The 141,459-nt window shown below is 44.4% G+C and overlaps 11 protein-coding genes and 2 pseudogenes across 12 annotated transcripts; 1 reads left to right on the plus strand and 12 right to left on the minus strand.

The window, feature by feature from the left end:
* Window positions 1-24,001: 24,001 nt before the first annotated feature.
* On the minus strand, window positions 24,002-46,361 carry LOC146375385 (TBC1 domain family member 12-like). The gene is made up of 13 exons (XM_084948500.1): window positions 44,912-46,361; window positions 36,976-37,111; window positions 33,040-33,173; window positions 31,942-32,024; window positions 31,719-31,836; window positions 31,538-31,644; window positions 31,030-31,113; window positions 30,832-30,926; window positions 30,516-30,587; window positions 30,289-30,417; window positions 30,014-30,123; window positions 29,402-29,660; window positions 24,002-29,319 (listed from the first exon to the last, which is right to left on the minus strand). Exons 1-13 carry the CDS (start codon window positions 46,039-46,041, stop codon window positions 29,248-29,250), a joined length of 2,529 nt encoding a protein of 842 aa, XP_084804626.1. The 5' UTR covers window positions 46,042-46,361; the 3' UTR covers window positions 24,002-29,247.
* A 1,824-nt stretch (window positions 46,362-48,185) lies between these two features.
* LOC146375386 (uncharacterized) lies at window positions 48,186-50,232 on the minus strand (annotated as a pseudogene).
* A 4,434-nt stretch (window positions 50,233-54,666) lies between these two features.
* Window positions 54,667-57,017, minus strand: LOC146375387 (SLAM family member 9-like). Its single transcript, XM_084948914.1, has 2 exons — window positions 56,481-57,017; window positions 54,667-54,918 (listed from the first exon to the last, which is right to left on the minus strand). The coding sequence occupies exons 1-2, from the start codon at window positions 57,015-57,017 to the stop codon at window positions 54,667-54,669; spliced, it is 789 nt and encodes a 262-aa protein (XP_084805040.1).
* Window positions 57,018-60,420: 3,403 nt separating this feature from the next.
* Window positions 60,421-62,968, minus strand: LOC146375388 (T-lymphocyte surface antigen Ly-9-like). The gene has a single exon (XM_084949003.1). The coding sequence runs from the start codon at window positions 62,958-62,960 to the stop codon at window positions 62,238-62,240; it is 723 nt and encodes a 240-aa protein (XP_084805129.1). The 5' UTR covers window positions 62,961-62,968; the 3' UTR covers window positions 60,421-62,237.
* A 3,334-nt stretch (window positions 62,969-66,302) lies between these two features.
* On the minus strand, window positions 66,303-66,999 carry LOC146375389 (lymphocyte function-associated antigen 3-like; annotated as a pseudogene).
* A 2,044-nt stretch (window positions 67,000-69,043) lies between these two features.
* LOC146375390 (uncharacterized) lies at window positions 69,044-70,694 on the minus strand. Its single transcript, XM_084949198.1, has one exon. It carries the CDS (start codon window positions 70,641-70,643, stop codon window positions 69,915-69,917), a length of 729 nt encoding a protein of 242 aa, XP_084805324.1. The 5' UTR covers window positions 70,644-70,694; the 3' UTR covers window positions 69,044-69,914.
* Window positions 70,695-72,338: 1,644 nt separating this feature from the next.
* On the minus strand, window positions 72,339-74,252 carry LOC146375391 (uncharacterized). Its single transcript, XM_084948475.1, has one exon. It carries the CDS (start codon window positions 73,929-73,931, stop codon window positions 73,137-73,139), a length of 795 nt encoding a protein of 264 aa, XP_084804601.1. The 5' UTR covers window positions 73,932-74,252; the 3' UTR covers window positions 72,339-73,136.
* A 68-nt stretch (window positions 74,253-74,320) lies between these two features.
* slc22a15 (solute carrier family 22 member 15) lies at window positions 74,321-91,217 on the minus strand. 2 transcript variants are annotated; one of them, XM_084948473.1, is made up of 13 exons: window positions 91,001-91,217; window positions 89,769-89,915; window positions 89,547-89,679; window positions 87,969-88,133; window positions 87,740-87,869; window positions 86,942-87,002; window positions 86,140-86,306; window positions 81,975-82,115; window positions 81,055-81,140; window positions 80,225-80,333; window positions 79,754-79,826; window positions 76,715-76,873; window positions 74,321-76,555 (listed from the first exon to the last, which is right to left on the minus strand). In XM_084948473.1, the coding sequence occupies exons 1-13, from the start codon at window positions 91,100-91,102 to the stop codon at window positions 76,511-76,513; spliced, it is 1,518 nt and encodes a 505-aa protein (XP_084804599.1). In that variant the 5' UTR covers window positions 91,103-91,217; the 3' UTR covers window positions 74,321-76,510. The 2 variants fall into 2 exon arrangements, 1 of the variants encoding a protein (XP_084804599.1); XR_014801961.1 differs by lacking the exon at window positions 74,321-76,555 and having other exon boundaries at window positions 76,785-76,873; window positions 79,626-79,826.
* A 22-nt stretch (window positions 91,218-91,239) lies between these two features.
* Window positions 91,240-93,402, minus strand: LOC146375393 (lymphocyte function-associated antigen 3-like). Its single transcript, XM_084948474.1, has one exon. It carries the CDS (start codon window positions 93,198-93,200, stop codon window positions 92,316-92,318), a length of 885 nt encoding a protein of 294 aa, XP_084804600.1. The 5' UTR covers window positions 93,201-93,402; the 3' UTR covers window positions 91,240-92,315.
* Window positions 93,403-95,447: 2,045 nt separating this feature from the next.
* LOC146375394 (CD48 antigen-like) lies at window positions 95,448-96,597 on the minus strand. The gene has a single exon (XM_084949310.1). The coding sequence runs from the start codon at window positions 96,488-96,490 to the stop codon at window positions 95,669-95,671; it is 822 nt and encodes a 273-aa protein (XP_084805436.1). The 5' UTR covers window positions 96,491-96,597; the 3' UTR covers window positions 95,448-95,668.
* Window positions 96,598-97,646: 1,049 nt separating this feature from the next.
* Window positions 97,647-113,484, minus strand: kif11 (kinesin family member 11). The gene is made up of 27 exons (XM_084948942.1): window positions 113,275-113,484; window positions 113,019-113,129; window positions 110,989-111,118; window positions 110,050-110,147; window positions 109,875-109,953; window positions 106,526-106,711; window positions 106,318-106,442; window positions 106,141-106,231; window positions 105,911-106,056; window positions 105,662-105,758; window positions 105,321-105,416; window positions 104,928-105,016; window positions 104,724-104,811; window positions 104,257-104,330; window positions 104,050-104,164; window positions 103,773-103,844; window positions 101,802-101,937; window positions 101,391-101,563; window positions 101,188-101,313; window positions 100,931-101,089; window positions 99,353-99,492; window positions 99,102-99,262; window positions 98,902-99,020; window positions 98,537-98,759; window positions 98,295-98,461; window positions 98,086-98,196; window positions 97,647-97,960 (listed from the first exon to the last, which is right to left on the minus strand). Exons 2-27 carry the CDS (start codon window positions 113,090-113,092, stop codon window positions 97,850-97,852), a joined length of 3,186 nt encoding a protein of 1,061 aa, XP_084805068.1. The 5' UTR covers window positions 113,093-113,129; window positions 113,275-113,484; the 3' UTR covers window positions 97,647-97,849.
* Window positions 113,485-128,227: 14,743 nt separating this feature from the next.
* Window positions 128,228-131,725, plus strand: LOC146375396 (E3 SUMO-protein ligase EGR2-like). The gene is made up of 2 exons (XM_084948686.1): window positions 128,228-128,625; window positions 128,736-131,725. The coding sequence occupies exons 1-2, from the start codon at window positions 128,469-128,471 to the stop codon at window positions 129,761-129,763; spliced, it is 1,185 nt and encodes a 394-aa protein (XP_084804812.1). The 5' UTR covers window positions 128,228-128,468; the 3' UTR covers window positions 129,764-131,725.
* Window positions 131,726-132,979: 1,254 nt separating this feature from the next.
* On the minus strand, window positions 132,980-139,692 carry LOC146375397 (2-aminoethanethiol dioxygenase-like). Its single transcript, XM_084948687.1, has 2 exons — window positions 139,457-139,692; window positions 132,980-137,723 (listed from the first exon to the last, which is right to left on the minus strand). The coding sequence occupies exon 2, from the start codon at window positions 137,565-137,567 to the stop codon at window positions 136,809-136,811; it is 759 nt and encodes a 252-aa protein (XP_084804813.1). The 5' UTR covers window positions 137,568-137,723; window positions 139,457-139,692; the 3' UTR covers window positions 132,980-136,808.
* Window positions 139,693-141,459: the final 1,767 nt, after the last annotated feature.

The raw sequence follows: 141,459 nt of genomic DNA on the forward strand, positions 1-141,459 counted from the left end.
ACACAGCAATAAACCAAAACCCACGAAATGCTGATGAGAGGACACAAGGAGCAATGCTGGCTATCAGCAGCTACAAAGGCAGGCTAGCAGCACACGGCACAGAGTGGTGCATTCAAGGAGCATCAGCATAGATATGGTGAGTTCAATGACGTAGGACATATCAATTTCCACAGTGCAAACACTATATAAACAAACCACAACACTTCAACCAAGCAAATAACGTGTAAACAGTGGGCTTTCTAACACAGCCGCCCCCGACTGTCTGCACAGACAGTCGAATCCAAGGTAGAAAGGCCACTCAGGTACGTGGATCCTTATCATCTTCAAGCATAGGGAGTGAGACCAAACGGGCTACTGGTCGAATATACGTTCGATCTTTGACCTTAACGGCAGCAGTCCGGATGCATCCATCGGCTCCAGTCGAGTAAAAGGGTGGTTTATACAGACGCAGACGAGCTGGTGGCAGATCTGCCATCTTTGGGATGGAAGGATTGGCACGCCAAGCCTGACACTGCCTGCAGTCTCTCTGATACCGTCTGACTGCTTCCCTCCCCCGGAGGATCCAGAACCGGCGACGTAGTTCAGCCAACACTCTTTCTGGTCCAGGATGAAGGAGGGTCTCATCAAAATCCTGGATGATGAGCTTAGTCAGAGGATGTTTTGGGTCTAGTATGATCGGGTGGATGGTGTCTAGCTCCAGCTGCTCAACTCTTCGTAACCTTCCTCCAACTCTGATGAGTTCCGTATCCTTATCATACTCGGGTGATAAGGAGTTCAAACGGCTGTTGGTTGGCAATGGTCTGCCAGACCTGAGTGCCTTAGCCTCATCTGGGAATGACTCTGACTGGGCCTTCATCAGGAGGAGTTTCTCGGCTTTGATGTAATCATCTGCTTCACTGTGCGAGCTTGAGTTTGGGTCAGCCGCCCCATGTAGGGACCGCGCTGTTGTCTTCATGAGATCCTTCCAGGTAGAGAACATGCTGATTTCAGGAAGTTGAGGGCAGGAGTTAACCCTAACCTGTCCACAGAAATATGATTTCTTCAGCTCACCATCCTCTGGCTCTGGATATGCTGGTGGGCTGGTCGGCCAATGCTCCTCGGATCGACGTAAAAACTCAGGGCCTTGGTGCCACCGGTGTGGTCGTGACAGCTCCTTCAAGGTCTTGCCCCGGGTAATGTCATCAGCAGGGTTATTCGCGCTATCCACATATCTCCAGGTACTCCCATCTGTAAGACTCTGGATCTCTGCCACCCGTGTGCCCACAAAAACTTTATAGCTGCAAGATTCTGACTTGATCCAGTGGAGAACGGTAGTAGAGTCCGACCAGAGAATAACCCTTCGAATGAGCAGCGTGAGCTCAGCTTGAAGGAGACCAGCTAGTTGTGCACCAGTGAGAGCGGCACTTAGCTCCAACCGTGGCATGGACAACTGTTTCTTTGGAGCCACTCGGGATCTAGCCATTACAAAGGCAACATAGACTTCCTTCTGAGCAGTTTCTGTCCGCAGGTAAGCGACAGACCCATATGCTCTCTCGGAAGCGTCGCAAAAGATGTGAAGATCTCTGTTCGAAGCAGACAAATCAGCAGATGCTGGTGCATAACATCTGGGGATTTCCATTTGGATAAGATCAGGAATCTCCCTTTCCCAGGCAAGCCATCTGTCACGAAGGCTAGGTGGCTGGATCGGGTCGTCCCAGCCGAGCTGCTCCTTCCAAAGATCCTGTACCAGAATCTTGGCCCGTGTGGTGAACGGTACTATATAACCTAGCGGATCATACTGACACGCAAGTGTTTTGTAGACGTTCCTCAGTGTGGGTTCGGTTCTCTCCCCCAGTCGATGTCTGTATTTGAAGGAGTCACGAAGGCAATCCCATGTCAATCCCAGAGTTGGCTCCCAAAGGTCCGTGCTAGACTGAGAGAGCCATAGGTCACTACTCTCAGATCTGACATTGGATGGAAGATGTTCAATGACAGCAGGGATGTTGCTGGCCCATTGACGTATCTCAAACCCCCCGGTCTGGAGCAGCTGGCGCAGACTGTCGACTAGGGCCTTAGCTTCCTCTTGGGAGTGAGTGCTGCGGAGGCAGTTATCCACGTAGAACGACTGCTCTACACAATCGACGAGGTCATGATTGGACCTACAAGTGTCCCGGACGTGCTGCTGCAGTGCATAGATGGCACAGCATGGACTGCATGTAGTGCCAAATGGTAGCACTTGCCATTCATAGATCTTCGGCTCTTCATTCCTCTTCATGTCCCGCCAGAGGAAGTGCAGCACTGGTTTGTCTGCTGGCAAAAGGCGTATCTGGTGGAACATACCTTTGATGTCGCCACTCACAGCAACTGGATACTGTCGAAACCGAAGAAGAACTCCTAGCAAAGATGGACCTAGGGCAGGTCCAGGGAGGAGAATAGAGTTGAGGGACTTCCCTTCGTACTGGAAAGAGCAGTTAAAGACGATCCTGTCCTTGTCATTGTGTCGCACCATGTGGTGAGGTATAAACCAGGATTCTGCAGTGGTTCTAGCTATCTCATGTGGCACCACAGCTACATAGCCCAACTTCTCTAGCTTCTGAATCTCCTGACAATATACTTCAGCGCGTTGTGGGTTTTTGACAAGTCTCCTCTCTGTACTGCGCAGACTTGGCAAAACTGCTTCCATAGGAGCTTGAAGCGTGGCGGAGTTGACGCGACGAAGCAGTGGTGTGGCATACCTCTGTGTCCCATCGACCGTGACCCTGGTGGTGGATGTCTGGAGTAGGTTCAGAGCTTGCTGATCTTGCTTCGATCGGGTTACCTGCTTCTCGCTCACATAAGGCAGCGTATCAATCTGCCAGAGACGCTCAACATTCCTGAAAAGCTCACTGGTTGGCACAACGGTTGTTGTGAACAGGCACTTCTGCTCAGTTGCAGGAGTTTGGTCGATACTGATGGGACCTTGGAGCGACCAACCAAGCTTGGTGTGGACAGCGATGGGTCCCCCTGTCGCGCCCAGATGAACTGGTTCTGTAGGTGCCAGGAGATGAGGCATGTCAGAGCCGATAAGCAGCAGAGGTTGAACATGGTCTACCAAAGGTAGAGGTAAGTCACGCAGGTGTTTATAGCGGTGTTGGAGAATCCTCACCGGATAGGAATGTTCTGAGAGACCAAGAGCATCGGCGGTGAATGCCTTTAGTATATGATACTTCTCCCCAGGTTTGTAGGGGGAAGACACTTGGAAGGAGACTGAGGCGCCACGAAGCTGCACTACCTCTTGGTGGACAGTGCGCAGGGTGAGTGTCTCAGGCTCTGGGGTGAGGTTTAAGCGTCGAACAGCTTGTGGTAAAATGATGCTTCGTTCTGAGCCATCATCAAGTATTGCATGAGTCTCCAATGTTTGGTCCCTGTTGCACAGCAAGACCTTTACAACCTTCAGCATCACCTTGGGGGAACGGTTTGGCCTATCCAAGTACACTGTTGTAGTCGGAGCAGTCATCATGAGCACACTCTTCTGGATCTGCTGGGCCGCATCATGCAGTACAGTCAGGTGTTGCTCTCTGCAGGTATTACAAGGTCGTTTGAGGGTGCAAACCTCCGGCTGGTGAGTTCTTCCACATTTCCAGCACCGCTGTTCATCAGTTAACCACCTCACCATCTGATCGGTGGTCAGTTTCTTAAACTCTACACAAGCGTTCAGGAAATGCTCCTTATTCTCGCAGCGGGGACAGTATGGTTTTGGTCTGGATGAGGACTTTGGTCGGAAAGAACTCCCTTCTGCGCCGGGGTTTTCCCGGGAAGTCAGGAAGAAGGCTGTAGATTTCTCTTTTGGTTTATTGGGAAGACGCTGGTCTTTCTTTGTTGGCTTATAAGCTTCAGGACTATAGAGTGAAGCAGCTCTACCTGCGATGCGCTTCGCTTGGGATTTCATCTGCAGCCAGGAACTCAGATCAGGCAGGGTATAGGTTTGGTCAGTACCTGTCCGAAGAATGCCTTGGTTCAAGCAATGCTCTACAAACCCGTCGCGATAACTGGGTGGCATCTTACTCAGTAGCCGGTCGACATGAGACCCACATCTTAGCTCAAAGCCGTTCTGGCCCTCCAGTGTCCTAAGCATCCCTACTAGGGATTGGATAGACAAGGCAAATGCGTCAAAGGCTTCTGCATCGCCGAATTTGATAGCTGGAGCATTCAGAATTGTGCTCAATTCACTTTGGACGAGCTGACGGGGTTGCCCATACTTGTCCTGCAGGGCGTGCATGGCCATGGTGTATGGCGTTGGGTCGTGCATGTATGCCTTAGCTAGCTGGATTGCACTAGGTAGCCGTAGGTGCCCAAGCAGCACTTGATATTTATACTGCTCATTCAGGTGTGGATGACTGTTCAAAAGGTTGTCAAGTGCCATTTTCAATAAGGCAAAGTCACTTTCAAGGCCACTCTCAAAGGAGGGAATCATAGGTTTGGGAATGCCATAACCTGTGGCGAGGAAAGGGTACGCATTAGCTGTCGGTAGTTGATGTAGCTCGGACTTAGTCCGGGTGGGAGTGCAAAGTAACTCTGCTTCGGCCGGGTTGGTGCAGGCTGCACGAGCGTACTGCGATGGCTGAACTGAGAATGGAGTAGATGCCTGGTAAGAGATATCAGGTGCAAAGGTAGTAGACCGAGGTCCAGCTGGAACAGTTGGGTGCAGCACTTGAGGCATGCATTGAGAATGCAATCGATGCGAGGCCATGGTTACTGGCGGTGGAGCTACCACGGGCGCTGGAGGCTGGATCACGGTAAGTGCTGAGGGTGGAGCGACTAGCGGTACAGGAGGCTGACCCACGGGACCGACTGACGGTAGAGCTGCATGGGTGCTCGAATTACTATTCTCCGATGGGCATGGTGAGACTCTGGAACCACTGGGTTCTTGCGCTTTCTCTTTAAGGAGAGAAGTAACCATCTTGGCTATCTCCAACTCGTTTACCCTCTTCTTTAGCTGTCGTCGCCTCTCCAGCTGTCTGTTCAACGACTCTTGGGTTCTAATGGCTTCTTCCTGTAGCTGCTGGGCCTCTCTGGCTTGAGCTTGAAGTCGTTGACATTCATATTCGACTTGTTGATCCTCTTCTAGGTGCTGTTGGAATTCCTCAAGTTCCATCTGCTTTACTCGCTCTTCGAGCTGGGCTGTTTCCAGGTCTGATAATGCGTGGGAAGGGAATCTGCCTATCGACGAGCGTGATGCCCTTGTGGACCTGGAGCTGGAGCTCCTCTGGGATGAGCGTGTTTTACCACTATGTGAACACTGGGAAGCAGTAGCCGGTTGCTTGGTTTGAGTTTGTCCCTCAAGAGGGAGTGTTGAAACCTCATAATCGGTTAGGTAAGCAGGTGGCCGTCTCTCTCTCTGCGAAACACGTGGGGGTGCTGAGTCAGCCTGGACATCTGTCTGTTCCATACCTTAATCAGTACTCTAATCCGGCTCGAAGGACCATAAAATGGAGAGAATGTTGTCTCCGGGAGTTTAGCTGATTTGATTTAGAGCGGCAGGGTATGGTGGGTGTGTTCCAGTTAAAGAACACGGAGGCAGCTTCCAGGTTTGGGAGATTTATTCAGCTGTGTTCTGTAGTAACGATACATAAAGCAACTATCAGTACAGCACACATAAAACATTCAACATGCCCAGACATTATTTTAGCACAGAGGTAGCACAAGGAACTGTATTCAACACTCACATCTATAACAACTTCAATAATTACACCAGATTTATAATTAGCATTAACTAGCTTAGTAGCTTACATAGCATATTAGCGTATTAGCATAGTCACGAGGGAACAAATACATACAATAGCATCTGACATACACAACATCATGTAAACAGAACCCACCTTCTGGCATTCACACACAGCAATAAACCAAAACCCACGAAATGCTGATGAGAGGACACAAGGAGCAATGCTGGCTATCAGCAGCTACAAAGGCAGGCTAGCAGCACACGGCACAGAGTGGTGCATTCAAGGAGCATCAGCATAGATATGGTGAGTTCAATGACGTAGGACATATCAATTTCCACAGTGCAAACACTATATAAACAAACCACAACACTTCAACCAAGCAAATAACGTGTAAACAGTGGGCTTTCTAACAGTAAGTCATGTTTTGCTTCTTTTGCTTTTTTCCAGGTGTTTCCTGTAGACAGGCAGGTAATTAGCATGAGGCTAGCTGTGAGGAGGCCCTGCCAGGAGGTCTCCATTTCCAGCTTTTAGGGGATTTTAGGGGATTGCTTTGATGGCATTGTCTAAGAGGCGGATCTCTGTGACCTGGAAGGGAAAGTTGGAGTTGGCTGAGGATCCTCCAGCGTGCACGCAGGCCTGGCAGGTAGATTGATTTGCTGAACAAGTAGCTGCTTACATTACTCATTTAGCATTAACTTAGCTTCGGTAGCCAGTGTTAGCTTATCCCTCTGATTAACTTGTGGTTCACTTCAACCACCCTGTGATTTTTAGTTGCCTGATCACCTGTCCAGGTGTATTTTGGTGCCAGAATTTGCTTGTATTTGATCTCAGCTGTGGTCAGAGCAGCTGATCTTACTGATCCTACCTTTTAAACTTCATCTGTAGTTGTGAATTACTGTTTCTTATGAAACAGCTGCTGCTTCTTCTTCTTCCCCACACAAAACCACACACACACACACACCTTTTTGTTTGTTTGAGGTCTGACTGGATCTTTTTATTGTGTTTATTTTTATGCTAAAGTTTAATGGAGGTTTCTCATCTTCACCTGGTTTGTAGAATAGAAGAAGAGTCCTGGGATAGGATTTCCACTCTGCAACAAATCAAGACTTCATCACTGTAAGTACCTGCATTAAATATTTGTCTGCAGTACCTTCACATGTATGCTGCTCTTCTGCTCTCTTTGCACACTCAAAGAGCTTCATACAACCAAAGGAAGGAGATCGAGCACACAAGCTGTGAACTGAGCTCCTCTGAGGGGAGTCTGGACTCTCTCTCGTCCCTCCTTAGAACCACCTAAGTTTATGAGGTGGGTTAGGTACCATCTCCTAAATTGCCCACAGGTGTGAATGTGAATGGTTGATTGTAACTATGTTAAACAGTAACCAATGAAGTGTAAGTTTACTCTGCTAATGCAGACGAGGAGCTCTGACTGGTGAGTGAGGGAGGCGCCTGTTTGGCAGATTCAGTTGTTCATGTGCACAACTAGATGTTTAAACGTTGCTGCTGTTTCCAGCCCACATCAGAAATACTAGCAGGTTAAACAGATTCTAATTTTACTGGATCGATGATTTTACATCACGCCACCACTACTGTGACTGCAGACCCACAGATCGCAGTTCTGCAGAACTTTGATGGGGACAATAACATTAAACACCATCCAAATGCCTGTGATGAGTTTTTAGGGACATCTGTGAACTGAAGCTGCAGAAATAAACCCCAAACTAGCAATGCACAAGTTTAACCAGTGGGAGAAAACAAAGATTGCTCTCTCAACAACAATCTGTGTAACTACAGTCCAAAGAGAGAGCTTACATAACCCGACCACCTCAGACAGTTTGAGAACAAAACGAGGTGTATTATGGGACGGTGAAGACATGAGGAGGTCAACTGGACAAGAATCTCATCAGTGCAGATCCAATTTAGGCGCTCAGATGGTGGATGGTGAGCTTACAGCAGCGGGGTTATGGCTGGAGAGCTTCCAGTTCAGACTTCCACCCCTCCTGTTAGTCTTTGAGGGGAAACCAGAACGCTGGGCCGCTTTACTGCTTTATTATTGGTAGACTTGCTCTGCAGGGCCACCGCATTTTATATAATTTGGTGAATTATTCTTATTATTCCTATTATTATCGTCATTCTCTTCTTCTCACGTTTTTTTATCAGCACCATTCATGTGCGTCATGTATTCAGCATGTCTTAAAGCTGTAAGAACCGAGGGATGCTGTATAGTTTTGCGAATAAACCGCAATAATTTAAAAAAAACTGGCACGCTTTAGCGTCATCAATTAAAAATTAATAGAAAGTTTTGTGTCACTGTTCTCTGATTGCATAGTTAAATTTGTGATTGAGATGACATTGACCAATCAGATGAAAGGAAGAAAAATAGGGTCAAAATTCGTACTTGTAACTTGAAACTTGAGTGCAGAGTTTCACACGTAATTTTTGGCTAAGTCCACACACAAATCATTTTTACGCACACACAAATTCTTTTTACACATACAAAACTGATTTACAAGTACAAAATATTTATGACCACAATTTGAGCCCATACGGATCCTCCCACTGACATGACCGCTGTGGGCAAACCTCCACCCACCCCACTCTTGCTAAACAGGTGACAATAGATTTAAGAGTGACACTCAGAGCTGCTCAATCTTTGATTTTATTTATTTCTGCTGTGTTTTACTTGCATCTATTTGAAAGAGTGTAAACACAAAACATGGTTTTATTTTATTTTATATGGTTGAATATGCAGAAAATAGGCTTAAATGTTAAACACATTTCTTCTTGCATATAGTTAAATTTTTGCTTGATGCAATGTGCATGAAGTTAAAAGATTAAAACTAATTAGGGCTGCCACAACTGATTATTTTGATAGTTGACTAGTCACTGATTATTTTTGCGATTAGCCGACTAATCAGATCATCATCCATTGGACGTCAAACGTACAGCTTATTGCACCAGCAGCATCTGCTCTTATATAACTATCATTAGCTTACAGCTTTAAGTGTTTAAGGTATGTGCTAACTAAAAATAAAGACAAGATGATAGTTTATTAAATTTTAATGAAGTTTGCAGATTGTTTCGGTGAAGTTTAATAAACTCCTTGCTATCTAAAATATAACAGGACACCGGAGTATATTCTCGAGCATCTCACACTTCTGATAATCAGCTGTCTGCTTGACGTTTATTCAGCTGTGTAAAAACTATAATTTTAATCTCAGCCAAACCGATTTACTCAGGAACAAATAAAATACAAAAAAAAGCCAAACAATAACATTTGTAAGTTATCTAAGTGACTTATATATCATGTTTAACCTGAGTAGCGAAAGACGGCGGTGGGTTTGAAAACGATTTGCCGGGAGTCCGGTGTTCTCACGGCTCTAGTGAGCCTTGCCCCCGGCTAACTATCGAGCTAGTGGGTAACAGACGTCTCCGAAAACGTCGGAGCGCTTTTGAAAATATGTGGTGTCTTGATAAACTGAGCAGATATTTGAGGTTTACACAGCTACATTCTCTCCTGAAAATATGTTAAACGTTTATTTTGTGACCCAGAAAGAATAATAAGAGTAATATTAAAACTAACTAGCTGCCGCCATTGTTGGAAACTGAGCTGGGCTGCGCTATGAATTCTGGGACAGAGCTACTTCTTCTTCTTCGGGGTTTAACGGCAGCTGGCATCCTTGTACATGCAGTGCTGCCGTCTTCTGTTTCAGTCCGTTATTACACTCTTAAATCCTACTACTTATTCCTGCGTCTTTTGGGATCTTACAAAGCTTCAAACGATGCATCCACTATTAAATTAGTCGTCGACGATTGTCGACTAATCGTGGCAGCCCTAAAACTAATACAAGTTTTAAAAAGAGACTTTTCCATGTGATTCAGTTTTATATGGTGCAGAAAAAGTAGAATTGGGCTAAAAGCTCTTTGGCTTTATTACGTATTCAGGTTGTGTATCATGTTTTTAAAAAGTAACTACGGAGCCCCAGAGGGGACATGGGAGAAAAAAAAATTAAGACGGACTTTTGCGAGATCTCGCAAAACTAACTCGGGATCTCGCAAAAGTTTTGCGAGATCTCGCAAAACTAACTCGGGATCTCGCAAAAGTTTTGCGAGATCTCGCAAAACTAACTCGGGATCTCGCAGAACTAACTCGGGATCTCGCAGAACTAACTCGGGATCTCGCAGAACTAACTCGGGATCTCGCAAAACTAACTCGGGATCTCGCAAAACTAACTCGGGATCTCGCAAAACTAACTCGGGATCTCGCAAAACTAACTCGGGATCTCGCAAAACTAACTCGGGATCTCGCAAAAGCTTTGCGAGATCTCGCAAAACTAACTCGGGATCTCGCAAAAGCTTTGCGAGATTTCGCAAAACAAACTCGGGATCTCGCAAAAGTCCGTCTTAATTTTTTTTTCTCCCATGTCCCCTGCGGGGCTCCGTAAGTAACTAAGTAACAAAGTAACTAATTATTTTGAAAGTATGTAATCAGTAAAGTAACTGGATTACTTTCTTGGTGAAGTAATCAGTAACTAATTACTTTTTTCAAGTAACCAACACTGGTTGTGCTGTCTTCATCATATTAGCTTCACTGTAGCGCTGTAGATGGTGCCCACTGTAAGCTAGCCCAGCATCACTAACCCTCATAAATCTTCTTCTTCATGGACGTCAGGATATCAAATGTTACTGTAACAGCTGGAAGAACAGCCTGATGTACTGCTCAGTTTATTGGAGCTGAAATAATTTAGGCAGTTTTTTAACTCTCAGTGAGCCTCAGTGTTTGATCTTTGGGACTTGCAGCTCCAGATTCTCGTACTAACATTACTCGAGGGAAAACTTTCCTCCCGAACATCGTGCGTCGATTTCGCTCCCACGAACTGGCCTGCTTCTGCTTCTGCTTCTGCAGAGCTGTTTTGTGGTCCTCTCACGAGCGTCGCCCTCCTGCTGCTGCTGTTCCTGAACATTTTCCTCGTTGCAGATGGTTTCGGGCTCGTAACCCCGGCTCTCAGCTCACCATGGGTGTTCGGGCTAGCAGTGGATGTGAACTCTGGGGGAAACGCCGGGCATGATTAGGCCATGTTTTTCTGCTGTCATTAGAACACAGTGGAGATACTCAGCTTAATGGGGAGACACATCGGAGCTAATTGCCTCAATTTGGATGAAGCCCTGTGACAGCTCGCTGGTGAGGAAGGGCACACACAAGGTCAATTGTCCTGCGCCTGAATGCTAAACTCATTTCTGATGTGTTATGATTGACCAAGTAGACATTAATGAACAAGGAAGGGTCATTATTTCAGGGTTCAGGGAGTACAGAAACCGCGGCCAAGCACAAGAAGCCCGTTTTCCGCCTCGGTGCTTCCAGCTCGCCGACCAAAATCATATCATTTCAACTTTCGTCATTCCAACGTCAGTCCTTGTCATTTGGAAAATGACCTGCGATAAAGTGATTCCCAGGACTCTCCATCTGTCCCTCTAGTGAATCATCAATAAATCACACGGTGGAATCAAAAGCCGAACAGTGATCCGCGACCTTTTGAGCACAGCGGCAGGTTGTACTGCCAGCTCCAACAGATGGCGGGCAGTGACGAAGAAAGGCCCTCTCAAAGACGTAAGCGCGTGCGGTGTTTACGTAAATACATAAGCACGTTACAGTTAACAAAAATCACATGAAATCCCATGATCCCCCCACGATTCCCCCACAGAGGAACGGTGACCTGAAGCAGAACAACACGAGCGCAGAGCTCGACGTGACGCCGGTGTGGCTGTACGTTCAGTACGCAGTCATTGAATTACTGACGGACTTTGGTCCATGTAGAGGGAGGAGGAAAGTTGAAGGACAGAAACATTCCGTTCATTTTATTATGGAGCAGGCCATGATGGCGCTTCACTACTTTGTGAAGAGCCATCATGAACTTTGAACGTCATACATTTAATGTAGTTCAAAGCATCTTTGTAAAAGTTAATTTTCCTTCTCTTTATTTATAATTCAAATGAAAAATAAATGGAAGAAAGACGTGTACATGAACAGACTGCGGCGCTGTCCTGACGCCGGATGATTTTAGCCGTAAACCTCGTCTTGCACTGAAAACCAGCCTGGCTCTCTTTATGGCAGCGACGGTCAGAGCTGACGGCTGAATGTGAGCCGAGCCATCCACAGACGACTCCGGGACCCTGCAGCAACCTGCTGCTGAAACAAATGCAGTCAAACTTTGTCTCTTTGTGAAGTTGTTCGCTTTGCCTAAATGATCCTTCCACTGCAGCTGTTACATTTAAAAGGAAAAAACTTAATTTTATGTTATCTCTGTTTGATCTTTTGACGTCTACTCTGATCTCGGACCATCCGAGTATCAAAAAGTAATCGTGCACATTCAGTAAGCTGTTGACAGTACTTTGCTGTCCTGCTGCTCTGTTACATCAAACATTTTGTTTGGTTGAGACATAATGTGATGAAAGAAACACATTCATGTCTCTGAGTATCCACATTTCATCATCATCATCATCATCCCACCCTGACCTGCCAGGCTGAGCTCTAAATGTGAACTGAGGGGGAAAAAATACTGTGGTGTTTTTTAATATCATTTTTCTTTTTCTTATGTTTAACTAAAGGTGAAATATTATCATATATGAAGTGAACATAAACACATTAGAATATAGAAACTTACAAGTTATGATTTAAAAAATCATGAAATGTACTGGAAACCATACAGATTCAGCAATCAGCTATTCTAATAGTCATATTTGGATTCAGCACATTTTGTCTGTGAAGCAGGCGACGTCGGTCTGATGCTTCCACAGATTCATTTCCTCTTGATTTTGTTGACAGAAGGCAAGTTTAGAAAAGTTTGTAAAGTTATAAAAGTAATTATTTCACCGTTTTTAGCTCACGTGGATGTCAGCTTTATATTTTTTCTCAGGCTATGTTAAAGACTAACAAAGGAATAAAGTAATGAGCAGTGTACTGGGTTACTTCTGACAGGCCACTGTAATGCATTACTTTTGTTGAGTAGCAGCTTCAACACTGTAATTCAGCAGTAACATCTGGACCTCTGGGTGTCACAGTTTAACACACTGAGTAACATTAAGCACCTTTTTTTTTTAAGTTTTGAATAATAATAACAATAATAGTAATAATTTTATTTATAGGCACCTTTAAAGACCCTCAAGGTCAGAGTACAGTAGTGCAACCAAATAAAAACATAAGGTAAACAAGTATGAAAGTATAAAAGCTAAAGAAGGTCAAACTAGACTAAGACGGAGTCATGATGAAGGGGATGGAGGAGCGAGGTTATGAAGCACTTCGAAAATAAGAAGCAGGATCTTGAAATTGACACGGAGGTGAAGAACAGCTGTTATATGTTCAGTGGATTTAATTCTGAATACAATACAAACACCTGTGTTTTGAACTAACTGCAGTTTCTGGAGAGATTTATGAGGCAGGAGAGAATGACAGTAATCTAAACGACATTTAACACAAAACACAATGTTTCCTAAATCTTGTGTTACACTCACACTGGGACGAACAGCAGCTGGAGACTGCAGCTCTTCCAAAATTACACCAATCATGTTCAGTGAAGTCGTTGCCTTTGAATTACAGTCATTTTAAATACTCTGAGTCCAGCCAGGACCTCAAAGATCTGAAAGAGAAAGAGCTCCTGGTGATGTCCAGCGCACAGCATCATTGCTTTTATATAGGACCAGAATGAAACCAGGTTTGAGTGCGAGGCGCGGTGCAGACGTTGTGATCTGCGGGTTGACAGTCCTGTTTCACGTTGCAGCAGCGTCGTTTCTGGGCTGCTGCAGGCACCATGTTCCAGCAGTGCCATCATCACAGCCCTGTAACTGTCTATACTGACGCAGAGCCACGCCCGATTTACTGCCGTGAACTGCATCAGTGCCCAAGTTCAAAGATGTGTTTGACACACTGCTCCATCCTGCAGAAGTTCACAGTATCAGTACTGGCCCAGTGTTTGCTTGGTTTTGGATTGATACCAAGCTTTGCAGTATCGCATATCGCTGCTGTGAATCTCTGAGCTCCGGCTCTAAGAGACAGACTCACCTGTGCTCACCTGTCTCCAACCCAGTAACAGATGGGTCACAAGTTTGAGTCCTTGCTCCATCAGATGTCCAGACAAAAATGCACATAATGAACCGAAACAAATATTTAAAGCTTTTTGCTGGTCCGTGTGGCACAGTAGCGTGACCTGCAGCAGGAACCAACATCTGCACATCACACAGGCCAAAACCTGTCGGCCTTTTTGTGCACCAAAGTATCTTTACTACTGTAAAAAGCAGCCCTACTGTACTGAAGATGAAAATAATCAGACTTAAGTTAAAATCCACTGAAATGTTTCAACCAAAACATCTGTTAAGGAGAAAAATGGATAAGAAGCTTTTATTGTCACATTGTCAGTCTTCTCATTCAGCGCAGCTCTTCCATAAAGAAACACAAGAATACTATAAATAACAAGAAAGAGCTGGGTGGAGGTGCAGAGACGTGGGAGGAGGATGGGGTGCGTGCCGTCATCCCAGACACACTGGAGACACTTTAACAAAGAAACATAACACGCTAATGACCTCCGTCACACAAAAACACACCAGTCCTTCAGATCACATCACATCATGTTTCCCTGATACAGAAGAGCTCGCCGGAGCTGTTTTTACTCACATCCTTCAGTCCCGGCAGGGATACAAAAAAATCACAAACATCAGTGTGAAAAAATTATCATGAAGACAAAAATCATGGAAACAGCTGAAAAAGCTCTGATTTTACAAACATGGTGTTTTTCAGCTAAAAACAAAAAGTTTATTAAATTTTTCAAATTCCCGTTTCCAGGCGTTGGACTTCATGGAAACGAGTTATTGTGTGATGCATTAGGATGATTGACAGGCTGGAAAGATAAAACGATGTTGATTGTGTAGGAGTCGTAAACTCAACTGACGGATGTTGTCAGCATATCTACTTTATCTCTCCTCTTAGGCCACACCTGACAGGTTTGAAAAGCCGAGCCGTCTTTGTCTCCATTATACTCACATTTTGATCACAAGGTTCAAATATCTCAATTTATTGATTCATGACGTTCACAGTAGGAAAAAACCCTCATGAAGTCTGACCGGTTGCCCATGAGGAGCACGCTGGAGGTCGTTTTCTGGCAGGGCTCCTCCTCATGTAAAGGAGCAGATATTGGACCTGCTGCAGTTCCTGCTGTTTAATGGCTGTCTCCTGGCTTCTCCTCCACGCTCGTGACACTGTGCTGGCAGACACGGCAAACCTTCTGGTGACGGCACGAGTGGATGTGCCGTCCTGGAGAAGCTCGTCTAATGCTAACTAAAGCAAAACCAGCGAGAGGTCAGGAGATGATGGTCTGACCACTGCCTGCCAAACCATTTCTTTTTAGGCTCATCTTGTTGCCTCTCCAGGTGCCCTGCTGTTTTCCCTGCTGTCACTTTTTACCTGCACAGGTGCAAATAAATGGTTCCTGCTTCCTGGAAGTTTAACTGAAGCTCTGCTGTTCTGTGACGAGTTTCATCAGGTTTGGGGAGTCTGTTTGAATTTACTGGTGATGTCAGTCAGTCGGAGTCGTGTCATGTTTCTGCTGGCTATGAGGAAGACCTAGTTCAGTTCTTTTTGGTTCAGTCTTCTGTTTTTGTCTTTGTTTAAATGCAGAGTAAATGTTGACTTATTGACCTGAATGATGACGTGGACACAGAACAGTTTCCTCTCTGGGGATTTTTGTTACGTTAAAAACGGCCTCGTTTTTATTGTGAGCGTGGAGCAGAAAGCTGGAAGTGTAGATGTAAAAAATTATCATGAAGACAAAAATCATGGAAACAGCTGAAAAAGCTTCAACTAAAATCAAAGCAATAACATATTTATTCCAGAGTAATGCACCAAAACATTTAAGCCAAAATAACAAAACTGCAAATAACTGAGAGGAATGTGTTCGTCGTTAACCTACCGTGTCCTAAAATGTGGTGTTATTGATAACTGTGTTGATGCTTTGATTCAACACAGTTATCAATAACTGTTAAATGATTAAATCATCTTTTCACTGCCGCCATCCCCGCTGCTCATTGACCGATGAGTCATCAGTGTAGACACGAGCTTATAAAAGGGGCGGAGCTTGTAACCGTAACCCTCTTACTGTCCTCACTTGAGGGTCTGGAGGATCTTCCTGGATGGTGGTGTTTCCAGAGGTCTGATTGGTCAGTAGGTGGTGGGTTTGTGAAGTGAATCAAAGCAATAATAATTTCAAGTCAGTTTTCATTTTATTGAAACACATTTATGGCTTTATTATTGAAATAAAAGCATTTTCCAGTAAAAAGCACTGAATATTAAACTAAACATCAGATCTGATAAATGGTTAAATGAGCACATGAGGTGTTTTAAGTTTTACTATTTTATCAAATTTACATAAAAAAAAAACTCTAATTTATTGAATTAAAGTTGCTTAAAAATAAACTCTCACACACACAAAGTTTTCCTTGTACTCTGAGCAGAGCATCACTCTGCACTTTGCTGTCTGTGCTGACAGCCGTCACTCCACCTGGACTCCACTGGCTTTCCTCATTTCTCTAATTTGTGCTTCCTGAGTGTGACCCGGAAATCCGAGTACGGCATGTCAGAGGACGTCTCAATTCCCAAAATGTGTGTGGGGGACAGAGACGAGAGGAGGAGGAGGGTGTTTGCGGAACAACAAATGCAAAAGTTTACCCTCATAGTAAGAATATTTTCCCAGCGTCTACATGAATGAATCTGACGCTTTAAAAAAAATTTTTGCAACACTTTTTAACCTGCATAACTTCATAAGTACAGCTGATTAAAAACCGCAACCAATCAATTTTATACACTTAGAAAATCTGTAAATGTACGAACTGGGAAAACATTCACATCATGAAGGTCATGTCATTAAATATGTGATGCTTATATAAAGTCCAGATTAACTGGAAACAGTTTAATAAATTCAAAATGTGTCGGGAACTCAAAATATTCGAGTAAAAAGCTGTTTCTGTAATATTTAACACAACTTAATCTATATAAATACTCTGAGTATTCAAGTTCCTTTGTTACTGTTAATATTACGACTAATAATAATAATCATTGACTCTTAAAGGCAGTTATTAAGGTTTTTTAGGAATAATTTAGTAACTTAACAATATAAATGTATAAATTATGAATGTGTACTTTTATTATTACTGGTATAACAAATATCAGCACTTCACATCACAGTTCCCGATTATTTAGACAATCACAACAGCAAAAAGCATGGAACACAAATGAATTTCAGGTATTATTAATTATCATCAGAATGAGACATGAATATGAATTGTGATTGTCATTAAAGGCTATGAGGAGTTACAGTAAAGTAGGGAATAAATATGCAAATTTGACTTAAAGGATGATTATTTTGTGGCATGCTGTTGGTGTAAAATATCTATATTTAATCGATTAATAGAAAAGTTTTGCAAAAATGACAGACAAAAAAAATCTGCCACAAAAAAGAATAAAACTGGACAGAGGAACAAAGAATTGGGGGGGGGGGCAGAGTTTGGGTCCACGCTGCCCTTTTCCACCCTCGAACACCACTGGTGGCACATTCAACTGCTGTAGCTGCTAGCCAATCACCTCTCGCCGTTTGCCCTGTCACCCTGCATCATCATAGGGGTCAAAGGGCGCTGCGCCTCCCAATTAATGGGCCACGGAGCGCTTCAGTCAGCCCCTCCCCTCCCCAAACTCCCACAATTCAGCAGGAGGCAGAAATGAAGCAGAAGCATTTGGGGGTCGGATATTTTCCGGCGGCCCCCCCGCACACCTCCGTCCCTCCAGCTGCTCTGAGTTTGCGTCCGGCCGTGGGTCGCCATCACCCACAACACATTTGCACCTGCGCAGAATACCTGCCGCGTTTTGCCGGGCAAAAAAGCGCGGGCGCACGTTGCAAGCTCCCCGTTCCCCCGGCGGTAACTGTTCACCCTTGTAATCAGATCATGCCCGCTGAAGGGTCAGGAACAAAGGCATGCAAATTCTAATTAAATGTGCAGCGTTGGAACAGGCCCCGTTTGATCGCTGAGCCCTTTCATGCCCCCTAATCGCTCCTGACAGCCCCTTCCAACAGATTCTGTGCCAAACTTCTCGATTCAACTGAGGGGGATTTTTGAACTTTGCTTTCTCCTGCAGCCTTGGCTCCGGGTCTGTCAAACAATCCAAATCAATGACCCAATTGACCACTGGTCCCCATGTTGATAACCTCAATGAGCTCTATGTTGCCATTCATTGAGTCAGAGGGCGAAATGCCGATAGCATTTTATGGTAATTAAACATTTGTTTGGCTCCTAGCTTTGAATACAAACACTGGAGGAGGGGTCCGGAAAGCACGGGCCGGCGCTGGGAGAAGGGGGTGGATGCAGGTGCACGGAAAGGACAGAGAGACGGGTACAACCGCGGCACTTTCCCACCAACATGGCCTGGCGCCACCAGCACACTCATTAGGTCATGACAATAAAGAAGTGGGCATTTTTTTGTTTTATTAAAAAACTCATTAATCCCACAACAAAGGGCACATACTGACCTCATTGGTGCCCCTGTTATCTGAATATGCCTTTATATAATGGAGTGTCTAATTGCAGCTCTGCGCCTAGCAGCTTTCCCTCCGTCCGACCCGGCGGTATTTGGTGTGAAAGGAGGGAAAGGGGAACTAAAGACAATTGCCCTCTGGGGGCAAGCACTGACCTAATGGGAAACCGGCTCGAGCTTTAGTCTGTGACGCTGTTGGCGGCTCGAGGCTTTCCACAGGTGGGGCGCTCAGGGTCACGACCCCCGAAGCTTTTAAACATGTAAACCTTCGGGTGCGAGACCTGAACACGTCGACCCCTGCAGCACGGTGGCTGCAGGTGGCTCGGTTTGGTCCAACAATTCTCCTCGTCTTCGTCCTGAAGCGTCTCGGTGCCGACGGCTGGAGGTCGGCACCCCCGAGACTCCAACGATTAACGTGACGACTCTCCAGGCCGGATTTTTATTCTATAAAAGAATTCATTTAAATTACATTTAAATTTGAGATTTATTGAAGATAATCTATCCAACATGGTTAACCGATCTCTACTGGAAACCTTTCTAAAACTCTCCTGTGCAATCACCTGTTTCTTCCTTTCACAATAAAAGTCCTTCACACAAGAGTGTGTGACTGCTGTACGTCGAATGCGGCAAATTTACAAGAAAAAATTGGTAAATGTGCAACGTAGTGCACATCACTCCTTGGTGGCCGCCCCTCCCTGGACCTGGTTCTGCTGGAGGTTTCTTCCTGTTAAAAGGGAGTTTTTCCTTCCCACTGTTGCCAAAGCGTTTGCTCATACGGGGTCTCATGATTGTTGGGTTTTCTCTGTATTATTGTAACGTCTTTATCTTACAATATAAAGCACCTGAGGCAACCGTTGTTGTGATTTGGGATTTAATTTAATTTTCCTTTTTTGTACACGTGTGTAAAAATTCGGTTTCTGGTCCATTACCTGATCAAACAGGTGTTTGTTTCTCACGCAGTGTTGATTCAGTCAGATTACATTTTAAATACCACATTTGACTGACAGCTTCAAGTGCGTGTAACTCTGAAAATATTTGTGGTATGAAGGTAAAATTTTGCATGGCTTCATTAAACATACTGAAGTTAGTGTACAGTGAAAATCAGCTGATTCTGATGTGTTTCTTTAAAAATATGTGGATGTTTTCAAACTGTTTTTATTTGGCCAAAATGAACAGGAAGGAAACTAATGACTTCATTTGTTTTGTGTGGTGATCACCTGACAGAAATAATTCTGCTGTTAACATAAGCCCGTCAGCTGAAAGTGCCTCGGGTATAAATGGAAAATGTAACCTTTACATGACTTCCTCCCAGCTTTGTGTCACGCTCAGCGAATACATGTCAGTCACACTTTGACAGAGAGGATTTTAATTAATGCTGCGAATGTTTGTGTAGGAGGACGCCGAGGTGTACGGCTCAGGGGGGTAAACGGGGAAGCCAGTGCAGACGTGACTGAGCCTAATGCAAAACTTGTTTTCACAATAAAAGCCGGCGTGAAGAGAAGCGTGTACGGAGGATTAACGGCAACCTGCTCTGTAAAGGCAGCGAGCGGTCACATGGAAAGATATTAAGTGGAATAGGTGAACAGGAAGTTCGAGATCAGATTGTGTGTTTGTGTAATTAGATAATAGATCAGATGAAACTCTGTCAAAACAGGAAATTCATCATCAGGCAGCTGAGAATTTAAATCTGATGTTTGGCTTTCTTTCATCTCCCACGATAACAAGTTTGTATCTCCACCGTCAATTTTCCAGCAGGCTGACATCAATATGGAGAGCCACACCCATATCTCTGTTCCTGATGGTGCCACAGCTACAGATAGTTCCTCACATGTCCAACAAAAACTGTAGTTACTGGATGTGAAGGGTGATAAATGAGTCAAGTCATCTTCTTGTTCCAGGTGCTGGAAACTGGATCCAGGAGGGGCTTCCCACTGTCACAAAGTGCTTCCTCATTCAACGGTTGTTGGATTGTTGGGGTTTCGCTCTAATATTAAACTATAAAGAACCTTGAAGCGACTGTATATTGTGATTTGGTGCTAAAGCTGAAGCAAATCCATGGAAATGACCCAAATGTAGGCGGTCGCATAACAAATAGCAGGTGTGGTATTGTATCACTTCCTGTAGTTCAGTGCATTCTGGTGTTCTGCTGCTAGTTGATCATCCCAGCTCTATTACTGCCCATCTTTTATGTTGCGACCTATTTCACACTGTAAGTTACACAACTTTTATCCAAGCACATAATCTTTGGCTCAGTGTTCAGTTATTGAACTCTTTTGGGTCTGTTTGCTGAACCTTTAGCTTAACTACTATCTATAGCGACCTGCAGCTACGTCACATGTTATTTACTCCTTGCTAATGCTAATGCTGCTAGCAACAAACAGACTTTTAGTTGGTGTAGAGGCACAGCTCTGCACCGCTGAAGAAAACCCTGCAGAGAGCCAGACCCCTGTAGCCGGTGTGGGTTAGAGTAGCTCAGCCCTGCTTAGCTGTCCCTCAGCTCACCCTATCAGACCGTTTACAAATGAATTTTCTCAACTCTGCATCACACCCACTGTGGGAAATACTTCGCTTATTGGAGATTCTGTACTTAGAAAAATGACACAGGTGCACTTCAGCATTTAAAACTGCTGCCTCAAGAGAAATTTAGTAAAACTGTAATTCACGTCAACACCTGGTAACATTAACTGGAAGTCGAGAAAATGATGCTGAAACAATGTTGGACTCTGAGGTCTTCTCTTAAACCAAACTGCCATATTTTTCTGACCTCGGTAATTCTTAATATTTAATGTTAACCGAGATATTTCCAGTGACAGTAACATTAAAAATAAGATTTAAAAACCTGAACCTAAAGATGATCTGCTCCGCCACAAACACCACCAACCTGCAAATCATCCTGCAAACTCTTATTGTCGGATTACTATGTCACAATATTAAACTCCTTGAACTATATAAATGAACTTGAACTGAATTTTAAAAAATTATCTCATTTCCAGAAACCAAATCAGTAGATTAGTTGTTGTGACTTTTCCATGACCTGATTTAAACTTTGGCATCAACTGTTTGGGAATTAAAGCCATTTTATACACAATTAGAAGCAAAAATAATTGGACGATTAACCACGAGCAGTTTTTGAAGCATGTTTTATGAATTTCAGAGGAAAACAGTTGTAGGAGATGAAAATGAAGAAGCAGGAGGTGGAGGTGCAGACTGTCGGTCAACACGGCGTTTCCTCTCCTCTGGGATGTCTGGATGACTGAATCACTCATCTGTCCTCCTGCACCCTTTCATCTGTCCTGCACTCATCACTCCGTCACCACAGCCTGTTTGGTTTCCCTCCACATTAACCTCTGCAGAGCCGCTGTTCTTACAACCGTTACAACCAGCCGGCTGTCACACTCAGTGCAGACAGCAGGGTTGTTGTTTTTGTGGTTATGTTAAAAGGAGAGACTCAGAACTTCCACAAGCCTCCAAACATTATTTAAAATGAAGAAGATGTCGCAGCTCATTTATGTAACATTTGAATCTGTGTTTTTGCCTCTTGCTCTTTAAACTCGCCTCCATTCTCCTCCTCGGCTGTGACCTCGGCCTCCCCGCCTCCTGCTGTGGCATCCCAGAGGCCCTCCTTCCCCTCTGGCCCCACCTCCACAGGAAAACCCGCAGACTGCCGCCAAATGTCTCCGCACATTGATTCTAACCCCTCGCTCCGATGCGGCAAGAGGCCCCTCGTAGCATCGCTCGCCGCAGGCTTCGGAAATACCTGAGATCCCTGAGAGCGGGCGCCGCTCCTCTTCCCCACTTTGACCCGAGTTCACCTCCCGAGACCTCCACGCTCAAAATTACATTTGTAACTCTGATTTTACAAACAGGGTTTTTTTCAGCTAAAAACAAAAAGTTTATTAAATTTTTCAAATTCCCGTTTCCAGGCGTTGGACTTCATGGAAACGAGTTATTGTGTGATGCATTAGGATGATTGACAGGCTGGAAAGATAAAATGATGTTGATTGTGTAGGAGTCGTAAACTCAACTGACGGATGTTGTCAGCATATCTACTTTATCTCTCCTCTTAGGCCACACCTGACAGGTTTGAAAAGCCGAGCCGTCTTTGTCTCCATTATACTCACATTTTGATCACAAGGTTCAAATATCTCAATTTATTGATTCATGACGTTCACAGTAGGAAAAAACCCTCATGAAGTCTGACCGGTTGCCCATGAGGAGCACGCTGGAGGTCGTTTTCTGGCAGGGCTCCTCCTCATGTAAAGGAGCAGATATTGGACCTGCTGCAGTTCCTGCTGTTTAATGGCTGTCTCCTGGCTTCTCCTCCACGCTCGTGACACTGTGCTGGCAGACACGGCAAACCTTCTGGTGACGGCACGAATAGATGTGCCGTCCTGGAGAAGCTCGTCTAATGCTAACTAAAGCAAAACCAGCGAGAGGTCAGGAGATGATGGTCTGACCACTGCCTGCCAAACCATTTCTTTTTAGGCTCATCTTGTTGCCTCTCCAGGTGCCCTGCTGTTTTCCCTGCTGTCACTTTTTACCTGCACAGGTGCAAATAAATGGTTCCTGCTTCCTGGAAGTTTAACTGAAGCTCTGCTGTTCTGTGACGAGTTTCATCAGGTTTGGGGAGTCGGTTTGAATTTACTGGTGATGTCAGTCAGTCGGAGTCGTGTCATGTTTCTGCTGGCTATGAGGAAGACCTAGTTCAGTTTTTTTTGGTTTAGTCTTCTGTTTTTGTCTTTGTTTAAATGCAGAGTAAATGTTGACTTATTGACCTGAATGATGACGTGGACACAGAACAGTTTCCTCTCTGGGGATTTTTGTTACGTTAAAAACGGCCTCGTTTTTATTGTGAGCGTGGAGCAGAAAGCTGGAAGTGTAGATGTAAATCCAGAGTGGGTTTAGATGCGTGGAGGCTGCAGAGAACTACAGACGTGTCAGAGTAAACTGGTCCTCAGGCGCCATCTGGTGGTCTGAGCTGCACACAAAGAAATCATGCAGAAGAAGTAAAAAGTAAGTACAATTGTATTTATATAGCACCTTTCTAGATAAAAAGATCACAAAGTGCAGTAGTAAAAATCATCTGCGTACATGCATATGTTATGATTCAGTGTTGTGGTTGTTTGTGACTCCTCCCACCAGAGGATTGCTGTGGGTTTTCCCTCTTTTCTCTCTCAGGTGCGGACACCTGGGTGTGGCTTACTGGAGTCCAGTGCCTGCTGAGTCCTTCACTCCTGCTCCATGATTGGATAATTAGTTGATCACCTTTCACGGTTGGTGCGTGAGTGGGGCCAATTTCTTGTTGCACCCCTTTATCACATATTTATCATATGTATCACCTTGTTAAGCTCAACTGTAAAATTTGAAGTTAGAACTTACAGACTCTATAATAATAACTTGCATCATCTTAAACACTAGAAGATGACGAGGCGTCATATCAATTACCTAATAAATAAACAGGGCTTGTTAGGGATGATAGCTCCCCCATCCTGGCTCTGCCTTGCTGTAGCATGTGCGTTGCACCTCGTGAACTTATGACTTCTGCTCCAAAGGTGTGCAGTCGTACCACCACGCTATCCAGGTTCTCGCTTGAACAGTGAGTGCGTGCTCTTATATTTTATGATTAACTCTGCATCAACTTTTGTTCTTCAGTTGCAACTACTCAATGAGAAAAGACTGTAAAGTCCTCAAAGTCAGCGAACATTTGAATTTATTTCAAATAAACTGTAAAGAGGAAACAGACGCGGGAGTTTGCTGAGATATTTATTTACACATTTAACTAGTGGCCATTATATGAAAAGATTTATTTTTTACAGTGTATTTACAGCACCTGTAAGGCATTATGGAACAAAAGAAAACTGTACATTAAAATATTAAAATCTGACAGTAAAACAGAAACAAGCTGAATGGATTTACATGAAAGTATAAAACAAGTTAAAAAGAAGGAATAAGCTGAAGAGTCAGAGGGGACACTATCGAGTCTCATCTGAATGTTTGTTAGTAATCTGGAGTGATGTGATGTAATCAACCTGCTGAGGATTATGGGTAATGAAACTGCACAAACAACATCTCTATTGCACTTTTGTTTCATTCAGTTCAAAGCTCTGAATATTTAACTGCTTTTCACTTGCATATTTAATTGATAACTTCCTTTATTTAAATCAAAACTAAATCCATTAATACAACTTTTCTCTGATTTGTTTTCACACATTTGTTTTGTGTTGAGTTAAAAATGACCAGAAGTTTCTATCGAGGTTGGATTCAGATACGTGTTCGGGACAACCTCGGCTGTCAGAATAATCATACAGAGATGTTACATGATGAATAAACACTTACATGGCAAAGCAAGAAGGGGGTGATTATCGGACATTTTGGAGAAAATTGCAAAAGCAGACAAAAGACATTAATAAAAATGTTTAAAATGTGGTTTAATTTTTAAAAGAACCAAAAGAATCGAGGGGCTGGGCGAATCCTGATGTAGTTTGAACATTAAAGTTGTAAATTTACAAGATAAAAACAAACAAAAACAAAACAAATACTTGTTATTGAATCTCAAATGAGAGGAATTAATGTAAAAGTAGAAGAAAAGTTAATTAACAGGCCTTGAGTGCAGCTTTGTTACTGAGTGTGTTTAAAGTGTAGAAAAAACAAGTTTGTCTTCAAAAAGTGCCTTTATTTAAAAAAAAAAAAAAAAAATCAGAAAACTGGAGTTTTTAATGTGCTCTTTGTTTGTTAAAAAGAAAATAAATAAAACAAAAACAAAAGTATTTTGGAGCGTTTGTCAAGAACTAATCTGAGAACAATGAGAAAAATAATCGTTAGAATTTCACAGATTTTCAACTCATCAAATTCTAATGATGATGAATTCTGGACAGACCTGCTATAAATAAAGTTCCAGATTCAAATTTCAACACGCATTAACCTGGTGTTGCGTCTTCTGCAAAGTCTGACGATTTAAAATGGTCCAAAATATTTGTCAGCACAAGCAGACGAATAATAACAATAATAGTAACAACTAGAAATGAATGTTTTTACCTTTTGGGTGCTTCGCTTTGCTTCACTGTGAAAAAAAACTAAATGCTGGATGATCGTGTGTTTAAAAATAATAAATCATGACTGTTTCCAGCCTTGTTTAATGAAGCGCTTCGTTAACACTTTGGTCAAGTTTTATTTTGAAAGGCGGTGACACTTCCTGGGTTGTAAGGCTCGGTGGAAGGTAACAGACATTTTAAAGGGACGGTCTGTAGTTTTCCTGAAGGAAACACTAATTGCATTTTTAACTTTTTAAACATAATTTTTGCAGATGTTTTAATGAACACTGATCATAACTGTGTGTGGAGAATTCAGGTGTTACACAGGTGTGACGCTGACACAGTCACCAGAGAAGAAGAAGCAACAACCCTGAAGTTTGGAAACGACCTCCATCTTTACCACCTCAGAAATACTGATCAGCTGGTGGCTGTAAAGGACATGAACCATTTCCTCGTCCAGGGATCTTCGTCGTCTCTGGTGAGTTTTCAGCTTTAAATGGAAAGAGTGGCGGCCTGTGCATTCGCTGGAGGCTGAGTGGAGACTTCCTCAGTAGTGCTTGTCGGTAGTTTGATGGTCATGGCGAGATGGTGGTTGCATTTATTTTGAGCCCTAAATCATTCACGGCTGATCACAGGCCGTTTATCGTTAGGTGCAGAGGACTATAGAGCGAGCTCTTTACAAAAACAAAGCTTCATTTTCTTGCTGCACTTCCTCTAACGCCCACTAGGGGCTCCAACAGCAGCCGTAGACTCCCATGTTAAAACATCGAACATCACAGCAGAAACAAATGTTTACCGCCTGATACAAAGAATAGCTTATAGATCAGTAACTGATTAAAATTCATCTGTTGAGATTGCTTAACTTTATTATTACATCCATTAGATACCATCCATGAATTATATAAAAGTCTGACAGCACAAAACAGAGTTCACTCTATAGTCCAGTATATTTTTGAAACACATTTTATATCTTGATTTTATTTTTTGGCACATATTTCCATCATTGCCCGTCTCACAGGAGGTGGTGTCCTCTGGCTGCCTTTAATCGGCTGTGCAAACATCAGGCTGATGTAGTGAGTGGAAATCAAAGAGGAGTGTTTCCACGAGCTCAAGGAGCAACAGAGTGTAGAAACGCTGCTGATCTGCTCATTATTGTAGCGCTGTTGTGTTTTTAGTGACGGCTGTGAGTGCGAAGCTTTGTTCAGTCAGTGTGTTGGTAACATCTGCATCCTCAGATTAGTGTTACTCTTCTGTGTATAAAAGTAATTAATATCCAAAAACAATCATTTTTCACTAAAAATACCACAAACTCCTTTTCCTGTTATTTCAGGACGACGCTGTTGTGTTATGTTTGTTTGCTCTGGCAGATGGAACGACATGGAGGAGGTGGAGCAAAGGTGGTGACGGTGGGTTGCAAAGTGGCTTGCAGTTGCCTGTAGGCAGGCTAAAGCAGCAATCACTCGATTTTTGAACAGACTTTTGTTTTTGAAAGAAAACGAGTAATATAAGAAAAAATAAATAAAAATTGCTTTAATTATCCCGTTGGAGTGTTGGTGCGAGCAGCTTCAAACAGTCTAAAAGTCGGCAGAGAGTTTTCAGTCCCGAGCGGCTGGAAGCAAGTTTTTCTCCCCTCTGGCATTTCTGTAGACCAAACTCAGAACGTACGATCGAATTCATCCAAAACAAGAGATGACAAAGAAACACTGCAAATTTGAGAAGATGGCGACTTGGAGGATGTTTGCTTTAAAAGGAAATAATGTTTTCAAGGATCTTCTGGGAGTGAACAGCAATGCCTCTGGTCTCGGTTTTAGGCCTCCGGGTTCAAACACGCTGCTTGCATACATGCTGCAGAGATGAAGCAGTTTCTTCTGTTAACTTCAGTCAAATTTTTTAGCTAAGTTTTAATAAACAAGCAAGAAATAATCTAATGCAAAGCCTATAAAAGCGTCATTTTCAAGCCCAAACTACTAAACGCTAAAAGCCGCGGCCGTAGACCTGGAGGCCTCACTGTGGGGCTTAAATGCTGCGTGATAAAGTGCTCTGAATGGAAATCTAGATCTGGGAAACGCTGGCTTTAAAACCCTGATGGCCCCATTTGTCAGCACAAACATTTACGCTCTACCCAAAAGGGTTTTTGTGGGTTTTTTAAGCCAAATTACGTCAAATACTAACACGAATGTCCTTTTAAATTCTTGCTTAAACACCAGCACTAATATTCCCACCTTTAGAATATATTTAGAAGTATTAAACACTTAAGTGGAATCATTATCTTAACGTTTAAAAAAACAAACACATACTCTTTCATTAACTGAATCCTTTGTAATAGTTCGAAAAGCTTCACTTTCACCATCTGCTCGTCCTTAAAGGGCCAGTTCAGCCCTGGTTTCCTTCGAGTGACTGTGGTGTGAGCGCTCTAACTTCACAGATAAAGGCTGCCTTCTCTTGAACATGAATCGAATGAATGAGCCAGAAAACAGCAGGCTGTTGCTTCTTCCACCAAACGAGGGAGTTCAGGATCTTGTGCACAAGTGACGGGAACACGGAGCGTGAGGTGGAGAGAGTGCGGCGTCAGAAGGTGACGCTTTGAATTTGCTGTCAGCTCTCAGTCCCAGGAGCTCTGGGCGTCTGGTCAGGACTATCGTCTATAAGTCTTTTTCCAAAAATCATGACCGACTTAATCACAAAAATCCACAAAACTTGTGCGTGGGACCAGTGGACGAGTTTGAACGTAACAAAAGTCGAGCACAGCCGATCAGACGAGGCTCAGCGTTGATGTTAAAGGTTAGCACGGATGCCGTCCCTCTTTGCTCCGTGCTGCTCGGTTACAGCTTCCTGTCACACACTGCACTCTAGTGGTGGTTGCTAGGTAACATCTACAGGCTCTAATAAAACACGTTAGACCGACTTTAATGAAGGGCAGCAGCGTCAAACCACATCGTTGGCCGGCTGACTTGGGAGTGTGGGCAGGTGATGTCACCTGTAGGTTGTTTGCTGATTGGTTCTGGTAAAATGACCGCTGTCTGCTGTTCAGCAGGGCGCTAAGCTAACGGACCGACACGCGACAGATCGACGCTTCCTTCTGCACAGATCCTGAAACATGCTCACAGTGAGTTTGGGTACATAAATCCTTTTTTAAGGAAGGTGGTCTTGATTCCCAGAACGACAGAATTATATTAAAAATGCTTTTTGATTTTAGTTCTGAGAAGGCAGCAGATATCTCCCAAACTGGGCAGCTCCCACCAAAACAGTGGCGACAGAGAAGCAGCGAGTTTACTGCAACACTTTAGTTTTACTTCCACCCAAATCTCCCGTGTTGTGAGTTTGTTTTGCTAGCAGGTTAACGTAGTGCAGACTGCCGTCATTCTTGAAGCTAATATTACAACAAAAGCAGCAAAGTAAAAGAGTGTTTGTGAACTCGAACCACAAGGACTCACATTAATAAGTGAACCACAGAGGTCATTTCTGAAGCCTTGAGAAACTCATTAGCACCTACAGTTAGATTTAGAGTCTTGGAGAATTACGCAGGGCGTGACGCTCGGTGTTAGCGCCGTCCCGACCTGGAGGAGCCAAACGATGGCCGAGTCGGACTGCTTTTAGGTTTTCTTCCCAGCCGTCTGTTACTCCCCAGCTGTGGAACACAATCTGTGAGAAATACTGACTAGCAGCTGAAGATCAGGATTAACCGAACGCTTCTGGTCCCAGCAGAGGTTTCAGGAATCGCCGGAGCTGCCGCTTCCTTTCCCAAGACTGGTCAGCGGCTCCGCCCCCACCTCCACGGCTGCCTCGTCTTCACTTCAAGCTTCGTAGCTGAGCCCAGGACTGAGTTTAGCTTCAGGCTACGCAGCTTCAAGATACACAACTAGCCTCTGTGGTTGGCGTCAGCGGCGGCAGGGGGAGCTAGCGCGAACTCCAACATCCCCGAAGCCAGACGTTAGTTTGAGTACAGCTGGAGTTAGCGTCGGGGTTAGCTTCTCAAAGCTGGACTCGTGTTTTTATCCGCCTCTTTATTTCCGTCCTTCATCAAGGCAGAAAACACCTGGAAGGAAACACACCTGTTAGCTTTTTATCTGCGAGTGAGCTGCGCCACCCTCGCCCTGCGCTCTGACCGTGAGCCTGACCTGAGCCCAGCGGCGGTTCCTGCTGATCATGTGCGTGCTGGCCATGGCGTTGAAGAGCGTGTGCGACTGCAGGTCCTCCGGCAGGCGCGTGAGGAACTGCGCGATGTGGATGAAGTCCATCTGCAGCAGGACTTCCTCGTACAGATGCAGGATGCCCAGACCCGTCCGGAATAAGCTCTCCTCGCCGTCCCGGCAAAAGACGTCCCACACCCGGCACGCCACGTCCAGAGGGAGTGACTTACTGTACAGAGTGAAGATCCTGCAGGGAGACAGACATGCTGAGTGAAATCTGCAGGTGTATGAAGATGAAACGCCAACTCAAGGCGAGTTATGAAAGATCGGCATGGAAATATGCACCGCTAAAACCAAATCAACGCAAACAGCTTCTGCATGACTCCGTGGTGACCTGCAGTGACCTTTGTTACGTGGGTCACCTGCTCAACCAGGTGAGCTACATCCAAAGTCTTTTTTTTTTAAGACAAATGAACTTTAAGGCATTTTTAAGTCGATAAATCTTACTGACAATCTAATCTGTGTTAAACATCTAAAAGATTTGCTGTCAATTTATAACAGAAAAAAATGAGCTTGGCTGCTTCAGTTGTATTAACTCACCAGTCAATCAGATAGAGGTCAGGGGTCAGGCTGTTGGTCTGGAAGTGGCTGAAGAGACGAGGAAGATTCTCCTCGAAGAAAATCTCAAAGGCTGCAAAATACTTCAACATCTGTCAGAAACGGAGAGAACAAAGAGGAAAAGGTTTTAAATTTTCACAGTGATTTGTGTAAAAGTAAAAATCTTTCACTTTTACTCACAAACCAACTCTGAGTTCTTCAGGAGGTTTCTGAGTTTTCCCTCATCCCTCTTATGAAATATCACAAAGACTGCGTACCAGTTCGTGGTCGACTCTGAAGAAGGCCATCTGACAGGGTTTATTGAGCAGGTTGGCAAAGGTGATGAAGGCCTCAGCCTCCTCCAGGTTGAGGATGAGCACAGCAGCGATGAAGGACATGCCCTGCACCTGAAAGTCCACAGACGCTTTGGTTTCGGATCAGTCTTAATGAGACACTGAATGATTTTTAAATATTTGGTAACAGCTGCCATAATGCTTTTACTCACATAGCCAATGTCAGGCCTGTAACACGTGTAGGCACCCAGCACGCTGTGGAGGAGGTCGTGGTACGGACCGCCCTGCAGGAGGAAGACACAGCAGACATTCATGTGAGACACAGATGTGATTGACCTGCTGGCTGTTTGTTGCAGGCAGACTGAAGAACCTCGGGACAAAAACACCCACACAGACGTCACAAGTCCAAAAACAAATGTCTGAAAATCCGACCAAATTCTTTTCTCATCGTTGCAGAAATCAAACTGCTGCATTTGCTGCTGCAGTGCTGCAAACCTGAATGGTCCTCTGCCTGTTATCTGTGTTTACCTTTTGGAAGATGAAGAGCGAGGGGAAGGTTCTGGAGATGTCTAGTTTGATGAGATCCAGGCTGGACTCTCTGTCAGCCAGAGATGCTCCTCCATCTAACGGGAGAAACACACAGAAGTAGTTTTTAAACCTTCAGAATGAAGTTTTCAGTCGCTGAAACTGGAGCTGTGAGGGTCAAAGAGAGGAGGTGCGTCGTACCGCTCTCGCTGTCGTTCACCGAGCTGGTCTCGCTGTAACTCCTCCACTTCTCTTTGGCTCTGGAGAGGAAGATCTCATAGAGCTCTGCAGCGAGACAAACACCCATCAATCAGAAAATTAGACCCTGCAGACTCAATCGGCAACTTTTAAAGGTTAGAGTTAGAGTTTGTTTTTATGCAAATCCATCATTTTGAATCTCTTTGAGCCTCAGTCACAGTTTTGTGTGCAGAACAATTTTTTACCATGCAATCAAAATTCTCGTTAGATTCATTAAAAGTGTGCAACGCCCAGCTGTGTTCTTCCCACTGTGCAAATGTTTGGGAACCAGAATCTAAACTGACTGTCTCAATCTGCACGCCTCCATCTCTCCAAATAAGATTAGCACAGATTAGCGTTCCTGTGGGACTCATGGTGGTTTAAATAAACAGCTGCAGTCACTGCAGCTTTAAAAATGTACTTAATATTTAACAGAAGTGTCAAAAGAGCGTCCAGGATTGCGTGTTTGTACCTGGTGTGATGTTCAGCTCGTTGCCAATAGCGAGGCTCCAAACTCTTCCTCTGACGCTGGGGGGAAGGCCCTGCCACCACAGCTCTCTGACCCGCCTCGTTCCCTTCCTGCACACACACAATGCATTAAATAAACACAAGCACCCGCGCGCGCACACACACACACAGCGGTGGAGACGTACATGGAGTCCCAGTGAGGCAGGATCTCGGTGTTCCAGATGACCATGGCGTTGGAGATGCTGTCCTCCTGCCGGTGTCTCTCCTTCATCTGACGCTTCTTCCTCTGGGCTTCTTTCAGCTCTGAAGGAGACGCAACAGCACGAGCCAATCAAATCCAAGAACAGCAGCCAGTGACATCAACGTGTGTGTGTGTGTGTGTGTGTGTGTGTGTGTGTGTGTGTGTACCTCTCCTCTTGGCTCCTGCCACCATCTCCTCATACTCCAGCTTGTGTCTCTGAGTTTCCTCCGTAGATTTAGCCGGCAGGTTCCTGAAGGACAGACGGACAGACAGACGAGCTCTCAGCCAGCTGGAAAGCTTGTTGGGGTTTTCTGGTTTTACTTCCTGTCAGGTGATCACACACAGCGGCTCTGTCTCTCTGTGACAGTGACCTCATCCTGAAGTGTTTCTGCTGCGAGGATCGCCTCGCATCCCCCTCACTCAGGAAAAAACTCATTTTCTGACATTTTACACCAGTTTGACTCTAATGTAAAACTGTTAGCTCATCTTTGTTCACCACAGAGGGACAAAGAACAATAAAGACTGATATTAAACCTTTGATAAAAAGCTTCAGTGTTTTCACTGCATTGCACAGTCGAACCTCCGACTTCCACATACAGGCAGGAAAAATAGTCATGGAGGACCACGTGTAGTCTTCCAATGCAAATCCATATCCAAGCACATGTGTTACTGATACACACACGTGTATGTGGTGGAAATATTCGGCCCTTTCATTTGCTTTTCACAAAAATAAAACCTGTCATTCACTGACTCAGGTGTCTGTTTCTGCAGCTATGAAACATTGAAATATAACATTTTAATCTGCAAGTGCATTCAGCAACATTCTGCCAATAATAATAATAACAACAATGTAGAACCAGTTCCAGCTGGTTCCAGAGAATAAAGACCAGCAGCAACTTGACTTCCCAGCACCGCTGAGCCCAAAGTTGGAAACATTGAGTCAGAAGCTGCAGCTGAGGTGAGAAACAAACCAGCACCAATGCAGGCTGGTTTTCAAACACTCCAGAGTGTACTGGTAAAAAGATCGGCACCAGCACGGATACCCTACACTGCTCGGCTCACAGTTGGAACCATTGAGCTTAAACGTGGGAATAACACAAAATCACCTGTTTGCAGATGCAGTCGCTTCAGAAGTACACACATCAGCAGGTTTATGCCTTTTCCAACACCACAGCGTGTAATCTAGAACCAGCTCCAGTCTTTTCCACCACAGGCACAAAAGCACATTCTTAAAACTGCATTTTTAAAGCCACCACAGAACTTACGAAGGGCGGTCCTCCAAGATGAGAGCCGTGGTGGAAAGAGGTTCAAACTCCAGGTTTTTCCTCCTCCCTGCAAGCAGGGGGCGCTGAGGACACGAGGGCACGCTGGAGTCCTTCATCGGCTCCTGCTGAGGAGACTAAAGAAAGAAACAGATATCATGTAGTACAGCATCGCTCTCAGAGGAGAAATTACACCTGAACATCAACTCAACAGGGTGTTTTTGGCAGTTACACAAATTCAGAGCCGTCTCACATCATTTTCAGTTCCCACAGTCCTCACTGAGCTGTGGGTGTTTAAAGTTTTATTTTCCTGAGCTGTAAAAGCGCCACACAGAGAACATCATAACAAGCCATTCCACCTTATACACAGATAAACATCTGCCTCCAGCTCAGTTTCATTCTTCTCTGAGACCCAAAAGCTGCTTTTGCAAAGGTCTGATCATTTCAAGTGTCAGAGGGACAGCTCAGGCGAGCTTTGGAGACAAAGGTAGAGAAGCTGAGAGGGTTTGCACATGTGCAGAAGAGGGAGAGTGGATTTACAGGACAAAGGATGATGGAGCCGCCAAGCAGGAGGAGAGGAGGAAGAGCTCAGAGAAGATGGATGTGGTGAAGCAGGACATGCAGAGGGTTGGTAGCAGAGGAGGATGCTGGGATAGGGTGAGATGGAGGCACATGGTGGAGATCACTCTCCATTAATTGATCTTAGAACTGAAAAAGCTTCTTGGATGAGAGGTGGAAGAAACGTAAAGAAGTCCAGGTGCTTTTCTTTCCACAATTCTCTCGAGTACAAACGGAAGTAAAAGCATCATTTCTGAATTTAGTAAAAATGTTTGTAACAGATTATTTGCAGTTTCAGAATAAACAGAGTGTTCGTTCATCAGCTTAAGCACAGAGAATCACTCTGTGTGTGTGTGTGTGTGTGTGTGTGTGTGTGTGTGTGTGTGTGTGGCCCGTACAATAAACCGTTTATCCACAGGAGCAGGACAGCTGTGGGGTCAACAGAACAACACGTCTTTTATCAGCTAGTTTCAGGCGTGAATGCCGCCAGCAGAGGGAGACAGAGGTCGCCCTCTGAGGCTGCTCTGTCATCAGATTCAACATGAAGTGAGAGTCATAAAAAGATACGCATCATGTGACCGTCCTGGTGATTTCCAAAGAGCCGAGATATAAAAACACGGAGCTGAGGAAACACTGACGTGAAACATGCTGCTCACCTTTCCCTTACATTACAGCAACGTGCATATTATGGTTTGTTAGACAGACTGTAAATAAAAGATGCATGTAGCCACAGTGACATCACACCCACTGGTTTGTGCCTCCACATTTAAAAGCATCCATGTTAGCAAGCAGAAGTGATGTATTTGGATGAGAGCGTTTACGTTAGCAGCTAGCTGGACTTTACAGAACTACAAATGAAGAACTCAGACAGATAAGATCCTTCAACCTCCGCAAAGGTGATTTCCTAATTCTGCAATACTGACGATCAGGAGATCAGACAGTCTGCTGCAGGTCGAGTGTCTGTGTGAGCACAGAAAAGCTCCACGTAATCATGGTATTTATGTCTGAGGAGAGTTTTTACGAGCAGTAAAAATCCAGATGCTGCAGAGCAGAGAGGAGCTGCATCTGCACACACGTGTTTACCAGCTTGATGCTAACGCTGTTAGCCTGCCTGTGTTTATGTACAGCATGATGTCTGTAAAATGATGTAATGTGCTGGGCAACATCCACACGTACACAGCCTGAAGCTGCGGAGGCAGATGATGATCACACACACACACACGCGCACACCAGCCTCCTCCTCTGGTCGAGTTTAATTACATACATTTTCACATCAGTTTGCCGGATAAAAAACTACGTCACACTTGGCGGGATTTTCTTTGCTGCCACAGTAACATGGAGCATGACTGTGTGACCTCTGACCTTTGATTGGAACCTTAAAGGTATTTTGCCAACAGCTGCTGGCCTCTACCCTCGCTCTGCTCACATGATGGCAGCAGCAGTCAGATGATTCATCGGGAAAAGAGTTGGCCAGATGTGGCCTGGCTCAGGCTAGCTGACACGTCAGACACAAAGCTGCTGGAGGAGGAGGAGGAGGAAGGCTGACTTCACTTAAACTGTTTCCTTTCAATAGTGCAGAAGGACAGCTCTGAAGCTGCCAAATGATGCTAACTGTTAACTGATGGTTTAAACATGGTTTGGCTCCTTAAATAAGACTCCGGTAAATCCAGCCCGGTGCAGCTCTGCAGTCTCTGTACCAGAAAGCAGGGAGACATTCACATTGCGACTGTCACAGTCTGCGGCGTGCTCCACAGCACAGATGTTGTTGGGACATCTTCCTGCTGCAGCGATATTTCAGACAATAGTGTGTTTGTCCAGCTCGGTGGAAACAGTCCTGGCTTTCAGGTTTGGCTGTTTCCTGTTTCAGTGTAAATGGTAAATGGACTGGTTCTTAAATAGCACTTTTCTACTCTTCTGAGCACTCAAAGCACTTTACATAACTTGTTCATTCACCCAGTCACACCCATTCGCACAAGCACATTTTTTGCTTTCTCACTAACATTGACACACACATTCATACTCCGATGGATGCATCGGGGAGCAATTTGGGGTTAGTATCTTGCCCAAGGATATTTGCCATGCAGACTAGGAATCAAACCACCAACTAGTGTCACAATGGCTTCATGCACAAAGCCAGATCCCACAGAGAAAGTGCTTTCCCACTTTGGTTTGGTAAAACGTGCATGAAAAAGCTTTGCAACCTGTGGCAAACAAGCCGGAGCAAAAACTCCATCCAGCATCAACTGGACTTCAGCGTAGCTGCATGGGAGGAAAAACCCCAGCAGGTGTTCCAGTTAAAGATCTCTGAATGTGACTGCTGAGAGCTGCATCACAGCTTCTTCAATGTAAACAAAATAAAAAAGTTTAACTTTGCTCAAGTGCATAAATAAAGCAGAAAGTGCATGGGATGGGACTGCAGGCGCAGTGTTCATGGCTCTATTTTCCAACAGCAAGCAGGCAGCAACCCCCAGGACAGCTCCAGAGTGCAGTTCCTCTAACATCCACTAGGGGCTGGCTCCAGAAGTCCTGCAAAGAAACTGTTCTGGTCTCTATAGGTGACTTCTGCTTAATAACAACTGTACCGAGGGTACGGTTATATCTCACCTGTTTAAACTGCATTACAGCTAAAAGTTTGCATTATTAGGGGGCGTGGCCTCTTTGACTAACAGGTGGGTATAGCTGCTAGCTGCCTGCTAGACTTTACCTCAGCTAATTCGCAGGTGAGTTGCAGCACTTTGCAGTCTGTTTACGTTTATAAATTGGATGTCAGTTATTTGCAGATGATTAGTTCTTACCTCACAGTGTGAAGCTTATTTCCCCTCTCTGTGCTGGAGGCAACATTTACATTAAGACATTCAGAATTCACTGACGAGGCTTCAAACTCTGACTTGAACATGAACACGTACAGTCTGCAGCCTGCCCTGAGAAAATGCAGTGCTCGTGTTCCCACAACGCAAACGGTTCAGAAAAACGTAAAATCTCAATAACTGATGAAGAAAAGGTGCCGACAGAAGGAAAGAGGACCACTGAGTTTGCAGGTGGACACAGCTGGATGTGCTTTAAAATAATCAGCGTTTTTGTTAAGACCTCGAGTGGGCATGGAGGACACACAGCGAGTAACGCTGAAAGCAAACAGAGCCTTTATTGTGCCTGCGGAGCTCGTTTAACGCCTCGCCCTTAGCTTCTGAGTCCTAAGGCTTCTTCCTTCCACTGTTTATCTGATTTTCCAACATAGCAGCTCATGTTTCTGCTCAGATGATTCACCCAGGAGAGTTTCATGCCCTTATAAAGGACCGACTGTGACTGGGAGCAGATTAAACACCCTGGGCGGAGGAGGAGGATGATGATGATGATATGATTGTGTGTGTTTAAAGAGCCAACCTGCTCCGCGGTCGACGTGGAGGCGAGGTCTTTGCTCGTATCGCCTTCTCTGGCTCCTGTCTTGCCAAACAGTCGCCACCCTGCTGAGCTGTGAGACGTCGCTTTGGGCTCTTTGGGTTTCCTAGAAAACAGGCTCCTGAAAGAGAGCACAGACTGAGCTTAGTAAACATGTATCAGAGTCAACAGGAAGGAAATAAACTTCATCGCTCAAAATCATATGGAGGACAAGCAAAATGTTACAAATAAAACTTCTCTTCATTATTAAGTATAAGATTTTTTATCCATTAGCTGATGTATTTTAATAAACTTATAAAATGTTACAGATTTTCTAATTATTTCCAACTTGTGTATAAACTCGTTTTATTTCACTTCCCTAATTTACAGTTTTGACCTCATATTTTTGTGTATTTTCTTGTTTGCTTCTTTGCTTATTTCTGCTTCATTTTGCAAATTCAAAGGGTGACAAGAGGTCAAAGTGTTGCCTCGACGACAGAGATGGTGTCTTCTAATCAGGAGGGAAAATAAATGAATGAATAAAATTAACTTTATATTTGATGCCTTTTGATCGACTCTACAGTTTCATTTACAGTTTTATTTATTCATTTTAATCATTTTAGACATTTCACTAATCTACCTTAGAAACTAATAAAATTAATCATCACTAATATTAAACACAAAAGCAGAACATCATTAATGTAAAATGTGACATTGCTTTTGTACCTATTTACCTTTTTATTAATTGTTTATTTATTCGTTTTAGCTCCACACTAGTCTGATGACCTGTTCAGGGTGTGCACTGCTTTATGCGATAGGCTCCATAAATCAGTCAGAAGGAATCCTGGTATCGAACATAGATAAAAAGGAGACCTTTCATTTGCTCTAACTTGTCCTGAGCAGCACCTGCTCCACATGTTGATATGAGTCTTGAAAGCTGGCACTGTTTGAAATAATCAGAAACCAGATCAAACATGCAGACTATCGATGCTGCTTTCTGCTCCGCTGCATCTGACAGATCCCATCATAGCGACGCTCCACGTTAGCCAGACTTTGGCTTTAGATTGTGACAGTTTAGTTTTTAACTGAGCATTAATATTTTTCAGCACTGAAAACTTAATGTGCTGTAATTATGAAGTCATGAATATAAACAAACCACACCCCCTACATATCTGAGGGCCTGTAACTCTGCAGATATTCATGAAGGTCAGATTCTGCATGGCGTCATTAAATGTACTAAAGTCACTGTATAAACCTCTGCTCATCCTCACACAGGCTACATGGTCAGTGTCCCTCTGACCTCCTTCAGTGTGCTGATAAAAAGTGATTCCTGTAAGCGTTCCCTATCACTCAGACATTTCAACACACTGGCAGGTTCCCATTTCATTAGAAGTCCAGCCATCTGTGAAGAATGTAAACTCTGGTCAGAAAAGCTGCAGAGGACGATTTCAGTTCCTCAAACAAACGAAGAAAGACACGCAGCAAAGACGTAATGCGGTAAATGTTGCAGCTACAGCAGTTTTTTAAGATGATGCCAAAGGAAAAAAGACTGTTTAGGAAAAGCTGCCATATCGACAGTTTTCATTGGGAGAGTCTGCTGGTCAGCCAGCGGGAAGAGAACAAACACAGACACGTATATGCATGGGAGCCGGCTCCGAAGAGACGGCAGAGCAAATATTATCCCACCTCGCGCTCTGCAGGTCAAGTTTGTTCACAGCTTCAAAGACCCACACGCTGCTCTTTCCTCTGCAGCTCAGCTCTGTCTGTGCACCACTGCAGCAGCTGAAAAGAATAAGCGGCGCCACGATCGCCGTGTCCCTACACTTTCATTCACTTTGATTACAGAAAACTTGGCGCCAGTTTTTTCGTCATTTTGTGCTCTTTCTCCCTCAGCTGAGATAAATGCTATTGCTGAAGCGTCTGTGGCTCATTCAATACTTTCAGTCATTTAAAAGGTAATAAAAGGTAATTGTAGACTGTAGATAAAAGATGGATGTAAGCACTCCCAGATCTTTTTGCACTCAGAGTCGTCGTCGCCCCCTGGTGGCCATTAAAGTCAGGTCGATCATTTCTAAAGTCTGAGTATTTTCTTGTTCGCTCGTTCAGTCTGTAAATAATGGAAAACATCCACCCAGCTGATCACAAGTCTGACCCACGTGAGCCCCCACCCAGGTTAATGATCCAAATATCAGCTGTTACTTGCACTGCAAGACTGCATATTTGAACAAGCCAGTTCAAAGTGTTTGATGTAAATTATTAAACCCATCATTGAAAATGAGGAATGTTAGGAAATGAAAGAGCTTTAAGACAGAAATGAGAAAGAGCAAAACCGTCTGCATGAACGAGCAGACGTACGGGTCAGAGGACAAAGCTGAACATTTCATTTGAACTTAAGTGTAATTAAAACTAGATTATTTTCTTCTCGGTGTAAGCGACAGTGTTTTAGCAGTTCTGTGAAATAAAATCCTTGTGTTTATCTGTCATTTTGGCATTAAAATAATAAAAACAACTTTATAACTGATGGAAAAACTCCACTATCACACTGATGTCAGTTTTAAAACCAAACAAACTCGTAGATGCTGACAGACTTTGGTTAAAAACTGAACTGTGTGTTGATCTTCTTCCTCTCTTGCGGCTGTAGTTGTAACAAGTGAGAGAAACTCCAGAAATAGAAAAAGGAGAAGTTGCTTTCTCACTAACAGCAGAGGCTCTTTATCTGAGCAATAATGTGACTCTGTTTGGTGTAATTACAGAAGAAAGAAGATCACAAACACAAAGAAAGTGAAATGTTCATTCACAGCGTCCTGCCAGGATTCTCCAAACCGCCGAGGAGTGCGCACATTAATCATGCAGAAGAAGAAATGCAGCAGGTTAGACTGTCACTGCTCCTTCCTCAGAAGAACAGCTGACGCGTAGCTTTGTGTTGGTTACATCAAACTGTCCCTCAGATCAGAAGCCTCGTTTAAAACTGTGGCTGCTGTGACGTTCAGCCTCTGTGGGTGTTTATGTGTGATAAGACCTAACCTCAGTGTTTCACACACAAACTTCAGTAGTGGGAGCCATTCAAGTATCAATTTGTGTTTATTTTGACAGAAATAATCCCAGACTCTTGACTTCCTGTTCCACAGGGCGCTCTCCCGAGCTTGTCCTGACTGATGTAGAAGTCAGAAGCTGTAGAAGAGAATTCATTAATTGTGGGGTAAACATTATTCTGAGACAAACCTAACCAAGCAGTTTTTGTAGCATAAACTTTGCTCTGTTCTGTTGATCTGCTGCAAGCTGCAGCCTGAAGCAGATGGCCTGGATGTGCTGGGAGTCTGTCACGGGGCTGAAGCACTGACGGGAGGCGCAGCTGTTTATCATCTATTATCTATTCCTGCAAAAGTACACGAGGGTCTTTTTATGACTTTGTTTTTAAAAGACACCGTGCTGCCATCACAAATAGAGCGTAAGTCTGTGTGAAACACTGAGGCTGCACTACACACTGCATTAATAATTAACTGCAGAGGTGAGCACATCTAACAAAGACCTTAAATAATTAAAGGCTGTTATTCCAACAGCTGATTAGAAGCAGGACGTGAGCACAAAGCTGTGCATGTTCAGAGCTGCAGTTCCACTTGTTGTTTAATCTTGGGCTCTTTCATAGTTTAAATAAACTTTCATTTAAGCCATCTTTCTTCTGATTGGCTGCCCCTCACAAACAGAAGGTTTGAGTGGGAAAACACCAACTAAAACTGACCCAGACGCACGTGTACATATGCTTAACTTTAACATCCACCTCTGGAAGAGGAGGTGGGTGACAGGAAATAAGGAACAGCACAGGTCCACTTTAAAGTAGCACTGCTGCCTGTATGTGACCCTGGCTGACCTGCCTGAGCTCTGTGGGCCACACAGCCAGAGTGGAGTTTTTCCAGCTGGGCTGTTTTCCCCTTGGCCTTCCTCCTCCGTCTGTCTGGATTTCCTCTGAGACGCTGTGACATTCAAGCCAGCTGCAGGGCTCGCATCCAACCCAAAAAACCAGCCCAGACCCAGATGCAGATTTAACAAACATAAATTTTCCTGCACTTGCCAGTCAGGCACTATTTTACTACTTCATTAGTCAAACAGAGAAGAATCCAACGCTCAAGTTTCTGAATGCGACCAAATCTTAGGGAAACTCTCTGCTGCTGCATTTCTCTCTTTTTCACTTCCTTGTGTGGCTCAGAGGAATGTTGGAGCTCTTCCAGTAACTATCAACGTAATATAACATCTTTATTCTGCTGCTGGAGTCACTGTTCAAGTCACGAGCGAGGAAATCATGCAGTCAGTTCAGGATGAAACAAAGCAATCCTCCTTTACAGCACAATAAAAACAGGAAACCGAACTTCACCTGAAGCCTTATCTGCTCAAAGCAATTATACGTAACTGCAGAAGGCAAATATCTGCAGCATATTAAATCATGTGAACTGAGTGCAGCCTCGTGCCCCCAGAGATTCAATTCCACGGTTATCATTCTGATGTTTCAGCCTGCTCTCATGGAAAAATGCGGAATAGTGATGGAAAATGATCCCATCTATTCATGCATGCAAAATGTCCTGGTGTTTTTTTTCCTAAAATCACAAACAATCCGAGTAGTTTCGGCACCAGAACTTCAATAAATACTGAATTAGTGCATCTTAGTGTTAAAGTCATATGAAGCAGAGGGCACAGATGATGTGTTCTGTGTGGGACTGTGGTCTCTGGTGTGAGGGGCAGAGTGGACGGCTGGTTTCAATGAGTCACACTGGTCGATGAACCACAACAAAAAGCCACGATGATTGTTTTTGCCATTTACAGACGACTTCAAGCAAATATGAACTCAACGTGGAGCAGCAATGCTCATGATTTCAGATCATAACCCTAAAGCACCAACACTGAAGTGAGGTTAGCTGTTCCAACAGGAGAGACAAATGAAGCCAAAGAGAACGACGGCACTCACAAAGTTCAGCAAAACAAACTAAAACTGGGCTGTTAGATAAACCGAGCCATGTCCCGGAGCACCCGGCGGGTTTTCACTGCTGCCGAGGATCGTTTGACTAACGAGGTTATGCTGGATGAGCACATATCCGCCAGCAGATCAATCTCCAACCTTGAGACTTCAAGTTTGCTTTCTGCTTTCTGTTTGGGTGCTCTGGGTTAATCATCAGTTACCGACAGAGCGTCTCTGCCATACTCTCAAACAGATACTGCGCACACCTGCATCCACACTTCCTGGCTCTGACTGAGCAGTAATCAATGAGCGCAGCACCAGACCGCACCGAGCATGATTAAAATCAGCAGGGCTCAGCATTGGGACCAAATTAGCAGGGTCTGGATGTCCTAACCACCTGCGGTGTTGTGGTTACAGCAGACAAACAAGAAAACTGACTCCAGACCAAATCTAATCAGTCGAATGACAAAAAACGGACTGCATTTCAGGCAAAGATACAAACTTAGACGTTCTCAGCTCTGAACAAACAGCCCTTCAGTTATCAGCCTGCAGGAGGCCGCTGCTTTCAGGTCCTCACCCAACCTGCTCTCCTCTGATTTCTGAGAAGGCCCTGTGTGCTTCCTGTTGAACTGCAGACAATCTGATAAATATAATCGTTTCTTGTCTGAAGACCGACTCCAACAACTGAGGAATTCTGTCAAGTATTTGACCGGAAATTTGACTTTTAATGCAAAGCACGAGTGTGTACTTTTAGCTGTTACAAAACAGGAAGAGATGCACTACAATAAAAAAGACTGCACATAGCAGGAGTAGGTGATAAGGACCAGAACAGAATACAGAACATAGAGTGGGACTTTACAAACAGCTGACTGAAATAAAATGCAAAAAAAATGATTTCAGTGTTCGTATGCTGCATATTTAAAGGTGGATGCTGCGTTTTCAGTGCTTTACTCTGACGAGGATGTGAAGCCATCACATTCCACCAGACTCCATTCACAAAAACTGGAATTTTACCTCCAAAAATGTGTGAGATTGTTGTCTAATCACCTTTGGTTTTTAAAACAAACAAACTCTTGTTTCCTGTGAAATAAAATGATCATTTTTTTGTCAGGAGTCTGGTAGAGCTGAAAAGAACGACTCCTTTCCCAGCACGCCATTTCTGCAAATTAACTCTCTTTGTTGCTTTATTCAAAATTTTAACATTTAATCAACATATACCTTCAAACTTTGACTTATTACTTATCGCAGGACCAGTGCCGTCTCCCTTTAAGAGAAGACGGACGACACTTTACGTCATGCAACATAAAACCGCATTATCTGATTTTATATCTCATTTGAAATGTCGTGTTTAGTCCCGTCAGCTAACATTATCCAGTCCAACAACAGGAGGTTACTTGTATATTTGCTAAGAGGGTCTGTGTGGCGTGTATGGGAAATGACGCCATCAATCTGTCATCTCAAAACGAGACAAAGCAGGAGGAGGGCGTTTCCCTCTGTTTCATTGGGAATATGGAGAGCGCCCACTTCCCTCGGCCTGGGGCTCATGCAATCATTGAAGATCTACTCTTTCTTGGAACAACAAGAACCAAATTAAAATGACCAAAGAACGGCCATCTTGGTTTGAATAAATAAAAGACCGAAACAAAGCAATCGAATTCAGGATGCACTCAATAGCAGGCTCATAATGGACCAACAGGTGGTGATAACACAGATTCACACAGGTTATGAACTAGCGTTGCTTTTTAGCACCAACACTGTAGGAGTGAAACCTCAAAAGTCACTGAGTCACTGCCCTGTTTATGTGGCAAAGAGTGAGAGGGAGACAGCGCTGTCCCTGTGTCAGGACGGCAACAAGATCATCACAAAGTCATCAACAATCTGAAAATAATCCAGTAACCCACAGCTCAAATACCTCCAGCTTTGCTCTTATATGTTTGGAGGTTTTGTACATTAAGTAATTCAGCCTCTCCTTCATTTATTCACCTTCTCTTTTGCTTCAGCGTGACTCACTTCTTTGGTTAAAAAAGGGAAAATGTGTTCCTGTGTTGCTGCTCTGTTGCCTTAATTCTAGCACAGAGGCTAAAAAGCTCCATCTAAAGAGCCCAGACTGTGTTTCAAAGCCTTTTAGTTCAACCACCTGTGCGTGTGGGGTTTATTCAAAGTCGATGTGACACGTCTAAAAATCAGCTTTTCAGGAACTGAGAGCATGTAATCTCATTCGTGCCTGATCAGCACACAGTCACAGCATCTGGGCAGCTGCACGGTGGTTACACGGCGTGATCAATCGCCTCTAATGGCTGAAACCTCTCCGGGAAAAGAGCAAAGGGAGCGGTGAAGCCCCGGGGAAAGAGGCAGCGCTGAGTCGATGCTCGCTGATGCCTGCTGTGTCACACATACAGAACTGAGATGTGATTAACGTGCAGGATTTTACAGTGTTACAGGCCCCAGACAGCAGCTCTGAGAGGTCGTCTGTTTAATACAATAAGTGACCTTTAATGTGGAAAGGTGGAGCGAGAAGAGTAGGTGGAGACAGCTGCTGGATGCAAGGATGCATCTTCATCACCGAGCATTTAAATCTGTACATCATGAGCTTTATTTCCTAAAATCTGCATTTGGACACAAATTAATAAAAGTGTGTTTTATATTTTTCAGCCTTATGTTGTTTATTTCCATGAATCTTAAGGGCAGATAAGTCAATAAAAGAAGGTATTTCCTATATGTAAAATGTATTTTAATAACGCTAACTAAAGTCCAATCAGCTTTTAAATCTATTTTAATCTTTAAATTATGAGCTTCTTTACTAAAATAATTGAGCCTGGATTGACTGAGAATTAAAACCTTGTATTTTATCATTTTCAGTTGTCCTCGTGTTGTTTACTTATATTTTAATACAGTAGTAAGACTAAAGCCTTAAGACCACATGAGGAGGGAGGGGGTCCTTGGGAGTTAGCACGTGCACTCTTTATTGCCCCGCAGACCACGTGATCATTTTACCTGGTGAAGAAATCTGCGATGCCGAACCTCTTTGGCATCTGCTTGGGGTCCGAGCTGTCCTGGTTCAGGTCCGGCAGCGTGTCCGGAGCGCTCTGCCGGCGACCCGCCTCCAAAACGCCCCTCAGGTCTTCGTCGTACCCTTCAAAATAAAAGCCCCCATCCTCCTCATCCTCTGGGGACAGCGGGGTGGCGTCACAGCTGAGGGACACGGCCACGTTGGGGTTAGTCCTCAGACTCTGCGGCCTGACGGGAGGTGAGCTGGGGTCGCTGAAACCCTCCTCATCGTCCTCCACCTCCTCTTCATCCCTGGTGTTGCGCTCAGAGAGCGGGCTGCCACTGGATGAAGGGCAGGGAGAGGGGGATTTGGCACTTAATCCAGGGGACCCTACCCTCTTCTCATGCCTAGACTTCGATTTAAACTGACAGTCAGGGGTGTTTTCAGGTGAGCAGCCCGAGTCCAGGTCCTGGTCATGTGTGTGGAAACCCCCGTTGGCCACTTTCACTTCTTCACAGTCGCAAACGCAAAGCTGCTGGGTGGGAAATAACCCTGCCTCCCCCTCACAGCTGTCAGCAGCCCCGTTGGGCATGTTTACCCCCGCGGTGCAGGCGCAGTTCCGCCGGTGCTCCCTCACCGCGCATGCCAGCTCATGGCCGGGCAGAGCAGTCCTGATACACCCGCCTCCTGTGGCCTCTCCCCCCGGGCTAACACAGTCTGAGTCCCGGGCTTCTTCTTTGCTGTCCCCCCGCATCTTCTCCACTGAGAGCACAGCTGGACAGGAAGCAGCTGTGGTGCCCTCAAGGCCAAGCCCTCCTCCTACTTCCAACTCGACCACCGACAGCTCCTCCTCAGTGAACCCGTTCAGGCCACTGTGGTCCCCGCAGACCCCGGAAACCTGGCCGGGGAACAGCCTCTCCAGCATTATCTTCCCTTTCAAGGAGGCGTCAGTGTTTACATCCCTGCCGAGGCCGGTGAAAGCCTTCCCAGCGTCTTGCACCGCGCTGACCCCGGCTAGCAGCGCGATGCTGCGGTCTCTAAGTGCTGATTTCCCCGCTCCGCCACCTCTTTCTTCCTCTTCGTTCTCGTTCAAGTCGACTCCGAACGACCCTCCGTTCTCCCTCACAGTCTCCATGACTTCTCAGTCCGCCAAGCGAGCCTCTGCCGCGGGCGTAAGTTCCTGCAACGAGTCCCCCTGCCCGGTGGGCCGAGCTCCGCAGCAGCAGGTTTTGTTGTTCTTGGAGGAAGGGGCTACCTGCATTTTCAGAGCCGGTTTAATGCTACCTGACACACACCCGGCGCAACATTTCCGTCTCAGGTGTTTAATGCAGACAAAGGAACGCTTCACGGCCGCTTTCTTGCGTCGCCACCGGGCAGAAGATTAATTAAATCCCCCAACTGTTAGCTAGTCGCAGCAGCAGCGGCATCCCGGCCACAGTCCAGCGCCATCTTGAAAATTCCCCAACAATGACGTCATTCACCACAACTGTGTTTTGATTCGCTGAAGAGGTTTACAGTGACACCCTGTGGTCAATCTGTGTAACTGCACCTCAAACCTTTGTTGACCCCATTAAAAAAAGGCACACAAACACTCAAACAAACTCAGAGTTATTACAGTTAACGAATACTAATCTGAAGACTAGACTGGAAAAAATTGAGTTCAATTTTATTTATATAGTACTAAATCACAACAACAACTGCCTCAAGACACAGTATGTTGTAAGGTAAGACGTTATATTAATACAAAGATGGAGAAAACCTGTAATCAGATGATCACCATTTGAGCAAGCGTCTGGCAGAACTATGCTCTGTGTGCTTTTAACAATCTAGAAAAAAACTGAAATTATACTATTCGAGAAATCACCTGAGCTTTTGTCATTGTGGTCAAATTTATCAAGCCAGAAATCACAAGGAGGATCCAGTCCTGACAAATACACTCGGCATTACTCACACAAACTAAATGTTTTGGAACAATAAAAACTAAACTGATATGAGCAACTAACTGAAACAAAAATAATAATTCAAAATGAAGTAAAACTAATGAAAAAATCAAAACTACAATGATGCTGTCCTGATCTTTCATTGTTCATCAGTCAAATCTGATTGTTTATTCTTAATGTCATATTGACCAGGTCACTCTTGCAGAGAGATCAAACTTTATTCTTAAGTTTTATTCAGGGTAGTGCAGGTCAAAGAGATTCACAGATAAGATGGCAGAAAAAAGTAATCAAAAACATAAAAAGCCTGAAAAAGATCAGCGTTTGAAGACTGATATTTGATATCTGACACATGATTAACACTGAAAATAAAGCAAAAACTTGCATTTCCATTTCAAACACTGGGTTTTTCTGCCCCAAGCCATCGCAGGACTCCCAGAGATATCATAAGTCTGGATTTAGAAGAGAGGCCTGTTTATTCTCTGTGGAAAACATTATTGATGGATTCGCTCTCTTTCTCACTACCTGGGACTCTACACCGTGTTGTTGATGTCCACTGAATACACAAATGTGACAGCTGTAGTCATGTTCCTGATTTTCAGCAGTGGATCAGTGTTCAGGTGTGAACAGCTGCTAAATCTGCTCACACACAGAACCATAAATGAGGGCTGTTGGTCAAAACCATGTTTGGGGATTCTGGGGGAATCCGTTTTCTTTTAGTGCTGTGGAGTGCTGTGCAAAAGTCTTGAGCCAAAGATAACACACTTTGAGATAAAATAACACTTTTGCACCAACACACATTTACAAAGGTGTGCACCACGTTGTTAAAAAATCTGAGGAAACTGGACAAAAGAAGAAGTGTGAGGTCTAAAAACTTTCTACAGCAGATGAGCAGTGAAGGTCACGTCTTTAAGAAAGAGGAAAGCATCCAGCAAAGACCTGACACAGGACCTGAGAGACTTAGAGCAAAATTGGGTAGCTGGACCACAAAGGTGCAAAAGTAAAGAAGAGAAAACATATATGTGAGTGAACTATACACATGGTGTATATGTAAGAAACACTGAAACAGAAACATTGTGAGGCTGCATACAAGGGCAGTTATATAATATAATAAATAAATAATTAAGTCCAGTGAGGGGAGTGGACAGCCGATCAGCTTCTCTGCACTTCTGATGACCCTCTGTAGTCTCTTCTTGTCAGCTGTTGTGCAACCAGCGTACCACACAGGGATGGCGTGCACCAGCACGCTCTCGATAGTGGCATGGCAGAAGGACAGGAGGTCAGTCTGCAGCCTGTTCCATCTCAGGAAATGGAGGCGCTGCTGGGCTTTCTTCACCAGGGCTCATGTGTTTGTGGACCAAGATCGGTCCTCAGATATGTGGGTGCCGAAGAACTTAGAGGAGGACACCCTCTCCACATAGTCACCTTTCATGGAGAGGGGAGGGGGATCGGTTCTTGTTCTGCAGAAGTCCATGACCACTTCCTTGGTTTTCTTGGTGTTTAGGGTGACGTTATTGTAGTTACACCAATCTGACAGCCGCTGGATCTCATCTCTGTAGGCGGTGTCATCATCGTTGGTGATGAGAGGATCTGGACCTTCAGCTGATCGTCTGCTGTTCACTGAAGCCTCATCAGAAACGTCTCAGTGAAGGACGGCTGTCAACCGAAGATCAGAGGAACAGGTCTGACGGAGAGATGAATCCACATCTGACGTGTTTGGCTCAGATTATAGTCAGTATGGCTGTTGGAGATATGAATTATTAACACAGAAAGTTCCAACATATTTCGATCCGCCATACAATACCAGCAACTTCCTGTTCCAGCAAACACACTTCAGTGCAGTGAAAGCACACGTGGATATAATAACACACCGCAGGACCCCATCAGTCATGGAAGGGCCTCCACAGAGCCGACCTCAGCGTGACTGAAGCAGTGTGGGATCATCCTGACAGGGACCAGAACAAAGAAGAAGCCTGGAGACGTCATCCCGAGGATGCTGACAGAGCTGACAGAGCTGCTCACAACAAAGATTCAGTTTCAAGCTTGTTAGAGTTGTACAAACTCGTTCACCTTATGTGCTGCACTTCTGCGTTTGTACATTTCACTGAATCATTGCAGCATTTTCAAATTTTGACTCAATCATATTATTTTTTCTGCTTTGTATCACAGTTATTTGGTACTTCTCTGTTTTGTTTTTCAGTTTTAATTCAAATAAATTCTGACAAACACAACAGACTCGTACTTGGAGGATGCAGAGCTGTAACTAAGCTGCAGTCTGCAGTGAGAGCAGCGCCAGGTTTGCTTCCTTTCTGTTCTTCTGCGTCTGTATGCATCTTTATATTTTGCAAACATTTCTGGTTTTTATTTGTTTGAAATTGTTTCTAAATTGTTTTTCATTGTTTTAAATACTGTGTTTTGCCAGTGAAGCTGTTTGAACCTGTATGTGTGATCTGGGCCACACAAATAAAACTCTAGAGTGGAGCTGTTCTCTCTCTGTGGACACTGCTGCTGCAGGAGAGGACACTCTGTGTATAACAGCTGACTCCTCGATGAAGCCACACCAAGCTGTTACAACAGAAACCCAGGCTTGTAGAAACAACCACAGCAAACAGACTTTATCTGATAACTATTTTGCTTTAAAAAGCAAAATATTCACTTTTATCTACACCAGAAATTAAGGCGGTGGTTCAGCTTCAGCTGTGTGTGTTTCTGCATTTACAAAGAGTCTTTCGTTTTGTCCACAAACACACAGCCGCCCAACACGGAGCCAGGATCGCCAAGGATCTCATCACAGCACCTGAAAGTGTGACACAGAGTCCACAGTCGGGGGTTTTCTCCTGGTAGAGTGGATTATCGATGGGCTCGCTGTCGCTCTCACTCACCAGGTTCTTCATCCTGCAGGAGAAAGTTTTCACACGCTGTTTCTTCATTACTGAGGATCTCCGTCTTCTTTCCTGACTGCTCCCACTCTCCATCATCCTTCTTCCAGAAGTACTCAACAGGCCCATTTTGATCAGTGTCTCCATCACAGCTCAGTCCTCTGAGTTCACGCGACACGCTGGCGGCTGCACGCTCACCTCAGGCTGGGGCACATCTTTGATCTCCACAGTCTGATAAACCCAACACTGGACCTGGTTGCTGATCTCCACTGAATACACTCCAGTATCCGCTGCAGTCATGTTGTGGATTTCCAACACCCCGGTGGTCGTGTTCAGGTCTGAGCGGCCTTTAAATCTGCTTTAATATCTCAGAGGAATCGAGCCTTTCACCCACTCAGCCAGCAGGTTTTTACCGTAGGCCCAGGCAGGACTGAGGACCAGTGTGCCACCAACCTTGGAGTATGAGAGAAAAATCTGGGCTCCAGAAGAGTTCAGTGCAGCTAACAGCATGTCCACCAATCAGCACTGAAGTGACAGATGCATGCAAGGGCTTGAACCACTCTCTGCACTGCTGTGTTTCCCTTCAGTGAGTGTGGTGAGACCTGTCACGAAAACTGGAAAGAAGTCAAACCCCCAATTCAAATAGTCATTTTGTTTCTGCTTCAGGGAAACTTTGATGCGCAGCAAAACTTCTCACCTCTGCCTCAAGCTTCCTGGCCAAGCACCCCCTCACACTGAGCCTCACTGACACTGCAGCATGCAACAACCTTAGCAAGAAAAACGTAAACATTTTCACTCAGGAAGACAATTCAACACGCAAAAGGAGCTAACTGAGTTTGCACACTTGTACTCGGGTTTTCACCACTGCATGGCAGTGATTTACCAGAAACAGTTAGTGCGGTGGCCTCAGTAAGATATAAGAAGGTGCAGTGTTTGGGCTGAGATGCAGAGCTGCTGTGCACAGCACTGTTACCTTACAGGAGGAAGGGTCGCTGTTCAAACTTCCTGCCGACCTTTCTGTGGAGCATGCACGTTCTTCCACTGTTCAAACACACACGCAGGCTCACTGCAGAGTCTAGATGTCCCTCTGATGACAGATCGAGATCCTCCAGCCCACAGCTTGGGTGATGCTGATCAGTCACAGTGGCAGAGGCTTCATTATAAAGCAAGCTGGCTTCACTTTAAAGACAATTTTTCATTTTTGACCAGGACATGTCCTTCAATGCACATATTAAACAAATATGTAAGACTGCTTTCTTCCATTTGTGCAACATCTCTAAAGTTAGAAATATCCTGTCTCAGAGTGACGCTGAAAAACTAGTTCATGCATTTATTACTTCCAGGCTGGACGACTGTAATTCATTATTATCAGGATGTCCTAAAAACTCACTGAAAAGCCTTCAGCTAATCCAAAATGCTGCAGCAAGAGTCCTGACAGGGACTAGAAAGAGAGAGCAGATTTCTCCTGTTTTGGCTTCCCTTCATTGGCTTCCTGTTAAGTCCAGAATTGAATTCAAAATCCTGCTCCTCACATACAAGGTCTTAAATAATCAGGCCCCATCTTATCGTAATGACCTTGTAGTACCATATCACCCTATTAGAGCACTTCGCTCTCGCTCTGCAGGCCTACTTGTTGTTCGTAGAGTATTTAAAAGTAGAATGGGAGGCAGAGCCTTCAGTTTTCAGGCCCCTCTTCTGTGGAACCAGCTTCCAGTTTGGATTCGGGAGACAGACACTATCTCTACTTTCAAGATTAGGCTTCAAACTTTCCTTTTTGCTAAAGCATATAGTTAGGGCTGGACCAGGTGACCCTGAATCCTCCCTTAGTTATGCTGCAATAGACGTAGGCTGCCGGGGGATTCCCATGATGCATTGAGTTTTTCCTTTCCAGTCACCTTTCTCACTCACTATGTATTAATAGACCTCTCTGCATTGAATCATATCTGTTATTAACCTCTGTCTCTCTTCCACAGCATGTCTTTTATCCTGTCTTCCTTCTCTCACCCCAACCGGTCGCAGCAGATGGCCCCGCCCCTCCCTGAGCCTGGTTCAGCCGGAGGTTTCTTCCTGTTAAAAGGGAGTTTTTCCTTCCCACTGTCGCCAAAGTGCTTGCTCATAGGGGGTCATATGATTGTTGGGTTTTTCTCTGTATCTATGAAGCGCCTTGAGGCGACTTTTGTTGTGATTTGGCGCTATATAAATAAAATTGAATTGAATTGAATTGAAAAAATTAAAGACCAAGAAGCAAAGTCCACCTTTTATGTTGTGTGAGACGTGACGGCATCATGACTCACTGCCCTCTGGCTGGTATAACTTCTTCATGGTGGATTTGGGAAATAAACGGGCTTTTACATACTGTGTGTGGACAAATAAGTGGCTCCCACAGCCCAGTACCACATAATTGGCTTTAAAACCTGTGGACTGGCTTCAGTAATCAAGTGCATGTTTGCTCCCCTCAACATCAGCAGTAACGGGACTTTGAGCTTTCCAGTCTGGACAAACTTCATCATCACTTGTTGTTTTCCAGCAGTGAAAACTTGGTCTCATCTGGGACTTCAGCACTTTCAGACCGTTTGCTGTCCTCTTCCAACACTGGCTCACAGCGCCACCCTGTGGTATTAGATGATATTACACAGAAGTAGATAGTATATGGTTGGCTTTTCTACTCTGAGCACTCGTAGCGCTTTGCCCAACGTGCCTCATTCACACCCGTTTTCTGTCTGTGTTTTCTATGTAAGTACTTTCTATCTCACATACATGCACAGCATGCAGCATCACAGCTGCTGGTAGCATTCTCCTGTAAGCTACTTTGCAGTGAGTATCTTATAACATACCTGTCTATTCTAATACGTCATATTTTGGAGGGTTTTCAGGTGGTGTTTTTTTAAAGCTGTGTCTGTACGCGTCTTTTTCCACATTTTACTGAACACTAAATGTAGTTTATAATTGAACAATCTAATATTAGCCATCCAAGCTGAAATATAAAGAGTGCACACAGCTGTGCATGGTGTTGTGTGATGACACATGTCAGGAGCCTTTGTGCTGTAGGTCTTTGTAGTCCTGCAGTCCTGTGGCTGCTTTGAGCCCACGTCCTGCTAATCGGGTCCTAATCCTGCCTCCCTCACACAGCTACATAGATAAACAGATAAAGTTAAATGTGCAGCCACTCTTTCCTGGAATAATCTGCAAAGGAGCTGAAAGTCTTCAGGGTTACTTTAGGGTTCAGTTTTAAAGGTCTTGGTCAGTATGTGTGGCTTTAAATGGGTTTGAACTCTGAAATATGTTTTCGTTGGTACTGTGCATGGTGGTGTTTCTAAGTAGGTCGCTCTAAGCAAAAGAGACGAATCAAACTTTATTTGTACAACAGGTTTCATGCAGTTTAAACTGTTTCACAGATAAATGACGAGCTGATATAATATAATACATTTAAGTAAACCATCTGTTAAGAGGCATCAGATGCTTGTGCTGCAGCCTGCTGAATCTAAACTGAAAAACAGCAAGATGCTAAGAAGTGAGCAATAGCTGGAGATGTTTACACAGTCCTGAACTTTTAGTTATTTTAATGTTTATAGCCTCAGTTTTGTGGACACAGCGTGTCTGAATAGATTATTGTGCACATAACTGACAACATGAATCTGATCATGCTGTTAAACAGCCCGTCTTTCTGTTTGCGTGTTTGTGACCCTGAGCCGCTCAGCTGGTTACAGGATTTCCCAGAGAAGCTTCTCAATAACACACACACACACACACACTTGTGTTTCTGCTGCTGAATCTGCTTTAAAAATGCAAGAAGGCTCACAGGCAGCTCTTCCCCCTGCAAGACAGAACTAAAACAGAAAACCTAAACTGGGAGGAACTGGGATGATGACGGACCCTCCTCATGAACACAGCAGGAACAAATTTTATCAAACGAGAAAACGGAAACTGGACGTAATACAGAAGAGACAAGACACTTTCAAAATAAAACAGGAAACATGAAAAACACCGAGAAGTCTAAACACAACAAACGATTAATTATTTACAAGATACAAAACTCAAAAACAGGACCCAGAACCACAACAGCTTTGAAACTACAAACAAGCCACCAGGAGGCTCACCCCTGCTTGTATCCATCATCACCCAGAGCTCATGACTACAGGTGAGGGTCGGAAACAGATCAACAGGTATCTTTTTCTCTTCAGTGCTTCCTGTGGTTTCCTTCAGTAGATGTGCGGTGAGCCTCATCATGAAAACATTTGTGAAGGGGAAGTCCCAAAAACCTTTTTATAATCCCTCTGAACCACTGAAGGCTGATATCAGAGCCTTGACTGACCGCCATGAGATAACAGCCCCGCTTTAAAGACCCACATTAGGAAGTCTGAGCAGTGGTGGAGACAGAAGTCACAGCTTTGTCACCTCGAACACCTCAGGATCCTCCTGAAGAAGTTCAAGAACTTAAGAAGAAAAATGGAGCTTAAAAATCTAGTTTTGCACTTTTTTAAATAAATGTGGCAGGTCTCACTGAGCATGTGCAGTGTGAGCGTTATCATTCAATCTTGTTTCTGATTGGAGGAAAAAGACTGGGTGCAAATGTTTCCAGGTGTTGCTTTAGTCAAATTTTTAAAAAGCCATAATGATGTTAGACTGCATCACAAAGCATTTCTCTTCAATGATCTATTTTTTTTTTTATCAAACTTGATTCTGTTTGATGAAGCAAAGACGCTGGAGGCAGAGACGATGAACAAACTCAGCTTTTAATACTTACTGATTGAAAGAGGGGAAACAGACAAATACAAATACTGTAAAAGGCACAAGAACAGAGAAAACTACAAACATGGCAGACCATGGCCATGACAGCCTGGTGATTATCATTACTATATAGAAAATAAGCAGAACAGTTTTATGAGCAAATAAATGTGAACTGTGCTTTAGTCTTCACCAGGAAACCAAAGGTGATGGTCAACATTAAACTGCATCATTATGACCTTTTCTGTGTTTACAGACACAGACAGAGAGCAGTTTCTGGCACAAAAAGTAGACGACGGCAACAAAGAGCGCCACGATCGCCAGAGATCTCATCACAGCACCTAAAACTATAATCCAGTGTCCACAGTCTGCAGGTTTTATCTGGAAGAGTGGATTAAAGAGAGGTTTGCTGTCTCTCTCACTCAGTCGATTCTTCATCCTGCAGGAGAAAGTTGGGACACGCTGTGTTTCCTCATTACAGGGAGTGCAGAATTATTAGGCAAATGAGTATTTTGTCCACTTCATCCTCTTCATGCATGTTGTCTTACTCCAAGCTGTATAGGCTCGAAAGCCTACTACCAATTAAGCATATTAGGTGATGTGCATCGCTGTAATGAGAAGGGGTGTGGTCTAATGACATCAACACCCTATATCAGGTGTGCATAATTATTAGGCAACGTCCTTTCCTTTGGCAAAATGGGTCAAAAGAAGGACTTGACAGGCTCAGAAAAGTCAAAAATAGTGAGATATCTTGCAGAGGGATGCAGCAGTCTCAAAATTGCAAAGCTTCTGAAGCGTGATCATCGAACAATCAAGCGTTTCATTCAAAATAGTCAACAGGGTCGCAAGAAGCGTGTGGAAAAACCAAGGCGCAAAATAACTGCCCATGAACTGAGAAAAGTCAAGCGTGCAGCTGCCAAGATGCCACTTGCCACCAGTTTGGCCATATTTCAGAGCTGCAACATCACTGGAGTGCCCAAAAGCACAAGGTGTGCAATACTCAGAGACATGGCCAAGGTAAGAAAGGCTGAAAGACGACCACCACTGAACAAGACACACAAGCTGAAACGTCAAGACTGGGCCAAGAAATATCTCAAGACTGGTTTTTCTAAGGTTTTATGGACTGATGAAATGAGAGTGAGTCTTGATGGGCCAGATGGATGGGCCCGTGGCTGGATTGGTAAAGGGCAGAGAGCTCCAGTCCGACTCAGACGCCAGCAAGGTGGAGGTGGAGTACTGGTTTGGGCTGGTATCATCAAAGATGAGCTTGTGGGGCCTTTTCGGGTTGAGGATGGAGTCAAGCTCAACTCCCAGTCCTACTGCCAGTTTCTGGAAGACACCTTCTTCAAGCAGTGGTACAGGAAGAAGTCTGCATCCTTCAAGAAAAACATGATTTTCATGCAGGACAATGCTCCATCACACGCGTCCAAGTACTCCACAGCGTGGCTGGCAAGAAAGGGTATAAAAGAAGAAAAACTAATGACATGGCCTCCTTGTTCACCTGATCTGAACCCCATTGAGAACCTGTGGTCCATCATCAAATGTGAGATTTACAAGGAGGGAAAACAGTACACCTCTCTGAACAGTGTCTGGGAGGCTGTGGTTGCTGCTGCACGCAATGTTGATGGTGAACAGATCAAAACACTGACAGAATCCATGGATGGCAGGCTTTTGAGTGTCCTTGCAAAGAAAGGTGGCTATATTGGTCGCTGATTTGTTTTTGTTTTGTTTTTGAATGTCAGAAATGTATATTTGTGAATGTGGAGATGTTATATTGGTTTCACTGGTAAAAATAAATAATTGAAATGGGTATATATTTGTTTTTTGTTAAGTTGCCTAATAATTATGCACAGTAATAGTCACCTGCACACACAGATATCCCCCTAAAATAGCTAAAACTAAAAACAAACTAAAAACTACTTCCAAAAACATTCAGCTTTGATATTAATGAGTTTTTTGGGTTCATTGAGAACATGGTTGTTGTTCAATAATAAAATTATTCCTCAAAAATACAACTTGCCTAATAATTCTGCACTCCCTGTATTGATGATCTCCATGTTCGTTCCTGACTGCTTCCACTCTCCGTCTCCGATCCTCCAGGAATACTCGACAGGCCCAGCAGCGCTGACGTCTCCGTCACAGCTCAGTGTGCAGCTCTCTGAGGTTGAGTTACACAACAGCGGCGTCACACTCACCTCAGGCTGAGGCACTGCTTCGACCACCACTATCTTATAAACCCGACTCTGGACCTGGTTGTTGATCTCCACTGAATACACTCCAGTGTCCGCTACAGTCATGTTCCTGATCTCCAACACTCCCGTGTCAGTGTTCAGAGTGGTTCTGCCAATAAACTTGCTGTAATATGTCAGAGGAATCGAGTCTTGCACCCACTCAGCCAGCAGATTCTTGTCGAATTTCCACACGACGCTGTAGATCTGTTCAGAGACCGGCTGAGGGCTGAGCTGAAGTGTGTCACCAACCTTGAAGTACTCCACAGTCTGATCCTGAGAGAAGCTGGTTGCAGCTAAGAGCAGCACAGCCAGGAGCCAGAAACCAGCCGACGTCTCCATGTTCACAGATCAGTGCAGAAGTGAGTCTTTGCAGCAGTCTTAAAGCTTCTTTTCTCTAATCTTTGTGGTTTTCTTTTGTGGTAAGCATGATCATGAAAACAGTTGTGACAAGGAAGTCAGCCCAGTGCATAACACACATGAGGACATGAATATAGTGTCTGTGATTATATGAAGAAGTAGACTGAGTAAGCTGACTGCCCCGCTGTAAATGTTCCTGTCTGGTGCCAATCCCGAATACACAAACCAGATTAAGTTCTACTGGTTGTAAAAGTGGATAGAAGGTAATTTGGTGTTTGTTGCATGTTCCTTTACATCAGTATGTTTGTGGTGGGGTGTGACTTTTGGCTCTTAGGTACTACAGTGTTTTTAAACTCCAGGAAATCCCAATCCTGGGGGCTGTTCAAACAAACACAGCAGGAGTTATTAGATCAGCTCTTGGTCGAGTTGTGTTCAGATAACAACTTCCAGATTCGATCCAGAGATGTTTGGCATGAAGCAGTGTTCACGGTTTCAGAATAAGTTGTCAGTAACCTTGAAGACCTGCTGGAGTTAACCAGGCGTTTGAACAAAAGTCTAATTTTTTTTCCTTCTTTGGCTCTCGGAGGAGGCGGACGCACTTTTTCTCCTCTCCCTTATCTTCCCTGCTTATGTCCTTGTCTAGTCTCGTGGTTTTTTTGTATTTTCCCTGGAATATTCTCTCACAGTCTGTTCTCTAAAACCTAAAAGAGGAATTATGGATTGGATCAACTGGTCCCTAAATGCAATTGACACCCTTTCTCAACGAGAAGTTTGGGCTCGGGTGAGCCTGAGTGCTGAAGATATCTACCTATTCGGAACCATGGTAACAGGGTTCTGGCTGATCGGAGCTGGCTTGGCCCTGACTTATCGAAGAATTAAGGAAGCGGAACCGGCTGTTCAAACCCCCACAAGGCTGCCCGCTGGGATTGGAACGATGGGAGAGGCGTGAGTTTCTCAAAATGGGCTCATTGAGTCAGCACGGATAAGATCTTGGAGAGGCTACGGCTGCTGTGAATACTCAGAACAAGACCTCTGACTGCAGACTGGATACATCTCGGAAGGGCTCGCTCGGAATAATATCTCTGGGCGCAAAATTGGATGACATCTCGGGGAGGCACACTGCCGTGAGTTCTCAGAATCGGCTCCTTGAGCACAAGAAATGACAACATCACAGAACGCAAGTATGGCGAAGCTCGCGGCTCTCCAACGGGAGATTGAGAGACCAGTGTTGGACTGTAGAACTGCTTTGAAATTCATATGAGTTGTTTGCACTAAAGTAAAACATACCATCACTTCATGCGGATACCCTCTCTCGGTGCCAGCTGCAAGGCCGGAGCTGAACAACAACACCCTGATAACGACTGTGTTTAGTCTGTTCCTTCCCATTCCATGCAAGGCCACCTGGGTTGGCTGGAAGACTGTTTACTTAGCCTGGCAAGGCGAAGGACACTGTCTCAGCTGAACTCTGGACACGCACACACATACATATACTGATACTGATAAGCACTCACTGACGCATCACCCTCCCTACCCCGGATCCAACGCCACCTCCAACGCTTACCTCCCCTCTGATGTGGACATCGGGTCAGCTGGAGGCGCAGTCGAAAGATTGCAGCGGTCCCAGATCAGATGTACACACTGGAACTCTTTCCCATGTTGCTGTCTGTGTTTATTGTGCTATAGTGTGTTGATATCTGTGCATTCCTGTATTATCCTTTTGTGTTACACATTTCAATGTTTTTTTCCTCGCTACCTAGCCTGACCTGTCTCCCCAATGTGATGTTTGTGTATTGTATGTACGGTCGGCAAAAGACCTGCAACTGACAAATAAAGGCTATCTCATCTCATCTCATAAAATATTTTATTCCTGTCCTCGGAGCAGGCAGCAGGCCAGATACACAGACAGATGCTGGTGGTCAGTCCAGAGATACTGAGAGGTTTGAGGACCACAGTGTCGCCAACCTTAAAGCACTTCTTTACAGACTGAGAGAAGCTGGTTAAGCTGATGTCTCCATGTTCACAGATCAGTGCAGAAGTAACAGCAGCGTCAGAGGTCCTGCACCCTGTTCCTGTTTTTTAAGCCAGGAAGAGAGGACGCTCCTAAATAAAAACCAGTTCATGAGCAAATCTGTTCCCAGGTCTACAATGTACTTAAGAAACACATTATACGTCCAGCTGTTTATCCTTTCCAGGTTCGCAGGGAGCATAGACACAGACAGCCACTCACACACAGTTTCTGCTAACTGCATGCGTGTCTGGAGTACCCGGAGAGAACCCACGCAAACACGGGGAGAACATGCAAACTCCACATAGAAAGACCCTGGCCTGGTGGAGGACTTGAACTCAGGACCTTCTTGCTGTGAGGCAACAGTGCTAACCACCCATACATGTATAACCACTGGTTAATTACATTATTCAGGATCTCCATCTTCTTTCCTGACTGATCCCACTCTCCGTCATCCTTCTTCCAGAAGTACTCGACAGGCCCGGCTTTGTTAATGACTCCCTCACACACCAGTTTACAGCTCTCTGAGGTTGAATTACACAACAGCGGCGTCACTTTCACCCCAGGCTGGGGCACTGCTTCGATCTCCACAATCTGATATACCCGACTCTGGACCTGGTTGTTGATCTCCAGTGAATACAGTCCAGTGTCCGCTGCAGTCATGTTCCTGATCTCCAACACTCCTGTGTCAGTGTTCAGAGTGGTTCATCCTTTAAACTTGCTGTAATATGTCAGAGGAATCGAGTCTTGAGGTGTCCACGTTTTACAAGCTGAACTGTGCTGTAGTCCACAGGAATCATCCTTTTTAGTCCATATTTATGTCTTGTACACACATTTAACACAACTTGTGACACAAAGCTTGCCTGCTACTGTCACAGCTAAAAAGACATGAAAAGATTTACAAAACTAATAAAGGAGTGTGAAAAAGAAACTAATGAATCACTGCAGGCTGGATCATCCACTAACTCAGGTAACTGTGATCCAGCACAGAAAAACACAACTCCCACTTGCATCACGTTATTTTTTTTAACTTACTTTGAGATTTAATATTACTTAATCTAGCTAGCAGGTCTATGGAGTGCAAAGAGTGCCAAAATCAAAGTAAATGCATTATTAAAAAAATGAATTACAGGTCTCAATAAATAATTAAAATAGGAGTCAAATATTCAATCATATATTTAATAATAATAATATTTAATTTCATATATAAGTAATCAATTCCATAAACCTGTAATCAATTAATACAAATAGTATTTGTTATATTTAATTATTTCACTAATATTTCATGGTTCGTGGCTACAGGTTATTACCATCTGATAGTTTATCCTGCACAGCATATTAAGACAGATTGATCCCAGGTAATAGACAGATGCGAAGGACTCGGAGCAGCAGGAGTGTATTTAGAATGAAATCATAACTGTCTGTGACGGAGCAAAACACCCAAAACTGCAAGAAAATTTTGAAACTGTCCATTTCTGGGTCACCAAATACTCAATTCAGTTCAGTTCATTTTATTTATATATCGCCAAATCACAACAACAGTTGCCTCAAGGATCTTTATATTGTAAGGTCAAAACCGTACAATGAGACAAAGAAAACAGAGAAAACACCAAGAATCATGTGTTCAGTCACGCTCAAATACACTTTTAAGGTTTGCTTAGGCGAGAGTCTGGTGGTGTAATCATCAAACATCTGGTCAGCTTGTCAAGACAGAGCTGCAAAAGTGCTCTGATGTTTCCGAGATGTCAGGTCCCGTCAGCCTAACAACCAGCGATCAGCTGACCGGTGGTCAGAGCTCACAAGACCCTCTGTGAACAGCCGGCTCCCAGCGCACTGACCCTCACCTCTCAGTGGAGGTAAACACAGGACATGATTCACTGAGGTGAAGCAGGTGATGTTTAGTTTACTTCAGGGTTTTATTTGTTCCAGTTTGGCTGAGACTGAAGTCGTTTCATTCGTTCAAATATTTACAGCTGAAATATCTCAAATGTAGCTGACTAACGTGAGGAAATCTCTCTTCTAACATGTTTACGGTCACTGATAAAACTTTAAATTGGAATTTAATTAGAGGATCATCAGGGGGTCCTTTTGTCCCTTTGTGGGGGGATACTCCCACTGGGTTTAAATCTGGGACTCTCCACCATTTGACCTTAGAACTGAAGAAGCTGGATGACTGAGAACCTTCACAGACATTTAAATTGGAAATGCTCACACAATCCAGAGTTTTTGTGTAAATCTCATTAAATATTTTTATCCAGTAAAGTCAGAAATAATTAAATCTTCTATTAAAGAGATTAAAAATAAAAAAAAAATAGGCTTTTATAGCCCGTCAGGACATTAAAGGTTTGCTGGACATTTATTTTAAAAACGTGAAATGATCATTAAATTGCTGGAAAAACATTTTTTTATTAAACTGAGATGAGGCTGTTGTTATCTTGGTCACTGATGTCACAGGTACATCTGTACACTTTGTCTGATCTCTCACCATATTTTTGTCTCCATGACAGGTTACAGATGAATAATTACTTTCCAAACACGATCTCTATAACAGTCTCTGGAAGAAAGGACACTTCAGGCAAGAATCATTTTTAAAAGGTGAGTTTTAAATGCAAAGTTCAAAGAAATAACAAATCATGGAAAATATTGAACCCTGAAGGCACTTCACAGAAAATATAAATAAAGACAGAGATGAAAAAACAGTCTGACACAAGAAAGTCAGACGTATAAAACCACAGACCTGAGGGGGCGAAACTAACTCGGCGCTACGAACACGAAGGACGGAAAACTGACAAAAACAGGAAGTGAAAACATCAAAGGTGCAGAACAAACAAATCACCATAATGAGTAATGATGAAAGAGGAACTAATATATCAATGACAAGTGCAGACAAAGGAGATACAAAAACTCTAAAAAGGACAAGAAATGATTTAAAGAAAAACTACAAACATGGCCGACCATGATAATCATTAGTGTGGAAATAAAGCAGAAACGTTTTACAAGCTAACAAACATCAACTTTGGTTTAAGGAGAGCAGACAGGCTTTAATCGTCATCAGGAAATCAAAGCAGATACTTGAGTTTAAACTGCATCATCATCATCACTTTTACTGCATTTACAGACGTGGAGCATCTCTCGTTTCTGCCTCAGCAGGTGGACGACCACCACAAAGACCCCCGCGACCCCAGAGGTCACAGCGCCTAAACTCCATTTGTGATCTGGGCCTTTGTTAGCGGTTCACTCTCTGTATCGTCACTGACCGTCATCGCTGATGATGAAGATGGAAAGCGAGGCATTTGGAAGAGTGGGTTAGGGAGAGGTTTGCTGTCTCTCGCACTCACTGGGTTCTTCATCCTGCAGATGAAATTCGTAACACGCTGTGTTTCCTCATTATTGATGATCTCCATGTTCGTTCCTGACTGCTTCCACTCTCCGTCTCCGATCTTCCAGGAATACTCGACAGGCCCAGCAGCGCTGACGTCTCCGTCACAGCTCAGTGTGCAGCTCTTTGAGTTTGAGTTACACAACAGCGGCGTCACACTCACCTCAGGCCGAGGCGGTGCTTTAATCCTCACAGCCTGATGAACCCGACTCTGGACCTGGTTGTTGATCTCCACTGAATACAGTCCAGTGTCCGCTGCAGTCATGTTCCTGATCTCCAACACTCCTGCGTCAGTGTTCAGAGTGGTTCGGCCTTTAAACGAGATGTGATCTCTCAGCTCAATCAAGTCTTTCACCCACTCAGCCAGCAGGTATTCATCACAATACCACACGATGCTGGTGATCTTTTCAGAAACCGGCTGAGGGCTGAGCTGAAGCGTGTCGCCATCCTCAAAGTACTTCTTTACAATCTGATCCTGAGAGAAGCTGGATGCAGCCAAGAGCAGCACAGCCAGGAGCCAGAAACCAGCCGAGAGCTTCATGTTCACAGATCAGTGCAGGAGTGACAGCAAACCACGTGTCAGAGGTCTCAAACCCTTTTCCTCTTCCGTACAGCCTGTGGTTTCCTTCAGTGAGCGCAGTCTCAGTCTTTGCTGATTCCAGGATGTTCCTCCCACAGTTTTGCCAAAATGACCCAAATGCAGCGAGCAGACAAAGTAAACACAACGAAGTTTTAATTAAAGTGAATCTAAAAGTGAACAAACTCCTGAACAGACAACAACAAAGAGTAAAGCACAACAGGACGTGACTAAACAGCAGAGCACAGAACCAAAGACATCGACTTAATGATGAGATATGATGAGATGCAAGAAGTCTAAACACAATACTCTCTGTTAGAGAACTCCCAATAATCAGTTAGATATGTGTGTATGATGGCATATGGATACATATGAATATTACTGTTAATCTAGAATAATCATAGAAACAAATGATAACAAAACTCAGTCTACTCAGAAAAACAAACTCCAAACTCTCCAGAAGTTTATCAACAAGGTGTTTTAAAAGTAAGTTAGCCGCAAAAAAACAAAGGACTGGAAGAACTTCATGTCTAATTAATTAATGTTTTTGCTTTAAATTCCAAATAAAGATAGAAAACATTACATATCTATGACGTGGTAGCCAAAGCTCCAGCTGTCATATTTACACATGTACATTAGATATAACTGAGTCTGATCACCAGCCAGGCAGCTGCTGCTGGTCGCTGTTCATTATTGTTTCAGAGCCAGAGGATTATTCTGAGCAACACCCGCTCAGCAGCTTTCCTGGAGCTGTCAGCAGAGTGCAGGCGTCAACTTTAACTCGGGTTTGATGTTTCTGGTCGAGACAAAGTTTCATCATCAAGTTCGTCGTCACTTCCTCCTCTCCTTTAGCAGCTGTCTCCATCACTCAAAGCTTCTCTGAAGTTCACTCGTTTGCTGTCCCGGTGATCAGGATGTCCTCTCCTTACACCGACTCACTGCTTTATCATGTGGTACAACATGCTATTACACAAACGTCCAATCCATGGTGTGAAAATGATTCCAATAATGCAGAGACAGTCAGGGGGGGGGACCCTGAGGACAGCGCGCTCTCAGAATCACTCAAGTGAAATCTAACAGGTGATATTTAGTTTATTTCAGAGTTTTATTTGTTCCAGTTCGGCTGAAACTAAAGTTGTTTCATTCGGCCAAATATGGAAAGATGAAACAAACTTACGCCGACCAACACGAGGAAATCTCTCTTATAACATGTTTGCTTTTACTGATAAAACTCGCTGAAGTCTTGAAAAGCTGCTGCATTTTCTCACTTCCATGTGAAACAGTTACTGTGACTATTAACAGTAACTCATCTATCAGTCAGACGTGGCAAAAGCACAGACATCCTGTATCTAAGTAGAAGTATAGATAATACCATTAATACATTCTCCAGCAAAAGTTGAAGTACTGATTAAACTTCTTTACTCGAGTAGTTAAAAAGTACAGGCTCTGAAATGTACTTAAAGTAAAAAGTAGCTCTTTGGACGTTTCTACCATCTATCTTTGTGCAAAGCTAACTGTTAACTACTAATTATAATAATAAAATAATATTAAGAGATGGTAAATGGACTGATTCTTATACAGCGCTTTTCTACTCTCCTGGAGTTCTCAAAGCGCTCTATACAACATGCCTCATTCACCCATTCATACAAGCACTTCTAATCTACATTCACACTCTGATGAACACATCGGAGGGCAACTTGGGGTTAGTATCTTGCCCAAGGATATTTGGCATGCAGACTGGGGAAGCCAAGGATTGAACCACCAACCTTCCAATCAGTAGCTGATCTGCACGACCACCTGAGCCACAGCCACCCAGAGATAGAGATACAATTTTTATTTCAGTCTAAATTTTAATTCTAATAAAGGTGCTCAGCATGAATCGGTTAAGTAGAACATGAGGAGAGAGAAAAAAGGATTATAAAAAATATCTTGTTTTCCTGACTTTACCTCTAAACAGGAAAGTGGGTACAGCCAGAGATTAAAATGGGCGTCTACCACAGTGCAGCAAACTAACCTGTTCATCCTGCAGAGGATTTTTATGTAAGCTTTAAATAACACAGCTGCTCTACCTCAGTTTGATCTGCATGTTTCAGAAAAAGAAAAAAATACTGTCACGTGTACAAACAAAACATGAGGATTTACATATGAGCTTTATATGAGCAGTCCTTCGCTTTAACTCTTCTTCCTCTCCTGTCCCGTCGTTCTTATCTTTCTCCATCTCTGAGTGAAGTTTGCTCTCTCTCTTGTCTCTCCCTGTGAGACAAACATGTGTGTTTAAAAAACGTTACTCCCTTTATGCTCGCTGCTCTTCTGCAGGGCTGGATGCTGAAGTATCGCATTCGCAACTTATGGACGCCTGCAGTCGTTAAATTCCAATAATTAAAAACACCGGGCCACTTTAACCCCGACACAGTTTAGCCTCTGTTTACCTGGTGATTAATACATGAACAGGAGCAGTGACATGAAATGGGAGCTGAAACTCCCTCAAATCATGCAAACCAAAAGTAACGAGCCTGCTTTGAATATCACTGATAGCCTTCACTTCTATCACTGAAGGCTGATGTTAAATCAAATTGGAAATGCTCACACTGGGAACATCAGAGTTTTCCTGTAAATCTCATTAAGTATTTACGAGGCTCTTATAGCCCAGCAGGACATTAAAGGTTTACTGAACAATTATTTTAAAAACAGGAAACGATCATTAAATTGTTGAAATAAGGTGGATCCATCACAAAGCTGTTCTTGGTCACTGATGTCACAGGTACATCTGTAAACTGTGTCTGATCTGTCTCAGCATATTTTTGTCTCCATGTCCGGTTACAGATGAATAATTGTAAACATGATCTGTCTAACAGTCGCAGGAAGAAACAACACTGAGGCAGGAATCACGTTTAAAAGCTGAGTTTTTAATACAAAGTTCAAAGAAATAAAAAATCATGGAAAATATTGAAAATATTGAACCCTGAAGGCACTTCACAGAAAATATAAACAGGGACAGAGATGAAGTGTCAGTGGTATAAAACCACAGAGCTGACGGGGCGAAACTAACTGGGCGCTACGAACACAAATTACGGAAAACTGACAAAAACAGGAAATGAAAACATCAAAGGTGCAGAAAAAACAAATGACCAAACTGAGTAATGATGAAAAAGAGATCACAGCACCTAAACTCCACCTGTAATGTGGGCCTTTGTGAGCGGTTCACTTTCTTTAACTAACACTTTGCTTTAAACTGCATCATCATTTTTCACATTCACAGACCAAAGACCACGGCGACCATCACAGAGATGATCACAGCCTCTAAAGTCACGGCGGCTTCACGTTCTTCATCGTTACTGACCGTCGATGCGATGGTACCGATGAAAAGACAGATGTTTGGAAGAATGGATTGTGGAGAGGTTTGCTGTCTTTCTCACTAAACAGATTCTTTATTCTGCAGGACAAAGTTTCCACACGCTGTGTTTCCTCATCATTGATGAGCTCCGTGGTGTTCCTTCCAGACTTTTCCCTCTCCTTCATCCTTCTTCCAGAAGTACTCGACAGGCCCGGCTTTGTTAACGTCTCCCTCACACACCAGTTTACATCTCTCTGAGTCTGAGCAACACGACAGCGACTTCGCTGCCACCTCAGGCTCGGGCACATCTTCGATCTCCACAGTCTGATGAACCCGACTCTGAACCTGGTTGTTGATCTCCACTGAATACACTGCATTGTCCGCCAAAGTCATGTCCCTGATCTCCAACACTCCCGTGTCAGTGTTCAGATTGGTTCGGACTTTAAACTTGCTGTAATATGTCAGATCAATCTGGTCTTTCTCCCAGTCAGCCAGCAGGTTTTTATCGTATTTCCACACGATGCTGTAGATCGGTTCAGAGACCGGCTGAGGGTTGAGGACCACAGTGTCACCAACCTTGAAGTACTTCTCCACAGTCTGAGCCTGAGAGAAGCTGGTTGCAGCCAAGAGCAGCACAGCCAGGAGCCGGAAACCAGCTGATGTCTCCATGTTCACAGATCAGTGCAGGAGTGACAAAAACCACGTTTCAGAGGTCTTAAAACTGTTTCCTTTTTGAACATCCTGTGGTTGCAGCACAAATACATTAAATACTTTAACAATTCTGTTTTGCAGTGTTAGTCAGTGAGTGACTGGCTGCTCCCGTATGGGATCAGAACGATGCCACCTTATCCCATAGTCCAGCCAACGATGCGATTCACATTCTATAAACGCAGCTAATCAACGTCGTTGACAGGCTATGACAGCGTCCTTATGCACCGACACCGGTGTTTTAGCGAGCAAAGCGGCTGATGTGGAGTGAAGCCACGTTAATGACAACGTGTACAACCATTGGAGATGTGAGCAGGACAGACGGAACAACTGACGGAAACAGTGTGGACTTTATACCAGTTTTTAAATTGTGTTGATCGGCCACGTAAAACCAGAGTTATGATAAAAATATCTGCAATGTTTGGTTTCCTTCCTGAATACTGTCGTTGTTTATATTTACTGCGGGAAGAAACGGTAAAAACGGCGTTTTATAAGGAAAACGCTCGAAAGCCTGTGAGCAAAAACAACACCAAAAAACCCCCCAGCCTTTCCTATTGGTGGAAAAATGTACCATGTGGACCAATCAAAACATGATATGGCAAAATGGCATTTAGTTGTTTAGGAAGGGGGAAGTTTTAGGAGTGAAGGCGGAGTTTTGAGATGTGAGAGATTTGCGACGTTTAGCACAAATCTTGTGTAGTTAGTGTGTAGTTAGTGTGTAGTTAGTGTGTAGTTAGTGTGTAGTGTAGTCAATAGTTTTGTTGTGTGTGTCAGAACAATGAGGCGACTGCTGAATGTTACAGGTGTTACAGCAGTGATACATCTGCTGCTGTCAGGCCTGCAGGTATCAGGCTGTTGTTCTCCTTCATCTCATAGTGGACAGAAATTATTTTTTGGAGCAGCACAAATAATTTGTGTGGCATCAGATTTGATGCAGAACAGCTGATTGTTCTGTAAATAGTTTGAAATGTTTATTTAAAAAACGCCTTGGCTGCATTTTTAGATAAACAGCTGCAAAAAACTTTGTTGTTTGCATAACTCAGTTACTTTTTTGAAGAAGTAACTATATAGTTAATTGCCCAACATTGGTCATTATTTACTGTATTTTGCAGACAGAGAGTTACAGACTCTCTCCCAGACCACAGACTCAGAATACAAGTCAGAGCTTTATTGGATTTCAGGTTATTTTTCCTTCCAATAGTGTTAACATGCTACAGGTCATGAACAAGATTTTTTTTAATTTTCATTGTCAGTGGGCTAAAGCAGTTAATTAAAAGTAGTCTAACATAAATGTAAATGCTGTAATTTGATTATTTTAATAAACCATCTAACTTGGATGCTGGCGTGACCACAGCGCACACGTCTGCTGTTGCTCACAGTGGTCCAAGTGTCCGCTCAGGGAGTTTGTGTGTTCGCTCAGACAAGAAGAATTTGAGGGAGCATTGCTCACACCTCGTACATGTCCTGCTCCACCTTCACATGTTTCTCTGCTCTGCTCATCGCTGTTCTTGACAGTCAGTACCAGTACATTTCTTCTCCATTGCTCAGGCATCCTCTCATTCTGCAGGATTGAGCTGATTAATGCATGTCTCTGCTGCAGTCCTGTTTGAAACGAAATGTAACGCTTTTTTATTCATGTCACTGTGTGTGTCAGTGTACAACCTGTTCTGTGGACATTTATTCAGCTGTATTATATTTATATAGCTGCAAATCACAACCAGGCGCTTCATATTGTAAGGTGAAGCATTTAACCCGAGGAAATCAGCGCCCAGTTCAAAATGGTCATTTTCATCCAGCGTCCAGTCAGAGCCCGCCTACGTCTCCTTACATGCCCTGTGGTGTGTCGTTTGTGTCTTTAAATCCAAGCAGAAAACCATCCAACATACGTCTAACATGTTAAACTGTTTAAATCTCAGCTCTGTGCAGAGAACGTCCACCTCTGTCACAAAAATGGAGCCAGACTGAAACTCTGAAGCTTCAGCAGATGTTCAACATCTTTGTCTGGCTCATACAAAACAGCAGCAGTGTTTGAATAAACCAGTGCTTGGACTGGAAAGAGCAAACCTGCACACTGACAGCAGGTCTGAGAGCTTTATTTACAGGATATGTAGGAAAGACCAACACAGATAACTACAGGAGCTCTGCCAGGCAGGAAACAGGAGTTAGTGGCGAGTGCTTTACACTGACCTTGATGAAGAGGTTTGTTTTGACGTCTCGCTTGACTGTCCGATCTTCTTCCATTGACCTGTGGACTGGTGCTGCTGAGCAGGAAAGCAGCAGAGAGCGTGCAGGCTGTGGACAGGTAACAACCAGGTGCTGGGTCCTTCAGCCACAAACAAAGAACGACTCCAACACACAGTAACAGCATAAAAGAGCCAATTACCACCACAGAGGCTGACTTTAAATACTGCTCACTGACAGGAGATGAGACTGAAGCTCCGCCCAGCGAGAACAGCCGGCCCACAGCTCGACCTGAGAGAAAACAGACAGCGAGAAGGAAAGAAAACCCAGACGGCCGGGACCGTGACAAAACAGGAAAGAGTTTCAAATGTAAGACAGTGCAGCCAGAGATGTTGAACAAGACAAGATTTTAATGTTACTTTGAGTTCAACCTTACAAAGAAATCAAAGAAAACAGAAACAGATCAAATAAAAATAAGAATGACGGGTAGATAAATACATTTAAAGCTATAAATACACCGAAGTAGACAGTAAAGCAAAGAAATCCCAAAGAAAAAAGAACTACAAACATGGACGACCGCACCAGTCTGGAGTGCAGAACAGTTTTACAAAGCAAAGGAATGAGCTGCCCTTTGACGGGCTTCAGTCTTCATCAGGACTTAAAGTGCATTTTCATCGCTGTCAGCAGTTTTTCTTTTACAGTTTCTGAAACAAAAAGCAGACGAGCACCGCAACCACCGCCAGGACGGCAGCGCCTGCAAGAGTGAGGATCCACCATCTATAGTCCAGATTTCTGTCCTGGTGAAACGGGTTAGTGATGGATTCGCTGCGTCGCTCACTCACTGGGTTCTTCATCCTGCAGGAAAACATCTTCACACACTGTGTTTCCTCAGAATTGATGATCTCCATGATTTTTCCCGACTGTTCCCACTCTCCATCTCCGATCTTCCAGAAATACTCGACAGGTTCGGCCTCTTTAACGTCTCCGTCACAGCTCAGTGTGCAGTTCTCCAAACTCGAGCCACACATCGGCGGCCTCACCGTGACCTCAGGCTGGGGCACTTCTCTGATCCTCACGGCCTGATGAGTCTGACTCTGGACACGGCTGTTGATCTCCACTGAATACACCCCAGTGTCAGCTGCAGTCATGTTCCTGATCTCCAACACTCCTGTGTTCGTGTTCACCTCTGATCGGCCTCCAAACCTGCCGTAATATGTCAGGGGAATCGCATCTTCCACCCATTTGGCCAACAGTTCTCCGTCCCACTTCCACACGACGCTGGTGATGCGAGCAGAGACCGAGGCAGGTTTGAGGACCAGCGTGCCGCCAAGCTTGAAGTACGAGTGTATAATCCGGGCCTGAGCGAACCTCACTGCGGCTGAGAGCAGCACTGCCAGCAGCAGAAAGCCAGCTGATGGCTTCATGTTCTCAGATCGGTACAGAAGTGAAAGAAAAAAATTGGCAGAGATCTTTTTCCTCTTTTCTGCGCTGGCAGTGGTTCCCTGCAGGGAGTGCGGTGAATCTTGTCATGAAACCATTTGTGAAAAGGAAGTCAGCTCCCTGTGTGGTCACACTGAACTGGCATGTTCTCATCCAGTGCGTCACACGCTGACATTTTGTCAGTAAAATCCTCCTGATGCTTACAACCATGTGAACGACTTTGACGGTCAGCTGCTTCGCCCTGATGCAGCACAAATACACCCACAGTTTATGCTGGTTGGTGGCAGGTTGCATCCAGTGAGTCACGACCCCATGGCTGGTCACAACCATGGGTTACAGCAGAACTCTGGAAAGAGTTTTCTTCTTCTTCACCTGCAGGATCCACATGTTGGTGGTGCACATTTGTCTTCCTCATAGCTGCTTCTCACACCGATCGGGTGGTGGTGGCGCTTGTTGCCTGTCGGACGCCCTTAAATTAATCCAAATGAAAGACTAATAGCCTGATTTTAATGGCCAACCATTTTGGGTGACGTGCAGCTGGGGTCTGTTAACCTGCTTGGTCTGAGTGCAGCCTTTGAAACTACATCTCATAACATCTTAGAGCAGACGAGCTTCAAGTGGAATTATTGACACACCCTTAAACTGGTTTAAATCTTATCTCTCGTACCAAACTCGGCTCATTCACTTAAAAAGTCAAATTCCCGTCATTTCCAGTTACTTCCAGCATTCGCTGAGGATCTGTCTTGGAGTCTCTCCAATGTGTAAATCTGTGTATCTACTTCCTCTTGGTCATATTTTCTATAGTAAGTATTTCCACTGACAGAGACACAGAAGACACAAAAACTCTTTAAAAACAAACAAGAAATGATCCAAAGAAAACTACAAACATGGCGGATCATGATGATGTAGGCAGTTTTTCAAAGCTAAATGAAGTAAAGCTACATGACAGAGACAGAAAACTAACCATCAGAGTAAAACAGGAAGTGAATAAAATGAATAAAGTTATCAGACACAGCAGGTTGAGAAACACTGAGGGCACAAACTGAACTCTGTAACTGTGACTAACACATTTCAGACGCTGATGTGACTTTCAGACGACCGCCGTTTAAGGTGGTATGCATCTTCAGAATACACAGCACAGACTTTCATGGAGTCTTTCTTTCGGTCTTCTGTAGATCAGAGATCCTACACGCCTGAGTCTCGGTCCTCAGACCCCACACAGTCCAGGCAACGTCCAACAGAGTTTGTTATAGCATGAAAGACATTGATCCTCCTGCAGCTCCGGCTCATTGATCTGAAGTGCTTCACTGTTTTCAGAGAGAAAATCAAAGTGTTTCTGAAATGAGAACGAACTGTTTTGTTGGTAGCTGATGAGGCTTTTTGGGCTCTCGGAGGCTGAGATCTGAATTCTGGAGCTCAGGACTCACCCAGAGAGGCTGCGCAGTCATAAATGAGCCTCTGCTGTAAACCTGGAGTCTGTGTGATAGCTGAGCTGTGGCAGTATCATCTATCATCAGCAGAATACTGCAGCAGCTTCCTGCTCTTTAACAACTGGCATAAACAGAAGTGACTGTGTGGTGATGCTGCAGCGGCATGCAGAGGGACCAGTGCAGAGGGTGTACTGGTAACCTTTGTCAGCAGTCATGCTTTCACTGGGACAGCATGCCCCCTATTGGTGGCAAGCTTTACAAAGCAAAACATAAAAAATGCCTCTTAATATTGGCGCTTCCACCTATGTGAGGATTCAGGAATGAAAATCTTTGCTGGAAGTTTCAGACGCAGTGACAGAGACAAATAAACACATTTATTACAGAACAGCTCACATAACAGAGATAATGTGACGGTGTGATCACCAGCCGAGCAGCAAAGCCTCCACTGTACAATCAACATGTGCCACAACTGCAGGACAAAACATTTCACCATCATCATCATCATCTCAGCTCTCTGTCTGCGGGACGAAAGCTGATGCTCGTGCAGGTTGAGCACACAACATCTGAATATTTCCACCTTTTTCTGCCTCGTCACAGCGTTTAAAATGCAGGAGCAGTGAGACAGGGATGATGAACCAAAGCAGAGCTTTTAGTTCTTAAAGCAAAACACAGGAAAGTCCAGAATCCTGACCAGATAAATAAGAGGGCAGGAATGATGGGCATATGTGGGAAAACACACTAATACCAAGAGAAATACATAAAGAAGTATAAATACACAGAAATAAAGAAGCAAAACTAACTGAACGAAGTAAAAATAGATAAAGACAGGAAGTGAAAAAAACTGATTACCAAAATAAGACAACAAGGACAAATAAAGACAGAGAAGACCAAAGAAAACTACAAACATGGCTGACTATAACTGTATGCTAAATAATGTTTACTGTAGAAATGCAGCAGAGCAGTTTAACAAAGCTAAACATGAACTTCCCTCTCAGTACAGCTGATGTGCTTTACTCTTCATCAGGAAATCAAAGGTGACAGTTCATTTTAAACAGCATCATCATCATCACTTTTTCTGCATTTACAGCCAGTCTGTAGTTTCTGACACAGAAAGTAAACAACCACCACAAACAGTGTGAGGATCGCCAGAGATCTCATCACAGCACCTAAAGTTATAACCCAGAGTCCACAGTGCAGATCGTCACTGTTTGCTGGTTTTATTCGGTAGAACACATTGTAGGCGTTGCTCTCTTTCTCACTAAACTGGTTCTTTATTCTGCAGGAGAAAGTTTCCACACGCTGTGTTTCCTCATCATTAATGATCTCCATGGTGTTCTCTTCAGACGTTGCCCACTCTCCATCATCCTTCTTCCAGAAGTACTCGACAGGCCCAGCTTTGCTAACATCTCCCTCACACACCAGTTTACATCTCTCAGAGGTTGAGCTACACGACAGCGGCTTCACTTCCACCTCAGGCTCGGGCACTGCTTCGATCGCCACTGTCTTGTAAACCTGACTCTGGACCCTGTTGTTGATCTCCACTGAATACTGTCCATTGTCCGCTGCAGTCATGTCCCTGATCTCCAACACTCCCGTGTCAGTGTTCAGAGTGGTTCGGCCTTTAAACCTGCTGTAATATGTCAGAGGAATCTGGTCTTTCACCCACTCAGCCAGCAGGTATTTATCGAATTTCCACACGACGCTGTAGATCTGTTCAGAGACCGGCTGAGGGCTGAGCTGAAGTGTGCCACCAACCCTGAAGTATTTCTCCACAGTCTGGGCCTGAGTGAAGCCGACTAACAGCAGCACTGCGAGGAGCCAGAAACCAGCAGATGTCTCCATGTTCACAGATCAACACAGAAGTGACAGGTCTGTGCAGATGTCTTTGGTTTTGTGCTGTCTGTGGTTTCCTTTAGATGTGGTAAATTTCATCATTAGGCGTTTGAAACAAGGAAGTGAGCCCTAAAACAGCTTTGCAACCCTTTATGGTCGTTCTGAAGCAGCATCCAGCAGCGTCACGTCTCCTCGGTCAGCCCCGAGTGTCGATATCCACCAACCGACCTGTAACAGTCCTGTTTTTAAAGACCTGCTGGGGATAAATTCTGCTGAAAAGCAGCATCAGGACACAAACCAGAACATTTCTGCTGTTAATGAACCTGAAGTTAAACCGCAGAGTGAAACAGATAATCATCGTTTATCTGCCTCACGGTGAAAAAACGAGACGAGAGGAGGAAGTTTTCAAGTGTTTACTGTCTTTATCACAGAGAGAACAGTTCATGAGCATCATTTATCTCTGTGCATACCGTCTATGTACAGAGTGCACACAGTGCTTACAGCAGAGAATCAAACATCTGCAGGCAGATGATGTTTAATACTTTCCAAAGTGCTTTTGCACAGTTAAAGGCTGCAGTCGAAGGCACGGCCGGAGGAGGAGGAGGAATGCTGGAACACTTTCATTTACATTTAATTACCATCAGCTGAAGGCGAGGACCACGACGGCCTCTTTCAGCACGAATACAGACGTGTGTGTGTTACACACACCAACATCAATAAAACAGGAAGTAATCACATTTAAGAAACTTTGCAGAACACAGAGCTTCTTCCTTTTTTGAAATATGATGTTTATAGATCATATCGCTGCAAGTTTTCCTCCGATGGCAGCGTCTCTCACGTTACAGAGGAAACGAAGCAGACTGTAAAACGACTGCATCAAACTGGCCTCACAGTCCTGAACTTCAGAGGAAACATCTGAGGACCGGTTTCAGCTCCTGCCCGATCTTCAGGCTGCAGTGTGCAACCTGTCCTTAATTTATTGTCCCTCACACCGAATGTACAGCTTTGCTTTTTCACTCGTTTAACAGTTCATATCATCTAAAACCTGCAAACAAAACAGATTCTTAGGTCATCAACTTTTCTTGTTTCTGGTTTTCTAGGTTCACCATCGTCATCGTCACATCTGAGAGATGTTTTTTCCGACTCTCCCGGACGCTTTAAAAGTAAAAAATCAGCAGATAAATTACCAAGTAATGAAAACAAGTAAAACTTCTGTCCTTGACGTTAAAAACAGCTGGTGACTTTTCCCAGATCAATACCTGAAAACACTCTTAGCCCACAGACGATCACATGATCACCATCAGCTGCTGTTTGGGAACAAGGAATAACGTCTGGGTCGTTCCCGTGTACCAAGCTTCCTGCGCCATCCTCTCTCCCTTGTTTATTAATGAATCTATAAATATAAATTTTCTGTCCCCACACATATTCATGGGTGCAATCGAACACTCAAACACGATTGGTCCAGGACCAAACATCTTCCCCTGACCTGTTCTACATATTCCACTGCTCTGCACTCAGACGCCAACATCAGTGTTTTAATGGCTTAATAATAAAAACTATTATGATTAATGCGAATTAAAGTGATGGGAATATAATCCATTCATAGTAAACTGAGCTGCCTGAAGATCGTCCACCATCAAACCCACAAGCAAACAAACCAAAACCAGTGAAAACATGTTGAAAGCTGCTGTTTTAAAGGCTCTGTTTATGAGGGGCAGCCAATGGGAAAGATGTGAGCTTTAGTTTGGTTTCTGCTCTCGTCACGTCTGGAAAGAGGCGAGGTGATCCAACAAGGCTTCTCATGAGCTGTTCAAACTTTCAAATTCACCCTTTGAAAGCGAACTCGCTGCTCGGCTGAGTCGTGGTAGAAAAACAGGAAGCTGATCTCCAGCTGCTCAGTTCATATATTTACACTTAGTTCTTTTTCATTATTTAATCCATTAAAATGTTTCTGTAAACCTGTAAATAAAAGTGAGTTTGATTATTTAGTTAAATTAAACCAGCCTGGTTTTTATTTGTGTTTGAATAAATCCAGGTAAGAGAAGCTGGTGGATCGTCTGAGCGTGAAACGTGGACGTTTCTGACCACAGAGAAACTTTTCATGACTTTCTTAGTGTCTTTTAGATCCTTTTCCTGACGTTAAATCAGAGTAAAAATAATGATAATAGTTCCTGTCTGGAAGAAAATCACAGCCGACATAAATAATCTGATTATGTGTAAACTGTAGTGACTAAGCTGGTGTCCTCTGGTGCGGAGAGTCTTTAACACATTTCCTCCTGAAGCAGCAGAAGTCTAAAAACGTCACTGGAGGAAATGCTGTCGGGCTTCAGGAGCTGTCAAAGGTTTTTGGTCCCTCTTGTTAAATTCCCAGGATCTGGAATGTAAAGCGGATCATGACTCTCAGCCCTCGGTCTCTAAATTCGCCACCGCAGCGTTCAGGAAGTGAACGCTGCGAACGGCCGTGATGCTGCGTCTTCCTACGAGGTCAGCTGACGGCATCTTCGCTTCCTGCAGTGAACGACGGCTCAGAAACCGTTAATTAACGGGACAGTTTGTGGTTCTGAGCGACGAAGACGAGGCCGCCGGCTTCATTTGTGGGTCGATGCACAGCTTTCATCTTCATACAACAGAGGCTGCAGACAGAGAGGAAACAAGGCCATGAGCGAGAAAACAAAATCTGTCAGACTGAACCGTCTGGTTTTATGTTACTTGATCGTCGTCATGTGGAGCAAAGTTGGTCGGCTGTGGCTGTAGAAACAGAAACGTCCCACAAACACCCAGCGGTGCCTCACCTTGCTCTCCAGCACTCGGCCGAGCCCCGGGCTGCCCAGCTCCTCCAGCGTCTCTGCTGCTGGTCTGTTCAGGGTCTCCGGCAGCAGGAGGCCCAAACAGCCCGCCGACAGGCCGCTCAGACAGAACACGGTGAAGGGCATGGAGGTATGGAGGGCCCGCTGCGACACACACAGACACACAACCGGGACCTTTTACTGTCTGAACCCTTCAGCCCGTGTGTTTACACAGTGTCTGAATATTTACACACACTGATCAGAAGGTTCAAGAGTGAGATCAAAACATTAATCAAGAGCAAATTGTTTGAAAAGATCCTTAATTATGTCCTGCTGGGGGATAAAATAAAAAAAGTGTGTTTTTTTAATAAAAAGGTTGAAAAAGAAGCAAAGCAGCATCAGAGCTAAAAGAGGAGGACTGGTTAAACAGATGTGGCACTCCGCCTCGACCTGTGGAGAGATTCCTGCTGTCACATAATGCTGGATGTGCCAGCACAGATAAAGTCTGCACTCAGACTCATTTGGAGTTGTGTGATGTTTATTGGGGACAAAGTACAAGTGCAAGTAAGAAAGCAATAACTAAGATGTGATTCAATAACGTGTCTCCAGTTCCTACAAAAACACTCCAAGGAATCGGACCTCCTACAAGATTACTGAGAAAATGAAATCATATCCAACTGTGAAACTAAATATTTGTTTTTACTTTGTTGAGCCATCTTCAGCAAATCTCTGGATAAGACCGAGTGACACAGATCTCTACTTTCTGCAGAAATCTCCCCACAGGTGCGACTCGTGAGCACGAAAAACGATGGGAGATTTTTAAAAACACGCCGGCCTTTTCCACAACAATGAGAGTCGCTCGTTTTTCCCCCCGTGCCAACATTTCATAATGTAATCTGTCTCGTATCGTTTGCTCCTCCTGAGGTCAGGTTTTCCTGCGTCTGTGAGTGTTGCCTTCACACTCTGTAAAACACCATTAACTACTGAGAAGCTGAGGTTTGTGGGTAAAAAGCCGACCGTCATCCGTTCAGATAAACTCCACAGCCTGGATGTGCCGTTTGATTAAAGGTCCCGCGCTCAGGCTCCAAATATCTACCGCCACGAGGACGCGATCAACACTCAGTTTTATCACTCGTGCTTTTATGGAAAGAAAGGCTCTTCAAAAGACACGATCGACTTTGCTTTCACAGCTTCGGTATTTTGTTTTTTAATTGTTTTTGAAATGCGAATAAGATGAAAACAATGTAAATTATCTGCCACGGCAACAGGAAACTGCAGCTGTGACAGAAAGTTGCAGACGTTGTTCTTGCAGGAGATTACATCTATTTTTAAAAGAATAACATTAAGAGCTTTTTAGCTGAGATTTCTGTAAAGGCGTGTTCGTTGAGCTTCCCTGTATCACCACTAGAGGTCACTGTTTATTTAGGTTTGGAGTACATGACAAAACGAGGTCCAAGGTCAGTGTGACACATTAAAAGAAGAAACCGAAACCGTCATTTTCTACTTTCATGTGTCACATGTGACACATTAAAGTTTTATTTCCCTGTGAAACTAATATGTTTACACACTTTGATCTGTTAGAAATTTAACTCGTGTGAAAGTGAAACGCAGCAGGTACGAAGTACACAAAGCACAGCGTGTATTTATAAATCAGACCTGTGGTTAAACAAGACAGCAGGACGGTGCACGAGGGCGGATAAATCATTACGGATAAACTTTCAGGCAGCTTCACAGGGGCAGGAACACCTGCAACACATTAATCAGGAATGTGTGAATCGGTGAGGTCATTAATAAAACTGCATCAGTCAGTGAATGCAAACGATTTCCTGGAATGAGGTCGTGTGACCTCGTCACTCAGACGAGCTGCATGAACTCCATTTCCTTATAACTTTGCAGAAACAGCCTAACACAGATCAAAACCACAGCAGGACAATAAGTCCAGCAGACTTTCCAAGATCACAGCTGCGTTTTCCAGCATTTTTGGCCTCTGACGTCTCGCACCCAGCAGGGTGTAGTCAGGGCGATACTTCAGCAGTCAGTGAGTCATTAAAAGCTCCAAACAGATTTTCCCCTCAGCGTCTCGATGGTTTCACTTTGGAAATGCTTCACTTATTGACACGTAACAGCCAGCGCAGGCCCACGAACACTGAATGCCTCTGCGGCGCTGCGCACACTCCCTCTGAAGTTTAAGTAAAAACACTGTTTCCTTCCTATTAACAAAAACGAGCTGCATCCACAGAGACGACAGGGCTGGTGGAGGGGATGTTGGCACACTTGAGGTTTCACCGTCTAACACTTTTTAAAATTCCCCCGCTTTGTTTCAGAGTACAGAAAGCATGGATGTTTGACCACAGGCTGACATCACACTAACACTTACAGGCTAACAGTAACCGTTCTCCCAGCTCACCACGCCCTCCAGTATAAATAACTCAAGACTTTAGCAAGAAGCCGATGAGCTGTCGAATGCAAAGATTCACACTTTAAGAAACCTGAGCTGGAAACCCCCACAGGCCTCGCTGATACTTTTATTATGTATGAGGCATAAATGCAGACGGGGCGACTCAGCGCCTGGTCCTCTCGCCCCTGCACACACCAGCTAAAATATTTATACCAAGATGCACAAAATACATTTCAAAATAAAATCTCCTAAAAGAACAACATTTACAAGCTACCAGATGCCCTTCTTCATCATCACTTTCCCTCCTTTTTTATTATTAAACCCTGTTTTTAATGATCTGATCTCCATGCCAACAACAGCTCCAAACAGGAAATGCTGAAAAAGGAAGTGATACTGTTTCCACTGCAAACGGGGAGCTGGTTGCTGCCTTTTCAGGCTCACAGCTTCATGTGAAAACACCAGCCTCCCACAGTCACAGGTCACGCTCACATATTTCACTGTTTTGCATTTTAAACTCACATTTAAACGTCTGCTGGTTCCTGAGAGCTGCTGAGTGGCTCTGAAGATCAGATCGAGTGCTTCCTGTTGCTGGCTCAGGCTTTTTCCAGAGCATTTACTCCTAACCTCTCTCACACTCACAGCCTTACCATGGAAGGAACGAACGGTGCCAGGATTCCTCCAACTCTGCAGGACATGGAACAAACTCCCAGCCCAGCATTCCTGAAACAAACAATCCGTGCACGTTAAAATCAGTCCGAGCGCAGAGCTTTAGGACACGCTGACTTTGAAAACACAGGAATTATCACTTAATTGAAGGTCCCGTCTGTGCCAGTGTGACGCTTTTAATCTGGCTTCAACCGAAATGAGACGTTTACAATCTCTGGAGGCATCTCAGCAGCTTTAATCCCGTCGGTTTCAGATTAAAAGAGAAGACGTTTCCTAAAAGTTTCTGAGTTTGTGTTGATGCTACAGTTAGCGTTGACCCAACATACAGAAAAGGCTCGATATTTTGTTCCTGGACGCCGACTGAACGCCCACCCAGGTCTCATTAACAGCAACGTTTTTATGAATGTGACCAACAGAAACTAAGTAAATATGCAGACGTGCACCCGGCTCACCTGATGACTGTGGGGTAGAGCTCCGACGTGTAGACGTAGGCGATGTTGAACGCTGCGCTGACCATCAGTTTTCCCACAAGCGCCAACGACGTCACACTCAGCAAAGCTCCTGCCAACACAAACTCAAACTGAGAGTTTGTTCTAATTATTCACCTCACAGTAAAAACTCATCTCATTCCTTCCCCGAGGAGCTTAATGACGTCACAAACCTGCAGCTCTGAACCCTTAAACTGACGGCTACAAATCTGCAGCACCAAAAATGTTTTCATGCAACCTGTGGTTTATTATTCACACAAGACAATTTATTAAATATTACAATAAAATCTGCTTCATGTTTAAGAATGCAAGCAGTTTATTATCTGATGAAATGTGCATCAATTCGCCCGCTATTCCAAACACAGCATGTGTAACCGGCAGCAGAAAGGTGCAAAGATGTGCTGGTTTAACCCGTTTCATGTGTTGCACTATGTGAGCCATAACTATCATTCTGTTCTGCTTACACAATAATCACACACTGTGAAACTTCTATCCATGCATATGGAAATCAGTATTTTATGCCAAGTGTTTAACACCTAAACAAGCCTTTTGCAGGGTTTTTTTCCCACTGGACTGAAATATGTTACAGACGCAGGTTTCACCTCCACTTCCTCTTTACTTCAGAGTGAAGTCACTGACTTGTCAGGCTGACAAAGGCTCTTTCATACATGCACTGGCAGAGCTGCACCTTGGTAGGTGTTACCCAACGTGAGCAGTGCAAACATGTGTGAAGACGACTACTTCCTGCAGCTGCACATATTCCTCTGCAGTGCCGTCGAATATCAGAGCCTCACCTGCATTTTCAGGAATGAAGGTGGTGCAGAGGCAGGCGGAGCCAGCCAGGCACAGGAAGCTTGCCATGCTTTTCCTCCGCCCAGCCCTGCAGGACGAGACAGACATTCATGCAGGAGTTAGTGAGTAAGCAGCAGGAAGACCAACAGAAAACAGGAAGCAAAGTGAGGTTTTTCACACAGGTTCCACAGAAGTTTGAGCGCAGCTTCAAAAAGTTTGACTAACAATTTAAAATCCAAACAGGCTGTTTTTGGACGAGTTGCTCAGAGCTCATCCCTGTATTGCTGTGGCTGAGTCAGACACCCTGTGGAGGAAGCTCATTTAAAGCTTGCATCCTCAGTCTTATTCTGTCGGTCACTACCCACAGCTCACAGCCACGGCTGAGGGCAGGATCGTAGATCAGCCAGTAAATCCACAGCTCCACCTTCACTCTCTGACCAGGCACGCTGGTGTATGAACCCTAGAGAGCTGCGAGGGGTTTGGCAACCTGACTGATCCCAGACCTGTTTCATTGGAAGCTCCTGATAAAGTCTCCTAAGCCAAACTGGTCGCTGTGAAAGGCTAAACATGATCTAAAAGACCTCTCATGCTACCACACAGGACCAGCAGCCTGGAGGATGAGCCATCACCCACCTCCAGGAGGGGCTGCAAGGAGGAGGGTCGGGCAGAGGCACCGGTGCTTCCCTCGGTTAAATAAATGAAATCAATGAACCCTGTTTGATGTAGGATCTATTTTAAATTATTTTCTTACTGCTGTCTACATCCATCAAGTAAAAGCAGCAGCTCACATTACAGCTGAGTGAGGACGCCGGCTCACAGCTACAGTTACACCAAAGGTAGGAGTGTGGCGGGAACCATCCTCTTCACATATTTCATAGGTCACAGTTAAAATCACACAGCAAGTGTCATCTGTGTGTCTCACCAGTGTTTGTTGATGAAGTATATGCAGAGTGGGTATGCCGGCAGCTCCACGAGGCCGTACATCGCCACATTAACGTAACGGCTACCAGACGTCTCGCCGGCCCCCAGAGTCAGCCCGTAGTACACCAGACTGCAGGCGTACCTGACACACACACACACACACACAAAATGTTTGTTGATAATATTTTACAAAGACAGAAGAAACAAACGAGTTCATGAACCTGTTCAAACTGACGACTCGTTAACACAGCAAAGAAACACGACTGTGCAGCATCAGTTCTGCTGACTGTGCAGCAGACGCCCATTTTTTGGAGGATTTCTTTATTTAGCTACTTCTGCTTGTTACTTCTCTTTAAACGTCTTTTTCTGTGATGCATTTTATATTTTTGGAAATACTGGAAAACCCCCAGGATAAGACCTTCAGATCATATTTGTTTCATATACATGTGGTTGTTTAAGTGTATTAGAAGAAAAAACTGATCATTGGTATCGATTTCAATGATGCCGTCCTGCATCATTTCTAGTTATTTTATGGTTAAATTCAGATTTTTCTTGTTTTAATTTAAGGGTTATTTTGTCTTTTTATTCCTTATAATCCTTCAGAAATGTTTTCACATCACTGGGATCTTCTGGAGAACGTCAGCAGGTCGACTGCGTGTGAGTCATTAAAAGATGTGTTCACAGGACAAGCAGAGCAAACGTGTTTAAGGTGAAATCCTGTTTGTTGTGCTAACTCTGTGTACGTTCAGCAGCTTCGACCTTTTGCTGTTTGCTATAAACGCGTCAGAAGACGCAAAAGGTCTGAAGTGTGGGAACATCAGTCAGCCCGAGCTGCTCCACTTCTCTAAGAGAATGAATCAGCTGCTGAGGTTAGAGGCCTGCAGCACTGAAGCTGTAACTCAAACTGAGCACAAAAGCAAAAGAGATGACGTCTGTGAGCGATACAGAAAGTGTAAAAGCTGAGCAAAGATCAGCGTCAGAGCCTTTTCTCAGGGACGAAGGCAGCAGGTGTGACGCACGGATCCAAACATGGCAACAGACCCCAAACTGCAGCGGCTCAGTTATGAACGTGTTTATTTAAAGGTTACGCCGAGCAGCAACAAAAACAACAAGTTCAACTGTTACTACAGAGAAAAGAGGAAATGCAGGAGCGTACAGAGACTGACACATGAGAGCACAACAACAACACGGCTCAGCTTCCATCACGAAGCGTCACCCTGCACCGCCCGACCGAGTCTGTGTGCATCAATAAGTCAAAGGAGATGAACCGAAGAGAAGTGAGGAAGAGGAGCAAAGCTAAAGCTGGATGTTTGGAGGTGTGGACTACATGACCTACATGCCTCTACTCCCATGAGATAACATATGATGGTATGACTGCGCTCTTTGTGTTTTGGCCTTGAAGAGGTGCTCCTATCAAAGCGCTCACACTCTGTGGAATGTCCAGAAGTGCCGGGAAACACAGACTTCCTGTTCCTGTTAGAATTTCCACAGTGACACAGCCTACGTGTGGATGCTTCAACCCACAAAGTTTCTCTCTGCCTCCAACACAAGCAGCTTCTTCTTCTTCGTGCTCTTTATTCCTTCACAAGAGGTGAAAGCAGCCCGACAGCCGGACTCCACCACAGACACATTTTCTCTAAAGATTAGCTAAAAAACCACAACAGACGTTGCAACAAAAAGCTGTGGTAATAATCTGCTAAGCCTAAAAATCACACCAGTTCCTTTCTAGGCATTTTCACAGGAAACATCTAACGGCCTCCGCCTTAGCTTGCACCCTGCAACCATGGCCACATACAGGACTCACCCTAGGCTGGAGTTTCACCATAACACTCAGCACCATCCAAACTAGATCCAGCCAACACACATGAGACGACCTTTAACCTCTGACATGTCCCTAACAAACATTCCCTTTGCCCCACATTAGGTTTGTTCGGGTCACCCTGCAGGAACGCAGTCGCTGCATCCAGACGAATCTCTGGGATGCAGATTAGTTTTAAATATTTCTCCCGTTTCTTTCTGACGTGCATTTAAAATGACACATCAGAGAATAATCCTAAAAACAGACCGAGCTGCACCTCACGGGACAATTTCATCAAATCTGACCAATGTTTCAATAAACCTGCTACTGTCAGCGTGATAAAACGTGCTGATCAGCTGATCTTTAGGACGGTGACCTGTAAACGGGGTCCATACCAGCTTTAATGCCCTCTAAAGCAGATGGAATAACTCTGAATGGATTACACAGGCTGACGATGAAGCTTCTGCAGATGAAAGTAGGTGTTGGTGATACGAGGAAGAAAACCTCCTAAACTTGGACAAAAGATCACAAGTGAACAACCTCCTTTGTGGAGCAGCAGATGATCCAGGAGAAAGCACTCTGGGTTTGGATGACATTAACAAAGATCAACCCAATCACATCAGCTCCACAGGAGATAACAGTTAGGAGGACAGAAAGCCCTGAAGAAGACTTCCAGGCCTGTGCTGACAGCAGAGAGCACGAGAGAAGTCGTGTATTTGAAACAGAATATTCAGTCACTGCAGTGGAAAAAGAAGCACTTTCAGTATCAGCAGCATGATGTTGATAGAAGTGATAAAAATATGAGCGTCAGTCACAGCGACACTGACGTTACTGAGCCTGAAATACAGACCGACACCAGAGCTCACACACAAACTAAAAGAATAAGAAACGTCTGTGCAGGGATGCATTTACTCAACTTATCAACTATCACCCACTCACTGTGTTTGTTCATAGTAGCAGGATTTAAACCAGCAACCCTGTGCTCATGAGTCATAATCTCTGACACCTGCAGGATGTCATCAAGCAGCGACTTCCAGGAAACGCTGAGTGTGACCCTGAGATGAGGACGAGGTCAGATGTATTTATACAGCAACAATAAAACAACAAGAAATAAAATGGGACAAAAATGTTTAAAAGTCAAAGCAGAGAATAAACGATGTCACGCTGGAGCCGAACGCCAAGGAGAAGAAATGCTTTAATAAAGATTTAAAGGAGGCACCGTCACAGCTGTGTGGGTGTGGACATTATTCCAAATGTACGAGCACACGGCAGACTCGTTATTATAAACCCATCACTGATCAATAATCAATGATTTGTTGCTAATCGGTCACACTGATGGAAAAATGTGGCACTGCTGGATCTTTCATGGGAACATTTGAGTGAAGATGAGGCTGAAATTACTTTAAATAGATTTAGTTCTTACTTAAAACGTATCCTGCAGATGGTCTGATTGTAATCTGATTACATTTCACTCATTAAATCATGTCAAACGTTTAACAGCCACAGTCTGAGTCTGAAAATGACCTGAATCCTCCTCAGAGGCTCCACCCAGAACCAGATCCGCCCCAAAGTGTCACAGCCTCCATGACGGGTCAGTAAACACTTGTTATTAACCTCTGTCTCTCTTCCGCAGCATGTCTTTATCCTGTCTTCCTTCTCTCACCCCAACCAATCACAGCAGATGGCCCCGCCCCTCCCTGAGCCTGGTTCTGCTGGAGGTTTCTTCCTGTTAAAAGGGAGTTTTTCCTTCCCACTGTCGCCAAAGTGCTGCTCATAGGGGGTCAAATGACTGTTGGGGTTTTCTCTGTGTGTATTATTGTAGGGTCTACCTTACAATGTAAAGCACCTTGAGGCGACTGTTGTTGTGATTTGGTGCTGTATAAATAAAACTGAATTGAATTAAACCATGTCCGGGTCAGATCCCAGGGTGGTGCTTAAATCAGGGGAAATAAACTCGCAGTTAATTGAACTAACTCTGATCAGCTGATGTGGAGCAGAAACAGTTTCTGAGAGTTTACTTTTAAACTCAGTCCTGCAACGTTAAAATGACCAAATTTACAGCAGAACTACAAAAGTTCATTTCAGGACGGCCGTCACAAACGCTCGTACGCAGTCGCAGCGCCGGTTTAGAAAACAGGAAGTGCAGGGTTTAAATCCCAGAAGTTACATAGAAACAAAAGAGCCAACATGTGCGCTTCGCTCCTGACTCTCAACTTATAAAAACACATCTAAACTCTAAAATTATAGTTAGTAATTAAATAGGACATGAAAGCAGGAGAAACCTACGCGGTATTAAAAGTGCTCCGAGCTGCAGTTCCTCTAAAGTCAGTCGAGGGTTAAACCCTCCAACATCTCTCCTTATACTCACCACACATACATGAGCACCATCGTGCGCAGGCGGAGCACCGGGTGGATGATCAGCTGCAGGACGCCGGCGCCTCGGCTTTTGTGGTTACCGGCTTTAGAGACGCCAACGCGCTGCAGCATCAGGTGCTTCACGGCGTTGCCGTTCCTGCTCGCCATAAAACGCAGGACCTACAAAGCAGAACACAGGATCAGCCACGTGATGCTCAGTGTTCCTGAAAGTGAGCAAAGGAAACGGGACGCGCAGACCCAACGAGTCGATTGATCTGACTTTACTTTAGCTCGCACTTCTCTCCAGTCTTTAGAGGGAAAGTGTCAGGATTCGAACCTGCAGTTCTATCAAATGCAGCTTTGCAGGTTTATCTGCATTAAATGCATTCACACTTAAAGTTAACTTTTCTCCGTCGACAGAACAGCTCCCCTCTGTTTGCTGTTTCTAACACTGTGCAGGCCTTTGTCAAACCCCTCATTCTCACTCCTTTTGCTTCCTGCTGGTTTTTCCCCACTGAGGTCAGACGATATCAGCGTCCTCGCCCAAACCTCCTCTGAGTGTAGGAGGAGAAAACATCTAATCACAAGCACTCCAAACTCCAACCTTTGGAGAGCTTACTGAGGCTAAAAGCTGGTTTCTCAGCTCACTGAAACATTTAAAAGCACCTGATGAACAGAGTAAAGGAGGGTCTGTTCACACTTTTTCATCTTCTCAGTTTTAAATATCTGTGATTCACACAAACATGCAGAGGTGCATTTTTCTAAATCCCGGGAGATTCCCACAGAGCGGCTCAGGAATGCTTCATCGTGTTTACCTCCTCAGCTCGCTCCGCCTGGCCCTGGGAGTACAGCCAACGAGGGGACTCTGGAAGAGTGCTGCAACCACAGAGGAAGACAGGAAGACATCACTGGGTGTGTTTGGTTCATTTTACAGACACAGCAAGTGCAGAAACATTTGAATGTCACAATCAGAAACAGCCAAAGCATTTATTTCACACAGATGCATTAATGTAAACACATTTCCATGGTGATGAGGAAAAAAACCATCTGGTGCTGATCAAAAACTCGAACATAATAATACAAGATCCACACTTTGTGCACGATTCCCAGTGTATTTATAACACGGAGCCTCCCTCCCTCCTCTGTATGAAACCTTTCCATCCACATTCCTTACATTCATCCTAAATCACACTTCCAGCTCCTGCAGGAGGGTCCGGAGCTCATCTCAGGCCAAGCAAGATGCATGTAATCTCTCCCAGTCTAACCCGGGGTCTCCTCCCATTGGCTGCAGCTGGAAAACCTCCAAAGGGAGGCGCCCTGACAGTGCCTGAACCCGTTTGGACCATCAGTCTCCACGATCAGAGCTGTAGCAGGAAGCTTCACAGCCTTTGTGTGCAGAGCCTGGATGCCTGTTCTCTCTGTGGTGTTTACAGATTAACACTATAAAGCTGAGCGTGTCAATAAACTGTTAACCCTCCCAGTTTAAATCCCAGGAGAACACGAGCTCTGTGTGTTTAGGTCGTCGCCTTGATGCTTCCAAACATCCAACAGTTTACTTTATTGGTTTTTCGTGGCTGTGTGGGGCGACTCGTCTCTCTGGGGTGTGTACTCACACAGACAGCAGGAAGAAGAGCACGCCGGACGAGTTGGCCGCCGTCGCCAAGCTCCTCCACGGCTGGATTAAGTAGCCCAGAGCGCCAAACAGGGCGATGCCGACGGCAAACGTCATGCTGGTCAGCGTCCCTGAAAGAAGGAAGACGAGGGATCGAGATTATTAATCTTTAACACCTAGAATTAAAGCCCTGCCAAGTAAATAATGTGACCATGCCGGTGGTTTCCTACCCGTCATGGCCCAGTAGGACTTGCCCACGTACTCCTGCGTGAGGACGAAGCAAACGAGTCCGATGCCGCCGTTCATCAGCCCCACCAGGAAACGAGAGGCAGCAAAGACCTCATAGCTGGGCGCAAAGGCGGTCACATAGCCGAAGACGACCTCAAAGAACAGGCCTGTGGAGGAGGAGAGGGACAACATTTAGTCAGGGAGAAGGAGAAACACACGAGAGATGAGGAGGAATTTAAAGGATTTTAATGTATGTGGTCATGTGCAGACACGTCCAACAAGCCTCCGAAGAAACAGAAGAACTCGTTTGACTCGAGGCAGCAGATCCTCTGGCAAAAATTCAGATTTAACGCTTCTATATCTTATTTTTAAAAACAGAACCGTATGAATAGCAGCACTGACACAATCAGACTGAGGCAGATACACAACGAGCAGGAGACCACAAAAGTTTAATGATTTATGGCCTGTTGTGGCACCGAGGACCGAGTCTGCAGCTAAATTCATGCAAATAAAGATCAAAGACTAATGATCTCGTGATTTTCAGATGAAACTGTGGTCGATTAGTCGTTAACAGATGTGCAATCAAAGATTACATTTAAATTTCTGACAGATTTTTGGAGAATCACTGAAAAAAAAACAAAAAAACAAGAAAATAACTCAAACTCTCTTCAAAATGTGCCAGTTTATAACACGACTAACTTTCACTTCCTGTTTCTTCCTTTATCTCAGTCGTGCTCAGTAACATGTGAGCTCGTTCAAAACATTTTTGTGTCCAGGTCCAGTTCAGGGACTCTTAGCCGAGATGAAGCCGAGCACACAGCTAGCAGCTACAGCTACCTGTCAGTCAAAGAGGCCACGCCCCTAACCATGCAAACCTAAAGACTTGATACATTTGAGACAGATTAGTTACAAAAACTTGTGACAGCTGCAGCTCTCTGCTTTTTCCAATTCAATTTACAAAGCAACACAACAGCTGTTGGCTCAAAGTGCTTTAAGGTGAAAACAGAGAAATCCAACAAACCGCCACTAACAACACAACACAGCTGAAAAAAAACTGTCGCTGTAAACTGGAGCTCTATAAATAAAGTTTAACGTCCTGTGAGCTGCCTGCTGGTTTGCAGCCATGCGAGAAAAGAAGCATGCCTGTGTAGACTGATAACCTTCTCTTTTACTACATAATTATTTATCTTTGTGCATTTGAAGATCTCCAACATCTTCAAGCAGATGCTTCAGAGTCTGGCAGGCGATTAAAGAAACCCTCAGAAATCTGTAGCTGGTGCAGGGCCTGGCCTCCAGCAGGAAGCAGAGTGATACAAAAACCGAAGCCTAAAAAACCCAAAAATTAATCGCAGGGTCAGCGAGCAGTTTACACAGCCACGCGCACTGAATGATGTCATTTTATTATCAGTCATAAAACTGTGGCCGGCCGGGTCTACGAGAGGAAAAACAAGAGCGGCAAACAAAGAGTTTCAAGCTTTAGGGACAAATACAGCAAACCTATAAACAGCAAAACATTACCGCTCACTAACATCACAGACGTATTAATGAACAATGCAAACTGTCATCAGCCTCAACCTCACCTGTCAGGTAAACGGGTCTCCGGCCAATCTTATCCGAGAGAGGCCCAAAGACGACGTTCCCGATTAGGAGCCCGGCGAAGAAGAGCGACCCGGCGAGGCTGACCTTGTAGGCCTGCTGCTTGATGAGGAACCACTGAGGAAACACAGAGACAGGAGGCAGGTTTCACCTGTGGGCTCTCAGGTTAGCTGGATGAGCATCCTGCAGGAGTCTGCCGCTCTCACCTCAGTCACGATGGAGTCGACGTTCTCTGTAAAGGTGACGTGCTGGCTTACAGGGACGCCGTCCTGCTGCTGATGCTGCTGCTCGATGCGGTACTCCGGTGTAAAACCAACCAGGACGATGAGCATGGACTGACAGGCCATGTACACCTGAAACAAACAGACACACAGTCTGGGGTCATTGCAGGCAGACTTTTTATAAAAATTAGAGGCTTTGTTAATGTGGGGTTAAAACTGTTCACACATATAAGGACCGAAACCTGACTGCATTCATCTTAGACACCTGAGTCACACAGGGGTAATGTCCCTGCTTACACAGGTGAAATTAACGGGCCCTCCCAGTTGTAACACACACTTATGAACACAGGGATGGCTTTTAAAAGGAATGTGATATGGCTAACTGTAAAATCTGTAAAGCACAATAAACAAACTATCAATGTAAACAATATATGGATATATATCCTATACAAGCATCATACCAGGTATGTCAGCTTAATCAGTGCAAATCATTAACAGCGTCGGTCCTCAAATAAATCCTGTCAAAATAATGGAAACTGTGTTTTTCTTCAAGCCTGAGTAAACTGAAGTACATCTATCTAGTTAGATGGAGGGTTAGATTAACGCTTCAACCAAACTCCACTTTAAAAAAAAGTGTGGAGATATTTTTTCTATACTGGGATATTTTGGGTGCTTAGAAAAGAGTCGGCTTTTGTTTGAGCTGTGTCTGCGCTATTTTGGTTGAATAATCGTGTAAAACAAATAACAGGTGCCCGTTAGCGTAGCCAATTCACTGCGGCAATAAAAAGGCTAGCTACAATTATTACAAGTTTAAATACTTGGCCGAATTAAAGGGTGGCTGGAATAGATATCTAAAGAAAATCAAAATATGACTAGGAGTAAAGTGCAACTTGACATGAGACAAGGAAACATTATTTTAGTAGTTTCTTGCAGGCAATCTGGAGAGCACTTCACTGTCTGGAAAAGCAGCCCTTCTGCACTCGTACATCGCTAAAATGTGAGCTTGTAGTTACAGCTCGATGTTGTAGTGTTATAGTAATGAAACCGTAATAAAAAATGTGTTAAATTAAGTCATAAATGTGTCGTTTTGTTGAGGGTCCACAGTTAAATCCCTGAAAGCCACGTATGCGCTACTCAAGCTAACTGCTACTACGTTACTGCGCGCACACTTGCCGCCATTTCCCGCGAACTAAACGCTAATTTTCACATCCGCTCACCTGAGTCAGGACGAGGACAGCCACCGCTCGTTTCTGGTAGGGCCCAAACTCTCCGACGAGCTTCAAAGCTTCTTCTAAATCCATCACAGGTGAGACAGGCATGCAGCTGTGCGCGTTCCTGAGAGGAAGGATCTGCGCAAGCTAATATTCCACCGCGCACTTCCGGCTTCGCTTGAGCCGGGTGTCCATTTTATCGCACTTGGATTTTAGGAGGTAAAATAATACACCATGAGTCTGTGTAGCACTGCCAGGTTTATTTTGAAAGGCACCAGTTTCTAATAAATAAGCAAACTGCCAATGTGTAAAGAAGCTGATATGACAGAGTCGGAAGAAACAAGAAAATTCACCCGTGCAGTGCTTTAAAAGCAAACTTTAAAAAAAAGTAAAAAGGACAGCACAGAGTGTAGAGCCATGTCTCACTCATTAGGCATTACAGGAGTACATGATTGTGAGATGAGCTTCATAAAACGTCCTCCATCCTCTCAGGTGCAGAGAAGCAGGGCTCCAGAGTGGATTTAAACATGCGTGATCCAACACAGTGTGAGTCTAGTGTGCCCTTCAGCCTCCACGGCTGTGGCGGGACATTAAAAGGCACCTTTTTCTCACTTTGCCTCCATAACATGTGACCGCTGCACGTGCACAGACATCACAAACGTCCTTTTCCACTTTCTGAAACAGTTCTGCACATGTTTGTCCTCAAGGATGAAGCCACTAAAATATGCTAAAAACAAAGCTAACAACAGCACACATTTACAAAGAAAGAAAACATACATCTCATTCAATGTAAGTTATATTAACACAGCGATATACACGTTCATGATTAAATGATTGCCTCACAACATGATTGAATTTAGCGAACAGCACTCATTCCACATTACATTTCTTTACTGTTCTGGCATCGTCATAATTTTATGTTTCAGAGTGGATCTATTCTGCTTTTATCATACGTGTAAAAAAGGTGGATCGTGGACAGGAGCTAAGTCTGCTTGTTTCAGGCAGAGGATGAAATGAAGGGCTGTTAGTACATAAAGGATTATTATTGACCTGTGAATCATGCAAAGCCACCATAAAAGATTCAGAGAATAAACATGAGCAGGACGGATCCACCTTAACACTTTTATACACACATATCTTGTAACTGTACTTCCCAGCTGTGGTACTGATGGTACTTCAGTACGAAGATAAAATTACTTCTTCATAAACTGACAGTCTGTACACTGCAGGATTATTTTCCTTCTCTCTCCAGATGCAGGCAGCTGTGGAAATCAAACATTTCTCATTTCATTCATATTTTATGAATAATATGGCCACAGCATCACTGTCTAGTGTCCAGTTCAGCGGTCAGTGGATCAATCTCTCCCTTCTCATTCATATTAGGCTCAGTTGTTGTTGCGTTTGCTGCGTTTGTTGATTTCTTGCAGGGCAAATAAGGATCAACCTTGTTCTTGAATGGTTTCGAAATAAAGTAGAGCAGTAAAAGTACAGCTGCAACTACAAATGGGGTTACGACTGAAACAATCAGCACAATCACCCCCGAATCAAGTGAAGATGCCCCCTTGGTCGTTTCCTCCCGGTAGAAAGGATTTTCTAAGGCGATGCTGACTTTCTCACTAAACTGATTCTTTATTCTACAGAAGAACTTTTTCACACGCTGTGTTTCCGCATCATTGGTGATCTCCACGGTGTTCTCTTCAGACGTTGCCCACTCTCCATCATCCTTCTTCCAGAAGTACTCCACAGGCCCAGCTTTGCTAACGTCTCCCTCACACACCAGTTTACAGTCAGGTGAGACTGAGCCACACGACAGCGGCTTCGCTTCCAGCACAGGCTGGGGCACATCCTCGATCACCATAATCTGATGAACCCGACCCTGGATCTGGTTGTTGATCTCCACTGAATACTGTCCATTGTCCGCCGCAGTCATGTTCCTGATCTCCAACACTCCCGTGTCAGTGTTCAGATTGGTTCGGCCTTTAAACTTGCTGTAATATGTCAGAGGAATCTGGTCTTTCACCCACTCAGCCAGCAGGTTCTTGCCGTATTTCCACACGACGCTGTAGATCTGTTCAGAGACCGGCTGAGGGCTGAGCTGGAGTGTTTCACCAACCTTGATGTACTTCTCCACAGTCTGGGCCTGACAGAAGCTAACGTTAGCCACCACCAGCAGCAGCAGCGCTCCGAGAACCACAGACCGACCCATGTCCACTGATCAATACAGGAGTGACAGAGTATCGATGATCACATCAATAAAAACTCACTCGTCGAAATCTTTTCAGGCAGGTCAGTAAAAACCGACGAACATGAGGCGGTTTGAGTCGCTGATAACGAAACAGACCTCCGCCCTTCTCTTCCTGTGGAGCAAAATGTCTCAAACCTGCAGCGTCGCTCCCTACTGAGGGCGGAAACTCTGCCGGTCACTTTCATAATAAAAGCACAATAAAATACTCCTGAAACATTTCAACCTATTTCTATAGTCATTGATTTAAAGCCATATATTCTAACCAGTTTCGGTGTTAAATTAAACATCTGTTAATTTTGTAATATTTCTCAATAAATTAATAACATTTTTTTTCTTTTCTTTGTCATAAGTGTCAAAGTTAATTTGGAGATCTGTGAGGTGAAAGTCAGTAACAAAAACTCGCATCGGTTGCATAAAGTTGGATCCAACTGTTGTCCATGGGATTTATGGTTTCCCTTCCTAATCCTTAAAGGCTCACAGGTGAAAGTGATCAACACAGGTGAATACAACACTCAAAATAACGCCTCAGCACCACGAGGAGAAGAAATCAACCTGAATGCGAAGATGAAAGAAGAAGAAAGAGGCAAACAGCTTATATTTACAGCTATATAACACTGCTGTTAGTGTGAGCGTAACATCAGGTACCAATTTAATAACGTCATAATCAAGAAAATCCTCAGGAACATGTAAAAAGAAAGAAAAGTTTATCAGAGGCGCTGTTTGAGGTTTTACTGCTTTATTGCTGCAGTCAAAACAATCCTCGCTGATATCGTATTTATATTATTAACATGACAATTCATGTTTTATATGTGCAATGAACCAGAACAGCGACGCAACACGGCTTTATTTTGAAAAGCACGGAATCGAGTTTCCTTAGAAAGTGAAAGTAACTCTAAAGTAGGCCTCGGTCTTATTGTCCGCGCGCACTTATTGTAAAATGGTTTATCTGTAGCCACATAACGTCTGTATTAAGAACTAAATTAGTCTTAAAGAATAAAAGCGACAATTTGACAGCAACCCCGAGAACCACACACACACACACACACACACGGGGCTCCACGGGGAGGTGTCTGACCTCCACGGGTGCCCGAAGTGTTGCAACCACGATCAGAGCAGTTTGAATTCTCACATAGGAAAGAAACCTATGTGCTCCTTAGGGACAGAATGTGTATGTAAATACATACATGTATGTATTTATATTTATATGTAAATATATGTTTATGTTTACCTATAAACATAAACATGTCTGTATTTCAGTTCATCCACATAGTGACTGCAGGAAGTGTTCAGGGTGAATTTAATATTTACAATAAGAAAAGAATAGATGGTTTTCTGGTTTTCTATTCAGAGAATAAAGAACAAAGCTGCCTGAATGTGTTCCTGTAAATCTTTGCACATAGGGCCTGTTCTGTGTCTGTTTCCTTTGGAGTCTGTTCATATCTTTTTATTTATTTTTTGCCATCAGCTTAATAATAATGAGAAGAAGGCTAGTGCCCTGTATTTGGGTCCTCTCCTCTCCCGTATCCATGACAGAAACATCTTTACAAAATGTGTAAAGCTGTCTCTGATGCAGTGGAATTATAAATTATTATTAAAATTTATTTAAACTCTTTCAGAATGGATAAGTGACATAATGACTTCATGCACTTGTTATTAATGAAACTGGCTGCTGAAGGACAGATGATGCTGTAAGACCTTCTAAAATCCTTGTTTTTGTGGACGCTGAACTGTAACACTGTATCATATATGCTGTTCGCCTGTTATGATCTGTGGTTTAGGTTCCAATGTTTTTGATTTGTCTTAGAGGTTTATTATTATTATTATTCCCCATCGATCTGTTGATGTATCGATCTATTGATGTATCGATCTATTGATGTATCAATCATTTGATAGATAGATAGATAGATAGATAGATAGATAATGATGGAGAGCAGTCTGTTCAGTGACCTCTGACCTTTACTGAATCAAACACTGGTCAATGGTGGAAAATCTGGCTGTGGACCAGCTGTTTGGTCCTGGACAGCCATCAGAGCTGCCTCATTCACAGCCTCTTTCTATGCTCTAGTGCTTTTCATCTAACATTCACAAACATTCATACTATGATGGGGAGCAACCTGAGAGCAGCTCAGAGCTGAGGCTCTGACTCATGCAAAGCTGCTCCAGAAGAATCAGAGGACAGAAAACAAGGAGATTTTTTTATTCCTTTATTTATCCAGGTGAAAATCTCACTGAGATTAAAAATCTGTTACTGGTAGTTCAGCAGTTTCTTTTCACTAGAACACTGAACAGTTCAGAGTTCCTGCTCAGACAGAGGTGGCTGTTAAATAACACAAACATTCATGCTGCCGTGAGTTTATCTGCATGTGTTTCTCTCCTGCAGCAGGTCACAGTTTCTAACGCACAAACAACAAACCCAGGCTGATGACGCTTTACACAGAGTTACACGTCACTGACATCTGTGGGACAGAATTCCTGCCTTCGAGCTTCTTAATGGTCTTCCGGATAAATTCTCTCTGGCAAAATGCAAACAGAGCCACAGAAACCAGGGCAGCAGCTCCAAAAGCTCCGCCCACAGTGACCGCCACACCTGTCCATCCTGCAGAGTCAGGTGGGCTCCTGTGTCTGTAAAAAGGATTATTGATGGGCTCGCTGTCTTTCTCACTCACTGGGTTCTTCATCCTGCAGGAGAAAGTTCTCACATGGTGCAGCTCATTAACATTGAGGATCTCTATCTTCTTTTCTGACTCCTCCCACTCTCCATCGCCCATCTTCCAGTAGTAGGTGATGTCCTCAGTGTCTGTAGTGTGTCCATAGCAGTGCAGTAAACACCGAGAGGAGGCCTGACTGCAGGCCAGAGGTGTCACAAAGGCCTCAGGCTGGGGCACCTCATTCACGGCTGCAGCTCTGTAGAGCTCGCTCTGAGGCTCGTTGTTGATCTCCACTGAAAACACTCCAGCGTCCTCTGCAGACGCAGCGCTGACGCGCAGGCGTCCGGTCCCGGTGCTGAGCTCTGACCGGCCTCTGAACCCTCCGTAGTATCTCACCTCACTCTCTCCCTCCGCCCACTCGGCCAGCAGGTCGTGGTTGCGTTTCCACACCACGCTGGTGATGCGTTTAGTGACCGGCGGCACAGGCTGCAGAACCAGGGCGTCTCCAGGCCGAAAGTATGCCTGAATAAGCCCGGGCTGGGAGAAGCAGGGCACGGCCAGGAGCAGCAAAGAGAGGAGGCAGAGATCAGCTGATCGCTCCATGTTCACAGATCAGAGCAGGAAAAACAGAGCGAGCACAGAAAGAGAGAAACTCTCCTCATATCCAGAAAAACACGGACATCAGCTCCCAACCCACCTCCACACCTGACACTGAGACAATGAGCTCATCCAGAATCCACAACAACAAATAAAGGAACAAACCGAAAGTAACTCTGGGTGCTTTCCGTCCGACCTCAGAGCGACAAAATAACGTAACCCTCCAACACAGCGGCTCCCTGCGAGCATTAACAGTTTAAACTATAATCACGGTCACATGACCTCATTTATTCACAGTTGTTTTATTTCACACTTCAAACTCCATCATTTAACTCTGGTCTGTTTTTCTTCTTCTTAGGTTTAATGTCCGCACGCGCACACACGTACACGATATAGTAATATAAATATCATATTTGTATATCGTGTATATAAGCAGTACAAATATTACTGTAAACAGGACAAGGTCAGCGACAGTACCACCTCGCCATCAACAAGCACGCGCACTTCAGAGATAAGCAGTCTTATTTGCACGTGATCAGTGGGGGAATTCCGCAATGACGTCATCAGAGGAAAACCGCAGTAAACTTTGGTGCTTTCCTCTCAAAACAAACCAGACAGACTTCTTTTTCACTCGTGGAATTCTCGGGGTTTTTCTTTGGTTTCTCTAAGTATGCGCAGTCTGACGTCACGGTATATTTGCTGGGATGACCACTTATGAATGAGGACTACAAACTGCCCGGAGCTGCCGTCTCCACCTGTGAACTCCCACAACTTCTGCTTTTATACAGACGCTCACATCAGCAGGACTCCGACTATCAGCATCGGGCTCCTGTTTACTCCGAGTCCCTGTGGAAACGTGAATAGTTTTCCACGTTCTGGCCGTGTGCGTTAAAGACACGGTGTGTAACATGGCGTGCTGCTGTGAGCTCATCTGTCGAGGCCACGAAACATAAATAGTGAAACTTCATGAAGCAGCACAGAAACCAAAGAAACCTCACAGGCTGCAGTGTCCTCCAGCCCACCTGACACAAAAACATTTGAACTCTTCGTGGTTTTGCTGAACCCACTCTACCCTCCGTCGCTCCACGCCACATTTCATAACGTCTAACCAGGAGATCCACACGTGTCCTGTGCTGGCGTCATAACCGAGGACAAAGCCGATGAGCTGACTGAGTGTGGCAGATGGAATAATTAACAGCAGAATAAAACAAGTATAAATCTTTAATTTTACAAACAATTTGCAGATGCTGAGACACAAACCACAATAAAACAGTTCATGAGGACACGTTTAAGATTAAAGAGGTCAGAAAAAAGAAGAAACAGTAATAAAGTTATTAAAAATAAAGAAATAAGAGAAACAAGGTTTCAGTTCTGACAGCGGAGCGGCAGTCTGGATTTCTGAGGCGTCGACTCCGCTTCGTTTTCCGACACTTTAGACCGGGACGGGATCTTCGTCTCCTTTTTGCCTTTCTTCTTCTGGAAAAGAGGAATGAAAACATGCTTTAATGTGTATTGGTATTAAACACTTGACCTCTGACCCCCAGTCGCTGCTTCAGCAGCTTTTTCAGTAACAGCTGCACGGCTTCAAACTTCCCCCTCACCTTGAAGAAGGGGACCCGCTTGCTCTCGTTGAAGACGAGGTTCTCGTCGATGAAGGACGGCTCTGTGGCCAGACTCTCGTTGCACGTGCTCAGATCGTCCTCCAGCGAGTCCTGATGATGCAGCAGAGAAGAACGAGGTCAAACCTCAATTTTATTTACATTTAAATGAAAATGAATCACAGATCTAAGATAAATGTTCTGAAACTCACCGGGTCAGTCTGCTTGTCCTCCTCCTCCAGCTCCTCCTCCTCTTCCGCCTCCATGGCGGCCTGCAGCTCCTCCTGCTGCCTCCTCAGGCTCTCCAGCAGCTCGCTGCGGCGGCGAGACTTCACCAGCTGACGGGGATACACAAACTCCCGCCGCTGAGGAGTCGCACCTGAAGGCAACAGGAGGTTAATGTCCTGCTGAGAACTTTAACTTTTAATTTAAGGCAGAAAAACAAATCTGTCACCAGTGGGAACGTCTTCCTGCAGCTCGTCCCGCAGGAAGCTGTGGACCAGCTGCTCGCTCGCCTCCACGTGCTGCAGGAGCTCAGCCCGCTGCTCCTCCAGGACGCTCCAGTCGACGGAGGTCTGATCCTTGACAGTCGTCAGAGCTCGCGTCACCTCCTGCTGCTGGTTGGATATATCGGCCTTGGCTGCTCGCAGCTGCTCGGAGCAGCAATCCTCCACGCTCTGCGGGACAGGAGGCACTTTTACTGAGTTCAGAGTCGTCGGGTTTGGTAATAAGATCTTAATATGACGGTCGTGTCTCTACAGTATTAAACTGAGGGTCTGCTCTGTGTTGGGGTTAGGACAGAAAGCCTTGAATTCTCACCTGACGCAGGTCCTGAGCTTCAGAGCCAACCTTCCTCATCAGCGTGAGGTGCTCCTCGGCTCGTTTCTCAGCGTGCTCCTTCACTCTGGAGCTCCACTCGAGGTCACGCTCCAACAGACCTGCAGGGACACAAACACACTGAGCGTGCTGTGGATGAGGGATTACAGCGAGCAGTAACGGAGGAGAGGAAGAGTTTGTACCGGTGACGGAGCTGTGGATGTGGGAGCAGCAGCCCGACATCTCTTCCAGAGACTGCCGGCTCTCGTCCGCGGTCAGACACAGGGAGGAGACGAGGGAGGAGGCGGAGGAAGACAGGAGGTCCGCCTGGGCCGAGACCTGGTGCTCGACTGTGCTGCAGCCTCTGCCACAAAGACACGGTTTCAATGCAGGAGCTGAACTTTGAGGTGCAGTAGAAGAAAAACTTGGCATGATCGTTTAGTGCTCGACTCACCTGCTGATGTCCTCCTGGAGGCTCTGCAGGGGCTTCTGCAGGCCTCTGGAGGCCGAGTACAGACCAGTGAACTTCTTCTTGACCTTCACAGTCAGCAGGTTGAGCTGGTCCTGGAGGCACTGGATGGTCTCCTTCATATCCTGACCGAAGCAAACGGAAGCAGTGTCAGAAACACCCGACCCACAGAACCAGCCAGCGCGTGAACACTCAGATGTAATAAAGGCAGATAAACCTGTTAATGCATGAAACTGTGCCACACGAGGGCAGAACAAACGAGGTACGATGCAAATCACACCCATCAACTTCATAATCTGTCGTCATCCTTGTCATGCATCCTGTGCACTGTTATTCTAACTTTAAATCTCCGCCTGTTTGAGTTTTTGAGGCTGCAGACAGGCTGAATGTGCGCCGACTGCACCTCGTGCTCACATAGATCATTGAATGCTGTTGAAGTGGATTTAAAAATGGAACCGAAAACCACTACAGATCAGTCCTGCTGGGCTTGAAACCATCACAAGTCCAAAGTTAACGGTCTGCTTCAGGCTAGGACTGAGCGATATATCGAGTTTTTTTTTTAAATATCGATATATTTTTAAACGAAATATAAGAGGTGACAATATCGTTTATATCGATATAGTCTATGTTGTGTTATAATTATACTTGTGGAGCCGCAAGTTTGCCTCTTTCATCCACTTTTGTCTCTACGCTGCGTTACTCCGCCCCCCCCCATAACTTCATCTGCAGGCGACGACAAGATGGACGGCAAATCTCCGTTAACGAGCTAACCACGCTAACGCCATCGGCCTAAAATCCTTTCATTTTCTCAAAAGTTGACAGCGCGCCTTATGTATGAATTCTGGTTGTGCTTGATGACCGCGAACCGATTTTATGTGCTGCACGGCGCTCAGCAATCTGTCAAAAATGTTTCAGTACGACTTTGCTAAGCTACGGAGCCGCACCGCCTGATGGATTGTCGGAGCGTTACGGCTGCCAAGGAGCCTCGCGGAGTGATACGTACTGTGCTTCAACGTAATTTTACCGTATTGTGTGTTTATAAGGACCATAAATGGCACCTGTTAAGAGACATGGTTACGGAGCGGATTTCAAACTCCAGGCTGTCGGTCACGCAGCAGAAGTTGGGAACAGAGCAGCTGCTTGTTATTATGCTCAGCGTCTGTTAGTTTACATTTTGACTGCACAGTTGTGAGCTTTTTGTTATGCACAAAAACAACAGTTTTCTTTTATTTATGGAGCATTATTATTTAATAAATGCTCAATTTATTTTTGAGTAATTTTTTTTCATGTACATCTACGCTGTATGTTAATAAAAGTGCCTGTGTGACATCCGGGACACAGCTGTGACTAAGAACTCTTTTTGTTCTGACTTTATGGCTTAAATTAAAAAAAAAATAAATCGAGATATATATCGTATATCGCCATCCAGCTAAAAAAATATCGAGATATGAATTTTGGGTCACATCGCCCAGCCCTACTTCAGGCCCCAGGACATCTGGCAGCGTCCTCGTCCAGCAGACGGAGGTTCGCTGCCCTCTCTGGTCCACACCGATCAGCTCTCACCTTCTGCTCGATTTCCTCCTCCGCCTGCCTGATCTTGTCCTCCAGCTCGTCGCGTTCAGCCTGCAGGGCGCTCAGACTCTGCACGGCGGCCTCCCGCATTGCCGCCAGCTCCCGGACCAAGCTGTCGAACACCACGCCCATCTCCTTCATCGCCTCCGCCTGAGGAGGAGAACGAGAAGAATCAGATCAGAGCTTTGCCTCCGATATCGAGCGTACGCCATGTTTGCTCCGTGTGGATGTTACTGTCGTGGACCAACTTTGTCGGCCAGCGCTCGCTGCTTCTCCACCGAAGCTCTCAGGCTGTCGTTGAGCTCTTTGGCTGCTGATAAACCCATCAGAGTTTGGACCACCAGCACCTCCTCCATGTCCCGTCGGTGCTCCTCCTGCACACACACACTCTTTAGTCACAGAGTACCGATCTGAGCGGACAACGCAGCCGTGAGCGCGCTCAGACACTCACCAGCAGCTGCAGAACGCTCTCCTTGTCCTGCAGACACAGCGTCTCGTTCTGCCGCACCTTCTCCTCGCAGCGGGCCACGCTCTCAGCCACCAGCGGCCTGACTCCGCCCACAAAGGATTCCACAGTGGTCAGAGCGCCCTTCAGTGCCGCCTCGTTCATCACGAGCAAACCGTCTGCACAGGAAAGAGGGCGGAGACGCAGGAAAGACCGCAGAGTTGTTTTAAACACCTAATCATCTTTTTCAGTTCAGTATTTCACTTCAGAACATACTAAAAAAAATACACCGAGTACTAACAGTACAAACACCACAGAGTCACCATCAGGCGGGCAAATTTAAAGCAGCTGCAGTAAACCGTCCCAGCCCGTCACCCACGCCTCTGCGAAACCTCTGCGAAACCTCTGCGCTCTTACCGACGGCCTGCGAGTAGCTGCTCAGCATGTGGCGCTGTTTGTCTCCGTGCTGCTGGATGCAGCGCTGCACGTCTCTGAAGGAGCCGTCCATGCGCTGGGCGAAGCTCTGCTGGATCTCCCTGTTGTGCTCCTCCACCTGCAGGGTCAGAGGCAGGTTTGTGCTTCAGAACATTTGTGTTTTCAGGAAGCTCCAAGTTCGAGCATCAAGTCATAAAAACCCGGTTTACAGCGCCCTCTGCTCTGTCTGCATTCATGCTTTTAACAGCCAAAGCACCTGGAACCCTCTGAAGTCATTTACATCAGCGGTCTCCAACCTTTGTTGCGTCACTTTGTTGCGTCACTTTGTTGCGACCGGGAGGTCGAGGCACGATGTGCCGGGAAAGCGGTGTTCCTCCCGGCTGTAGTAGGTCTCGACCTCCCGTTAGCTTCGAGCTAGTGGGTGTCAGATCTCCGAAAACGTCGGAGCACTTTTGCAAATATGTGATGTCTTGTAAACCGAGCAGGTATCTGACGTTTACACAACTACATTCACGCCTCAAAATATCTTAAAAGTGTATTTTGTGACCCAGAAAGAGTAATATTACAACTAAGTAGCTGCCGCCATTGTTGGAATTCAACTTTTGCGAGATCCCGCAAAAGTTTTGCGAGATCCCGAGTTAGTTTTGCGAGATCTCGCAAAACTCAGTCTTAATTTTTTTTCTCCCATGTCCCCTGCGGGGCTCCGTACGCCACGGACCGGTTTATGCCCGACAATATTTTCATGGACCGGCCTTTAAGGTGTCGCGGATAAATACAACAAAATAAAACTAGTACCGGTACCGAAAAAGAGAAGATTTATTCATAACACACGTGAAAAGACCCAGGAAAACAGAGTTAACGATAAAAAAAAAAACCCTGAAAACCATACATTTCACACCTGAGCCTCAACTCTCGTGGCCCGGTACCGGTCCGAGGCCCGGGGGTTGGGGACCGCTGATTTACATGGATTAAAAAAAAAAAAAAAGAAAAAGAAAAAAAAGGTTCATTTTCAGGTTTTAATCACAGTGGAAATGATTCGAATCAGCCCACAGACATAAAAATAGTCAGATCTTAACCAGCAGCGATAACAAGCCGACCGACTTCCCTGTCACTTCTTTCCCAACTGTTCTGTGAAGCGGTTGATGCTTAAAGGTGTATTGTCAGTCACTCGGGGGGGCTTACTCCACAGTGAGTGTTTCTTTCTCCTCTAAAAGGAAGCCTGCAGAGGAAACTCCCCACAGTGGTCACAGATAAGAGCGTGTTCCACCCAAAACCCGCTGAGAGTTCCTGCTGTGCACCTGCAGGTTCCCCAGCTGTTCCCTAATCTTATCATCCGTGACTCAAACCTCTGATTTATGACACCTGCTGTGTCATTAGTGCATGGCAGACACAAGCAGCCGTGTCATCTTCACTGGAATCCATTACTCAGAGTCAGAACAAGTCTGGCTCAAACCAGATGAAACATTTAAACAGAAGAAATGTGCTTTTACAGGTTAAACAGCGAGGCTGTGTTAGCGTTCGCCTCAGCTGCAACTGTAAAGTAAATACGACACATCTGCTTTGATTTAACATCTGTTCTAATCTGTGGCTGTTCACATCAAACATGGACAGTTTATAGTGAGCTGTGTGTGTGTGTGTGTGTGTGTGTCAGGAAGCTCAGCGTTTTCTACCAGTGGACCTGTAGTCATGAGGACAGATCCCTGATGTGATGAAGCAGCCTCATCCACTCACTATTCAAATTGTGACAGCCAATCAGAAGGATGCCAGCTCAAAGGGGGAGGGGCTAAACCACCCGTTTCAGAGTGCAGGAAGGCCCAGCGTGAGACCAACAACCATCTACAGGCTCTCTGCCCAGTAATGATACTTCACACTGCAGTGACCAACACGAGCCGAAGCGAGCGCGTCTGCGGACGCCACGTATTCACCGCTTTAACAAAAACAAACACATGTGACCTTTTTCTTCCTGTCCAGCTTGTCGTGGAGGCCTGACACATCGCTGGTGCTGGCGTCCGCCGTGCTCAGCAGCTGAAGGACGAAAGCACAAAGTTTCAGAATCGAATCATAAACATCTCACATCTGAAAAAGGGAAGTTTGGTGAAACGGGGCGAGAGAGGAAGCTGAAGATTCATTTTAAGAGGTTATTCAAATAACGGAGAGACAGAGAAAAGGAAGCGATGATGAAGTGAGAGAAAGTCTAAATATCTCCCCCGGCGTGGAGCGTCGCCTGTACCTGCCCGGCCGTGTCGTACAGCGTCTCCTGGACGGAGGAGAGCTCGGAGCAGATGAACGCCTCCTCGCTCAGCTTCACCTTCGTCTCCCGCAGGTCTCTGCTCGTCTCCTCCAGCCTGAGAGGCGCACAGGAGAAAACCACAACTTTAAATCAAACTGCGCCCCCTGGTGGTGGTTTTAATCCCACACGTTAACAACAACCCTGCACCTCTGCTGCTTTTCGTCCAGGTCCGCGGTGCACTGCTCCAGTCGGGCTTTGCTGTCCACAAACAGCTCCGTGACCTGCAGAGAGAACACGACCACATGTTCACGCCGCTTCAGGACTAAGACGTCAGCGAATAAAACGATGGATCGATGGCGAAGACGCCACAACAGACACCTCGTAATTACTTTACAGCCAGACAGTTAGTGGAGTCTTTTCTTTGGCCACGGCAACAAACACAGTCTCTGTAAAGTTTGTGTGAAGTGCTTAACAGTGAACTCCTGAAATGCAGATTAATGCAAGACTGCAGTATCTGCAACCGCTGCATTCAATTAAATCTCCAGCTTTAAAATCTGCACGAGAGGCTCAAACAGCATCTTCAACTTCTAAAGTTCAAAAGTCAACTTGTAAGACCTCAGTAAGTTGAATCAGGCTCTGATTTGCAGCCGTCCGACAGCGGATGAGGATTGTACCTTCTTAAGCTCCTCCTCCATGATGGCGATCTTGTCGTTGTACTCTGTAACCTGCTCCTCGTGGGCGGTGATCTGAGCCACCATGCTCCTGCATGAATTAAAAACATAGTCGTGGTTAGGAGCACCCGAGTTTCCCACCCCGAGATGGTCTGTCAGGTCAGCTATTTGGGTAAAAGCAGCGTTGACGTGTCAGCCGAGACCTACTCGTAGTTCTCCGAGGACAGGTAGACTCCGTGCTTGTCCCGGGTGGCGGCCAGGTCGCGTTTCAGACGCTCGATCTCCTCGGTGTATTCCTGAAGGACAGAGAAGGTCCTGAAATCTGGTGTTTGGACTCAGTGTCACATTTTCATTTAGATTCTTCTGGGTCACAAATTTAAAAGCTTCCGATGTGACAGTCACAGATTTTCCCGACTGAGTCCCAGAACAAACACACACTTCCCTGCCGTCAGTTTTCTCAGGAGAAGCCTGAAAGGATTCTGCAGAGAGACTTAAAGACAAGGAATGTTGTTCAGAGTTCTGCTTCTCCAGGCAAACCTGTGACGGCGCCATTTGAAATAAACCCGAACACGCGCTGAATGTCGCGTCGACCTCAGATACCTTAATGAGCGTCCTCTTGGTGAGCTTCTGGTTGACCTCCGGCTTGTTCATGATGTTTTTGGCCCTGCTGGCGTACTCGAGGGTGCTCAGCGTCTCCTGCACGCACAACCGAGACTCGTCAGCACAATTACACGCAGTGAAACCAACACGGGCTAAATAAATGTGCTCGATCAAGAAACACTAAAATATAAACGTGGTTACGTCCATCTTTTATATACAGTCTGTGCTCGAGTGGAAACATTTACAATAACAGACGTGGGTGACGCGAGACGCCTCAGGATAAATATGATGATGAATCTTTGAAAACATTCGCTTTGTTTTTATTTGTTTTTGAAACGCACTTCCAGGTTGCTGGACGACGGCGACACGGTGGCGATGATGGAGGTTTTGGTCCGCCCTCCCAGCGAGTCCTGAAGGATTCTGGTGAGTTTGGACTCTCTGTGGGAGAAAATAAACCGATCAATACAGCTCCTCAGCTCCGCCCCCACGACGACTGTACAAGGTCGGGGGAGGCGGACCCGCACAGACACACCAGAGAAGACGGACCTGAACGCGACGTCCTCGTGAGACCGAGGAGGGTCGTTTCTCACCTGTACGGGACGTGAGGCCTCTTCTCCACCAGAGCGGTGATCACCCGGCCCAGCGTCAGCAGCGATTGGTTGATGTTTCCCGCCTCGCGAGCTCGCTTGTCCACGGCGCCGGAACGGCCGATGTTCTCGCTGCCGGCGAGATCGACCTGAACAGGAAGCGTTTGGGTCATTTTAGACGCTGTAGGCTGCGCCCCCTCCTCTCCCCCTCCCCCTCATCGCCAGATTATTACCAGATTGAGTTTTCCGATCTTCACCAGCTCCTCTCCTTCCAGAGTGATCTCCTTCATGTGGATGGTGACGGAGAACACCGAGTGGGAGCGACTGTGGAGAAACGGGAAGCGGGTGAGCAAACATAACCGACATGGCGGTTGGCGACGGGGTGAGAGCGCTTTCCTGCGAGCGGGTACCTGGAATAGGCGTTCATGAGTGTGGAGGCGGTCCTCCTCTTTGCTGCTCCGCGCTCCAGGATCTGGTAGACTTCGTCTTTGTTGTGCACCGTCACCTCCTCCAGACCCTTCACCACCACGCCGCGCTGCGGAGGCAAACACAGAGACGTCAGATTCCCGGAGATTTCCGCAGCGGGCGTTCGTTTCATCCGAGCTGCGTGACGCTCACCTTGTTGCGAGGGTCGTCGAAGAGCTGCAGCCGCTCGCTGACGTCCTCGGTGGGGCTGAGGAGGTCAAACAGCTCCTCGTTGTAGATCTCCAGCAGCGAGACTTTGACGGAGAACTCTGTGCCGTTCTCGGAAAGCTTTTCAAAGATCTGATGCAGCGTGCGAGGGATGATGCCAGCCAGCGGGTCCTAGAGACGCAAAAACACGGGAATTTATTTCAGCGCTGACCACAGAGCTGTTTGCACCATTTCCACAATAATTAACATTTATTTACACGCACAAACAGAGCTGTGGTGGCGTTTGTCACCCTCGTTCGTTGCTACTTGTGAAACTTGTAAATAAAACATGTTTTATTTTGATGATTTGACACATTAATGCATCTGAACTGACGATAAAAAGCCGGCTGCATGTACGCAGCATCCAATAACACCCCCCCCTCAAAAGTACAGCTGACAGGTACTGCATACTACCCCTCTGCAGGCTTCCAGAAACTGGCCAATAAGATGAACGAGGGCTTGTAAAGGATGAGCTGAAGGCCTGTACGGAGACCCAGCACAAGACAAAGGAGGATTATTATTAACTATGAATCAAGCAAAGCCGGTTTATCTGTTTGCAATGTACGGGTTGAAGATGCAGTATTCTCTGATCATATGCCTATTTTATTTGATATTGCTCCTTCTAACGCTTTTGCAAATCAGGCTGCACCTGTTCGATGTTATCGTGCCTTTGGCTCTGATTCTGCCGAACGGTTTTCTATACTGTTTGACAAATTAATGTCTTATGCCCCTGAGTTGCCCACTGCAGATGACCTACTTTTGTATTTTGACTTTGCTTGTAAATCTGTGCTTGATGTTGTTGCCCCTTTGAGACTAAGAAAATGTAAATCTAAGACTAGTCCTTGGTTAACAGATCGTACCCGAGCTATTAGAAGACAATGTAGGAAATGTGAAAGACAATGGAAAAAAGACAGATTGCATGTCTCCCTGGAAGCCCTAAAGATTAGTTGGAAAACTTATCAGAGGGCAGTTAAGGCCGATAAACACTCCTACTTTTCTCAACTTATTTCGGCCAACTCCCACAACCCTCGTGTTTTATACAATACGATTAATTCTGTACTTAACTTGGAGGGTTACAACCTTTTGCCGTCCTCTGAGGCTATGTGCAATAAGTTTATTACCTTTTTTGTGGACAAGATTGCTAGCCTGAGGCCTCTGATTCCACCTATTGTTGAGCCGGCCATCCATCCTCCTTGCTCAAGCCTATTCCCTGCTTTTGCACAGATTTCTCTGCGCGACTTAGAGGAGTTGGTGCTACATGCTAAGCCCTGTGGCTCCCCGAATGATGTTGTTACTCCCCGCTTTCTCCAAAAAGTATTTCCCATCATTGGACCTTATATCCTGAAAATTATCAATACTAGTTTGTTAACCGGTCAAGTTCCTAGTGGGTTTAAACATGCAGTCATACACCCCTTACTTAAGAAACCTGGCCTTGATAGTTCTACTATGTCAAATTTTAGACCTATCTCCAAGCTTCCCTTTTTAAGCAAGATCTTGGAGAGGATTGTACATACCCAACTGTTGGATTATTTGAACGATTCGCAACTGTCTGAAATCTTCCAATCTGGTTTTAAGCCCTTTCACAGTACGGAGACAGCTCTTGTTAAAGTTATGAATGACATTCTTGTTGCTACTGATCGTGGTAAATATGCTGTGCTTGTGTTATTGGACATGACAGCTGCATTTGACATAGTGGACCACGACCTGCTGATCTCCCGCTTACACCACTGTGTGGGAATTTCTGATTTGGCATTGTCATGGATAAAATCATATCTTTCCGAAAGGAGTTTTTGTGTCAAGCTGGGACTGGCCGCTTCCTCTGTGGCCCCTCTGCTTTGGGGTGTGCCCCAGGGATCTATCCTTGGGCCATTATTTTTCTCGCTGTATTTACTCCCCCTTGGTGCGATTTTTCGTAAACACGGAGTGTCATTTCATTTGTATGCCGATGACTGTCAGCTTTACTTACCTTTTAGTCATTTGGATACCTCCCCATGTCAACCACTGCTTGACTGTCTTAGCGATATTAAATTATGGATGGCAAATAATTTTTTGAATTTTAATGGTCGCAAAACGGAAGTAATTTTATATGGCCCGCATCGTTCTACTGATACCCCAGATGTTGATTTTGGTGATTTGACCTCTCATCTGAAAAGTTCAATCACGAATCTTGGTGTTAAACTTGATTCTGCTCTTACTTTTGAAGGTCATGTAAATGGGGTGGTAAAATCAGCTTTTTATCACCTCAGACGCCTGTCGAAGGTTAAGCCTTTCCTTTCCAAACCCAATTTGGAAACTCTTATTCATGCTTTTATCACCTCACGTCTGGACTATTGTAATTCCCTTTTAATAGGGGTCGGGTCGGGCACCTTGTCACGCCTGCAGTTAGTGCAAAATGCGGCGGCGCGATTTTTAACCGGTAGTAGGAAATTCGATCACATCACTCCGGTTCTGGCTTCCTTGCATTGGCTTCCCATTGAATTTAGGGTTCGTTTTAAAGTCCTTTTATTGGTTTTTAAATCTTTAAATGGTCTGGCTCCTGTCTACTTATCTGATTTGCTGAAGCCACATGTTCCTCCTCGCTCGCTCCGTTCAGCTGAGCAGCTGCTGCTGTCGGTCCCTAAGTCGCGGCTGAAATGCAGAGGAGACCGTGCCTTTTCAATTGCGGCTCCGATGCTCTGGAATAACCTTCCCCTCCAAATTAGACAAGCGTCATCAGTGCAGGTCTTTAAGTCCAGATTGAAAACCTATTTTTATTCCCTGGCTTTTAACTCTGTAGGAAACTGACACCTTCTTATTTATTTTATTGTATGTAATGATTTTATGGTATTTTTAATTTGGTAGTTGTTTTGATCTGTGTTGTTCAGCACTTTGGTCTGCCTGGTGTGTTCTTAAAGTGCTATACAAATAAACGATGATGATGATGATGATGATGATGAAGCAAAGCTGCTCTAGTACAGCCCGAGGCTGAAATGAGCAGCAGGTCTGAGCAGCTACTGATGATCTGAAAACAAGACGTCCAACATCCACGTGCATAAAAACGGACACGGGGAATTATTTAAAGCCAATTCATGCACATTCAGGATGGATGCAGTCGGACTGATCACAAAACACAAAAATTTTAAAACCTGAAAAAGTTCATTAATGTTAGACAGTCAAGATGTTTCCCCTTCCTATACTTCATGCACGCTGCTGCGGGATCAGTTCATTCACACTCTGTGGTTCGGCTGAATTAGATCCACATGCAGGCTTAGGGTCAAACAGTAAACCAGTGAGCCCATTTTAAAGCAGAGCTCACCTCCTCCCAGGTGAACTGCTCGTCCGGGCTCCTCTCTCCCTCCATGGTGAACGTCTTTCCCGTTCCTGTCTGACCGTAGCTGTCATCAATAAAAAAAGATGGAAACAAAAGGGATTACAAACAGGTTCATCCGGGACGGCTCGTGCCGACGCTCGCGCATCTGGAGAGCACTCACGCAAACACGGTGCAGTTGTACCCCATGATGACCTCGTCCAGGATGGGACAGACGACGCTCCGGTACACTTCGATCTGCTTCGCAGACGGACCGAACACCTGAGGGAGAGAAACGCAGCTGCAGCAATGAGCCAATCCTCATCGAGAGACACTAAGAGCTGCTTCTGCTTCGAACGCAAGTTTTGTTACTTCACCGTAAGAACTCAAGACTAGGGCTGTGCGATAGGACCAAAATCTCATATCCCGATATAAAACATTTATCGTCCTGACAACGATATAAAAAACACAAAAATGTAACATTTTCTGTAAATTCTGTGAATCTCGGGCCGCTTTAGTGTTTCCAGCTGGGCGTCGTGTACCTGGAGTCGAGTGTTTTAACCGATGCATGAAACGATACATTTTTAGACATAAGTTGTAACGGACGCAGTTTTCTTTCAAAATTTGAGTCTAAGGTTTATTTTTAGCACCTGACGGCTCTGTTTTGCTTCTCATCCGTAAACTCTCTGCATGCTCTTTCCTGTGATTCAGTTTAATTTGAAAAGTCGCAACAGGATCTTGAGCTTTATTGTGAAAGGTTTACGTAGAAAACAAACAAGCAGAGAGCGGAGCCACGCGATGGTTTTACCGTCGTTGCTGTTAACGACAACACGTAGAAACAGGCGCTTGTCCGTAGTGTGGTTATATTAAATATAAGAGAAAGAGAGAACTTTAAGGAATTCTACAGTGACCATCAGAACCATGAAAAAAAATATTGCTGTAAACAGTTTATTTTACGACACCACGAAACAAACGATAGCGTAAAAGGAAACGACAGATGTTTTTATATCGTCATCAGATATATCCTTATATCGAACAGCCCTACTTAACACATAACACAACAGGGGAAACTGTCAGCCAGATGTGCGAGCACAGGATGCGCCGTGTCCATTTCTCCTCTCACCATGTCGAACGTGTAGGTCTTCCGTGACGCCTTGTCGTTCATGCCTCCCGTCCTCACCATCACCTCTTTCCGGTTTTGATCGCAGTCGACGACGCCGTAGGACGACTTGCGCTCCATCGTGTTGAAAGGCCTGAAAACGCAGCAGAGGAAAACCTCGGTGACAAAGACTCGACGCCTGAGACATCTGCAGCTCTGCAGTCATAATAATGAAGCTTCAACATCAGCTCGGGTCACACGGTCCTGTTTGTAAAGATCTAAAAACCCTCACAGCGCGCCGACACCAGAGCTTTGACTTTGGCTCAGATTAAAATCACGGTTTGAGTTTTCTGCTTCTTTCTGTCAGAGCAACGCTCATTTATGTTTTTGAAAAAGGTCCCATAATAAAGATTTACTGCTTATTATAATTAAAATACACACAGGGTTTGTACTCTGAGCTACATATGAAGACTTCTACAAAACACATTAATGCTTGTTTAGGTTCAGATGACTAAAGTTCAGTAGAACACAGACGTAAGTATACACAGATCAGTGACGCTCATCCTCTGAGGCCTCAGAAAACCAGAGTACAAAAAGAAAATCCAATACGCTTATCTCACTCAGTGTCGGTTTCAGAGCTGGGACACCGCTAACCAAAAATCCAGAGATAATCAGTTCGTGTTCACACGTGACAGAAAAGCAGAAACTAAAAACATTGAAGCTTCTTCAAAGCTCCTCTGAGCCATCAGTTTATCTTCTCGAGCCATTTCAAGCCAACTTTCTTCTGACTGGCTGTCCCTCAACTTGGTGGGCGGGGCTTCTGTACTCTGTGACATCATAGAGAGCTAACGTTACAAAAAACTATGTGAAACTGAGTGTTTAGTGCCAACGGAGGGGCTGATGGATTACCAATTTTCTTTTCACACTAATAATTGTTAAATGGAACCACGTGGAAGACGACTCCAGTAATCGGATCGGGACTACAAACCCATGTTTGTGTCCAACGACACAGACAATCACACAAATCTAAACTGTCAGGGATCAATTAACAGCCAATAAAACTTAGAGAGCTAGAAAACAGCAACAGCATCCAAAACACCCAAAACCTATTTAGTCTGATGTTAGTGCTCAGTGTTTGACATGTGCTTGAAATATTTGCATCTAGAAGAGTGGGGGCGTGTCTTTGCTCCACCTGCTGGGTTTTTAAAAACTTATTACACCTTTATTCTGCCAAACCGATGTGTAAGTGAGCTACGAGACCTCAAAAGAAAAGGATGGTTTTATACTCATTTTTTTCCACCTTGGGTTTTAAACATGTTAATACAGGTTTGAAGTACAATTAAACTGGAATGAACAGGCTTTCACTCAGTCGTGGAAATTCATCCCCTGAATGTTAAAAATGATAAAGAGGTAAAACACGCGCTTTAAGGTCTCTTCTAGGAAAATGATGACTAAATTAAAGATCAAATACATGAGCACTGGGATACTGAGAGACTCAAACATGTGAGGCTAGTATGATGGCGTCCTGACGTCCTGTTTCCATCCTTTTCCTGTATTTTTAATAATCGTTTTGCATTTCTCTGTGGTTGTGCAAGTATTTTTTGCATCATTTGTGTGCACATTTCTGGATTAACTAACATGTTAACACACCCATAAACATATAGAAGAAAGTAAAAAAGAGAGACTCAAATTTTATTGATAAATTAGGCGCCACATGGGTTAGGGTTCCCTCAGAGGCTCAAATAGTAACTTTAAGACTGCAAGAACTGCTGATTGTTCCACACGTAAGCTCAGGCGAGTGTTCTCATTTAGTTTCTGAGACTGTAAAATGTCAGTGACCTGTTTTATGAGTACAATTTTAGCCTTTTTAAGGTCTTCCAGGTAAATACACCCACTGAGGGCAGTTGAACCAGTGAACATACAGCTTTAAGGTGGATTTGGTGATGTTTCTGCATTTTTTGCGATGTTTTGAGGATATTTACGACATCTAGAGTATGTTTGTGACTGACAGCAGCAAACACAGACACAGCTGAAACTCTGTTTCCACTCCTTACCTGCATCTGACCACCACCTGGATGTTCCTGCCCTTCTCCTCCCGTTTCCCCCCGCTCTGGACGTTTGAAGACATGGCTCCGAGCTGCTCCCGGACACCGTTATATCACGCACTTCAGATTAAACGGGCACATTAATGAAGCAGCACAGTCATCAATACAGAAATGAACCGCAGGGAGACGGTTTGACCGCTTTAAATGTGACGAGCCGAAAGAAAAGCGACAAATAGCATCATAATGTTAGCTAACGAAAACTCACCAAATATCGTTTTGCGCGTCACTTCCTCCCCCTCTGCGGGTTATCCGAATATAAATCCAAAGTCTTCGATATCTTAATAAATCGTATAATTCAGCTTTTACGGGCTGCTCTGACAGCACAGGCCGTTTTCCTACAACTTCTCTGGCGCACTAACCTTCGACAGGACACTTTTCAAACTGTACTTTTAAATTTTCATCGGCCAATAGCAGGAGAGTAACGGTCACTACGTGACCGTCATTGGGTACCACGATCATGTGCCACTGCCATCGCAGTGCATCACGGGAGCAGATGTGATATAAATATCGATGTACGTCCAGCAGGTGGCGACATTGTTCTGAGAAATATTTAATAAAACGAAAACAAACATGATTTTTATTTATAATTATAAACAACTATTAGAGATAATAACGTATTTTTATGTTCCCAAATAAATAATTAGACTTTTAAGTTTACGATATTTGATTCGGGTTTCTTTCAATTAATTAAAAAAAGGTTGAGTTTCATATGGTTAAGCCTGGAAGTGGCCCGAATGATGCTGGCGGCTACCCATGATGCACTGAGTGTTTCTTCATGCGGTTATTTTTGAACTTCTTTGAGGTTGTTTGTCTCTTTTATGCTCTTTGACTATTTTCTTCTGTTTATTTTTCACTTTTTTCGTTGGAATTAAGCATCTCTTAATGATTGTTGTGTTCCTTTCCTCAATCATGACCTTTGCACTTCTCCCGCTTTCATGTCACTTGGTTTTCTGTGAATATCTTTTGCACATATTGTGCAGATTCTTTGGCACTTTTTGTTGACTTAACATCATCTTTTTATGACTCCGTTTCACTTTTATGTTGTTTTTATGTGTTTGATTTGAATCTTTTTGTTCACCCATGTCATTCTCATCTGTGTTCTGTGGCTCTTTTTGCTAGTTTTGCATCTTTTGTGTGTTTATATTCATTTTGTTCCCTCAGTTTTGCTTCTTTGTGGACATCATGTGTTCACTGTGCAAAGGTGTTGGTCTCTATGTGGTTATTTAACCTAACATCACGTCTTTGGTCTGTGGGAGGAAAACCGACTACGTGAATGACTCGATCGTTTCATTGAATATTTTGATGTGTTTCATTATTTAAGTAGCATTAAAAAAATCAGCCTAAATAAAAGTCCAAAGACACCATAAATGACTTTGCGAAACAAAATGATCCTTTAACTTATTATCATTATTATCATTATTCATGTGTTTGTGTCTTTTGTGGGGACTGTGCATTATTTTTTGACTGTTTCAGGTGATTTTATGACTCTTTGAATGCTTTTTGTCATTTCTCTTCATCTTTAACGTTTCCTTCTGAGGAACCTTTTGATTATCTCATGCTCAAATGTGCATAAAAATCATAATAAGTGCTTCATAACATATGATAACACACACAACTGGGTTAAAATCAGACTAGAATGCGTAGAAAAGAGAAAGAAAGAGAAGAAATAATCCAAAAACATGATGTCACTGATAGACTTCAGGCTCCGCCTCCGTTCCAGGTTCATGAAGTGAAGGCAGGCGAGCAGCAATCCATCTGCTGAGGACCGTCCGCCCACTCGGCCTCCTGAGGACAGCGAGGGGGTTGCCCTTTTTGCTCTGGAAACCTCTTTATTGCACACACAGACACACACAGCTTCCCTTTGTCTGATATCTTACAGTATCTCACAGCGCTGTTGGAGGTCCTCGTTGCTGCTCCGATTGGTCTCTGCAGCACCTCTCGCTTCATTTTTCACTTCTGCAGCTGCACAGTGTAACCAGTGACTCGTTTATTTGGAGTAATAGTCACAATCCTGCTACTTTAGAGAAGCTTTATTGAGCCATCTAGGCATGGACGACTATCGTGACAATGAGTCTGCCTGCATCCTCATGCAAAGCACTGCACGTGTCCCTCCAAAGCACGGCGAGTTTGGTCATTTCAGCTCCTTTAAATCTCTGTTTCTCTGTTCACAGCACAACTTAAACATCTCTAAGACTCAAACACTCTTTAAAGAAAGTAGAAATCGTCTGACCTAAAGAGCTTTGTCCCAGCTTTTGTTGAAGAGAACAGTCCAACTCGGATTGGAGTTCATTGTCCTGGACACTGTCTCCAATGATTTTTCTGCTCATCCCATCAGACACTCTTAGCTGTATGTATTAGAAACATGTTGGCTGTAATCCATCACCAGAAACCTTTTTTCCTGCACAGGAGAAGTTAAACGGTGCAGGTCTGGTGGTGCTAAAGAGCTGCACAGGGCACAGGCACCAGCACAAGGTGACAAAACACTTTTTTAGGTGGACGAGTGAGCCAAGCGCCAAGGAACACAGCACTAGATCTACAACAACAGCACAGAGGAGGAAGCAGCGAACAGCAGGCGAGAACCATCAGGCCAAGTCAGAGAAATGAAGCCAAACTCACGCAGGACACAAAAGAAAACTGACCTTCAAAGTAAAACAGGAAACAACCAAAAGAGACCAAACACAAGGGTGAAAACTAAGACAGTAACACAGATACGACACAGAGGGGGAGGCACAAACTCCAGACACTGATCATCATCTGGACAGGAAAGTCCACAATATCACCAAAAGCCTCAAACAGTGAGATCAGAACCATAATCAAAACTCCACAGCAAAACACTGAAAACCCAAATGACCAGAAGATTTACAGTCTTACACATTTCCTGTACTCCAGGATTTTAAAAGCAGTAACACTGCAGATGATAGCAAACGTTTCAGGGACCTGAGACTGTGCCAGTGGTACTCTGTGTGTACTGTAAAAGCTGCAAACGCTAATGAGTTGCATCAACTTAGGTAAGAAGTTCAGTCATACATTTCTTAATTTTAAGATTTCTGCTCATGTATTTAAGGTGAAGACATTTAAATTAATACATTTGAACAAACTTGGTTCTAAGAAATTAAAAACATACAAGTTTTTTGATACTCAAAAATCTTTTGCAATGTTGCCATAATTTTTTAAATTTAAATTTTTTGTGGAAATTTTTCAAGTTTTTCATATCAAGATTTGTCGACATTTTCTCTAACCAAAATTACCATCTCCATAAAGTCAGCAGACGGTAAGTGTACGTCCTAAAAATCTGTTTTTCTAGCGTCTAAGCAGAAGCAGCACCGGATATTTCAGCTGTGCTAAAATCAAGCAGTGAGCTAAAAATGAAACTAATAATCTATATCTAATATATTAAACAAAGATCAGGACATTCAAAGAAACATTTCCCCAAACCAGCCGAGTAAAAACATCAAAGGGACATTAGCTAACATTAGCTAATTAGCACATTAGCTAACATTAGCTAATGTAGAAGACAAAGGTCTGTAAGTTTCTCTAACTTTAATCATATTTTGTATATATTTGGTAATAATTTTGATTTGAATTATTATGGAGATGAATAAGCACAAGATAATGGGGAATTTCATTTGACTACAAAGTCATATTTTAGTTTAATATTGATTGTTAAGTAGAAGTGGAGGCTTATAGCTGCAGGCTAATTCCCGTGACTTCAAGCCTGGAAATAAATGTTTGCTTGTTTGTCTTCAACTACGAGCACTTTGTGGATTATATGACGTGCACGAGGACACGTCTGACGTGACTACCAGTGAGTGTTTTCTACAGGACAGCTAACATGTCACAAAATGTGCAGTTACACATCTGAAAAATTGTGGGGTATGGTTAACCACTTCCTGTGTTGAAACAATAAAAAGTATCAAAACATATATCTCACTGCAGAACATGATATGTATTATCTGATTACGCTGTGCTCCAGGTAAACATACAAGTTAAACTGTCACAAAACCAAAACAGGTGTGGACATGAGTATCTTCCCACATGTTCGCATGCGCATGCGATGTCATGACTCACAAATTTGTGTGATTACGCAACTATGTATACATCACCAGAACACCCCAATTTTCCCATTTTTTTAAAATTGAAAATGATGCAGTTTAATGTCTCATTGCACTCTGAAATGAAAGCATTTTGCAAATAAGCAATTGAGTTAAAAAAGAAATCATAGAAACAATGTATGGACCAACATGTATTCTAAACTTCTGACTCATTGGTGTAGCCACCTTTGGCAGCTATAACAGTTGAACACACGCGTAAAATTCTTTCTGCAATAGAAATAAAATACTCTTCAGAAAATTCTTCCCATATCTGTTGCACAAGTTCCTGTGAACGTTGACACCTGTCAGTTGTTTTGCTTTCACTTTTCTGTCCAGTTCATCCCAAACCAGCTCGATGGGGTTTAACCTAAGACCCGAACTCTTTCATGGCATTTTTATTTCTCTTTGCTATTTGGGCTGATTGGGACCTGATGAATGTAAAAGCAAAGAATAACCTGATAATTTTATTTGTTTACCTGATTTTTGTTTTTGACAAAAATGAGATCCAGGACATTTGTTTTAAATAGAACAGTGGCAGTTTAATGTCCTCGTAAGTGGATATCAGGCCCTTGTAGAGTAAAATTCAGTATTTTGGTCCAGACAACCCAAAATGTGATGTCCACATATGTGGACACCAGGTCCTAGAAGATTAAACCTGGAGGCTGTGCTGGACACTCCGTGTTTACAAGCTCACCATCTTCTACTTTTTCCTGAGGCAGTTCTGGCACAGCTTGGACTTTGTGTTGGGTCATTATCTTGCTGTAGGATCAACCCCTCACCAACTAGGTCCATACCAGAGAGTATACACACTTCTTGGACCACATAACACTCTCCTCTCTCTTCCAACACTGGCACTATTCTGTATTGTGCTGTTCAACTCTGAGTATTGTATTTATTCTCATTCTTTTCTATTCAAGTGCAATACTCTTGTACTTATTCTTAGTTTATCTTATTTCTGTATAGTTGTATAAATGTATATTTAAATTTTAAAATTTTATTGTTACAGTTTGCACCTTTGATCCAGGAGGACGATATTTCATCCCACTGCATACTTGAGTCAATATTGTTGGGTTGACAATAAATACTTGACTACTGCATGGTGCTGCAGGATGCTGTGGTAGCTGGTTTGGTTCAGGGAGCCTCTCACTCTGTACGAGTCACCGACCCTGGATCAGCAAACAGCCCCAGACCATCACACTGCCTCCTCCATGTTTGACAGTTGATGCCACACACTGTGGAACCGTCCTGTCACCTACTCAACGCCGTACAAAGATCCTGCGTGATGAACCATCAGTCCATAAAACCTTCTTCCAGTCTTCAGTGGTCCAGTGTCGGTGTTTCATGGTCCAGACGAGCCTCTTCGTCTTATTCTGACGTCTGGCTTTCTTGCTGCAGCTCGTCCTGTCAAACCTGCAGCTCGAAGTCTTCACAGTAGAAACTGAGACTTGCTCACTACGACCACTATTAAGCTACTTGAAGCTGTTGTCCTGTGAGCCGCCAGTCAGACAATGTTAACTCTCAGAAACTTGTCCTCTGATTCAGTCGTGTCTTTGGGTCTGCAGACCTGTCACAGTTTGTTTCTGAGTGTGAAGGAAACTGGACTCACTGACACCCTGACTTTCTTTGCAGTTTCTCTGTAGGACAGACCTACAGTTATAAGTGTTATGATGGTCTGTCTCTCTTCCACTGTTAATTGCCTTTTTGCTCACAACACTCAACTTTCTGCAGTCAAATTCTGTTCAACTGATGCTCACGAGGGTCTGGTACCACAGTGTGTTCCAGCACTGCTTTATGCAGACAGAGGGCGCTGTATGTAAGCCAGGAAAGTTGGAACACCTGTAGGAATTAGTAGCACCAGCTTTCATGGTTTGATCAACCTCATAACTCAGTATAATTATCCGTTATTTAATAAATCTTGGCAAATTCCACGTGCTGCATTAATAATAGTAGATAATGTGACACGGCATGCGTCTCAGGCCTCGCTAACATGTCTGTGCATGCGGTGTGGTTTTTGTTACCACAGCAGATCCCCAAACATCGGGGCATCTGTGACTCTGAGAGTTTCTAAGTGCTGGACCTGCATCACAGAGGGTCTCGGGCTGAGTGGGCGAGCTCAGATGAGGACACTGGATGTTCCTCTGAAATTTAGAAATACGAGTGTCTAAACTTCTTATGACACAAGAAGAAGATCACGAGCTGAACATGTTAAAATCATCTGCTGAGGCGGAGAGCCTGCTAGGACTTTGAAAAAACCTCTTCACCTAAATTAGTTTGATTCATTTGTAAAAACCAAGCCAGGAGCTCCACTCAGGAAAGTTATTCTGACCTGGAAGGAATCACAGCAGGAAGATGGTCCTGGTGTCTGATGGAGGTAAAAAGGAGACGTTTGTGTGCTCTAACTTGTCCTGAGCAGCCACCCATAATACGAACGTGCTAATTCAGCTGTCACGGAACAAAAAATCAGGCAAATATTGCATAATTTCTGCTGTTTTTAAGCCAAATTAACAAAAAGTTTCATTTTTGCTTCTTTTATGCAAGAAACTGATGGATTCGTGTTAAAACATCGATGGTGCTGAGGCTGGTTTCTGACGCTGTAGCCATCACTTTGTGTTCAGACTGGAGTGGATGTGACAGCTCAAAGGTGTTTTCAGCCCTTTGGGTTTGACATGGATTCGTCCTGTATTTATGAAAGTATGATGGAAAAATTATCATAAAGCACCAATTTTTAACCCCTCAATGAAAAGTTGTTGCATTAAAACCCATCTGACGCGTCAGGAGGAGGCACTGCTCGGGTTCCTGACCGTCCTCGTGCGCTTTGTTGCGACGATGTCAAACCTTCACCACCTCCATCGTCCTCATCCTCACGTCCTGAGCTGCTGCATCTTCCTCCACTCCCCATGAAATCTGCTGTCCAGCAAAACTAAATAACCCCTCTTCATTACCATGACAATTTTAACTGCGAGGGTGGAAGCAGAGTGAGGTGGAAACAATCGTATTGTCTCTCCCCCCTCCACGCTCTCCCGCTCCCTCTCTCTCTTTTTGTCATTGGCAGCCCACTCAGACCCCGGGTGACGATGACCCTTTCCGGGGGCGAGCCACGAAGCCGGAGGAGCGGCTAAACTTTTCGATCCGGCGTCCAAACGTCAGGCTGCGTTCAGCTCAGGAAGCATCTCCGTGTCTTCTGTCGTCGATCCGACTCTTGTCTTTCTCTCTCTGGGTCTCCAGTCACCTCAGGAGGACAAGGAGGACGCCGGCGTCGACCCGGACAGAGCTGAAGTGAGTCTGATTCTTGATCTTTTGTCCAGTGGGGAGGAGGAACCACTGCACCGACTGGATTTCCACCTCTTACTGGTCGTTCTGAGTTTCTGAAGCTCAGCTTTAAAATCTCTTAGCTGGTCTGAGAGGAGCTTTTAGAACGATCGGATCTGGTTTCAATCGGTCAGTGAGGGAAACTTTAGCATTTTTAGGAGCAGACCTTCAACTCGCTCCTTTTCTGAGAAGCTTTTTCTGTGAAATCTAACATTTCTAATGTTTCTGTCCTGAAGTCTGAGGTGAGCTCTATGATCAGTAAAGTCTGGTTTCACCAAATGTGATCCATTTGAGCCTGGAGCTGATTTCTTAGTATATTGTAGATATCAGAGATTATTAAGTTGATCAAATTCAGCACATGTTGAGTAAATTCAGCTGCTTTTAAACCAAATGAACAGAAGTTTGAGGCAAATAAATGAATCCAAAATCACAAAGTAAAAAAAAATCACAATCAAGGACTAAATCAAAATAAAGATCTTCCAGTTCGACTGTTCCAGATAATCAGACAGCAAAAGCTCAGCAGGAGTTTATACTTGATATATGTTTATAAAGTGTGTGAGAGACATAACCGCTGTAACCAAAGGCAAACGTTGGGATAAGTGATTATAATTTATAGTTATTTCCAAAACCAAAAGAACAAAAATGAAATAAAAATGAGCATTTCCTGTTTTTTATGTGAGAATTTCTGTGTTAAATTCAAAAACTGAACATTTAATGAAAAAAATGAAGCAAACATTTTTATTTCTGTCCTTTTGGGAGCAGCTACACGCGGGGAGTTTCTGTTTACACTCAGCTGTGTCATGAGCTTAATTTGAAATCAGCAAAAGGGCAAAAATGAGTCCGGTGTGTTGGAATGTAGAGCAGATGTTACTTTTCTTGGTATATTGTAGCTTTTGTAGATTTTAAGGCAAATATTTGATCATTTGTAAAGAATTCAAATCATTTTTTAACCAAAGTGACAGAAAACATTGAAATCTTTGACTTTTCTACGTGAAAATTTGATCAATTTCTTCATTTTAAGCTAAATAATTTAACATTTGAAGAAGTTTCCAAAACTTTTGGGCTGAAATTCTTGAAGAAATCGAATATTTACAAAAGATGCATTTGTGAATTGCAAAAACAACCTTCTGTAACAAATTGCTGCTCCTGTGTGTGGAGCTTCAAACCAGATTTAAGGTCTCAAAGTTTTGTTGTTTTTGTTCCTTTTTGGTGACATTTGCATAATTTGACTGTAAAAAATACCAAATATGTGAATTTTCCTTCGTTGATCAGTTAGTAGATAGAAAACTGCCAAAGCAGCTCCACTTCCTGGAAGGTGACTTTTTATTTGACTGAGGAGCGTTAAAGGTCACGAGTCCATCTGTGCTTAATGTGGTTTGAGAAACGCTGTAAAAACGATCTGAAACATGTCTGCGTTACAGAGCTAATTATCCTCAGCGCTCATTCGTGTGCCTGTCTATTATTCAACACTCAGCAGTCAATACATTTCCCATGAATATGCAATCGCCTGTGTGGATGTGTTAGGTGGAGGGTGCGTCGCCTCAAGCGTCCAGACCTGGCCTCATCTGCAGGATCTGCAGGATTTCAGCCCAAAATTAAAATCTGACCAGTTTAACATGAACGATGAGGCCAAATGTGCCGATTTACTCAAGCACAACACAGAGTTCGCCTTCAAATTCTTCAATCCTTCATTTATTTCATCACCCAGCTCCTCGTCTTCCAGCACGATGAGCGCTGCAGGGTTAAACTGGGACGGGGGTTTCCTTCCACAAATGAGTCATCCGCTGTTTGAGAAACACCTACAGCTCCGACGCTAAAGGTAGCGGAGAAAATTCAGATGATTTATGGTGTTTATTTAAAGTCTGAATGTCCAGATTCACCCGGGCTGATTCACGACTTTCAGAGGACGAACAAACCTGCAAATAATCTGCTGTGTGCTCCGGTTAAGCCAGAAATAAATGAAGGGAAGGTTGCAGTGTGAGGGGCATTTTTAGGATAGAATAATGTAGCATGGTGAAAGAGAGGGCTCAGTGTAACTTTCATGGAGGAAAATGACTTTTCATTGATTTCCAGGGAATTAGATGAAACTTTCTTTTGTACAAATGAGACAAAGTGAAAAAAACTAGCGTGCAAATGCTAAAGTGTACCTATGTAGAGGTTTTGAAAGTCAATAAGAGGTCTCAGAGGTGACAAAGGTTGCTGGGGCAGCAGCTGATGGCTTCAAAAACCTTCATAAGGTGCAGAAAAGGCCCGTTTGGTGGTTTCTTGGTTTGGTGAAATGGAAAAGAAGGCGGCAGGCGGTGAGCAGGCCGGACCTGAGCGTCGTTTTAGGACTGAGACAAAGATCCATATTAACAAAAACCGCAGATGACAGATGATTAATCGGCGTGGTGGGGTTTGCCGAGCTGCCGGACCCCCGGCTGACACCCCGAGCCGCCAAACACAAAACCAAAAACCCCCCAGAGCCTCGGCGGCCTGGAGGAGCGTGGGCGAAGGGTGGAAGCAGGGCACCGTCCCCACGGAGCTGTGTGAGCTCACATGTGTGTGTGTGTGTAAAGAGTCAGAGCGACAGATTTGAACTGAAAATGAGAGAATCTGTGTGTGTGTCTGTGTGTGTGTGTGTTTGTGTGGGAGTGTTTAAGCATCAGAAAGTGTGTGTGCATGTGTTTCCTGTGAATGTGTGTGTGGACAGAGCAAACCCCCCATCTGCCACAGGGTGGGCGGCTCGCCACACAACGACAATACACACCAACATTTTTGTAACTGTGGGCGTTCAAAAGGCTCGGAGAGCTGCAGCTCAGCAGAAGGCTTCGGCTCCAGCAGCTCTCCAATCAGCACAGCAAACACACGCTTTCAAAGCTCCTGTTTAACCTCCAAACACTAAAAACCATTCGCTTTCTCTTCTGCGGGCGATTCCTGCTGAACACAAACAGAACGTAAGTCACAGATTTGGTCAAACGGGTTCAGCCTCGAGTTCAGGCCTGAAGAGCTGCAAACACATATGTTAACGTGCCGTTGATTCGATTTCTAATTCTTCCTCCGGGAGCTCGAGCGACTCCACAGGGTTTCATAAGACATCTGCCCAGAAACTGCTGAGATCTCCAAAAGAAATGCGTGTGGTAACCAGTCCATATTGAAGTGCAGCGTCAGTGTGTATGCAAGGTCCGCTCAGGCCTGAGGAACATGAGCTTCATTATCGGAAGATCATTTAATCCAAATACAACACAAACAAAGTCTAACACAGAGTTCTGGGGCCATCAAAAGGTTAGAGTGTGCTTATTTAATGGTGGTGTCGTTTCCACAGTCATTTCTCTGGTAAATTGAAGGACCCGTCAGAAAGTGCTTCTATGTTTTCACACGACACTCAGTCGTCAAGCCACATCTGTGTCTGCCCACTGTCTCACCTCTAGCACACACTCAGTGTGGCTGAGCTGTAGGGAAGACCAACATGACGACCGGTCATTGGCGGGGACATCGCATGGGTTTGGTAGCCAGCAGAGTTAAAGAGGACTTTGTCACCGGGATGGTTATGAAGGTGCAGACGGTATCTGGTCTTTGTTTTTTTGTGGATGATGAGGTTGTGAAGAGAGTTGGCACTTCCAAAGCTGAGGCCATAAAAGGCTGGAAGCCGTGCTCCAGGTTGAGGAGGAGTTGTTGGACAACTTCAAGCATCAGGTTCTTGTTCATGAGTGGGTGGAGAGAGGAGCAGCAGAGCTGATTTACCAGTTGATCTACATTCCTCCCCTCACCTATGACCACAATCTGTGGGTAGTGACCTAATGAGATCAAAGGCATCAGAAATGAGCTTCCTCCGATGTAAAGATGAGGAGATTGTTCACTGAGGAGGAGCTCCGGGTAGACCTGCTACTTCTCCACATGGAAAGGAGCCAGCTGAGGCGGATCAGAACCTGACCAGGATGCCTCCTTGGGGAGAAGTTTCAGGCATGTCCAACCAAAACACGCTGGAGACATCACAATCAGACCTGGAGGAGGCTGGCACCTGAATAAGAGTCCGAAAATGGATGGATGGATGGATGGATGGATGATGGATGGATGAATGGATGAATGGATGGATGGATGGACGATGGATGATGGATGGATGAATGGATGGATGGATGGATGGATGGATGAATGGATGGATGGATGGATGGATGGATGAATGGATGGATGGATGGATGGATGGACGATGGATGATGGATGGATGGATGGATGATGGATGAATGGATGGATGGATGGATGGATGAATGGACGATGGATGATGGATGGATGGATGGATGATGGATGAATGGATGGATGGATGGATGGATGGACGATGGATGATGGATGGATGAATGGATGGATGGATGGATGAATGGATGGATGGACGATGGATGATGGATGGATGGATGGATGATGGATGAATGGACGATGGATGATGGATGGATGGATGGATGAATGGACGATGGATGATGGATGGATGGATGGATGGATGATGGATGAATGGATGGATGGATGGATGGATGGATGGATGGATGGATGGATGGATGGATGGATGGATGGATGATGGATGGATGGATGGATGATGGATGAATGGATGGATGGATGGATGGATGAATGGACGATGGATGATGGATGGATGGATGGATGATGGATGAATGGATGGATGGATGGATGGATGGACGATGGATGATGGATGGATGAATGGATGGATGGATGGATGAATGGATGGATGGACGATGGATGATGGATGGATGGATGGATGATGGATGAATGGACGATGGATGATGGATGGATGGATGGATGAATGGACGATGGATGATGGATGGATGGATGGATGATGGATGAATGGATGGATGGATGGATGGATGGATGGATGGATGGATGAATGGATGGATGGATGAACGATGGATGATGGATGGATGAATGGATGAATGGATGGACGATGGATGAATGGATGGATGGATGGATGGATGGATGGACGATGGATGATGGATGGATGATGGATGAATGGATGGATGGATGGATGGATGAATGGATGGATGGATGGACGATGGATGATGGATGGATGAATGGATGAATGGATGAATGGATGGATGATGGATGGATGGATGGACGATGGATGAATGGATGGATGGATGGATGAATGGATGATGGATGGATGGATGGATGAATGGATGATGGATGGAATACATCACAAATTTCACAGACGAAAAGCAACACGTGGCTGGGTTATTCATAGACTTCACAAAGGCATTTGATTTTATAGATCACGATATATTAATAATAAAACTGGCACGTTGTGGTGTCAGAGGGGTAGTTTTAAATTGGGTTCTTGGTTATTTAAGAGACAGGAAGCAGTTTGTGAAATTAAACTGTTGTTGCTCCTTATGTATGGACATTGCTTGTGGTGTACCCCAGGGGTCACTGTTGGGCCCAAAATTCTTCAACTTACACATCAATGACATTTGTAAAGTGTCCAAAGTATTAAAAATGTAAGTCTTTGCTGATGATACAAACATTTTCTGCTCTGGTGATGATCTGCAGCATTTATTAGATGAGATGACTAATGAAATAAATAAAATGAAGTTCTGGCTTGATAAAAAATAAACTATCATTAAATTTAAATAAACGTAAAATTATGTTATTTGGAAATAGTACTTTAAATACAAATGCTAAGATTCAAATACATGGTGCTGATATTGAAGGAGTCAGTGAAAATAAATTTCTAATAACAGATGAAAAACTTAACTGGAGAGCTCAAATAAGACATGTTAATCCCAAAATATCAAGAAGCATTGCAACAAGGCAAAGCAGGTATCAAACATCACTTGTGCAGAGGTCTGGGGCAGTTATAAAGGTACATTACATTCACTTTTTACTCTTCAAAGAAAGCAGTTCGAATCATCCACAGTGCAGGTTATAGTGAACACACAAACTCACTTTTCTTGCACAAATTTGGTTCAAAGCAAAAAATAACCAACTACCAGGTAATATTCAGAGTATGTTTTTTTTTTTTTTTTTTTTGAAGGAAACCTCAAATAACCTCAAATTTGTGAAGGTCCGTACTACCAGAAAAAGCGTTTGTGTTTCTGTGGAACAGTTTGAATGTGGAGTTAAAGCAACGTCCAAACATAAAACAGTTCAAAAAGAGTTCTAAAAATATGATCCTCATGAATTATAAAGAAAGGAAACATGTTGAGATTCAGTGAAATTCTCTGTTTAGAAGATTTCATGATGTGATGACAGAAACCTGTTTGCTAATTTTACTGCAGATTATATCAGTGAGGAAACTGACTAAATATTGACTGATAACTTATGGAAAAGGGGCGGGGTTAAATAAGTGTGTAATTCTTCCAGCTCCTTTCGACATGTAACTGAATCAGAACAGTTGAAGCAATACTGAAATGTAATAATTTTATTTTGTATAGCATTTTTCTTCTTTTCTTTCCTAAATGTACTTGTTTGTTTACACAATGGAAATAAATTATCAAGCAAACAAACAGATTCCAGCTGATAGATAAACATTTGTGCCTCTATTTCAAAATTCAAGATGCAAAGTGAGCTGCTTCTGTGTTCCTGCACATGCCAGTGTGTTCATGAATGTTCGCCCGATCCTTCCTTCATGTGTGCAGGTCAGCAGTCGTTATAAACCCAAACTGAGCCTTTAAAACCTTTGAAGCTTCAAAGCTTCAGATAAAATTCAGAAATGATCATCAGAAAACTCTGAAACATGATATGAAGCGTGTTTTCAAATCCACATCAGTCCAGTTTGAGCAGCAATAGAAGAGAAAACGAGCTGATTCATATTCATAAGTGTCAAACTGTTCCGTCTAAGTTTGAATTCATTTATCTGAAACCGTGTGCAATTTAGAAAATGCTCCAATGAAGCTGTGAATAAGGGCCGAGGGGGCTGCTGAGTGGACAGACTCACTTCTGAAATCGTTCACAAGTCTTTAAATCTCAACACAAGCTGTGTTAAACTCTTTACTCTGTGGATGCTAGTTTAAATTTCAGGTTAACTCAATTTTTCCAGTTAAGTGTGAGTCAGTAGGACTGTCTGGCAATGTCTACTTCCCCCCCCCAGTGGCATAAACAAGCTTCCATACCTGCTAAACCAGTAAATACCTTTAATATGTTCATGTATGCTCGGCAGACCGAGAGCTCTGAGCTCACCTGCAAATAATTTTTTGGGGATGAGAGACTCAGAGAAGGTTTAAATGCTGAAACAGAGCCTGAGAGAGAATCTGTTTGGTCATTTTACACGTTTTAACACTTCCTGATCCTCAGCTTTAACTTACAGAACTCTCGGCTGATGATCTGATGTTTGTCAGGCACAGTTGCACTTGGACGTTTCTTTTATTCTCTCATCCATGTTTGTACAAGAGCAGCGATGAGATGATTCCAATGATTATTCTCCCCCATCCATCTCACACCGGGCCAACCATAGCGGGACTCAGTCAGAGCAGTAATCTGTTCCTGACAAGACAAGAGCGAAAACAAATGGGTGTGCGCAGTCAGTGTGTGGGCTCAGCTGGCACGAAGACAACACAATGCAACCCAATTTAACCGGATACCGCCATATACGTAGGCGGAGCTCCTCTCACCTCACCGGAGAGTCCTTTTATGGAGACAGGGGGACCGGAATTCCGAATAATGGAACATCTTTTCTTCCCCCTTTATATGAAACCAAAACAACGCAAAGCACGTGCGCATGATAGTGACAACATGCTGAAATTGAGCAGTAAAATTTAAATCCACTCTTGAAGTTTTGCGAATGAACTGTACATCATTTATTTGGTCCGTGTTTCGTCACGGGAAGCTCCTATTTCTGGAGTTCCCTCTCCTTTTTATTATTATTCTTATTTTTAAACCCGACTCCATATTTGGTGAATGACGCAACGGGACACCGGGAGATTCCCTTTATAACCCCGCCGCGCCTCCGCAGAGTGTTTAACGAAGGATGAGAGGCGGACCGGAGAAAATGAGGGAAGACACCGAACACGTCTGAGAGTCGGTGAACATGAGCGCTAAGACGGCGGCTGAAGTCTCGGCGTCTCTCGGCAGCATCCCAGACGGTGCTCCCAAAGATGTATGCGCAGAAACGGGGATGGTGTTCAAGGAGGAGGCCGTGGGGCCGGAGGGAGCTGAAGGGCGGGACGGTGGTGGGGATGGAGGCGGTAAGCGTTCGTGTGTTTCAAACACTCGAGGATGTGGACGGACAAGTTAGATGGAGATACTGAGCTTGTTCCTGTGAATGTGTCTGACTGCGCTCTTCTCTGTGTTGCAGGTGATCTCGGCGCACCTGAGCTCTCTCTCCAGGGCCACCTGGCGCAGTACGTGGCCACTTTACGCACGCAGCCGGTGGCGTTTAGCGGCAGGTTCTCCCTGGACTCCGGGAGCGGGGGGCCAGGCTGGGCGCAGGGGGACGTGATCAACGTGGTCAGTGCGGACATCGCCCCCCCGGGACCGGCACAGGGGTCCGGATCAGCATCACCCAACATTTACGCGGGAGAAGCAGCAGGCGGAGGACGAGGAGGAGCGGGAGACGGGAACATGGCGCACGGCCAGCCGGATATCAGCCACATGTACGCGCCCCCCCACCCACACTCACACCCCCACCCACCCCAGTCCTACTCCTGTAGCGGGGACGTGTACCAGGACCAGGGTTACCTGTCCACCTCCACCTGCGCGGTGTCCTACCACCCGCCTCCCGCCTACAGCTCTGCGCCCAAACCGGCCGCTGATGGCGCGCTGCTCTCCATCGTGCCGGAGTACGGAGGCTTCTACCCGCAGAGCTGCCAGAGGGACATGCACGCCGGCTTCCCGGAGAGGAAGGCCCTCCCGTACCCGCTGGACTCGTTGCGGGTGCCTCCGCCGCTCACGCCTCTCAACACCATCAGGAACTTTACGCTCAGCGCGCCCGAAGGCCCGGCGGCCGCCCCCTTCCCCGGCCACCAGAACCTCCCCCTCAGGCCCATCTTAAGACCCCGGAAGTACCCGAATCGCCCGAGCAAGACCCCCGTGCACCAGAGACCGTATCCGTGCCCGGCGGAGAGCTGCGACCGCCGGTTCTCCCGGTCGGACGAGCTGAGCCGGCACCTGCGCATCCACACCGGCCACAAGCCGTTCCAGTGCCGCATCTGCATGCGCAACTTCAGCCGGAGCGACCACCTGACCACGCACATCCGCACGCACACCGGGGAGAAGCCGTTCACCTGCGACCAGTGTGGGAGGAAGTTCGCACGCAGCGATGAGAGGAGGCGGCACATGAAGATTCACCTGCGGCAGAAGGAGAAGAAGACCCCCGCGTCCTAATCCGAGCCCTCCGAGCCCAAACGGTGCCCCGTAGTCTAAGTTAACCTCAGAAATAGCCGCAAGTCTCTTTAGAAGCCATATCATGAAGAAGAAATCAGGGAGAGCCAGAAACCCGGTCCCCAGGTGTGTTACTATGACTACAAAAGCCACACGAGCGGAGCTGGCCGTGCTAGGATTAAATTAACCTCCAAGAACAACATCTCACAACCTGCTTTTAGTGAACACTTTGTCTGCTGTCTATGCTTCAAGCTCTCAGGGATTCAGTCACGTGCCGGGCAGCACAGGTGCGACAGGTGAGTCAGGTGAGAGGGTTACTGCTGCTCCAGCTGCTTTCTTTTGGAGTTAAATGCACAAAAACACTCCGTATAAACGCAGAGAGTCACGGAGGCATCACATATGACTTCCGGAGGAGGACTGTGAGGAATCGTTAGTGAAATTCTCTCGGATAACGCGACACCAGCCTTTTCTATATTTGTAAGATCACAGAAAAATCCTTTAAAAACCTTCAGTCCAAGTTCAAGGCTGAGTGTCTTCAGACTGTTGGCACTCAAACGTTCCTCTGCACCATATTTGAAAAGAATAAAAGTCCAACACTTTACAGTTTTTAGGAGAAACCAATGAACGTCAGAGACACGTAGATGCCGTGGCTCAGGGGGTCTGCGTTTGGTTTCTGACGTTTCTGTATGAAATAAACTCATTTTGCGCTGCTTTGTTGGGCGACAGGAAACAACAGGCCACAGATAGAAGGTTGTTTTATGACATTTTATAGTCGTAATGAGTAAAATGACTGGCGTGAAGTTAGGATAAACAAAAATAACATTTTATTCAAATACATCAGAGAGAAGCTGATTATGTTATTATGTTAAACAGCCTGAAACTACTTAAATTATTTCAATATTTTCAAAGTAAAAATCCTTTTTTGGGGAGGCTGGATCAGGACTAAAATAATTTTTAATGATTTTTCAAGATAAAAGCCTTTAATTAGTTGTCTAGACGTTATCAAGGTAATTTATTTCTGTGAGAATGTCAAAATAAGAGGCCTTTTTTTGGTTGTGTGAAACAAGTTACGTTCGCTTATTTCAAAATAAAAGCCTCCATTAGTTATTGGAAGTTACCACATTTTCTACATTTAATCCTCTAGTTAGTTGGGAATTCATTGAGATTATTTAAGATGACTTTTTTTTTTTTTTTTTTTTTTTTTTTTCGCTGTAGTTAAAAAAAATCATCTATTTAGTTACTGGAACTTTTCTATTTTGCTAGATTTTCAAAATAAAACAATATAATTTGTTAGAAAGCTTTCATGATGCTCAGAAAGACCTCAGATTGTGTGAAGTTAGTCAAATGTATTTATCATAGCAGGTTTCCAAAATAAAAGCTCCTGTTTTTCCGGGCTTTTTCACATAAACCTCTAAAATTTGCTGCTTTTGCTCACTTGAGTCAGCCATGTTTATTTTATATTTTTAACCTTCTGAGATACGAGACAAATGTTTTGGTTAAAAAACTATTTAACTGACCTAAATAAGTGTCCCATAGCACATATAGCACACCGAACATCGGCTGAAAGGTCAGCGAGAGATCAGCCCTGTGTTTCCACACACACGCATGTATTTGGAGCAGCATGGCAGCCACGGCGTCACGTGAACTAATTCAGTATGTAGGTGTATATGTGTGATGCAGCATCAGAGCACACTGAGGGGATACGGTGATGTCACAGCTTGAGGCTGGGGTACGCTGTGAATGGGATTTATTGATTGTAGCCTGATAATCTGTTATTTCCTGTTTTTGTTTTTGTATTTCTTGCCAGTCAATGTGAGACAAAGAGACACAGAGTAAGTGGGCAAAAAGTAAAAGTTTGTTTTTGTGTGTTTTACTATTTTATGCAAATGAGAGAAAGCACTAAAGCTTTTATTCTGAAGAATTGATGCTTCTTGTCAATGCAAATAAACGTGGAACTGTTCAGTCGCTGCTGCCTCTTTTTTCTTTTCAATGAAAGTACACACAGGTTAGCTTTGCACGATTCTTACTTCAGACTAATCCAACTTTATCTCACACTCAGGCCTCGAGAAACAAGGAAAAGCATAAAACGGTCGCCTTCAGGTGCAACGTTCCCTCTAAGCTGCGCGCGTGCGCAATTGCGCACTGCTGGCACGGTGTCTGCGCACAGAAAAAAATCTAACCTGAATTGAAATTAAAATAAATACGTTAACAATTCTGTTTTGCAGTGTTAGTCAGTCAGTGATTGGCTGCTCCTTTATGGGATTAGAACGATGCCACCTTATCCCATAGTCCAGCCAATGATGCGATTCACATTCTATATATGCAGCTAATCAACGTCGTTGACAGGCTATGACAGCGTCCTTATGCGCCGACACCGGTGTTTTAGCGAGCAAAGCGGCTGATGTGGAGTGAAGCTTGGAGATGTGAGCAGGACAGACGGAACAACTGACGGAAACAGTGTGGACTTTATACCATTTTTTTAAATTGTGTTGATCGGCCACGTAAAACCAGAGTTATGATAAAAATATCTGCAATGTTTGGTTTTCTTCCTGAATACTGTCGTTGTTTATATTTACTGCGGGAAGAAACGGTAAAAACGGCGTTTTATAAGGAAAACCTCGAAAGCCTGTGAGCAAAAACAAAACCAAAACACCTCCACCTTTCCTATTGGTGGAAAAATGTACCATGTGGACCAATCAAAAAATGATATGGCAAAATGGCATTTAGTTGTTTAGGGAGGGGGAAGTTTTAGGAGTGACGGCGGTGTTTGAGATGTGAGAGATTTGAGACGTTTAGCACAACTCTTTTGTAGTTATTGTGTAGTGTAGGCAATAGTTTTGTTGTGTGTGTCAATGAGGCGACTGCTGAGTGTTACAGGTGTTACAGCAGTGATACATCTGCTGCTGTCAGGCCTGCAGGTATCAGGCTGTTGTTCTCCTTCATCTCATAGTGGACAGAAATTATTTTTTGGAGCGGCACAAATAATTTGTGTGGCATCAGATTTGATGCAGAACAGCTGATTGTTCTGTAAATAGTTTGAAATGTTTATTTAAAAAACGCCTTGGCTGCATTTTTAGGTAAACAGCTGCAAAAGACTTTGTTGTTTGCATAACTCAGTTACTTTTTTGAAGAAGTAACTATATAGATAATTGCCCAACATTGGTCATTATTTACTGTATTTTGCAGACAGAGTTACAGACTCTCTCCCAGACCACAGACTCAGAATACAAGTCAGAGCTTTATTGGATTTCAGGTTATTTTTCCTTCCAATAGTGTTAACATGCCACAGGTCATGAACAAGATTTGTTTACATTTTCATTGTAAGTGGGCTAAAGCAGTTAATTAAAAGTAGTCTAACATAAATGTAAATGCTGTAATTTGATTATTTTAATAAACATGCAACTTGGATGGATTTCATGCTGGCGTGACCACAGTGCACACGTCTGCTGTTGCTCACAGTGGTCCAAGTGATGGCTCAGGGAGTTTGTGTGTTCGCTCAGACACATGAAAAATTAGAGGGAGCATTGGTTCAGGTGTATATGACAGATTCTGCCCCAGCTTCCTTATATATGGAGAACTGACACTGTCAAAATCAAAAATATATGGACAAAAACTTGAATCAGTAAATGGTCTGTCACTAAATTGCTATGTGGGCATGAAAGGTACCTATTCCAAAATTTACTAAAGCTAGAAGCGGACTGTGAGGATACACACACTGCAACTTTATGTTCAAATCATCTGTTTATTGTGTCCAAAAAATATCAACTAAAGCTGAAATATGGCCAGGCTGCACATCCATGTAATACCAGTTTCTACCACCAGATGGTGCAGCGACCCAGGGTTACCTTTATTTAACCAAGAGAGATAGTAAGAGCACATTTCCTCTGTGAGGACAAAGGTGCTATAGAACAGCGGTCTCCAACCTTTTTTGCGCCACGGACCGGTTTATGCCTGACAATATTTTCACGGACCGGCCTTTAAGGTGTCGCGGATAAATACAACAAAATAAAACTAGTACCGGTACCGAAAAAAAGAAGATTTATTCATAACACACATGAAAAGACCCAGGAAAACCGAGTTAACGATAAAAACGATAACAAAATAACGCTGAAAACCGATAAAAACCCTGAAAACCATACATTTCACACCTGAGCCTCAACTCTCGCGGCCCGGTACCAAACGACTCACGGACCGGCACCGGTCCGAGGCCCGGGGGTTGGGGACCGCTGCTATAGAACACCCATCAACAACCACAGTGGGGGAACACTGCCCCCTGGTGGTTCATTTAACTTTGAAACAGACAAATCTCTGCTTTTATTTGCTCGTGTTTCTTGCATTTGTGTGGGAATCAAATCCACATTTCTAAAATGTTCTCATTTATGCATAAATGTATTACATACTGTATTTACATGATATTATCAGTGGTATGGAGGACTCTAAGTGCCAAAATCATAACACAATAAAGAAGTTATATGAATAACAATTAAATAAAAATTAATTGCAAATAAATTCCGGCGCTAATCAAACTTAAGGCTGAACAGATTTCTTTTCTCTTTATTTTGTAATCACATGGACATTTTCTGACATTTCTCTTAAAAGACACTTTGTGCTGATAAACTCGATTTAGTGCACATCTTTCAATCGGAGATACAAACATGAACACAGTCCTGAGGAGTCTCTCAGAAAGGAGAAGAAGAAGAAAAGGCGGCGACAGCGTAAAGAGTCCTAACACGAGAAAATCTGCAGCTTTACGAGATTTCAGTCTTCAAAAGAGACCCGAAGCTCTGACGTCACAAAGCCTGAAGCAGGAAGACGAGTAAAGAGACATCAGCAGGGTCTTGCAGTGGTCCTTCAGTGCTGCTTTCAAGGAGCAGCCAGGAGCCTGGGACGTTTTTGTTTCCCCTCATGCAGAGAGTAATACGTGGTAGCGGCTGGGTATACGTGTACGGAGAACCAGAGAAGCCAAAAATATAAATTACATTATGGTATTATACATTTGCTAATAAAGCCATCAAAGTGAATATTAATGCTACATGGACATAAATGAACTGATTTCTGTTGCTATTTATTACTGTATTTATTTCAATTAGCAGTACTTATTTATTTTAAAGTACATTACCCCCCAATTCATTTTTCATTTTATTTCTGCGTTGGGAAAAAGTATAAATGTTTACCACTGATATGTTCATTTGTGATTTAGGCAGTTTTACAGTTTTACTATTTGTATGTTTCAGATGGTTTAGCTGAAGCAGAACAGTAGAAAAAAATGAAGTAAAAATAAAAGATATTTGGGGAAATAAATCAGGTGACAAGAGGAAAGGAAAATATTTAAAGTTGGTTAATAAAGAAAACCAAAGTGAACATAATTAAGTTCATAAAAATGTAATTAATGCTTGCATTTATTTCCAATATGGTTTTGTTCCTAATAAGTAATTATTTCAGCAGTTACAGTCCTCTGTAGTTGTTCCTGTACCTGAAACCTTTTGAATAAACACCACAAGTTATTCATTACCAGTGAGGTCCTCAGACTGAAGGACATGAAGTACTGACGTGTATTAAAACATCCCAATTATTATTGTTTTCAGTGAACCTTGAAAAATTCAGTCAAAATGAAAGCAGAAAATTCCAGACTTTTCCCAAACGCAGCATTATCAACTTTCAGGTGTGAAATAAAAACACCTGGTCTGATTTTAGCTTTGAAAATCAGTCCAGATGTGACTGTAACGAAACAGCTGTCTGTCAGATTCAGATTCAACACCTTATGGAAGACTGAAGCCGCCAAAAACACAAATTTGTGCAGTTAACCTCTTTCTGTCCTTTTTAATTTCATTTTCTATTTTGGCATCAATCCACCAAAATCAAAAAGTTAACATCACAAACATTTTGATTTTACAAAAACAAGATTTGGAAACAAAGAAAAGAAAATGATTAACAAAATAATAAGAAAACAAAAACTGTCACTTTATAGAATAAATATTTATAATGAAATTATTTATCCACCACCTGCTCATTTATAAATTAATACATAATTAAAATACTAACATGTATTATTGGGTCATTTAATACTTTCACAGCTAAGTTGCTTCTGCATTATTTTACTTTATTTTTTATATTTCTTTTTATGTTTTCCTTCATAGTCAAACCTTTGGCCTGGAATCTCTTTAATCCCTTATTTATTAATTTATCTATACATTCTTTGAAGAGTTAGCAATGCATACAAACAACATGGAGTTTTCTGATGCTCATATTCCTACGTATTTAATGGCGAATTAGCGTATTATCTAGAACTCTATACCAATTTTAAATCATTTTAAACACTTTTATAAATGAATAACTGGGAAGGTAACGAAATGGGAGAATTATTTTATTATACAGCAGTAAATTAAATTTATGAATCCAATATTCATCTATGCCCATGGACTATTAATAAACTTATTGATGCATTAAGGCTTATTGGCTGTATTTCACTGTGGTCGTTTCAGTCCTGCACATCTATTTTCCCCCCATTTTGACAGCCTGAAAACAAGAAAACTTTGTCGATTCAACAATGGATTTATGTGTGATTTGGGCAGCTGGGGTCCTCCATATACAGTTAGTGTCACTGAGCAGAGTAAATATAAATACCCAGAGAGGTTTATTAGCGTTCAGTCAGGTTTCAGGACAGACTCCGGCTTAACTGGAGTCTCTGTAGAGTAAAGAGCCTCAGTTTTTAAAAATAAAACTACTTCCTGAAAGTGAGCACATCAACAGAATGATTCAGATGTGGGTTCCTGACCGTCACATCCACGGGGATCACAGCACAGGCAGGAAGTCGTTTACTGTTGCCTGAGGCTCCGATGTTTGTCCAACTGAAGCAGAAGCTGGAGTGAATAAAATTCACGCTCGCAGAGTGTGTGCTGCAGGGCTGATGCATCATTTCTACCCTTTACCACAATTTAATCCCACATTTGGCCCTTTACTCTGCGCCTGCTGGCGGCTCTGATGATGACTGTGGAGATCCTTTGTGGATCCAACCAGGCTGCAGGGCTCCGGGAGGGTGGAGGGGGGATCAGAGGCACACCTCCGGGCCCGGGTACGGCTCCCCTCCGCACCAGAACTCCGGAGGCTGCGAGATCTCCATGAGCCAGACCTCCTTTTCCGTCTGCTCCGAGTCTTTGACCCCCTCCCCGGGCAGCACCTTGTAGTAGTGACAGTCCCTGCCGTCGTCCGGGTCGTACGGCGGGGCTAAGATGTCCATGAAAGCTGTGGGCCCATCCACGGCGTCAATCTGGTGGAGGTTGTCCCGGTCGGGGGAGAGGACGCAGGGTCCACTCTCCTCCGTGTACTCCCCGGTGGAGCGAAGCACGTAGCGCCGCAGAGCGCCCATCTCCGCCCGGGGCAGCGCGCCCCCGCCCCCGCCCGGTCGCTCGAGCCGGTCGAAGCAGCTTATCCGGACCTTCCCGTACATGACTTTGAGCACGCCGTGCATGCCTGGGTGGTCGTGCAGCGGGATAGAGGCCCCGCTCTTCAGCAGGAACACCCCCATGCTGAACTGGTCCGTCTCACAGATGTGCATGTAGGTGACCGGGGGCGCACCGCGGTGATACGGGTGCTGAGCAGGGGGCGCGCCGCCGTCCTCGGCTCTCCGCGGGACGAGCTTCAGGTCGGCAGCCCGCACTTCCGACATCAGGCTCCGGAGCTTGCCGTGGTTCTCCAGGAAGGACTTGGAAGCCTCGTCGCCCACCGCGGGTGTGTTCCTGAAGGTGACGAGAGCCTGCCGAGCTATCCTCTGAACCAGGGAGGCCATACTGCTGTCACCGGGCATCATACCGAAGCGAGGAGCCGCCGCTCGGTCCGCTGGTCCCCGTTAGCTGTAGCTGTGTGTAGCTAGCGCCGAAGATCGTGTGACCGCGAGAGGACTCACTCCTCAGGGGCTCGGCTCACTGGTTTCTGCCCTCACGAAGATCAAAGTCTAAAAAAGAAACTGCAGAAACAAAAACGACGAAATTAAATATCATAAACCGAATAACGAGACACAGCAGGGCTGGTATTCATCCTTCGGGTGTCCTCCCACAGAGTCTGCGACGGTTTACAGCGCCGCCATCAGTGCAAACGTAACTGCCGCTGTGTGAAGCCACGGAGGACCGAAGCGGCCAAAATTGCAAACTTCACAAATAAACAAACTAATTTGTTATTAAATTAAGTTTTAGATAATTTCTCAGCTCCTTTCATTATCTAAGATTACTTTCAATTTTGACGTCCATCAACCAAAACCTTAAAAATGTGACCTCCCGAAAACACTTTGAATTTGCAAAATGTATAATGTTCTTCCTCTACCCCCCCCCCCAATTTTTGCACATGTCGAGGAGCGTGTCAGGCTACATTTCACTGTGTGTTATACTTGTATAACTATGCATGTGACAAATAAAGAACCTTGAACCTTGAACCAAAAGGAACATTTGGAAACAAATACAGAGGAAGGCAAAGTTTTAAAAAAAACTTTTAAAAAATGATTATTTTAATAAAAAAAACAAACAAAACAAAACAAATAAAAGCGAGTAGGTAAATCAATTCAGAAACAATTTGTCACATATTTTTAGGATAATTATTTTAATTAGTTCCATTTATTTGTTGCATATTTCAACAACCCTCTGTCCACAATCACATACTGTGTATGCTACCGTTGTATATAGTTTATTATCTTATTTATTTTGTATTTGTTTGTATTTTTCTTCTGCTATCTCTACCTGAGTCAAGGTAATGCACAAATTTCCCTGCATGGGATCAATAAAGTCTTATCTTATCTTAACTGTAATTAATCCATACAAGGTGGTGGTCTGCGGCTTTAATCAGACTCGGGGAACACGGTTTTTTTGGAGCCGTTTCCCTTGTTACTGGGTTTCAAAAATGGCAGTTTAATTTTCGGGAATGAGACGCTCTTGTGACTCATCGAGTGACACCACTGAGCAGCCAATCGGTGGCATGCGGTCTGATGACATCACATGGCTTTGTAGCCCGGCGAGCAGGTAAAAATTTAGCACCTGTTCAGGAAAAACCCTGAAAACAATGATTGTTTTGGGTCCCACTGAAAAAAGCATCAAGTGTATTTGATGAATCTCGTGGTGCGTTTTAGAATGCATACACTCTTATATTGTACATATATTTATTACTCTCAGATTTAGTCATTTATATTTTGCTTGTTTTATGTTATTGTATTTTTGCACAACTCTGTTGCTTGTGAAGCTCGCACACAAGAATTTCACTCGCATGTACTGTACCAGTGTACCTGCACATGTGATGTGACAATAAAAGTGATTTGATTTGATTTGAAATTATGATGCCGGTCCCGGACTCGAACCCACTGGCCGGCTGGGGCCTCTCTGTGAGGTGTCTCTAAACTGGTGACCTGTCCAGGTGTGCTGCAAGTGTGTCTGAAGCTTCAGTGGAAAAAGTGTTGCACTGCTGAATTCACACAAACATGACGTCATGGATCATAATCATTAACCCGACATGAACTGAAAGAAATCCCACCAAACAGCTGATTTTAAAGCTAAAATAAAAAAACACAACACATACGTCACCGGTGCGATCACCACAACAACACGTGGCACGTTGACCGCCTTTAGTCTGATTTTGTGCATTTTTCTTTGGACGGAATGATTTCCGGTGTCCGGAAACGGCAGCAGAGTGAGACCTCACCTGCTCCCCTGCGCTCACCTTTTTCACAGCCTGCTGTCCTCATTCATTCCCGTTTTTGTCGATCAGCGCGTGAGGCTCCGCGAGCAGCACACAAACAACCTAAAGAGGCAAACGGACACAAAGCAGGAGGAGTCGGAGAAGCTCGGGGAGCTTCGGGGTGTCTGGAGGCCTTCGTCACACTCCGCCGCGGTCACTCTTATCTGCTCCGCTGCCCCATTTTTGAATTACTGTCAAACACGTCCGCACCGCGCAGCGTTTCACGGGTTCACACCTGGTGCATTGTGGGAAACGAAGTCTGTCGGGCCTCTCGCGTGGACGTCCACGACACCAAATCAGATTGAAGTCAAACGGGGACAAAATGAGCTTCGTATTTAGGTCCCTCTCCTCCAGGGTCAGCGCACTGCGAACCCTGTCGCTTTATCCGCGAGCTTAAGGTCAAGCGAATATCTCGGAAAGTAGCACTACATTACCCAGCATGCCGCTGAATATTTACTTCTTAATGCTCTTTGCCCCCCAGTCATTACTGAGTTACAAACAGTCGACAGGCGTAACCCAGCAGCGGCCCAACATCGGGATAAATATAGAGTGCATCAACTGTCTGAAGCATATTAGTCTGAAAGATGAAGCCTCGTTTCCTGGAACGCTTTATTCCAAAGAAAACACTCCACGGTTCACCGTGGGAGCATTAATGTGGCACTTTACACTCGGACGGCCTCAGGTTTCACATTTATCACATCTTGTTTATTAAAGATGTCAAAAAGCAGCGTTCTGGTGATTAATGTGGACATAAGTGTCATATATGCTTTTACTTATAATAATTCACCGCTCCAGCTGGATTTGAACCCTCAGCCTTCAGGTTATTATCAACAGAAACGCCATTTACAACCACGTTACCCTCATTTCAGCCTGTCTTTATCAGGGAGCAGCACAAAAACATTGATCTCATGACCCGATTAAGCTATCGGTTATTTTCCATCAGTTCTTGGCAGCAGACGCAGCATGAAGTAAACATAAAACACAAAAACATGTCAAAAACACTAAACGTGAGATAAACCAATACAGGCAGAGCTTAAAAACTGCAAAATGCTCCAGCGTCATCCTTCCCCCAAGACATTTTGAGGCTGACGCACTTCTTCATGAACTTAACAAACATTAAATATTCACAGTGTCAAAGAGACAGACGGCCAATAATATAATAAAAATAGTGAAATGGCAAAAGGGACCACATATCCTCAAAAAAGAGAAAAAGAAACACGATAAACGATACAGCTCATCATACTCAGAACAACAAGCTGGGAAGTTCTCTCTTCTTCTAAACAGCTGCAGATTTTAGAGATCATTACATCACGCAGTCGTACCGAAGTCTAAGTTCTTTAGATGTGTCACCACTGCGCTCTGGAAGAAGGCCCAAACCGTCACCCTCAGATGGAAGGAAGTGGGTTAGGATCTCCAGGAACAACCTGGAACAGCCAAGGCTGAAGCCCGCCACAGTGAAGCTCATTTTACAACATCCTGGACAGGAAGGAGCCCCAGCACCAAAATCAACACCTTCAAGCTCAGCTGGAATTCACAGCTGCCCAAATGGATGAGCCAAAAAGACGAAGACTGAGCCGTTTGGCCGCAAGGACAAGAGGCATGTTTGAGGGAGGAACACAGCACCGAGCATGGTGGTGGTAGCATCAGGATCTGGGACTGTGTTGCTGCTACACCGTTTTCAGCTTTTATGGAACACACTGAAGTTGAAATCTGGTTGTTTTGTGTCTACATTGAGTGTTTGGTACATTTTTCATAAGGTTTGTAGTTCATTTGTGCCTCTTTTCACTCATTTTGCAACATTTTGTGTTTGTTGGGACTGTTCTGGTCATTTTTGCACATTTTGGTGTTATATGTGATATGTTGTAGTTTTTTGTGCTTCTGTAATTGTTTTGCATCTTTTCTGTCATTTGAAGTCGTGTTCTGCTCGTTTTGTGTTCATTTTGCATCTGTTTTTGGTGCTTTGGGGTCCCTTTATGCCTTTTTGT

Source organism: Perissodus microlepis, chromosome 13, assembly GCF_051167445.1.
Source record: "Perissodus microlepis isolate ML-2025 ecotype Zambia chromosome 13, ASM5116744v1, whole genome shotgun sequence".
Classification (NCBI taxonomy): Eukaryota; Metazoa; Chordata; class Actinopteri; order Cichliformes; family Cichlidae; genus Perissodus; species Perissodus microlepis.

Excerpts from the sequence above, each read along its gene's own strand:
- LOC146375385 (XM_084948500.1), bottom strand. The coding sequence starts at position 46,041 with ATGGAGACTGTGAGGGAGAACGGAGGGTCGTTCGGAGTCGACTTGAAC. Across the intron at positions 30,124-30,288 it reads TCAGAGTCGACCACGAACTG|ATGTTGAAGTATTTTGCAGC; the intron begins GTACGCAGTCTT and ends CGTTTCTGACAG. Across the intron at positions 29,320-29,401 it reads GGAACCGCCGCTGGGCTCAG|GTGTTTTCTGCCTTGATGAA; the intron begins GTCAGGCTCACG and ends GTTTCCTTCCAG.
- LOC146375387 (XM_084948914.1), bottom strand. The coding sequence starts at position 57,017 with ATGGAGACGTCGGCTGGTTTCTGGCTCCTGGCTGTGCTGCTCTTAGCT. Across the intron at positions 54,919-56,480 it reads AGATCATCAATACAGGGAGT|GAAACACAGCGTGTCCCAAC; the intron begins GCAGAATTATTA and ends CCCTGTAATGAG.
- LOC146375388 (XM_084949003.1), bottom strand. The coding sequence starts at position 62,960 with ATGAAGCTCTCGGCTGGTTTCTGGCTCCTGGCTGTGCTGCTCTTGGCT.
- LOC146375390 (XM_084949198.1), bottom strand. The coding sequence starts at position 70,643 with ATGAAGCCATCAGCTGGCTTTCTGCTGCTGGCAGTGCTGCTCTCAGCC.
- LOC146375391 (XM_084948475.1), bottom strand. The coding sequence starts at position 73,931 with ATGGAGACATCTGCTGGTTTCTGGCTCCTCGCAGTGCTGCTGTTAGTC.
- slc22a15 (XM_084948473.1), bottom strand. The coding sequence starts at position 91,102 with ATGCCTGTCTCACCTGTGATGGATTTAGAAGAAGCTTTGAAGCTCGTC. Across the intron at positions 87,003-87,739 it reads CTCTTCTTCCTGCTGTCTGT|CACTCTTCCAGAGTCCCCTC; the intron begins GTGAGTACACAC and ends CTGTGGTTGCAG. Across the intron at positions 76,874-79,753 it reads CACCGTTCGTTCCTTCCATG|CGGGCCCTCCATACCTCCAT; the intron begins GTAAGGCTGTGA and ends TGTGTGTCGCAG.
- LOC146375393 (XM_084948474.1), bottom strand. The coding sequence starts at position 93,200 with ATGGGTCGGTCTGTGGTTCTCGGAGCGCTGCTGCTGCTGGTGGTGGCT.
- LOC146375394 (XM_084949310.1), bottom strand. The coding sequence starts at position 96,490 with ATGGAGCGATCAGCTGATCTCTGCCTCCTCTCTTTGCTGCTCCTGGCC.
- kif11 (XM_084948942.1), bottom strand. The coding sequence starts at position 113,092 with ATGTCTTCAAACGTCCAGAGCGGGGGGAAACGGGAGGAGAAGGGCAGG. Across the intron at positions 101,938-103,772 it reads AGCTGGACAGGAAGAAAAAG|GTGGAGGAGCACAACAGGGA; the intron begins GTCACATGTGTT and ends CTGACCCTGCAG. Across the intron at positions 98,462-98,536 it reads GCAGGAAGACGTTCCCACTG|GTGCGACTCCTCAGCGGCGG; the intron begins GTGACAGATTTG and ends TGTTGCCTTCAG.
- LOC146375396 (XM_084948686.1), top strand. The coding sequence starts at position 128,469 with ATGAGCGCTAAGACGGCGGCTGAAGTCTCGGCGTCTCTCGGCAGCATC. Across the intron at positions 128,626-128,735 it reads CGGTGGTGGGGATGGAGGCG|GTGATCTCGGCGCACCTGAG; the intron begins GTAAGCGTTCGT and ends TCTGTGTTGCAG.
- LOC146375397 (XM_084948687.1), bottom strand. The coding sequence starts at position 137,567 with ATGATGCCCGGTGACAGCAGTATGGCCTCCCTGGTTCAGAGGATAGCT.